Source organism: Eulemur rufifrons, chromosome 15 (genome assembly GCF_041146395.1).
Source record: "Eulemur rufifrons isolate Redbay chromosome 15, OSU_ERuf_1, whole genome shotgun sequence".
In the NCBI taxonomy this organism is placed as follows: Eukaryota; Metazoa; Chordata; class Mammalia; order Primates; family Lemuridae; genus Eulemur; species Eulemur rufifrons.
Window position 1 is genome coordinate 95,701,067 of NC_090997.1, and position 115,664 is coordinate 95,816,730.

At 41.6% G+C, this 115,664-nt stretch overlaps 2 protein-coding genes and 1 non-coding gene across 4 annotated transcripts; 1 reads left to right on the plus strand and 2 right to left on the minus strand.

Annotated features, from left to right (window-relative positions):
- The first annotated feature begins 15,061 nt into the window (after window positions 1–15,061).
- Window positions 15,062–101,059, plus strand: AKAP12 (A-kinase anchoring protein 12). 2 transcript variants are annotated; one of them, XM_069488208.1, is made up of 4 exons: window positions 15,062–15,223; window positions 63,226–63,340; window positions 94,250–99,281; window positions 100,261–101,059. In XM_069488208.1, the coding sequence occupies exons 1-3, from the start codon at window positions 15,062–15,064 to the stop codon at window positions 99,271–99,273; spliced, it is 5,301 nt and encodes a 1,766-aa protein (XP_069344309.1). In that variant the 3' UTR covers window positions 99,274–99,281; window positions 100,261–101,059. The 2 variants fall into 2 exon arrangements, with proteins under 2 accessions (XP_069344309.1, XP_069344311.1); XM_069488210.1 differs by lacking the exons at window positions 15,062–15,223; window positions 63,226–63,340 and adding an exon at window positions 78,618–78,800.
- On the minus strand, window positions 42,881–42,986 carry LOC138396121 (U6 spliceosomal RNA). Its single transcript, XR_011235601.1, has one exon. It is a non-coding gene; the product is annotated as a U6 spliceosomal RNA (small nuclear RNA).
- A 7,009-nt stretch (window positions 101,060–108,068) lies between the features above and the next one.
- Window positions 108,069–115,280, minus strand: ZBTB2 (zinc finger and BTB domain containing 2). The gene is made up of 2 exons (XM_069488329.1): window positions 115,108–115,280; window positions 108,069–109,602 (listed from the first exon to the last, which is right to left on the minus strand). The coding sequence occupies exons 1-2, from the start codon at window positions 115,278–115,280 to the stop codon at window positions 108,231–108,233; spliced, it is 1,545 nt and encodes a 514-aa protein (XP_069344430.1). The 3' UTR covers window positions 108,069–108,230.
- Window positions 115,281–115,664: the final 384 nt, after the last annotated feature.

Sequence of the window (115,664 nt, forward strand, 5' to 3'; positions counted from 1 at the left end):
TTTCATTACTGCATTTATAGTGCTTGGCAGTTCCAGCTGTATGGAATAAACTATAAGTTTCTGTTTGGCCTGCCTTGTAGCATCACTCCTTCCACAATGGGCTGTACCTTTTTCTGTTGCTGTTGCAAAGGCCTCCTGAGCCTCCAGGGAAACATCTTTCAGATCCTGACTACTCCACATTCAACTTCAATATTTAAATGTACATATAATTTGCCACTCCAAAAACGGATGTAAAAAAATTTTTACTCAGGACTATTAGGTCATCTTTTTTGTTTTGTTTTTAAAAGACAAGGTCTCTATTGCTCAGACTGGAGTGCAGTGGTGTGAACCTCCAATTCCTGGGTTCAAACAGTCCTCCTGCCTCAGCCTCCAGAGTAGCTGGGACTACAGGCACATGCCACCACACCCAGCTACTTTATTATTTTTTGTAGACAGAGATTTTGCTTTTTTCCCAGGCTGTCTTAAACTCAAGGGATCCTTCCACCTCTGCCTCGTGAAGTGCCAAGATTATAGGCATTGAGCACCTGGCCCCTGAAAAATAGATAGTATTTTTGTGTCATCTTCTAAGATGCTGGAGCCTGTCAAACAGCCCTGTGTGTAGGACAAAGGTCATTATACCTACAGTTCTATTTAAGTAGGTTCGAGTTGAGCACCTCCTGGTTTTTTTTTATGAGATTATCACAGCTAATTCTGCCGCTGTGGTCATTGTACAGCTTCTCTTTACAGCAATGTCTTTGTCGTGAAATTGTTCTGTGACTGCCTGCATTTAATGAACGCATTTCCTACTCAGACATCTGCCTCTGAGAGCTTGATTCTGATGCTGTTAGGAAATCAAGGAGTGCAGCATCTTCGCAGAGTGTGGCCTAACCGTGACATGAGAAATACCCGAGGCCTCAACTCACGCAGGTCTAGTAACCACTGGGAATGTGTATTTGCTAAAAATCATAAGAAGAATCTACCACCGTCTTCTTTAATAAACATTTGAAAATCCTTGTATCTGCAAATTTACATGTAATTTGTCCTCTAAACACAAACACATAACATTTTTTAAAATACCTTAAAACACCAAATATTTATTATTTCAGTTTCTGAGGGTCAGGAACCCAGAAATGGCTTAGCTGGGTGGTCCTGGCTCAGGGTCCCCTGTGAGATTGCATTCAAGCTGTCAGCCAAGGCTGCTGTCTGCTCAAAGCTTATTTGGAGGGAAAAATCCTCTTCCAAGCTCACTCTCATGACTGTTGGTAGTGTCAGCTCTCAGCTGGCTATGGCAGAAGGCTTCACACTCACCACACCGGCCTCTCCATTGGGCGGCTCACAAGGTGGCAGCCTGCTTTCCTCAGGAAGGAGAGAGAGAGAGGGAGAGAGAGAGAGAGAGAATCCAAGATGGAAGCCGAAGTCTTTAATCTCAGAAGTGATACCAGGGTTGATCACACACACATTCCCACCCTGGTAACATAATACATAGCATTTTGCTTGCTAGCACTAACGCTCAAAGTTTTGGATTAACAGAAAAGTTTTGGATTAACATAAATTAGTTATATGTTATAAATAATTGCAAGTACATATATTGGAGATGAATGATTTTTTTTTTAAATTGATGGACTATATAGTCAAAAACGCTGGTGGCCACTGCCCTGAGGAAGAAGAAACTGGGCTTTGGGAATATTTCCTCAGTGCCAGGCACTGTTCTCGAACCTTTATGTGTATCCTCACCTCTATTCCTCATGACCTCAGCAGGAAGGTGTTAATATCATCCTCACTGTACAGTTGAGCAAACCAAAGCACAGAGAGGTTAAAGAACTTGCCCAAAGCCACACAGCCCAAGCCACACCAAACCAAGGGTTTTGACCACGATTCAAAACCAGGCAAACTAACTCATGAACAATGCAGTTACCCCTCCATTAACAACTCCGTTACACTGTCAAGGACTATGCTAGGCCACAGGCAAACAAACGTGTGCAAAATGTGGTCCCACACCTGGGGAGTTGTGTGATGTGTGAATAAATTAACAGCCAGCCCTAATGCCAGTTATGAATTTCTGGACATAAAGCACAGTCCTTTTCTATGGAGTTGATTGAATAAGACATATTCTTTGCCTTTAGCAAAGTAGTCACCAGCCTTTTTCATTGTATATTCCATCAATTTAAAAAAATTGAGCACTCACATCCAATAACATACATCTATTTATTTATAAAGATTATGCTTGTATTCCTTTAGTACTATCGTGATAGGTATATCATGTAACATGCAACCATGTGTCACTTAACAACAGGGATATGATCTGAGAAATGCGTCGTTGGGCGATTTCATTGTCCTTTGAACATCGTGTCGTGCACTTACACAAACCGAGGTGGTACAGCCTACTACACACCTAGGCCATATGGTACAGCCTATTGCTCCTAGGGTGCACACCTGTACAGCACGTACTGTACTGAATACTGTAGGCAATTGTAACACAATAGTATGTATCTGTGTATCTAAGCATATCTAAATATAGAAAAGGTACAGTAAAAATAAAGTATAAAAGGTAAAAAGCGATACATCCATATAGGGCACTTACCATGAATGGAGCTTGCAGGACTGGAAGTTGCTCTGGGTGAGTCAGTGAGTGAGTGGTGAGTGAATGTGAAGGCCTAGGGCGTTCCTGTACATTAATGTAGACTTTATAAACTCGGTACACTTAGGCTACACTAAATTTTATAAAAAATGTTTTTCTTTCTTTCATCATAAATTAACCTTAGCTCAATATAAGTTTTTTACTTTATAAACTTTTCCATTTTTATAAAAACTTTTTTGGCTCTTTTGTAATGACGCTAGGCTTAAAACAAAGACATTTTACAGCTGTACAGAAATATTTTCTTCCTTGTATCCTCATCCTATATGCTTTTTCCTATTTTTAAAATTTTTAATTTTTAAATTTCTACTTTTTAAGCTTTTTAAATTAAAAGCTCAGATACAAATACATTAGCTTAGGCCTACCCGGGTCAGGATCATCAATATCACTGTCTTCCATCTCCATATCTCGTCTCACTTGAAGGTCTTCAGGGGCAATGACATGCTCAGAGCTGCCTTTTTCTATGACAACAATGCCTTCCTCTGGAATACCTCCTGAAGGATCTGCCTGAGGCTGTTTTACAGTTAACTTATTTTTTAAATAAGTATTATAGAAGGAATACACTCTAAAATAACAATAAAAACTATAGTATAGTAAATGCACAAACCAGTAATATAGTTGTTTATTGTCATTGTCGAGTATTATGCACTATACATAGTTTTCTGTGCTATACTTTTGTATAACTGGCAGTGCAGTAGGTTTGTTTACACCAGCATTGCCACAAACACGTGAGTTATGCTCCTATGTTACCAGGTGATAGGAATTTTTCAGCTCCAGCATAATTATATGGGAACGCCATTGTCTATGTGGCCCATTGTTGACTTAAGCAGCACATGGCTGCACTCAAGTTAGTAATTTAAATAGGGTGAGATTGAATACATATAAACAAAAGGTACCTGTTTTTTTTTTTTCCACTGGGACAGTCCCCTGAGGACCTGTGGTTAGTGTGGCCCTGTGTGGACCACCTCATGGCCGCTCAGAATTGTGTTCATGAAGAATTCCTGGAGAATCTCAGTCTCAGAATTCTTGTTAGTGGGAAATTATTCCAGGTCCAGAGTGCAACTAGAAGAGAGAATGTGAATTAAGGGTGCTTTAATTATCATAGCCAATGATTATGTTCAAGATAAATAGTTCTCATTTTCAAGGTCTCAAGGACAGGTTAAATGGGTTGTAATTCCTGTTGTTTTCACCAGTTCTTCCTCTAGAAAATCAGCTCCGCCAGTGGCTGAGTCTGTGATGTTAACAGGTCTCATCTCTTATTTGTCAGCCATTGCTTCACAGACAGAACTCTCACCTACGGTTGGTGGAAGACATCACTTTTTAAAATTCCACAATGAGCCATGAAAGAAATCATGCAGTTAAAAGTTGGATTTTGTGTTTTATTTATTTATTTTATTATATTAAAGATGGGGTCTTGCTATGTTGCCCAGGCTGGCCTCAAACTCCTAGGCTCAGGAGATCCTCCTACCTCTGCCTCCTGTGTAGCTGAGACTAGAGGTGCGTACCACCACACCTGGCTTAAATCACATTGTTTAATTTTCCTTTTTCATAGTCAACCCTCCCTCCTCCACCAAAAAAAAAATAGAAAAAAGACAATGCACTGGTTTAAAATATGTTAGGTTTATCAAGAGAGTAACTTTGTTGTCCTTAGCCCTGTTCCAAGCAGGCCTCTCCTGTCCTCTAACACCCTCATCTTCACCCTACAAAGAGACAAATGGTGCTAGTTTCTCCAAGGGTTTAGGTCCTTGACTTGGCTGCTAGAGGCACTGGGAAGAGCAAGAAGCCCTGCGGTGGGCTTCCCCACAGCAAACTCCCCCCTTATCCCTGGTTGGCAAGGCTGTAGGGAGAATGCAAGAGGAGGGAGCAGGGATGGGATGGTTGTGGGTAGGATGGGGACAGACAAGGGACTCTAAATCTTAACAGCAGCTTCCACAATGAACGTATGAGCCAAAAAACAAACAAATAAACAAATAAAAACAGTGACTGAAGCTTTACAGTTTTAGGAAAGAACTCAAATAAAGGCCAAGGCCAAACATTTTTAGCAGCTCTAAATGATTTCCTGAATCCCAACTATGGCTGGGGTGGGAGGGAAGAGACTCCTATTTTTTTTTTTTTTTTTTTTGATACAGAGTCTCTCTCTGTTGCCCAGGCTAGAGCGCTGTGGCGTCAGCCTAGCTCACTGCAACCTCAAACTCCTGGGCTCAAGCGATCCTCCTGCCTCAGCCTTCTGACTGGCTAGGACTACAGGCTCATGCCACCGCACCCGGCAAATTTTTTCTATTTTTAGTAGAGATGGAGTCTCACTCTTGCTCAGGCTGGTCTTGAACTCCTGACCTCAAGTCATCCTCCTGCCTCGGCCTCCCAGAGTGCTAGTATTACAGGTGTGAGCCACCGGGCCTAGCCTTGCTCTTGCTACTTGTACTGAGAAAAACAGTGTTAGGAAGAGGGAAATTGTTCAATAATAAACAGTCGTTCTTCAACTCAATTGCTAGTTTGTTCAGCAGACCAAGCCCATTCCATGGATCTCAAAGAACCCTTGGAGCCAGGGACAAATGGTGAATAAGGTCCTTGAGCCATTTCTTTTCATGAGTGGAGAAAGTTCACCTGTCTTCCTCCTTAGACTGTCCCAATGAGCTATTTAAAGCTCTTCAATCTCTGGAAGTCTAGAGGAGAGGTTTACAGTGACATTTCATATTCTCTTACCTCTTCTCCCTGACACCGAAGTTAGGCATACCATTACACTGAAAAGAGGCCAAGATGGAATTTTTCTCTGCATATCTCCAAAGTGTCTAGAGACCATTGTACTTGAATACAATGAAGTGGGGGAAGTCTCCCATGCAGACATATTTTGGGGTAGCTTCACTGGCAGGACTTGAGCGTCATCCTGCTCAAAAATCAGCATGTAATGTTGGTGAACACTGTGTGCTGAGAGCTTTATCGTTGCTGGAGCTTTTTAAAACTATGATGATAAAAAGGTTATTAATTTGTTAATCTCGGAGAGTGCCTCGCTGCATTGCCTTGAGTGTTGCAAACCTTTATAGGCAAGTGAATATATGATAGTTGTTATTAAATACAGGCCATATGAAGACATGGATTTTTTAAATTCAGAAAATATGAATCATGGTCAATTTTTTTCAAGTTAAATTTACCCTGGAAAATTAACATTTTAAACCCCAAAGTGCCCTCCTCCCTTTGTTTCTTTATCTGACTCTAGGCACACCTCCACGATTCTGTTAGATTCCAGTATGTATTTTACAAACTCAAGCTGTGCTAAACGTTGGTGAAGAGGCAGCAAAGGTGGGACCTGAACTGTTCTGGAGTGTAGATGTTCCTCTTAGCTGATCTCACAAAGGGAGCCCATTGCTGCCTTTGCTTCATTTCTGCTTAGATCTGGTTCTTTTCAGGCCCTTTCAAAGCAGGATTTGGAAATGATATTGGCTAGGAATTATAGGTGGGTCTGCTACTTTATTGGCAAGATGAAGCCCAGGAATTAAAGGAGGGTATTTACATAGCAGGGCAGAGTCAGGAAACCTATTGTTTCTTATTTTATCAAATCTGATTGTTTCAGAGTTAACAAGCTTACAAGCAAAACAAAATACCAACCTATTAATACAGTGTTGACATCTCATTTGGCTTAGTTTTAAAGGGTATTTCAAAGACATTGGAAAGTTGAGGCTGTAAATGGAATAAAAACAGGTATCTTCGAACTTTATTTTAGCCCATCTGAAAATACATGTTTTATGACCCTTTTTAAAAAAAATTATACATTTTCAGGTTGGGTGCTGTGGCTCATGCCTGTAATTCTAGCACTCGGGGAGGCCAAGGCAGGAGGATCGCTTGAGGTCAGGAGTTTGAGACCAGCCTGAGCAAGAGTGACACCCTGTCTCTACAAAAAATAGAAACATTAGCCAGGTGTCCTGGTGTGTGCCTGTGGTCCCAGCTACTCAGGAGGCTGAGGCAGGAGGATACCTTGAGCCCAGGAATTTGAGGTTACAGTGAGATATGATGACGCCACTACACTCTAGCTAGGGTGACAGAGCCAGATTCTGTCTCAAAAAAAAAAAAAAAAAAAAAAAAATTAAACCTTTTCCTTTTAAGTTAACTATAGATTATCATACAGTTGTGAAAACTAATACAGACAAAGAGATCTCATATACCCTTCACCCAGTTTTCCCCCAATAGCAACATCTTGCAAAAAGTGTAGTACAATGTCACAACCAGGACTTCAACATCGATACAGTCAAGGCACAGAACATTCTCATCCCACAAGGATCCTTCCTGTTGCCTTCTTAGAGCAACACCCACTTCTCTCAACCCCCTACCTTTCCTTAACCCTTGGCACCACTAATCTCTAATTCATTTCTGTAATTTTGTGATTGCAAATGGAATCACACAGTATATAACCTTTGGGGACTGGTGGTTTTCTTTTGGCAGGATTTTCTGGAGATTCATCAGTGTTGTTGGATGTATTAATAGTTTTTCTTTTTGGCCGGGCGCGGTGGTTCACGCCTGTAATCCTAGCACTCTGGGAGGCCGAGGCGGAAGGATCACTCGAGGTCAGGAGTTTGAGACCAGCCTGAGCAAGAGCGAGACCCCGTCTCTACTAAAAAATAGAAAGACATGATTTGGACAGCTAAAAATATATATAAAAAAAATTAGCCGGGCATGGTGGCACAAGCCTGTAGTCCCAGCTACTCGAGAGGCTGATGCAGAAGGATTGCTTGAGCCCAGGAGTTTGAGGTTGCCCAGGAGGGTTGAGTGTACAGCACTCTAGCCCGGGCAACAGAGCAAGACTCTATCTCAAAAAAAAAAAAAAAAAAAATAGGTTTTCTTTTTATTGTTGAGTAGTATTTCGTGGTATGAACAGATCACAGTTTGTTTAACCATTCCACATGTTGAGGACATCTGGGATGTTTCCAGTTTGGTGCTATAACAAATAAAGCTTCTATAAACACTCATGTACAGGTTTTTGTGTGAACATAAGTCTACGAATCTCCAGAAGTGCAATTGTGAGATCATGTGGAGTTGTGGGTTTTTTGTTTTTTCGGTGGGTTTGGGGGAATGTTTAGTTTTTTTAAGAAGCTGCAAAACTTTTCCAGAGTGACTATACCCTATTACATTCTCACCAGCAGTGTACGAGTGATCCACTTTTTATCATTGTCAGCATTTGGTATTGTCACTATATTTTTTTTTTGTTGTTGTTGTTTTTAGCCATCGTGACCATTGTGCAGTGATAACTCACTGTGATTTTAATTTGCTTTTCTCAAATTACACACATTTTCATGTTTATTTATCATCTGTATGTCCTCTTTGGTAAAATGTCTTAAGTAAAAAAAAACAAAAAAGTCTAAGTCTTTTGTCCATTTTCTCCTTGGATTTATTTATTTATTTATTTATTTTCTGTTGAGTTTCTAGAATTCTTTCTATAGCTAGATACTAGTCCTTTGTGGGATATGTGGTTTGTAAATATTTATACCCCATCTGTAGCTAGTCTTTTTATCTTCTTGACTGGGCCTTCTCTAGAACAAAAGTTTTTAATTTTGATGAAGTCCAGTTTATCAGTTTTTTCTCTCACGGATCATGCTTTTTGTTTCAAATCTAGGAACTCTTTGCGTGGGTTGCACTCCCTAAGATTTTCTCCTATTTTTTTTCTAAAAAATGTATGGTTTTATGTTTTACATGTAAGCCTGTGATCCATTTTATGTTAATGTTTTATAATGTATGCGACTTAGGTCAAGGATAATGCTTTTTGCCCCTGAATATCCAATTGCTCCAGTGCCATTTGTTGAAAGGCTATATCTTCCTTCCATTGAATTGCTTTGGCACTTCTGTCAAAAATCATTTGGGCATATTTACATAGATTTATTGTTATAAAATTATTTTAAATGTATCTTAAAAGCATTTAGCAAGTTAACCTAAAGGAATACCAAAGAAATATTAGATCACGTTATCTGCCTTTCCTCAATTTGTTCCTAGTTAGAATGTTCATCAGTTCACAGCCTGATTATTTCATGACTGAAGGCATGTAAGTTCTGACCTAGTTTTTTTTATAGTTATTAAATTCCATATGTAGGAGCAAATATTCAGTATTTCACAGCCATATTCTTGCCCAGGAATATAATAAGTAGTAGATAATTGCATATAGATCATTATATTAATTTGTTTACCTGTAACTATATACTAGAAAAACCATCTTCTTTGGCATGACTTTAAAAATTAGTCTTACTATAAGATCTTCCCACTGTAAAACAAAATTCACTATGTCATGAGGCTCTATTTTGGACCCCTTCCAGGTGGATTGATTTCCTTGAAAGGACCAGATTGAATATACGTAATCGTGATGTTCTCAGAGCATAGACTCCTTCCCCTAATATCATTAAAAAACTGTGCTAAAAGGAAATTGCTTTTCTGCCACAGCCTTGTTTAGTTCACTGTTTGTTAATTCCCATCAGGTGGAGGCACAGGCGAAGCCGGGCTGCATCGACAAAGTCAGCTCAATCTGAAGGCCCTAGAGCAGTGGTTCTCAACCTCAGCGGCTTGTCAGCATCACCTAGGGAGATTTTTGCCACCCCAATACCCAGGCTGCACACAAGATTGATGAAATCAGAATCTTTGCTGTTAAAACACGGCATTAGTATTTGCTAGAACTCCCAGGTTACTCTGGTATTCAGCCACTCTTTTCATTACAGGAGAAAAAGCCCAATCTATATTCACTGTAAAATATTTAGAAAAAATTTTTTTAATAAGGTAAAAATAACCTATAGCTATTGCTAAAACAAGATGGAGCCACCTCAAAATAATTATGATGAGTAAAAAGAACCCGATGAAGAAGAGTATATACTAAATGATTCCATTTCTATAACATTCTAGAAAATGAAAACTAATCTATGACAGAAAGCAGATCAGTGGTTGCCTGGGAAGGCAGGGTGGGGCCAGGAGGCCTGGACAGAGAGATTCCAAGGGCACAGAGGGAGATTTCAGGGGTTAATGGTTACGGTCATTATCTTGATTGTGATAATGATTTCAAGGATATAAACATTTGTCAAAAATTAAATTGTATACTTTAAATGTGGCCAATTCCTTCTGTGTCAATTATACCTTAATAAAACTGTCAAAAACTATATATTTTTTTTTTTTAAGGCTGGTCAGGTGAAGCAGTGGGTGTGGAGAAGGAACAAAGGAATCTGTAACTGGTTGTGATCAATTAGTTGTAAGCACCACTGCACTTGGACCAGCCTGTCAAAAACTATTCTAAGGGACTGTTGACACCCACCAATCATGGAATTTGTTCTGTAAAGTATTGTTTGAAATACTGGATATTGCAATCACTTACTGTATATCATTTTCACTAAGGAGTTGTTTGTACTCAGAAAAAAAAAAAAACACTATTTCACTCTGAAATAATCAGTTTCTAATTCTCACATTGAATGGAAAATTCAAATAAGTTACTCATAATTTCTTCCAAAGAATCCTCAAAAGGACAATAACGTTAAAAACAACATACCCAAATAATTGTTTCACTTTCCATAGTAAAGTTTTCATTGATTTAGCAGCATAAGTAGCTGCAGCTTTTGGAGTCATTTTCATGTAATTAATTATGCTTCCAATGATGTTGCAATGAAGTAACATTACAGCATGTTGGGAGGAGGGAGAGAAGGAGAAGTGTATCTAGTTTCACTACTGATTTTCTATCTATTATTCTGATTTATCACAGTTACCCCTCCTATAGATACTGCATTTGTGGGAGTGACAAAAAGTCATTAAAAAAAAAAAAAAAAAACGGCTGATAGAAATCCCGGATCAATTCCCAGGAATGTAGCTTCTCGTCTCCTGAGATTTGGATAGGAGATCTACAAAATGGGGTAAAACAGTCACCCGCTCTTGTACATGATTTTAATAATTCTTCTTCAGGTCAAGCATTGGTCTTTTCATTGAGTACCTAATCACATGTATCTTTCGATGTCAAAGAAACATATAGCAAATCTGAGATTAAAAATTCACAAAGGGATTCAAGTTGGTAGAGGAACATACCTCCCTATAATATACAATGTACGTCTCTATAATATCATTTTTTTTTGAGTAAGCAATGTTGACTTATGAAACCAAAGTTCCTTTTTTGTTTGTTTGTTTTTTGAGACAGAGTCTTGCTCTGTTGCCCGACTACTAGAGTGCAGTGGTGACATCATAGCTCACTGCAACCTCAAACTCCTGGGCTCAAGTGATCCTCTTGCCTCAACCTCCAGAGTATTTGGAACTATAGGCGTGTGCCACCATGCCCAGCTAATTTTTCTATTTTTTGTAGAGATGGTGTCTCACTATGTTGTTCAGCTGGAACTCCTGAGCTCAAGCGATCCTCCTGCCTCAGCCTCCAAGAGTGTGAGGATTACAAGCGTGAGCCACCTCTCGGGGCCATGAAACCAAAGTTTCCAACTTTGAAAAGTCCCCAAGCATTTTGCCTGGCACTCAACTCAATAATAGCTCATATAATTAACATGTTAAAATATATTTTTAAAAAATGTTGTATACTTTTAGGACCCTTTGTAGAATTTGTGAAGGGATTTGAAATTGTGAGGATTATGCTAATTTGATCTACCTTGGAATGAAGATACCTTCCACATACCTTCTGGAATCTTCCAAAGACTCATCCTGAGAAATTCTCTCTCCATGTTGGGCACATCATTTACTCTAACTTGGTTCAAATCTCTCCTTTGTTACTTTAGAGTAATCTTGAATTTCAGTGAGGAACCAATCTTAAATCTTAGTAAATGAAACTGATATACAAGTAGCTAGCTTTATACTTAATTTCAAAGCAATAAATTTCTTAAGAATTACAAGATCTGCCAGGTGTGATGGTGAGCCCCAACTACTCAGGAGGCTGAGGCAGGGGGATGGTTTGAGCCCAGGCATTGGAGGCTGCAGTGAGCTATGATGACACCACTGCATTCCAGCTGCAGAGCAAGACCCTACCTCTAAAAGAAAAAAAAAAAAAAAAAGAGTTACAAGGATAGTATTTAGTATTTGCCTTATAGATGATGTATATCTATAAGTGATTGACCTTTGAACTTCATATGTAAATTGAACATTTTCTGCAGTTCCCATATGAATGTTAGATTATTACTCATGAACTGAATAAAGTTGTTAATTCTTCTAGTTTATAATTAGCAAATGAAAGAAAGGAGGGTGGGATTTGGGTTCTTAGATGATTGGATATCTTGATGGGAACAGTTGGTTCAGAAAGAAGTAGACTTTTCATTTAGGGAAAACAAAAAAGGGATAAGAGAGTAGTTTCAAGAGTGAAGAGTTGCCACTGGCTCAGCGAAATTGCCTGAAGGCTTTGTAGCTAGAGAAGGAATCTTTGGGGTAGGGTTAAGTGTGGATTTTAAATTGTTTTAATAATTGTAATTATTATTGCTTTTTGAAGAGGGTGTATTAACTCAGTGGTAAAATGCTTGACATTTGTGAATTCCTTTGATGTTATATTTGAAAATGTTCTGGTACATGCACAAGATGCTTATTATGGCTCTAAATTTTATTGGTAAGTCTCGTGTGACCAGTCTTTCTGGAGAAGCACAAGAAGTACAAGTTTAGCCTGCTACGCTGGCAATGCATATTTGTTTTTGAGAAATCTCAAACTGTTTTTATGAGAATTTACCCTCTCAGGGCAATGAACAACTCTACAAACAACCGCCCCATGGGAGAGGATGTGTGGGGACACCTGCGACCGGCTGTTTGGAGGAGAAAGACAAAGCTGCTGGGGAGAAACAGGGTAACTGACAGCCATGGACTGAGCAGTGGGAAACAGAGAACAGCTGCCTTCCCCGTCACCCCAGATGCCAGTCAAAGCAATTCTGAAGGCATCTCCAAAACCCTAGGAAAGAAAACCTTAGCGGCTTGATTTAGAACCTTGAGTGGGAGGCATAGTAGTAACTTTGTGCCTGGCACATAATAGGCACTCAATAAATGTGTGTTGAAAGAAAGAACAGAATGAATGAATGAACTTTGTAACATTCTGAAGTACTAACTAGCATATCCAAAATGTTGGGATATCTCACTGTTAGGGATAATTAAGAACAGAACTAAGGCCGGGCACGGGGGCTCACGCCTGTAATCCTAGCACTCTGGGAGGCCGAGGCGGGAGGATCCCTTGAGTTCAGGAGTTGGAGACCAGCCTGAGCAAGAGCGAGACCCCGTCTCTACTAAAGAATAGAAAGAAATGATTTGGACAGTTAACTATATATATATATAGAAAAAATTAGCTGGGTATGGTGGCACATGCCTATAGTCCCAGCTCCTTGGGAGGCTGAGGCAGGAGGATTGCTTGAGCCCAGGAGTTTCAAGTTGCTGTGAGCTAGGCTGATGCCACGGCACTCTGGCCTGGGCAACAGAGTTAGACTCTGTCTCAAAAAAAAAAAAAAAAAAAGAATTTCCCAAGAACTGAATAAATATAATCTCGTAGAATGTGAAAATGTTGATAGTATTTGTACTTAGTGATACATTTTCAAATGTGCTGACGTTAATCATTCTCAGATAGGCTTTAACAGTGTTTTTAGCTCTTAACATCCTAAGTGAGGTCCAAATGCCACTTTTTCACTAACAACCCAGAGAAGAGAGAACACAGTTGAAAGCTTCTTACAGAAGGGGAGTGAAGTGTTGTGCAGTGGTTACGTGTGGACTTTTAAGTGAGATGCAGGTTGGACTCCTTGCTTTTCCTTCTACCAGCTATGAGACCTCGAACACATGTTTTAACTTCTCTGGGCCTACCCCCTCCCACCACCATTGGTAAAATGAGAATAATAGTATCTATACGATGGGGTTATTGTAAAGATTATATGTGATTATGTATACAAAGTGCTTTGAACACAGCCTGTAACAGAATTCTAATGTTTCCTAAATAGTCAAAATTTAAGTCAAAGTGGGTGAAATGTGCATAAATTCTTAAAACCAAGTATTTTGCAAATATACTGTTTCTTAAGGGATAAATTCCAGAGAAACTGGCCTTTGTGTAGTCCTTGCAATAAAAATGATTAATTCAGAAAACAAATCTGATCCTGGATAACTGACCTATGGTTCCCAAGGGACCGTTAGAATTCATGCAATTAATTAATTAGGCACACAACATCCTAGTGCTGAACCACTGTTTACATCAACTCTCTACTAAACTGTACTAAATCTGGCTATGAGATATTTATCTGGAATCTAGTGTCAATATTCCAAAAGTTTCTTCATTTTTAATAGAGATTCCAACTATTTGTGAAAACCCAGGCACTCGGTTGGCCAGTTACAACCGGGATAAATTTTGTCTTTCAGTCCCAGCACCTCATGCTTATGTGCCAAATAATCCACCTAAAAATTTATTTCAAATGTTTATTGAGTGCCTGCTATGTTCATATAATAAATACTATATTCAAGAGTACGAGAGGAAAGAATGCAAGCCACTAGGCTGCTATGGAAGTCTTCATCTTTTGAGAAATACTGATGGCGAACGAACCGCTCTATGCCACCATGTCTCATTCAGCGTCGCTCGGGAGAGGTGGCCTGGATGGGTGAGCCCCAACAGCAGGCCCTCAGAGGAGGACAGGCACATTTCCGGTAACAGCCTCATTTCCCCCAGGTCCCCAGGGAAGGGGGGCGGCCAGCACTGCCGATGGCATCGGCTGACATCACTTGTTCCGGAGCACGGGGAGCGCGGGGCCGCCTGGCCCACCTCATCCGTCGCCTGACTGAATTAACCTCTCGGTTCCCTGCTCCTGCCACGTGAGGTGCCCAAATATGGTCACAGTCCGGAGGGGCCAAGAAGCGCTTGCCTTTCTCCTGCTCAAGGGGAGGAGGGAGGAACGAATGTTTACAGTCAAACACAGTCTGAAGGAAAGCAAGTGGGCATCGGGGTCGCTCCTGGGCGAGTTGGAAGTCAGCGGCCGGAGAAGCCCCCGCCTTGGGTTATCAGTCATTTAATAACCCCCTGCTAAGCCAATGTCCCTGGGAGGCTTTCTGCTCCCTCTCTCTCTTGCGGTCGCCTCACCTTCTGCAGCCCTGGGTCATCCCCGTAGCTCTTGTGCCCTTTTGGGGACCGGAGGGCACCCTGGGGGCCGGGTGGGCTGCTGCTGGACGCGGGCTGGCGAGGCGCGGCCCCGGGTCCCGGCAGCCCGGGGGGAGATGCTGCTGCAAGGCGTGTCTGCCTGTGCTCATGTGATGAGGCGAGGGAAAGCCGGGGGGAGGGGGCGGAGGCTCAGAGGTGGCTTTTTTTTTTTTTTTCTCCTTTTCTTTTAAGGAGTTTGCCGCGAGCGCGTCTCCTTCATTCGCAGGCTGGGCGCGTTCGCAGGAGGACGGCGACGGAGGAAGGCGCTCTTGGGACCTCGCGGGCGCGCGTCTTCTCGCTCTTGCCCGCGTCCCTGCGATTTGGGGAAGGCGTAACCCGGCGGCTGGGCGCGGGAGGAGCGCGGAGGAGCCATGGGCGCCGGGAGCTCCACCGAGCAGCAGAGCCCGGAGCAGCCTCAGGCGGGGAGCGCCACGCCGGTTGAGCCCGAGCCCAGCGGCGGCGGCCCCTCCGCGGAGGCGGCGCCGGACACGACCGGGGACCCCGCCATCGCCGCCGCGGACGCCGCCACCAAGGTACGGGCGAGCCGGGCCACCTGCGCCGGGGAGGCGGGGGCGTCGGGTCCCTCCAATATCCACCCGCGAGAACTTCCCCGCCGGTCCAGCCCATCTGCAAACTCAGAAGCGCGAACCCCTCTTTCAGGGTCTTTTGCGCCCAGGCGGGGCCGTAGCCGCAGCGAGCGCGGCGGGGGGCTTGCATCTTTGTCGTGGGTCTCCAGGGGAGGCGACTGCGCCATCCGCAGTAATAAAATCCGCCCCTGCCCACCGCTGCTGAGCCTTTCTCCACACTCTTCCGGTGGGAGCGATCCCGCCCCAGGCGGATGGGCTGGGGGGAGGGGGGGTACCGTGGAGAACTGACCACGGCTGGGCATCCGGAGCTCCGAAGCGGGCCCCAGCAACCGAGATGCGGAAAGTCAGCTGTGGGGCCAGCGGCCCGGCCACCCCCGGGCTCCCCGCAGCGTGCTGCCCTTGACTCCCGCTGCGCCGGAGCGAGCGGGTCTGGTACCCAGTCCTCCTGCGGCAGTGGCTCCGGCAGACACCGCCTTCCCGATGCGGAGAAGGCTCGGGGTGTAGCTCGCTCGGAGCCAGGGAAAACCTGGGCAGGCGCTGCATTTCCAAAAGGAATGACAGGTTTCGCAAACAAGCCAGCGCCCTCCCTTTCCGCGCAGCCTTTGCCTGCGGACTCAGTTGGCTAAACACGCACTGGAGTAGTTAGAAGTTCTCGAAGGATGCGGTCAGAGCGTAAGTGAGCATTCCCTGTAACGCTTTTCTAGGGAGGCAGTGCTGAAACTACTAGAATACTGCATTGTATAGTCTCCAGTCTTCAACTGCAGCCACCAAGGTTGTGGTTTGTCCCGATCGTTGTATTTTACATCTCTTTTCCAGCATGTGTGTTCATTGGCAAGGCTTTGAGCTACGTATTTTGGGATATCCTTATAGAAAGGTGTGGATAGCCATACTTAAAAAAAAAAACAAAACACCGATGTGTCGAATTTGCGGGTACAGAATATGTGGGGATATTTAAGAGTTATTTCAAGAGATGTAGATGTTTACAATGTGGGGGAAAATGGAATCTAGAACTATGACCTCATTGCATTGACCTCCTTAGCTGTCCTAGTCTAGTTTGGGCTTAGAGATTGCTCTTGATAACATAGTTTTCACCTCCACTCTAACTCATAACTGCTTGTAAAGTCCATGGTCCCTAGATACTGATGAGTACCAACTGTGCCATTACCATATAGGTTTTCTAAGGGGTGCCTAATCTTCAGGCCTAAGGAATGTACTAACCTTTTGAGGTCCACGTCACATTTTAACGCTTGTTGTACATTACGTTTTGATGCCAACCGCTGTCAAAGTGCTCCATAACCACTGTTTAGAGTCTAGTGATAAAAGTAATTTTAAGGCATAATAGCTAAAAACTTGCAATTGGGGGACTTCTTTCCCTTGGCTTTTATACTCCTTCAGGTCTTATTAACTGTTGACACTGAAATATGGAACTTACTCCCTTTCCAATAAACTGGAATTTGTTTATTTTAAAATATTGCTTCCATTCTCTTCTCTTTTTCCTTTTTCCATAACTGCGTTCTTCTCTTTCTTAGTCACCACCATCTTAAAACAGCCCACAACCTTTTTAAAAAAAATTACTTAAATGTCATCCATAATATCATTGAGCTTATTGGCATACTGCCCAGTTATCAATTTGGAGACAAATCAATACATGTACATGTATCCTTGGAATATATGTAGTTTTCATATTAACTTGCAAAATTTATTACGCAGATTCTGAACTCCTGAGTCTTTTCTAAAGGACTCCCAAATTAAGAATGACTCAGCACACATAATTCTGGCCTCCCCTCCTCTTGTTATGCTCCAATTCCTGACCTCTCTGTAATCTCATCTGCCACTCTAGGCTCCCATGGTACCGTGGACCCTTTGTGGGTTTAGTGGCTTGACTAATAAGTGTTCCCCTGGCTGTTCTGAATGCTCCACAAGGGCAGGGGACACGCCTGGTGTTGCTTACAAACGGTGTTCCTCCACGTGTGGCATGCTCCCTGGCACATAAGTCGGCTCTCAGTAAACACTTGTGGGAAGAAGGAAGGGATGGTACTTGCTCTTTGGTTTTGATTGAAGACTCTCAGGTTGGGGAATACCTTGGCCTATCTGCTTTTTCTAGAGTTTAACCTTTGACTTTCTCATTATCATGATCAGTCTCATGTATTAGATTATGTCTAAGTCAAGTCAGTCTGTTTGGGTATTAATAGATTAAATGAATAGTTTGGCAAAATGCTCAGATTTGGGGGCTTTGGTTTCTGTTTCTCTAGAAATAGAGTGGCTTGTTAGCATTGCAATTTCAAATTGCCTTTAATCTCAAATAGACAAATTTAATAATGCAAGTAGCTCAAATGATACCACTCTGAGTTACAAATGAGATATGTTGAGTTAGTTATAAATTATGTCTTGAACTTTCTTGATGGGTCTGTGGACATTTAGGCTAATACATCATTTTTTCCTCCTTGTATAGAATACTGACCATTAATTAAAGGTTATTAGACTTTTTCTAATATCATACGCATACTGTCTATTTAGCAATTCACCTTACTTTCCTTTTTTCTGCTACTTTTCACTATCACTTAATTCACTGAGCAAGTGCCCATATCTCAAAAGACATTGTGCTAATTGAAGTATTGCTTCTATTAGGTTAAATGGAGAGTTAAACAAGCTTTTGATTACTCGAGCTTGACATTTAGATGCACTGAGGCACAAACCTTGGTTCTGTGACAGACGGAAGAAGTCTTCTAGTCAATCTTTTATAATCTTTATATGTAAATTCTGGGAGGAAATGACTTGATCAGTTATTTGCCAGGTTTAACTTTGAGACATGGCCATTTTGGTCACTTTGGCCACTGCAGGTTACAAGAAGATTAGATCTGAAGGCAGGAGGTTAGTTAAGTAAAAGTCTCACATTATTTCTCAATTGTTTGTTGTTGTTTTTGTCTGTTTTTGTTTTTAAGACTAGTCAAATGCAGTAGTGAGAAGGGGGAAAGAGCAGAACAAGGACTTCCATCTGTAACTTTGAGATAACTCACTACCTTTAGACCAGCCAACTGTCTGTCTTTGAAAATTTGTCTTTGAAAGAGTATTTTCATTCAGGTGGCAATAGAGGGTGGGATGACGAATGACCGTCCTACCGTCTCTGGACAAATCCTGATTTTGGGAGCCAAGCTCCAGGCTAAGTCTGGACAATCGTCATCCTGCCGAATTAACCTTTCTGTATTGTGTCCTCATTCAGTGATTTCCAGCTGGAAGTGGAACTGTGGTTAGCTGCAACAGGGTGAGGCCACTGCCCCTGGCAGGTGGGGAGATGTGGACTCTTGTCAGTCCCTCAAGCTATGGTTCTGCTTTGTTACAAGAGCTGTGAATCACTAAAACATAAAGATGTACTTGAATAGAAGAATCCGTTGTCTGATTGGTAAATTTAAGCACGTGCTTGACTCTCGTTCATTAAAACAGACGATTGAGGTGACCAGCTGCATTTCACGATTCCTTGACCTTAGCATCCTTAGCCAACCTAAGGTCATGCTTCCTCCTACATGCTCCTGTTTGCAGAATGGGAGTAGAGATGAAGATGGCCTTAATATCGCTACGTCACCAGTTTTACACTACAGGGACCAGAATTTAAGGTGATTAGAAGAGAATAGTATGTTTGTCAATAGAGTGGTGTTGCTGTGTGTATGTGGCTACTTGTATTCTTATGAATTTTCCCCAGTTTACAAGAGGTGCTACTTTCTGATTAGAACACATGCCAAAAATTGGGATGTGGGTGTGAGGATGGTTCTTTAGGATAGATATCCTGTGGGGATTGCAGGGCCTTCCCTGGAGTCCATTAGTAGCTTTTAGGCTAGTGAATGCGAGAGATCAGTGGAGATTTCCACTCAGAATACTTCCCTTTGTAAGGAGCAGGCTTCCAGTGTGCATCCTCTTTGGGCTGACTGATCTCTGTGCCTTTATAACTTTAAACTGATGCTATAAGATTGTTCTAGTTCGGTATTTTATAGGATAATTAACAAAGTGGAAATAAAATGTTTTGTTTTAAAAGATCATGTGATATTGGTTCTTTTTCAGCTTTAATATGTATTCAGTGCTTAGCGAACACCAACACAAGAAAAGTCAAGCTAAAATGGTGCTTATCCTTGGCCTCTATAATTTTATATACAGTAGTCATTCATGAAGTGAGAAATTAGGATTTATAACACTAAGCATTCTGAGAAAAATATAGTCAGTACCTTTATCTCTTGAACAAACAAAACTAAATTTCCTTAAACTTAATTCTTAGTTCTGTTATAATCTAACAAAAATTATAATTTAGAATACATTTTAGTTTAAAATAATACAGTGGGAAAACATGAAAAAAGCTGGGGGAAGGGAGAAGCATTATATTGTATAAATGTGTAGCTTATTGCCAATAAATTATTGAAAAATCTACAATTAAAATTATTTGACTTGTCTATTTAGATCTTGGTCCATTTTCCTGCAAATTAGGATGAAAGGATAGAATTTTGTAACAATAATCACCTTTTTGTTTCCTACTCATTAGGAAAGGTTGGGATGAAGATAATAATTTGTAATAAATTTCAATTGTACATAACTTCATATTTCTCATTATGAATAATTAAGTTTACCCATTTGAAATTGACTGTACATCTGATATCATCAGTCTTGAATCATAAAGGCTTTATAAAGGCCAAAAGCATTTGTTTACTCTTACTAAAATGATTTTTATTAATATTAAAAGTCATTGCATAGCAGCATTCATTTTATTGTTTATTTACAAAGATGTTAATGATTGAGAATTTAAATTTTTAAGTAGCATAATATTTCCTACAAATTTAAGTATTAAATATTTTAAAACCAATGTTGATGGTTTCTTGCATATTCTTTCAAAAACTTTATGCACATGAAAGTAGAAATAAGAATAGCATCGTTTTTCTTTTTTCTTTTAACGAATAGAATCATATCACATGTATTGGACAACTTTAGGTTTTGGACATCTTTTTATATCAGGACATAAATACCTACCTCCATTCTTATTAATTAGGCTGCAGTTAGGGGTTGAAGCACCAGAATGATCTAACCCATCCCTTGTGTTTATATTTAAATTGTCCTAGTGTTTTGCTATAATAAATCAATGCAGGGAACATCGTAGTTCAGCTATCTTTCTGTGTGTGCAGGTATATTCCTAGGATAGATTTCTAGAGGTGTAATTGCGGAGTCAAAGGATTTATGTGCATTTAAAGTTTTGATAGCTCCTGCTAAATTGACTTTGCATTCCCACTGTGTGGCAATGAGCACCTCTCTTGTCATGCCTTGCTTCTGTGGCTATCAGAGTTTCTGACATCTGCCACTCTCCTAGGTGAAGAATTGCACCTCAGTTTCCCTGACATGCTTTGAAGTATGAGCACCTTGTAGTGTTTGTTGGCCATGTGTCTTCCATGTGCCACCTGATTGTGAACTGGCCTGGCTTTCAGAGCATGAAAGGCTATGGTTTGTCTTACTACTAATTAATTTTTAAGGATTTTTACCCCCCGGAAATTACTCAGATCGGGGAAAAAGCAAGTTCAAGAGTAAAAATGCAGCTGAGGCAGAGCAGTTCTGTTCTTCTTTGCTCCTTTTCCTTTCCAAATTAGTAAACTGTCTTTAATTTTATTTGCTTGGACAATGACCTACTTGTTTAGCTATCACTTTAAAAACTTCTCCTCTGGGAACAATCTAAAATCATCTAATTGCCAGACATTTCTTCTGATCCATGAAATGTTGGGATCCGGGATTGGGGACAGTAGAAATCCACCTCCTGGGAAAACAATAGGCTGAAGGCACGTCCCAGGATCCTTTCACTGTGTTACAGCAGCCTTACTGTGTTAACTGGAATCCGTGGGTTTTCCGAGAAAACGAAGGTGTTCAAAGTACTGGAAATGAGAGTCTTTCCCAGACGCTGTTAGGCTTCTCTTAATACGAGTATTCACTCAAGTTCAAAGGGTTTTGTCTTCTCTGATTTTTCTGTGATGTTTTCTAAAAGGGGGGAAGCCCTGTAGTTTCATTTTGCCTAATCTTAGTCCCAGTTTTAGTAACATGTCAGTTTCATGTTTGATTTGAAAATGAGATAAGCCAAAATTTAAGAAGGGAACAATACTAAAGCTTATTGGCTGATTTTCTGTTTGTCGTATGCAGACATTGCAAATTGTGGGGGTATCGAGGGATTAAGGTTTTCTTGGTTCCCAAACCTGGTGGTGCAATTGAATCACCAGCGGAGCTTTTTAAAGACACCCCTGGATCCCCTTCTAGATGTATTGAATCCCTAGGCAATCCTAGGGTCTGGGATTCCATTGTCTTGAAATGCTTATCAGGTGTTCTGATGTGCCTGGTGTGGGCACCATGGCCTTACCGGAGGGCCAGGGAGAGGCAGGCGGCCCAGGCCTAGGTGACACTAGGTGACAGTGTGCACAGATTCACTGAGATTGGAGCTTGTGTGGGTGGGATGCAGGACCCATCTGGAGGAGAAAATAAAGGAAAATATTTCTTCTACATGCTTTCATTCCTTTTTTCTGCTGTCTTAAAAACAAGTGTGTTGCTAATGGAGGCTTTTTAAAATAGACTGTGCTCTCCAGGGTAAATAGGTGTTCAATCAAATGTTACTATCCTCATGGAGCGGGAAGGAGCCGCTTTCCAGCCTTCACTCTTTCCTCTCCAGCTGATTGCCTCTTAAAACCTCTTCCCTCATTGATTTGTCAACTTAAAACTTCCCTTGTGCTGAGTAAGTAAACAGTAGCTGAGAGCTTCGTGTATGGCATTTGGCTGGTCCAAAAATCTATAAAGAAATCTTAAAATCTAACGAAGTCATTAAAGATCAAAATAGGGTTCTGGCTTTCTTGGCCACTTATTTGCTATTTGATCTTCATTCCATAAATATTTCTTTACTAGCTTCTGTAGTCTAGGAACTATAGTAGGAACTGGGGAAACAAATTTGGTCCTGAAAAAGCTAGAGTCTCCTTTTCATATATGTGGGTCTTTAATCCACTAGAAATTGATTATTTTATGCCTCGAAGAGATCTAAATTCTTTTTCCATCTCATAGTTATGTATTGCTCCAGTACCATTTTTTTTTTTTTTTTTTTTTTTTGAGACAGAGTCTCACTCTGTTGCCCGGGCTAGAGTGAGTGCCGTGGCGTCAGTCTAGCTCACAGCAACCTCAAACTCCTGGGCTTAAGCGATCCTCCTGCCTCAGCCTCCCGAGTAGCTGGGACTACAGGCATGCGCCACCATGCCCGGCTAATTTTTTGTATATATATATTTTAGTTGTCCATATAATTTCTTTCTATTTTTAGTAGAGACGGGGTCTCACTCTTGCTCAGGCTGGTCTCGAACTCCTGACCTCGAGCGATCCACCCGCCTCGGCCTCCCAGAGTGCTAGGATTACAGGCGTGAGCCACCGCGCCCGTCCTGGTACCATTTTTTAAAAAGGTAAGCACAAAAATAAGGTTTATTGAGGAGAGAAAGATAGGATTATAGGGCAAGAGGACGCTATAGCTTTATAGAGCATGATACATACGCCACAAGGAAGGGCACAAAAAGGCTCCAGTACCATTGATTAAATAGTACTTGCTGTTAAAACTCAAGTGTGCATGTATGCATAAATACGTTTGTTGATTTCTTGTTAAAAATTTTTTTCATCAGAGTCCATTGAAGTATTTAAAAAAATATTTTAGAAAATTATTTATTTATTTATGTAGAGACAGAGTCTCACTCTGTTGCCCAGGCTGGAGTACAATGGCAGGATCATAGTTCACTGTAACCTTGACCTACTGGGCTCAAGTGATCCTTCCACCTCAGCCTCCCAAGTAGCTGGGACTACCGGCACATAACACCACATATGGCTAATGAAAAAAAATTTGTTTTTGTAGGGATGGGGCCTCCCTATGTTGCTCCAGCTAGTCTCAAACTCCTGGCCTCAAGTGATCCTCCTGTCATGGCCTCCCAAAGTGCTGGGATTGTAGGCATAAGCCACCACGCCCAGCCTATTGATTTCTTTGTACTTTCAAAAATATCCTGTGTTTATTTGTACAATAAATCAAAAGCATTAACGGAGTGGCTAAAAATCTAGTGGCATAAAATCTGGTCAGTTATAATAGCATACTCATGTTTAAAATAGTTTTCTATTCTCCATCTCAGATGTTATTTTGGCCTCTCTCATAGTTATGGTGAATTCAGACATACATAAATATAAAAAAATGAGAAGCAGCAATTGTCTTCTAAACTTAATTTGTTTTTTTGGTGTGCAATAATATGCATTAAAAATAGATATTTCCTGGCTGTTTCATGATTGTCTCAAAAAAAATTAAAAATGTATTTCCTAACCACTTAACATATGGAAGGCACTGGCCTAGATGCTTTGTGAGCTAAGAAATAAAACACATAGCCTTACCCTTGAGCACCTCATATTCAAGGTGAGTTAAGTCCTCTCTGGATGAAATATTCAATAACAAAGATTCAAATAAGTTTGATAGATAATAGAAGAATTGCCATTAGCTGTCTATTCAATGAATTGTCCAGATAACTGCTGTTAAAAGAAAAGAACATTTTGGGAAGTGTTCTAGGCAGATAGAAGGCCATTAGTCAGGAGGCCAGAAAGTGCAAGGCATATTAAGGGGCTGAAGGTTTTTAAGGGGACAATGGAAAGAGGATGATAAATGAAGTTGCAGCTGGACGGGCTGGTCAGCATAAGAGCTGCAGAGGCAGTAGAGAGCCACTGAAGGTTTCGATGATGAACAAAGCAGAGATGCCAAAATGCCGCGTGCGTGGAAGATGAACTCCTAGGGGACCCTCCTGCATAAGGTGCAGACAACTCCCACAGCAGAGTGGTGGGAAGTGAGTCTCGAAAGGGTGACTTGGACAGATTGTGTGGGCAGACATTTTCACAATATGGTGATGTATCAGATATTAGCAGGGACAGTGAGATTTGGCACAGGGCCCAAGCTTGGCATGTGGGGTTAATCAGAAGTAACGAGATTGCAGGATTTGGAAGATAGAGCACCTCGGTTTCTCTAGTAGTCAGACAAGAATGTCTACCTTATGATGCTGGTTTCACTTGTCTACTGCGTGTGACAAAACATGCCAAACCCCAACAATTTTACACAGGGTATCTTCAGACAGAAAATAGCACCTGGTAGTAACAACTTGGGACTTTTAAAGAAAAGAGGAGTTTGTAGCAGACTCTCTAGGTCATGATACAAGGCATTCTGGAGCTCAATAACATTTTTCTTTTTTTTTCTTTTTTTTCTTGAGATGAGGTCTCACTCTGTTCCCCAGGCTAAAGTGCAGTGGCATCATCACAGCTCACTGCAACCTCAGGCTCTGGGGCTCAAGCGATCCTCCTGGCTCACTCACTCTTCAGAGTAGCTGGGACTACAGGTGTGCGTCACGGCGCCTGGCTAATTTTTTTTTTTTTTTTTTTTTGTAGAGACAGGGTCTCCCTATGTTGTCCAGGCTGGTCTTGAACTCCTGACCTCAAGGGATCCTCTGCCATGGCCTTGCAAAGTGCTGGGATTACAGATGTGAACCACTGCACCCGGCCCATTTTTCTAATAGTGGTCTGCGTCAGAATAGAGACCTTGGGCACTGGGGGCTTGAAGAGCGGTGGGCATGGGAGGCTCAGGGGAAGTTAAATATCTTAGAATGAGAGATGATAACACCGAAGGTCCCAGTGGTGGCTATGGAGAGGTGTGGATGGAACCAAGAGTGAGTATCATAGGAGAGAAGACTGAATAAAACAGACGCCACTGGTTTGAACAAGTGGCAGAACGTTGTGTCTTCATGCAACAGTGACTCTTCTACCCTAGCACATCTCAGTCCACCTAAAAATGAAAGAGCCTGATAGTGGACTGCATTTTTTTCCATTTGTAAGCAAAGAAACTAGGTTGCTTGGGGGATTGCTTATCTTTACTTCTTCTGAGGAAGATATTTCTTCTGTGTAATTTTTCCATCTCCAGTGTCTGCCCTTTGGTGTGTCGTTTATGGTTTGGTATTTTTCTTTGTGTCTGAGCACATGATTTCTTATTGAATTAAGCCATTACCGGCTCTGGGTTTTGCCTACCACGATGATGAATTTCTATCTTCACTCTCTGATATTGACCACTGCTATTTAAGACATGCTTCATTGTGTTCTTGATAGTTTCCTTTACTCTATAAAGTATATTTTGTTATGATACATAAAACAAGATTGTTTATGTATTTTCTGATTCTTAACCTTTCTACATTTTCCGTTGTTAGTGATAATTTTTCACTAAGTTATAACAAACTGCTTGACGAATGCATCTTAAAAACTTTTGTTTGGCTGGGCGCGGTGGCTCATGCCTGTAATCCTAGCACTCTGCGAGGCTGAGGTGGGAGGATAGCTTGAGGTCAGGAGTTCAAGACCAGCCTGAGCAAGAGTGAGACCCCGTCTCTACTAAATATAAAAAAAATTAGCCAGGTGTGGTGGCACATGCCTGTAGTCCCAGCTACTGGGGAGGCTGAGGCAGGAGGATTGCGTGAGCCCAGGAGTTGGAGGTTGCTGTGAGCTAGGCTGACACCACAGCACTCGCCCGGGTCAAAAGAGCGAGACTCTGTCTCAAAAAAAACCCAAACAAGAAATTTTTGTTTGAAATTATTCTGCATTTGGGTACATATGCAAAATAGTCTTACTCAACACCAGTAACACTGAATTCTGTTCAATCTTAGATGTGGTTGTCAGGTTTTAGTCTGAAACCATTGGTTCTTGGCGCTCTCATGGCTGGAAGAATGACCAGAACACGCCAAAGTTAGGCAAGCATGAAAATGGGGTTTATTGAGGAGAGAAAGATAGGATTGTAGGGGAAGAACAAGATACAGGTTTACAGAGCGTGATACATGCACCCCAGATGATGACCGGACCCAGTGTCGCAGCAAAGGGAGAGCCAAAGGAAGGGCACAAAAAGGGGTTGGCTGTGGTCTGCGTCTTATTTTATAGTGCCCGGATAGGGACCTCCCTCATGGTTCAGAGATCACCATGGAACCACTTTGATTGGACAGTTGGGAGTCATCGGACCTGAGCCTTAACTACTGTGGGTTCTAGGTCACTTTTTGGACTTTATGGTACCCTTGCTGCTTGGCCTGTGGGCTAGAGTCCTCTGCATTCTTTTGCAGCTGGTGCACCAAGTTCTGATTGGCAGATTTGTAGGGTATTCCCTTCTCCCCCAGGTATGGAGAATTAGAGTTGGGGCAGGACTAAGATGGGGGCAACAGCACCCACTTTCGTCCCTAGGAGATCCGGAATCCCTTGCTATCTACCTAACATGGACTGTCTCCTTTGAATTTACAATTGATATGCACTGTAGTTCAACCTAGGCAGGCAGGGAGGACTAGGATTACAATCTACAGGAGATGGCTAAGAATTAGCCAATCTTTCTATGATGATTTTTTTCTTAATTATTTCAGAAATGACATGTTTAACCATTATTTAGACATGAGTTCCTGACTTCTATATTGTTAATCTAAATATTTAAATGGAAAATTTTGCTCTCGTTCTGCTCTGTCTTATATGAAATAAATTATTGAAAAGCAGTGGAACATGTCACCACTAAAATTTACTAAATCAGTCCTGACTAGTACAATCTTTTCTCCAATCCTGACAAAAGCTAGGGTATAAAATTTAAACAAAAATCAGTTGACATTACAGTCAGTTGATTTTTTTTTTTTTTTTTTTTTTGGTAAAACCTTTAGGAGTTAGTTTACTTTGAATTCAGTTTGGTGGCAGTTTTAGATCAGTCTTTGTTTTGTTTATCATATAGAAAACTTGTTTTGCTTTGATTAAAAGGAAGATCAGTTTATTCTTTTGATATTATTTAAAGACCCACTGAGGTCTTTTGAATTCTTAAGTTTTTTTGTCCTAAATGGAGAATCTGTGGTGATTGAAGAGACTTTACAATTTTATCTCAAATTGCAACAATGACAGAGATTTCAAGTCACTTCTGGAACTGTGCCCGATAAACAATCCCTCCATGACAAGGAGGAATGCAAAGAATGCTTAAGTATTCAGGGAAGTAGGTCATGGTTTAAAGTATTAACATTTGTCAGAGAAAGTTTCTCAAGCAGTCCCTGTGATCCTCAGAACCCAGCTTGTTCCTTACACAGAGCGCTTTAGTCTAGGCAGGTTAGGGGGCTGAATTTACTTCTCAGCCTCCCGGAGGGCTGGACTGCAAGTCACAGGCTCATCACCACCTGCACCCTCAACACCAAAAATGAAGCTAGGGCTACAGGCTAGTGACTAGAAATAGGGTAGATATGATTGATAAAATGCACTTTCTGTATTGTGTGGTCTTGGAATAAAAATTATTTAAAGAGTAAATATGCAAGTTAGACAGTTGATGTGTAAACATAATTGGGAAGAGAAGGAAAATCAGAGAGTTCCTTTTACATGAACTTGGGATCTTTCTTTGCTGCCAGTGTTACGCACTGCATGGGACCCAGCTCAGGCCTTGTATAACAACCTGTGTACCCTCAGTCATTAGTGGACTCAACAAGCCCGTGTGCTGTGCAAAGTAATTGTGCCGTATCTTGTCCTGGATTGTAACTAAGTGCCGGACAAGAGGCACAAACACTACAGAACTCAAAGGCTAAAGAGATTGCACATAGTGGGTACTGGAAAAGTGCATGGAGGAATTCATGGTGACTTTGAAGAATGGATATACACGAGAGAAGGAACCACTAAAATAATGAGGCAGGAAAGAACCTGAGCATTAAGCGAAATATCGAGTGAAAAATAGTCTAGGAAAAGTTGGGTTAAAGCTCAGTAGATTTTTTTTTTTAACCTGCAGGACTTTTCAGAACCCTTAATATGTTAATATTATTAATTATGCATCTCCAAAAGGGGAAATGAATATGCATTTTTACCCTAATACAGTTGGAAAGGCTGGCCTAGGGAAGAGAGCCCAATTAGAATAGTAATTGAGAAGCCTGGAGATGTATTTTATGGCTCTGCTGTGGAGAACTTAGAATACTAGGGTGCGACTTCTGCATTTATTGTGATTGGCAATGTGAAGCCAATAATTAATGGTTGGGATATAGGTGGAGACTCCAAGCCTGACTTTATATGCTAAATCTGGAACTGAGAATAATTCTAAACTATTAAAGAAAAATTTCTCTTTTTTGCGGGGGAGGAATGGTGGATTTTCATTTTGCTCGTATTAAAATGATTGTGTTTTATATATATCTAACTTTTAAATTAACCAAATATAGAGAGATTCTTATTCTTTGGTTAAAATGAAAAAAATATGGGATATGTCATAAATTTTAAATGCACATTATTTGGGAAATGCCTCAGATTATCCTGAGATGAAACATGTTATATTTTTTTTATCTCTTAAAGTTAGATCTAGACTTGCTGATATTTTAGGGGTGGGTGGGAAAAAAAAGCAGTAGAAAATTGAGGCAGCAATAAGGATAATTAAAATTTTTTGGATTGAATACATTTTATAATAGATTCATTTCATTGTTTAAATAATCCTGATAATTTGCATCAGATTTAGTTTTTATTTTCAGTCTGCAGTAATAACTGTTTACAGACTCGATTTTTATGGCACTTAATGGCCTGTAGAGCCAACCGTCCTAGGGCAAGCCACATTATGCCTTCAAACGCTCCTTAACCGTATTTTCTGGGGCCAGAGACAATTGGACTACTGTGGTGTTAAAAGCTGTAAATTATTGTTTTCCTCAAACCCTCTCCAGCTCCCGCAGTGAATACTGGAGGAATTGTAACTGTGTGTGAACTTGAACGAAGATGGGGGAAGATCTAGCAGAGCCTTCTGAATGGAGTTGCAAATTCTTCCTCTGGCAAAGGGGAGTAAAGGGAAATGTCACCCGTTTGTGGCTTTTTATGGTCATGAAGAGGGAAAAATCCCCAAAGCTTTGATTCCTTTGCTCTGAGCTGACCAGCTGGCTTTTTTCAGCTTGGGATAAGAACTTGAGAAGGACACTGATTTATTTTTTCCTTGAGTCAGATCACTGACCGTCTCATAGTTTGATCACTAGAAAAGCAAATAATTGGATTTTGGGGTCGTAACTAAACTGAACTTAAGCTGTTCCTTTGTAAAGCCTAAAAATCAATGTAGGGCTGTTCTTGTAAGATTACTTTTGGCCATAGGAGCAAGAACAGCTCAATCTACTGATTGTTGCTCCTTAAAGAATATCTACTAAAACTGTGTTTATTTTTAAAAATAACATATATGTTTGATATGCCCACTTATTGGCCCTTTTCTTTGATGTAACTTTCTGTGCTGATTCTCACACAAAGCATTAATCAACTTGATATGAGTGAAAAAGATGGGATGGGAGGGGCTTGTTTTGTGTGTTCTACCCATGTCTGAGGGCTCCTAACACAGCTGTTTTATTGTGTATTTTTGTGTTGATTACAAGATTGAAACCTGTAGAAAATGAACTAATAAATGCATGAAACTTAAGGGTCAGGTGCCTACGGGAATAAAAAAATACAGTCTCTTCTCTCAATGACTTGTCAATTTACTAACTTTCATTGGGTTTGAATACCTATTAGGTATCAGGCCGTTTTGAGGGCGCTTATATATGCTTTTCCCTGTCTTACCAACAGCTTATAACTTCTGTGAGGTAAGCGGTATCATCCCCATTTTATAAATGAGCCAATTAAGTGAAAAGTTAACTAGAAAGTGGAACTTGTGATTCATGAGCTCTTGAATTCAATACTAGAGGTCTCACCCCTGTTTGGTCAACTCCCCGTCTTGAGGCTGGTGAGTATGAGACCACTGCAGTGTGAAACGGGCCCTGATTTGTGACTATGATGCTGAATAGAAGGTGTGTCTCTTGTTATTAATTTCTGGGATGTCAGGCAGCTCCCAAGGTCCCGATGCACTCTGCCTTTCTAGGTATTTCAGGATGCGTTACTAGATCTGTGGTCATGGAAATGGTGAGTGATTATTTTTATTCACCACTCCCTTGTCTCAGACGCTGTCCTCACTCCTCCCATTCTCATCATGGTCATGGCCTGGAAGTGGCTGATTTCAGGTTGTGAGAGCTCTTTGGGTTTTGAGACAGGTCACATGACCTAAATAAGAATACCGCACATTGTTCTCTTTGATTGGGTATCAGTGAACACCAGGCCCATCCAATCACCAGGCTCATACACAATCACCGTCGTCTCCCTTCTCATTTTGTTCCTCACTCCCGACCTCCCAGCTCAACATCCAGCCTGCTGTTCCCTGTTGAACCCCGTTCCATTTTAAACACATTTCTTCCTTCAGGATCCTTCTCTAGCTGATTTATCAGCCTGGGTCAAGGCATTGTCCTTGGGAAATATTGTCCTCTCCCAGGGGTTTAACTCTCAATTAGTTTTTACCCCAAGAACCACATTTCTTTCTGTCCCCTTTCCCCACTCTCTTCCCCCCATAAAGAAGAGCTCTCCTGTGTCGTCACCATCTTGTAGAATGGTATCACTGTCTCACTCTGGCCAAGTTAGAGACCTGGAGCTCACTCTTCCTTGCACTTGCTGTTATCCAGCCGATATATGACATCCCATTGGTTCTAGTTCTGCATCCTGACGTCTTTCCCTCTTTTCCCAAATTTAATCAGCCTGTGCAGTATACTGCAGCATTAGTCTTCAAACCATCTTCCTGTGGCGAGCCATTGTTCTCCACATGTGATTGCTTTATAGATGTGGACAGTTAGAAAGTGGAAGCACCCTGGAACCCTGTGACCTGAGAGACCCTCTGCTTGCAGTTGTGTATGTTCCTTGAGAGGTTTCCCTCTTGTCCTCCAGCCGTGCACCTAGGCATTCCCTTCTCCGCCACGCCCCAGGCTGCATCTGGAGGGTTGACAGCGAACACAAAAAACAATGGTTTTTTAAGACATATTCTTGCTGGTCTGCTATGGGTTTTTCTTCCGTTCAATCAGTGTGTATGATAATAAAGTAAAGCTCTTTTTTATTGCCTTTGTTTATTTTAAATACCCTTATGTGTAGTGCAGCGTCATGGCCTCAGATAAATGTCTACATAACTGCAGTCAGTTTTCCAACACTTTGGGTATCCTAAGATAAATGCAGACTGCAGAATCCTGATCATATTTGTGTCAAAATATAATCTATTCCATTGTCAGGCCAACTTTTATTTTGGGAATTCTGTCTGACACAGAAACATGGCCAATTGGCTAAAAGTTTAAACATTCGATTTATTGGCATTTCATTTTCAGCAGGCAGGTACCTGGCGTGAATTAGCTAAAGTTTAGAAGATCTTTGTTTTCCTTCTTCCCTCCTCACCTCCAAGAAGAAGAAAATTCCTAAAGCCTTTTTTAATTTTTATCACAAAACAGCAGACCCAGTACAAGGAGGATCCTGCTGAAGCCCTTGTTTAGCCAAGACTGTTTCACCAAGAAACACCGTCTCACAGGCCTGTCTGGCCCCTCCTGCGGTTCTTTTTTAAAAACTAACAGAGACATTTCCAGTCTGCGGTTTTAATAAGTTCTCTGGGTCTTAATTCCCTTATTTCTGAGTTTAAGCCCATTTTCTTTGCTTGCATGTAAGAAGTAATTGATTAGCTGAAGTTAAGTCAGCCTTTAGATTTTTTTCTTACATGTGAAAAAATGTGTTCCTGAGACTTTTCTAGAAGCCTTTCTTCTGCTGTTAAATTTAAATTTTCTCTTTGACTTGCACTATGATTCTCTGAGCATCTGGGTGACTTAATGGCAAGAGAATTACCACTCCCTGAAAGCTTTGGGCTTTTTCTAACATTGAATTCCTTCTGGTCATATTTCTTCAGTCGTTTTTACTCTCTGTGCTCTCTTGAGAGATCTTACCCACCTCCTTGTCTTCTATTTCATCTACTTGCCGTTGATTTTTTTTTTTTTTTTGCAATCCTCCCGCCTTGGCCTCCCTGAGTGCTAGGATTACAGGCGTGAGCCACCATGCCTGGCCTGACTCGCTGGTGAATTTTGGCCCTCTCTGTTTCTTCACCTGGGATGACTATGCCATTGTCTTAGCATGCCCACCTCAAATTTATGCCTTCTGTTCTCATCCCTTGTCAGTGAAGTCTCTAGTTTGGGGCCGGTGAGGAGGAGACCGTTCTGGGAAAAGCTAGTGGTGTGCAGAAGGAAAGGAATGAAAGAGAGGAAGGGAATGGAGAACTTGAGCTTGGCCGGGGCCCAACAGTCCCTAGTGTGCTGAGATAAAGGCGGGAACAGCGTGTGGCCCTGGGGAGGTATTTTGAATGAACATTCCTTGAGGCCAGCCAAAGCCTGCTAGCTCTAAAATGGGGCATGTTTAAAGCATATTACTAGTTTTGCTTGAAGTGCCACTAACATCATAAGAGAATAAGATAAGATCTACATTTTTTTTTTTTTTTTTTTTTTTGTTGAGACAGAGTCTCACTTTGTTGCCCAGGCTAGAGTGAGTGCCGTGGCGTCAGCTTAGCTCACAGCAACCTCAGACTCCTCGGCTTAAGCGATCCTACTGCCTCAGCCTCCCAAGTAGCTGGGACTACAGGCATGCGCCACTATGCCCGGCTAATTTTTTCTATATATAGATTTTTAGTTGTCCATATAATGTCTTTCTATTTTTAGTAGAGACGGGGTCTCGCTCAGGCTGGTCTCGAACTCCTGACCTTGAGCGATCCACCCGCCTCGGCCTCCCAGAGTGCTAGGATTACAGGCGTGAGCCACCGCGCCCGGCCAAGATCTACATTTAATGTAAATTCAGAGGTGGTTCTTTTTTTGCCTATAAATTCTACATCAAAATAGTATGATCTACAAATTCATGTTAGAGATACATTTTTAGGTAACATAAATATATCTAATATTTTTGGCTAAAAAAGTAAATGAATTTAACTTTAGAAAATCTCATTTGTTTGGAAGGGATGTTGTAGATGGAAGCTTAAATCTGTGGGAAAGTAGAATTTGTCTAAAAGCTTTAGAGACAAAGTTAAATTTATACAAGTAAATCAAAGTATTCTTATTTGTTATAGCTTTACTGAGATCTGATTTACATACCTTATAGTTTACCCATTTTTAGTAAACAAAACATTCTTAATTGAAAAATGTTACTTAACAACTGGAAGCAGATGGTATTTGTTAACTGGTCTGACTTAGGTTCTTATTGATGCTTAAAACTTTTCCTTCGTAGGAATCCAACTGGCCCGTTCTAAAAATGGTTCGAAAATCAAAATATTGGAAGGGAACTGCTGTTGTTATTTGAACTTTAAATAATCACTGTAGGGATTTTGTGACCCAATAAATCAGTTAGCTAAACTAATTTCAGTCCAGTAGATTTAAAATATAATAGAAGAAAATAAACTTGAAAAAATATAGTAGAATAAAATAAACTTGAATATATAGTATTAAACCTCTAGGGAGAAAGGACCACTTAGTTCAAATTCAAGATTTTAAAATTGAAGAATAGGACTGGGTGCAGTGGCTCATGGCTGTAACCCCAGCACTTTGGGATGTTTAGGTAGGGGATGGCTTGAGCCCAGGAGTTCAAGGCTGCAGTGAGCTATGATCACACCATTGCACTCCAGACTGGGTGACAGAGTGAGACTCTATCACAAAAAAAAAAACAAACCAAAAAACAAACAGGGATAATGTCAGGAACTTACAGTGTGACAGGTTCCATGGAAGGTGTAGGATGTGGGCAGCTGAGACAGTTCAAAGGTCCAGTGTTCAGGTTACCAGATTTTTCCATTGCCGGTAGGGAGATATTCTTCAGGCACCTGAACCTTTGCTATCATACCTTGCTGATGGAGGGAGCTTAAGTGGTGACCCTTCAGCCCTGCCCAGTGCTCTGATTCCTACACATGCTCATTGAGCATCTCCTTCCTGCCCGAAAGGTGCCAACCCTCTCCACCCCCCACCCCTATTTTATCTTTTCCTTTCCTTCTAAGCCAGATCCAGGACTCTCACATGGAACAAAGCAAGTGGCCATTATTAAGACAGTGTGACTATATGTTCTCAAATTTATGTATTTAAAGCAAAGAACACTTTGATAGTTATATAAAACTAGGTTGAGCATGAATCTGTAAATATCTTTTTTTTTTATTTGCTTACAGGGGAAGATATGACATCTAACCAAATACCTGTATTTTACAGAAACTTGCAATTTGGTGCAACATTTCCATTTTGTAACAGACTTTTTTTTTTTTTTAAATCATGTTTCTTTTTTAAAATTATTTGTTTATTTATTTAAAGGCTGGTCAAGTGAAGCAGTGGGAGTGGAGAAGTAAATCATGTTTCAAACCCTTGTTTTAATATTGCAGAAGGAAAGTTGAAATTTGGGACAGATCACAGTTGAGTGTCGTACAGATACTGTGTTAAGAATGCTGGAAGGAAGCTGTTCTTTCAGTTCCCAAACGTGAAAAACATTTAATGGCAAACGATTAAATTTCATGGTCAAGGTGAAAGTTGTTCAATATGAGGTCACATCTTCTTCATAAAAGTTTTCTACAGACATTTGAATATAGACAGTACAAATGGCTCTTAAGTTTTGGGATAGATCTTTTTGAGGACAGCTGTAACCCCTCAGTAACTTCCCATTCAAGGATGGACGATAATCCCAAAATGTCAGCTGTGTTTTCAAGATTTTTTCATGTTTAAGTTTCATGTATCCTTCCTAAAATTTTTATTTAGTGAATAATTTCTCTCAATAGCACTTTAGACTCATTTGTTGTCCTATTAATTTGGTCTTTTCTTCCAAATGTAGTGGCAAAGGAGCTTATTTCTATCATAAGAACTTGCCAAGACATCTGGGGAGGATTTCATAATTAAAGAATGTATTTTATTTCCTTCAGGAATCAGTACCACTTGAATCTGATTTGTCATGACATTTTAGTCTTGCTCAAGAAGCGTGATTGTCCTTCTTTTGTGATTAATAGGAAATGAATACACTGGAGCAGATTTATTTACCCTGGGATGATATCTCTGGATCACTTTCCCTCTGAGCACTTTTCCCTGAAATAGTTTCCTAGTCTTAGTTGCCAGAAAAGTATTAATTGTTCTGGTTTTTGAAAATAACAGCTTTATTAAAGATATAATTCACCACACAGCCCTCCATTTAAAGTGTACAATACAGTGGTTTTTCTAGTGTGCTTACAAAGTTGTGTAACTGTCATGACAATCATTTTTAGAACATTTTCACCTCCTAAAGAAATCCCGTAACCATTAGCAGGCAATCTCCATCCTGCCTCCCCAAAAACTACTGTATTCCCTGTCTCTGTATCTTTGCCTATTCTGGACATTTCACATACATGGAATCATACAACATGTGGCCTTTCGTGTCTGGCTTCTTTCGTTTAGTGTAGTGTTTGCAGGAGTCATCCTTGTTGTGGCATATATCAGTACTTTATTTCTTTTTAATCGCTGAATAATATTCCATTGTATGGATGTACCCCACTTTTTTTTCATCCATGCATCAGTTGGTAGACATTTGAGTTGTTTCCACTTTGGGCTTATCATGAATAATACTGCTATGAACATTAGTGTACAGGTTTTTGTGTGAACACGTTTTCATTTCTCTTGGGTATTTATCTACGAGTGGAATTGCTGGGTTATATGTTAACTCTTCGTTTAACTTCTTGAGGAACTGCCAGACTCTTCTAAAGTAGCTGCACCATTTTACATTCCAACTACAATGTATGAGGGTTCCAATTTTTCCATGTCCTTGATAACATTTGTTCTCTTCCTTTTGGTTATAGACAGTAGGTGTGAAGTGGTATCTCATTGTGGTTTTGATTTGCATTTCCCTGACGTTGATCCATTTTGGTTTTAGTGAACAAAATGTCTGGTATTCTTATATCCCAAAGTAAAGCTAAAAATTAAAAACGACTTCTGAAATGATTGTGTGTACAACAAGCACCGTGATGGATCCAAGCGAACATTCTGCACCCTTAGCAATTAAAGTACATACTTTTCTGGCTTTTGAATAATGGTTCTCACAGTCCTGACTTAATATTTAGATAAGAAGTACTGTTTCTAGATTGAGGAGTTGCTCAAATAATGAAATGTTTCCATGGTGGAGAGGAGTGACAGTGGGGAGGTTTTCTGTTGACTAAATACATTTGTTACCAAATGTACAGAAGCAGTTTCTTGTGTTGAAGCCACTAGTCAGTAACGTTTTGCCATCTTGGCTTTTTTTCTTTTATGTGCATCCTCTTTTGTTGTTGCTGACCTCTTTCAGAGTGAATTTAGACATCAAACACTTCACTCCTAGATAGTTCAGGGTTGTTTCCCAAGAATAAATTCCTATATTCTTTTGTTTAACCACGGTACCGTTATCACAACTGAGAAATTTAACACTTGAGTTATAATACCAGCTAATAATAGAGTCCATATTCAAACTTCCCCAGTTATCCTTACATATATTTTATACCTACTTAAAAAATTGGATCCAGGATATAATCAAAGTTCCCACATTGCATCTGCTTATTTCTCTTTTAGTTTCTTAAACTAGAATACTTCCCCGGCCTTCTTGTTTTCCACAGGATTTATTTTTATGAAGTTGTCTTGCGTAGTGGATTTGTCAAATTTATGATTAGATTCAGGCTGCACGAATACTGCCTAGGTGATAGAGTACTTAGTAACAACGCCCTATTGTCCATTATTGGTGATGCTGAGTTTGATCATTTGATTAAGGGCTGCCACCACGTTGCTTCATTATGAAGGCATGCTTTTCCCTGTGGGGTAAAGTGATAGCTTGATACTGATGATTCTGTTGCCAGACAATGTTTTAGCATCCAGTGATGATGCTTGCCTGAATCATTGCAAAATGGGGATTTCTCATTGTTATTCTTTCTACATTTCTACATCTGGCATGCTTCTGAATAGATGAGCTTTTCCTTTTTATCTCATTTCTTCCTTTGTTTTCCCGTTACAGCTAAAAAATCTTCTTTCCAACAATAAGGTTATAAGCATATTCCAACTTTTTTTTTTTTTTTTTTGGGACAGAGTCTTGCTTTTTTCTTGCCCGGGCTAGAGTGCAGTGGCATCATCATAGCTCACTGCAACCTCAAACTCCTGGGCTCAAGGAATCGATCTTCCTGCCTCATTCAGCCTCCTAAGTAGCTGGGTGCCAGGCTAATTTTTCCATTTTTAGTAGAGATGGGTTCTCGCTCTTGCTCAGAGCTGGTCTCGAACTCCTGTGCTCAAGCAATCCTCCTACCTCAGCCTCCAAGAGTGCTAAGATTACAGGCGTGAGCCACCACGCCCGGCCAATTAAAAAGTATTAAAAAAAGAAGTTCCTATTTAGCACAATGATGATTACTTTTGTGTGTTCTTAGGAAAAAGGAATGTTTGTGACGTGGTGCCATTTCACAATGTAACAGGCAGTTTCTAACTTCAAAGGCATTTTAAAGAAAAACCTGGGGTCACAGAAACTATGAAAACGAAGGTAAGAATTCTAAGTCAGACACACACAGGGAAGAAGGCTTTGTGAAGACGGAGGCAGAGATTGCATTTATTGCCGCAAGTCAAGGAATAGTGAGGTCACCACAAGCTAGAAGAGGCAGAGAAGAATTCTTCTCTAGAGCTGTCTGAGGGATCATGACCCTGTTGACATCTCAGTTTTGGACTTCCAGCCTCCAGGACTGTGAGAGGATACATTTCTGCTGTTTTAAACCACCAGTATGTGGTACTTTGTTACAGCAGCGCTAGAGAACTAACACAATGGGGCACTAGCGTCTCCTGCAGCGGGACCCCCGGGGAATCCCTAACACCTTTTCTGGGGGTCTACAAGGTTAGAGCTATTTTCATAATAATATTAAGGCATTATTTGCCTTCTTTACTGTGTTGACATTTTACTAATGATACAAAGGCAATTGATGGTGGAGAAACTGCTAGCATCTAGTATGTATTAAGATGGTGGTACCAAAATATGTTATCTGCCACATACTCACAATAAAGAAAATGCTAGTTTAACATGGTAATGTTAAAAAAAAAAGAAAAAGAAACAAAGAAAAACCTGTTTCACTGTACTGTGGTCAAGTGGTGATTCTGATTGTATGACCCTAACCACCGTTCGTGGGCCCCAGTTAAGGGTACCGAAATGGCCTCTTCCGCAGCTCTTTGCTTGCCGTATCTGGAAAACACATTTGAAAGGCGAGAGGTTTTGCATTCGAGAGGCTGTGGCTGGGAGGTGTCCCTTGTGTTTAAAGGTTGAACTTTCCAAAGTTATTTGCTTTCAGGGTGTTAGCCCTCAGAGTAACAGATGCTTTAAGAATGTACTCTTTATGGATAGAAAAGAGAAAAACCCTGTTGAATGGATTTTTGAAAAACAAATCCATCCTCCAAGAAAGTGACAAACAAAACCGCCTGACTGAGACCTTCCCTTAATCAGAAACTCCGTCATAGGAGACGGCTCATTTCTAACAGACAGCTCAGTTCATATTTTCTTGCAGAAGACATTTGAATGAATCACTGACAGTCTTTTTCTATCAGAATACTTTATACATTTTATGTTGATTTAGGAATTTAAATGTTAAAAATGAAAAATCCTACACGATGGCACTATCACTGGAAGGAATAAGGCTTTATGGGATTTTATTTTCCTGCCATCTGTTGTCACCAGGACCACCTGCACGTCGTTTTCTTTCCATCAGATGTGTGACTTACCTGCCAAGTTGTGCATTTATATTTTCCGCTCTAGTGTGAGATTGCAGAAGGGCCGTTTTTATTATTTTTGTTGAATGTCTCTATGCTGATTAAATCAGAATACCTCCTAGCCCTGGAAAATGGTTCTTATCATCTAGACATCTAGACTGGTTTTGTTTAATTGTGTAGTGTTGACCTTTGCAGGAAGAAAATAACTGGTAAATAAAAGGTAGATTGCATATAATTATTAATCGATGACACCACTAACCATTTGTTTGCCTTGGTCTAATAATTTGTTGGTTGACAAATTGGTCAGACTAAAATTTTATGTGTAAACCTAATTTTGGTGTAGTGTTGAACCTAAAGTGACCTCGGAATAAATTTTCAGTGTAGAACAATAAATCTCGCATTAAAAAAAATCTATCATGTTGCTGAGCACCTTTTTAAAAAATCTTGAATAAAAATTAAGCATAGTAAATCTAAAACCGTGCAAAAGTTCATTTTAATAGCATGAGGTCGTGGCGGTTATGGTCATGGTTGCAAATGCTTGTTAGTAGAGCCAAGAATGAGCTGAAAACATAGATTTCTTTCTCCAAGAATTCATTTCATGTTTGAAAGCGATTAAGACATTTTCATAGGTGCCAATGCATTCAATTGCATGTTTGTATTTTTTCTTAGGGCTTCAGTGGAACTGAGGCAGGTGGCTAATTAAACTAACATCGCTTAGTCAGCAGTCCGGGCAGTAGAGGGGATGTGGTTTGCTCCAGGGCCAGCTCTGAACATGTCTCGCAGTCACTGCAGTGCAATCTCCTGTTGGACAGAGCCTCCTCCAGCCTCGGGCACAAAGAGAAGGCAGAGCAGCTGGGAGTGGCTCCAGGAGTGCAGTATACCGGGAGATCCAAGATTCGAAGAAACTTATTTTATTTATTTATTATATATTTACTTGCCTTTTTCTCCCTGGGAAGTCACTGATTGTGTTTTATCTCAATCATGCTTTTATGAAAGATTTAGACAGCCCATCGATGCCATGTCTCTTAATTAATTTATCTGTTTAATGAGAATACAAGGGGACTTGTCCTTTCAAAGACTGTCCTCGATGGAATGGTATGAAAGGATTGAATTTTTTTTTCTTGGCAGTTTGAGGTGGAATTCTTCATGCGTACATTTCCACCTGCACATGAACAACTGAAGCATTTTAAATCAGACCTTGCTCTTGGTCATTCAGTTAACAAGAAAACAAACAAACCTGAAAACAAATACAGCAACCTGTACAATCTGGAAGATACAGAAGAAAATGAATGCGTCTTTTCCTAGGGATAATTATTTCTGCAGCTGTTTAAAGGTGGGTTCTAGTCACTGGGGCTCCAGATTTCCATAGCAGCAGATGAAGACGTTGAGCAAATGTCTGAAAATGGTTACTAATTGATGGGGTTGCAAGATGTTTGTGGGTTATCAATGTTGCATAGACCGGAATGTTTCAGCAAGCAATCTGTGTGTTCCTGATTTAAAAGGACGCCTGGATTTTATCTTTTTTGGGCAGTGGAGTACTCCTAGGATAGCCACACTCGCACAGATAAAACTTGCTTTCTGGATCTCCTCCCCTGTGAGAAGAGCTTTTTAAATACAAAATAGACGGAAAGGGAACTCATAGCATATTGTTTCTAAACATCTAGATATTTCCAATGGGAGAACTTTGTAGAACTGAAATAATTTGAAAATATGTATGTTAAGTTCTTTTACCTCAAAATTTGATGGTTGGTAAATGATAAGACACTCACTAAATATTTATTGAATGAGTTAACTATTAGGTCTTTTTAAAAAAGTAAACAGTACCCTTCACAAAATAAGCAGGTTTAAACCTGCAAGTAGACTGTTGCCTCTTATTTAACCATTTCTTTGGTATATTATATTATGTTTTAACAGGGCTACACATCCTATTTTTTAAATTTAGCTTTCTCCTCTGTTCTTCTTGAACAAATATAAAAGGCTTTTTAAGTGCTAATAAAGAATAAAAGCAGGAGTAAATTTTAAGAGCAACGTGTGGATTTTGTAAGGATTTATTCTTCAACTATATTGATTCATCTGGTGCTGTTTTTCCTAATATTAGATAAAGCATTAATCACTGATCTATATAAGCCATGTGATGCTTTCCCTTTCCAGATCTTTAGGGAATAGCTAATAGGTATGTGTGTGTGTGTGTTTATTTTTTTCTAGCAAGGAAGAAACATTTCTCTTACTATTGTTGAAGGGAAATAATAGAATTTGTCTTCTCTTTCATATTTTATTTAAAATCTGCAATGATTGACTTCTATGTGAAGATAATCTTTGGGTCTATAGTATGTTAATGTGGATGGACTTACAGTGAAGGAGAATCCAAGTGTAGCTTATTGTTATCGAACAAAAATCATAGTGTCATAAATCCGGTTGAAGTCTTGTTTCTGGAAAGGCCTTTTCTTTGAACACAATTGAATTGGAGATCACTTTCACTTTGCAATGATGATGTGCTGCAGTTAATAAAAGATAGTGTCTAGTTCACAACAGCCTAGAACAGTGAGTTTAAAAGTGTTCTTCATCAACACTTACCTCATTCTTATTTTTTTAAATTCCTTGAAAACATTTTTCAATAAGCAATTATAGTGGATTTGAAATTGAGAACAAACCATAAGTGTCACCTCTTAGGAAGACACTCAATCTTGTTCTAGTATTTTAAAAGGTTTATTTCCTGGTCTTATCAAATTGTTACCTTTTTTTAGTTGTTGTTAGAAAGTAGAGCTATAAAAGGAATTTGCCCACTATGGTTTCTTGGTATGTTTTCTGTTCCTAATAAGGTCTATGACTTGGGCAAGTAACATTCTTTCAGGGCTTGGTCCTCATTAGTATAATGGAGGGACTGTTCTAGGTGAGCTTGAAGAAGAACTCTTTAAGCTCCTTTTTGTGTGTGTGTGTGTGTGTGAGATTAACTTAAGAGTGGTTCCTAGCACTTTGTGGGAGGCCAGGGTAGGAGGATACTTGAGACCATAAGTTTAAGACTAGCCTGAGCGACATAGCAAGATCCCATCTCTCTCTAAAAAAATAAAGGAATGATGAGTTCATTTCATACAATTCTCCTTGATCTAAGAAAAAATGCATAACAGTTTGCAATATATATGTAAGAAGAAAATAGAAATATATGATAAAGGGCTGGGCTCAGTGGCTCACGCCTATAATCCTAGCTCTTTGGGAGGCAGGCAGAGGTGGAAGGATAGCTTGAGGCCAGATGTTCGAGAGCAGCCTGGGCAAACTAATGAGATGCTGTGTCTACAAAAAAATAAAAAAATTAGCCAGGCATGGTGGCGTGCACTTGTAGTCCCAGATACTTGGGAGGCTGAGGTAGGAGGATTGCTTGAGCCTGGAGTTCGAGGCTGCATGCAGTGAACTGTGATCGCACCACCGCACTCCAGCCTGGGCAATAGAGTGAAAGCCTGTCTTTAGAAAAAAAATATATCTATAGAATGTAACTTTTATATATAAAATGCAAATATACATATTAACTTGTAGTTTTACAAATATTTCTGTAGGCCTAATTCCTGGATGAAAAGTAATGCCCCACCTTCCCACTCTTTTCTTTGTTTTATGGAGGTGGAGTCTCATTCTGTCACCTTGGCTAGAGTGCAGTGGCATCATCATAGCTCACTGCAACCTCAAATTCCTGGGCTCAAGCAATCCTCCTTCTTCAGCCTCCCTGAGTAGCTGGGACTACAGGCTTGCACCACCACAACCGGCTAATTTTTCTATTTTTAGTGGAGATGGGGTCTTACTCTTGCTCAGGCTGGTCTCGAACTCCTAACCTTAAGCGATCCTTTTGGTTGGCCTCCTAGAGTGCTAGGATTATAGGCATGAGCCACCGCACCCGGCCTCCCACTCTTTTCTATGTGATCAATTTCTGACAAATTTACTCGTTAACCAAGAAATGATTTAAGTTTCAAAATATGCTGTATGCATTCACCTTCCAAAAGCTCTCGGCACACACTGTATATAAAATATGAAATGCTTCATGATTTGGGTGTCATCCTTGCATGGGGGCCATGCTAATCATCTCTGTATCATTCCAATTTTAGTATATGTGCTGCCAAAGCCAACACTTTTTTAAAAAAAAATTATATTAGATACTTTACAAAATATTCAGAACCTTCCACCCCTATTTTGCCAATCCTATTTCATAAACATGGAGTTTTATTGAGTTGCAGTTAGTTTGAAACATTCTTATTTTGCTTTTGCTTGTAGAATGAACATTCCTTGTGTTTCCTTGTAATTTAAAATACGTGTTACAGTTAATGAGGCCCTTTTTTTTCTTTTTTTGAGACAGAATCTCGCTCTGTTGCCCAGGCTAGAGTGAGTGCCGTGGCGTCAGCCTAGCTCACAGCAACCTCAAACTCCTGGGCTTAAGCGATCCTACTGCCTCAGCCTCCCGAGTAGCTGGGACTACAGGCATGCGCCACCATGCCTGGCTAATTTTTTCTATATATATTTTAGATTGCCAGATAATTTCTTTCTATTTTTGGTAGAGACGAGGTCTCGCTCTTGCTCAGGCTGGTCTCGAACTCCTGACCTCGAGTGATCCACCCGCCTCGGCCTCCCAGAGTGCTAGGATTACAGGCGTGAGCCACTGCGCCCGGCCAAGGCCATTTTTTTTAAGGGATAGGATCTCGTTCTGTTGCCCAGGCTGGAGTGCAGTGAGGCGATCATAGCTTACTACAGTTTCAAAACTCCTGGGCTTAAGGAATCCTCCTGCTTCAGTCTTTCTGAGTACCTGGGACTACAGGTGTGCACAACCACATCTGGCTAATTTAAAAACATTTTTTGTAGAGAGGGGTCTTACTATGTTGCCCAGGCTGGTCTCGAACTGCAAAGTGCTGTGATTGTAGGCATGAGCCACGGCCCCGGGCACCGTTCTTTTCATGAGTTAGTGAACACACCGGCAGCTTATTTCCATTCTGCAGGAAGCAGCTTTGTTTCTGTGCCTTCCTCCTGCTATTTCCTTATGGTAAACATCCAGGCTTCCCGGCAGAGTAGAAAGAGCGTGGCTTAGGCAAGATGTGGATTTGAATCCCCAGCTCTGCCACTGCCTTAGATAAGTGGCTTAACTTGCGAGTCTCCCTCTGCAAACTGGATAGGTTTTTGTTAAAGGACATGCTCTTACAAGTTGTGATAAGGTTGATGCTACTGACAACAGATGAGTGTTCATGTCACCACAACATCACTGATACTGGTAGCGTTTCCTCCTCTGATAGGTAAAGGCTGTTTCACGTTTGCTTTGATTTTTGTATTTCTTTAGTTTATTGGAACAGATAAACATAGTTGCATGTGTTGATTCACTGATTTCATGTGATGGACAGTATTTTTGGCCAGCTTTGTCTATTGGGGTCTTACTTTGTGCCTTAAAACTCATGGTTTATACTTAAACCTTTGCAAGCAGTCCCTCTGGTAGCACTCCCCCCGCCCCCCAAAACTCTTCAGTGAGTTGGGTAGCTGAAAACATCCTCCCTTGTAAGTTCCCTACACAAAGGGGTTAGATTTTTAGGCAAAGTCCCCCAATCCTAACTCAATCCATTGTAGTCTCGGGTTTGGGGCATTCTCCTTCCCTGTGGCTCCCTTCTTTTCTCCACGCACATTGTTTCTTTAACCAACACATAGAGCTTACTACGCTTTGCAGGAGTTGTTTCAGGCACTTTACAATTATTAACTCATGTAATCCTCCCAACAACATTACAACGTAAGTACAGTTATCCCCATTTTACAGATGAGGAAACCGAGGCACAGCGTGACTAGTGAGGCTTGCGTAAGGTTGTACGGCTCCGGTAATTGGAGCTCAGATTTGAAGCCTAGTGGTCTGACTGCAGAAACTACATCTCTGTAGTCTTACTCTGTAGTGGAGCCTTCTAAGTTTTTCCCAATAGGCCTTGGGTTGCTCGTAACCTGGACTTATTAATGGTTCTCACGCCTCTGCCATTTTGGGGGACCCAGGGCAAGAATATAAATGAAAATCCACATTCATAGCATTTTATTTAAAAACTATTTATCAAGCTAGCACACTGTTAAAGGAAATGTTCTCTCCTGTGTTGACAGTGAAACCTTCTTAATGACCCAGAAGGCCAGGTCTGGATTTAGGATTCTTAGACCTTTGGGCTTTCCATGCTAGATTGTGTGACACAGGAGTGGCCGTCCTCTCCTCCCTCCCGTTCCCACTCCCCGCTGCTCCTGCACCTTGAGGGACCTCCAGCTCATGCATGGGGTTTTCCAGCCCACATGTCCAGGCTCTGCCCCTACCCTCCAGCCTCCACCAACACGACACCCTTTGGCTGCCGTGTGGTCTGGAAGTGCTCGGGGAAGAAGCCTGCATCAACCGGGAATTCCACAGTCTTGGGTCCCGGGACAGGTGGGATGTTCACTTCAGTTCAGGTAGGTTTGTCCTTTGGGTTGCTGTAGGGGAAGGGCATGTCCGGAGGAGGGCCAAAACGGGGCTCTCCAGAGTGAGGGGCTCCCGCCTGGGTCCATGGCGTTACCATCCGGAGGGGTGGTCTGAAGCAGTTGCTTCTCCCCTGATTCCCGGGCCTGAGCTGTTGACTTGACGAGACTTTCCCTGCCGTCCACCTTGGGTTATTAGCTCCTGATCACTCTCAAGGTTCAGGCTGGTCAAACTTGAATTCAGTAATTATTTAAAGTGCATTCTGTGTGAAGTGCTGGATGTGGAGGGGAGATGCCACCCCCACCGTCATGGAGCTTAGAGTTCCTGTCTTGGCTTAGGGCCCGCTAGCCTCCCACAGCAGAGCCTGCACTCGTGTTGTCAGAAAATTCCGAGATGACTGTAGAAGAACATTGAGGATTGTTTTCTGACTCATCAGCCCGGGATTGAGCCTTTTTGAAAGCGGGCAGTGGGCGAGCACAGGAAAGTGGAGGAGGCTGGGTTCCGTGTGACGACGGTGAGGAGTTATGCTCTGGGAACCAAAGGAGGCTGCGAGTTAAGGCAGAACGAAGCGGAGGCGCTCGGAGGCAGGGAGGCCAGCTCTTAGGATATTGCATTGACTCAGACATGAGATGTTGCAGCCTGAGCCGGGCAGAGATCAAGGACAGCATTGAAAACAGAAGAAATGATAGGACTTGATGGATCTTAGTGTGGGGATGACCACGATGCGGAAAAGCCCCAGATAATCCCCAGATTTCTGGGCTCTTGCAACTAGAATGTTACTCCTTGCTTGGCAAAAGAGTCCTATCAAGAAAAGACAGAGAAAATGGAAGAAAAGGCTAACAAAAGCAGTGCCTTGTTCTTTGTGATACTAATGGCTGACATGACATTGAGTGCTTACTGTGTGTGTGACGCTGTCCTGTGACTTTGTACATATAAACTTGCAAATCCCTGTGGTACCAATGAGGGAAAAAGCACATGCAGATAAAGGAACCAAGCAAGTAGGGCCTCTTTGCAACAGGCATTGTGGCTCAGAGAATGCCTGCGACCGGGAGAGACAGACAGAATTCAGTATGAAGACAGAAAGGCCAGGGTTAAAAGCGAAGAACAGAAAGAAGGTTTTTTCCTCGGGACTTAGAAGCTGTCACTGACATAACCAAGCCTCAGATCTGGGAGTCATTCTTTTTCCATTGGCAAGTCCTGCTGGCCTTATCTCCAAAATATATTTCAGGCTGACCCTTTCTGTCCCCAGGGGCCTCCTCCCTGGTTGTCTCTGTGCTGCGTTGATGCATTAGCAGTCGCTTCGCTCTGCAGCCAGAGTGGTGTTTGGGGGGTTTTAGGGCTGTTTGTTTGTTGATGGCCAGTTTACATGCAGTACAGTGGACTAGTCTTAAGCATGTAGCTCGGTGAATTCTTGCAAAGTGAACACATGCCTGCAGCCTCTCCCAGGGCGGTTGTGGAGCCTGACCTGTGCCCCAGAAGCCTTCCTGTGCCTCCTTCCAGTTCCTGCTCCCCAAGAAGTCACTGCTGTTATGATTTTTGTCAGCACAGATCAGCTTTGGACATCATTCAACATCATTATTTGTATGTCAGTTGCACCCTTACCAGCTCTCCCCGGCATCACCCCCGTATCGCGCTCTCTGCCATCGCCCGACCTGGGGTAAAAAAAAAGAACACAGTCAACATCTTCTTTCTCTCCTTCCTGCCCTTGGTATTTTTTGCCTGTCAAGATCTAACTCAGAACCCACTTCTTTGTGTACACCTTCTCTTACCCACGTTGCTGACCGGGATCCCTTGCTGTTAGTACTGCACACTACCACTTCCGACTTGATGTGTCCGGTTGGTGCTGACATTGGAACCCATCACAGAGATTAATCAAGTGTCCGATCATGCTTGGGGACCTAGGGTGGGGGTGGGAGCTTGTGAAAAATGATGAACGTTCAGAGGCTTTGGAGAGGGAACTTAGGAGGTCAGTAAAGAGGATGAAACACAGGACGCAGTGTTAGTGTGTACTGGCCTGGGCTGCAAGAGTTGGGAACTGTATCTTTTAAGACTAGCTAACGTGAAGAACATAATTGATAAGGCAACAGAGTGGGGAGTGTATTGGGACCAAGTAAGAGTAATGCTCTATCATAAAAAGTTACATATTAGAGCAAATATGTTGTCCCCTCACCCCCCAGAGGCAATAACTAGAAACAGTTTTATAGGACATTTTCTAACCTAATTGATATGGAAACTTTTCAATCTCAAAACTATTTGCCCATTATCGTACAAATGGATACCAAATAATAATTTTCTGTCTTGGCAATGATTCACATTATTGAGTTAGCCATTGGATTGCTTTTTCCTTGCCAGGAGGTAGGCATCAGAGAACTGCAGTTCATTTTGTGTGTGTGTCTTTCTTTCAAACCAGAGAGCTTATAATACTCAATGGAGAGTTTATGGAAAAGATGGAAAGACGATTTTTTTTAGAAGAATAATGGGAAAGCTTGAGACAAATGTGTCTTAAAACAAAGTTGTGTTTTGCAGAAACTTCTCCAGTTGTAATCTCTTGGGTTAGGAACAAAATCAATTTCATGCAAAAAAAAAAAAAAAAAGGAGGAGGATCATATAAAGCAAACAGAAAAAATATTCAAAGTATTACAGTCTGTCATTTGGGTGAGTTGTAGAGAGAAAGGGAAGTCATTTGTACAGTCTATCCAGTGGAGAAAGCCAAATATATTTTCCAGGTTTCTAAGATAATTTCTGTATGCTGTGAATTTAAAGCAAATCATTTCCTGTAAGTCATTATTTGGTCCCAAAAGAGCAAAGGCTTTCTGATCATCTACATCTATAATATGATCTTCTTTGGAGGTGGTAATTTTTGAAAAGATTAGGGCAATAACAATTTGGAGAGTGAGTCATCGATGGGACACTTGTTTAGGGCAGCCTTTTTCTCTGTAGAAGCCTTTTTCTCTAAACTTGCTTTAGGAATAGCATCAGGCTGATGGGGCTTTGTTCCTATTTCAAATGAAGTTGGCAGGAAGGCCGGCACCCATCTGCCCCGTCTCTCTGCTCTTACTGTGCAAGTATTTTCTCCATTGCCTGCTTTCAAGGTTCAAAATCAATAGCAGCGTGGGGGAGGCATTTCCCAGAAGCTCACACTACTTCATGAGGAACTGCCACTCCCAGTGAGATGGGATGTTGGCTTGCATTCTTAGAAAACAAAAAACAGAACAGAGAAGCTCTCCATTTCCAGTCACTCAGATGTGAGTATTGGAGATGGTTACACTAGCGGTTAAAGCCTGTGCTTGTTGAACCAAGTAGTTAAGGAATGAGCCATCTCCACTGAGGTGTCCGTTATTTATTTAAGCTCATGTGGACTAAACAAGCCACTTTCTACTCTTTGTCTATCCAGGTGTCAAAGCAGAGTAGCTTGCCCCCTTGATTGAGAGTCCTGAATAGGATCTGAGACAGGAGAGTTCAGGTCTTGTGTTTTATAGAACAAAGCAATCAACCGAGAGCCAAAGTGACTGCTGTGGCCTTGACCACGGTTCCATAGTTGCTGGCAGAGATGGGGGTAAATATATTCTATTAGGTTAGAGAATCACAAGCACATTGGTTAAACTGACTTTTCAGGTGCTAAAGCAAATGAAGTGCTATTCTAAAATGGATAGCATTATAATTTAGGATGATAGAGGGCTTTTCAAATATTTAATTCATGTTTTCGTTGGGTTTGGGACGCATCTGACTTGCCCTCCACACCTTCCACCCCTACCCTCCTGCCCCATTTAGAAGTAAAAAATTACGCTTTTGGAAGACAGTGAATGTCTCCCAAATTAATGTCTTCTGTCTCCTAAATCAGGAGATAGAAGAGTCTTGGAGTGTGTTTATGTGGGGAACGAGGCCTGGTCTGTGTTCCGCAGTGTTACTGATGAGGCTAAAAATTAAAGTATTAATGGCATCTCTAGACATTCTCTGTAACAGCTGGCAACTCTAAAAGCTATTTTGACAGCTATAACTTATGATTTATAAATTAGGTTAATGGATTCCTTTTATAATGGAAAATGCACTTGTAAGAGGTCATTTATATGCAGGTCACAATTAAGTACCTGCCACCTTCTCTTAGGTTTGTGTTTTTCTGAGGGATTTTTGTTTTCGCTAGACATTATAGGACATAGGTTTTCCTCTTCTTTTTTTTTTTTTTAATTTGCAACAAATCCCAAATAACCAGAATCCCTTACAATGTGCCATGAGACACATGCGGCCAGTCCGCAGTCACTACCGCTTCCCAAAAGAACCAGCGCCAGCCACCCCTTGAGTGATTAAGAGATTAAGAGATTCAAGCTGATATTCTCCACCTTCATGTTGAGAGAAATGGTTATGCAGCTTCAAGGTTCTCTGTAAATTCATCATACTTGGCCAGACTGTGAATGCATTTTTAATTAGGCGCTGCTTTTTAGAGCATTTGCTTATGTATTAGTGAATATTCTGATCAGCCAGTATGTCTCAGAAGCAGAAATGTGAGGAAATAGATTTGGTAGCAAAAACCAATCAACTAACCAAAAAAGCAAAAAGCCAAAAACCCACCTTGTATTTGATGTAGTTTCTATAGTGCTTTGCCTCTTGTACATTGTCTACTTCTTTAGCAACACTTTCTCTTTTTTCTCATATAGAGTTTAGGTCCTGATAAGGTTTGCGTATGTGCACTATAACTGCTTTATTGAGTAACTTTAACAACCAGGCAAATAAGAAAGAAAAATGCCAGGCATGGTGGTTCACTCCAGTAATCCCAGTGCTTTGGGAGGTGGAAAGAGGAGGATTGCTTAAGGTCAGGAGTTTGAGACCAGCCTGGGCAACATAGTGAGACCCTATCTCTACAGAATTTTTTTTTTTTTTTTTAAATTAGCTGCACGTAGTGGTGTGTGCTTGCAGTCCCAGCTACTAAGGAGGCTGAGGTGGGAGGACCACTTGAGCCCAAGAGTTTAAGGCTGCAGTGAGCTATGGGATCACACCACTGCACTTCAGCCTGGGTGACAGAGTAAGTCCCTGTCTCTAAGAAATAAGAAGGAAAGAAAGGAAACCAGAGCTGCCATTTTTCTATTTAGGTGTTGTCTCTCTTAGAATGGCTTGATTAATACAATCTAGGTCGGCCCGTCGTAGAAAGGAAGCACAGGGAGGTTAAATATACTGTGGCCAGGTTAATTCTGTAAGGGGACGATAGTGAGCCTTGTCAGATGTCACTTTCTCTCGCGAGGTTTTAGTAATAGACATGACTCTTAGCTCGCACAAAGCAAAGGCTGAGGGATCCCTCGCTTGCACGTATTTCTGTTGTGGAACCTGAGTTGTAATTCTTTCCTTCTTGGGTAACACGATGGCTGGCATGGTTATGGCTGGTGTCAGTTTTGCTTTTTTTTTTGTTTTAATGCACTTTCATTTGTTTAGAAGGTAAGGCATCAGATGGGAAGAGGCATCTGAAAAAGATGGTTTAAAAGCTTCCCATAGAGACTGAAGAGATGTATTGACCAGTACAAATCTGTTCTTAGAGTAGTCACCACTTCTTTATGGGAAACATTGTTTTAGCACCAATAGGAGCACTGGGCAGTGTCTGGGAAGGCAACACAGCATCCCTGAGGATGGCTGCCTGGAGGGCTGCCTGGAGCATTCCTCAGCCACTGTACTGGGGCATCAGTTGGACACCAGCAAGAGTCACGTCCCAGGCTGGACTTGGCCAGACAGAGTGGAGAAGAAGGGCTTGCTGTTGTTGCATTTCTTCCTTCACATCCCTTACCCATCTCTGTGATCCCTTCTGCACTTGGGCATCCATGCTGTTGAGTGCTCCCAGAGGAGAATCTCAAGCAACAGTAACCCTGCAAAAGTAATATTACTCCCCATTTTACAGCTGACGAAACTGAGGCACAGAGGGTAAGAAATTTGCCCAAACGCCTCATAGCTAATCAGTGTTGAGGCCAGGATTCCCTCCCTTTGGTCTACTTGCAGATTGTGCTCTTTCTACTTGCGGTGCTAGGCTGTGCTGGACCCAGAGGAGCACGGTGGCATTATTACCAGCTAATGGGTGCCAGCTAATGGGAGGGTTCTACTGTTGTCTGCCCCTTATGGATCAGTGGACCTAGGCAAAGTCCTGCTTTCCTCCAGCCAGACCGACTGATAAACATTGGCTGTGCTCAAGCCTCGGCGGGGCTGGATTCACGTCACTTTTATTTCGGTATGCAGCCGGCCGTTTGAATTCCGTGCAGCACAAAGCTAAGCACACACGTCAGAGAAACCCATTTCAATTTATCATTTTAATTTTGCTATTAAAATTACCATCCACAAGCCCTAAATGGATTCTCTAAAATGGCATCTTCAAGTCCATTATGAGAGCTAAATGTTTAATGGCTTTATTAAATAACCAACGCCACCATGTATAGGAAACTTTCTTTAGTTTTTTTCACATATAAGGAGGCATTTCTCAGAGTCCCCTGGGATGACTTAACATAGCTCTCCCGAGCTGGCTGCCTCTTCCACTTCCTTCTGTCCTGAATGCTGCAGCCAGGGGCCGGTTCTGACTGTGGACCCTCTGCCTTGCAGGCTTCAGAAAGGAGCCCGTGAGGCAGACATTTCATCAGTTGAAAAGCAGTTTAGAATTTCAGCCTAGGAAGCAGTAGATGCTCTTTAGCAAACACAGCACGGCTCCTTGTGCATTAGCAATTTGCTGCTTTTTTATTCTGTATCTTGAATTTCTCGGTGATTGTGCTAGAAATATTTGGAATCGAACATTATAGGATAGTAATTGTTGATTCCTGGCTAAATCACATTATCTTAGAGGGACCATCTTTGCAAATCAAGTACATTGTATTGAAAATAAGACAAGCAATTTTGCTTGTTCATTTTCTTTTTTTGTCAAATGGAGCATAGACTTAGAAATGAGGTTGCAAGGGGGTGATAAATTTTCGCTAACTAGGTTTAAAAAAAAGTCAACAATCATTTTAAGTGATGTGGTTCAAAGGCAATAGAGCCACTAAATTTGCATAGACATGCATGGTATGGTCGTCCCTCAGCCTCTGCAGGGAATTGGTTCCAGTGCCCCCTCCCCAAAATCCAAGGATGCCCAAGTCCCACAGTTGGCCTTCTGTGTTCGAGGGTTCTGCACCCGATGATTCAACCAATTTCAGATTGCAGTGATCTCAGGACTTGGAACCCGAGGATATGGAGGGCCAACTGTATTTAATTTTGACAATGGTCTCAATTATCCTCTTAATTAAATAGTAATACGTTGCCTGTTTTGGGCAAAGTTTGAAGTAAACTTCTGTTCCCATCTCCCTGTATTGTAACTATCAACATGGTGAAAAACCCACAAGAGGTGGTGATCCATGCTGCCTTGGGCAGCTTAAAGCAAGCAAACAAACAAAACAAAGAATCAGTCCCTTCCCAGGATGGGAGAAGAACTTTTTATAAGAGACCCTCTGTGGCTCCCCCTTGCCCGTTTCTGCCTTCTCTCCTGTAAACAGGTGATGGTTTTACAAAGTTTAGAAACTATATTTTTCATATCCAACTTCCTCCATGGTGAAGTTGCTGATACTCATGTCTTAGGGACACATCTTTGGTTAGAAGACATAATATTAACATCTAAAATGTTTTGAACTTTAAAATCCAAAATTTTTCTTGAGATGATGCTGGTTTTCTCCCTTGTCGAAATTATTTATCTCTCAGGCTAAGAAATGATTTGGTCTTTCTATGACATGCAGTGGTTGTGGAAACATTTTGTATTACCGAATTTATAATAAGAATGTGATGTAATTACTTAGCTACCAAATGAGAATCCCTTTGAGAGGAGCAGCCACTTGACATGAGAGCAATTACTTAAATAGTATGTGGTGTGTAGGAATTAAGTGGAGATCGGGATCTTGACTTCCACATCTGCTACAAATAAAACCTAGTGTGAGTTTGCTGGTGCAGGGCCTCAAAAGGAACCAGGCATGCGTATTGCCAGTACTGGCAGAAATGTTTCAGAACACCAAGTTGTGCTCTGAGGCTGCTCATTTTCATTATTCTAACTCTTCACACTAACGTTTTGCTTATTTTGCATTAGGAATCTGTGGAGATGAAAATAGCAGTGCATTTGCCCTGGACAGCTTGTAGGTGCAACAGCTCAGGTCGGGGTGGGGAACTTGTCTTTGACATTCATGATGAAGGTCATGACGCTAGCATATAAAAGCTCTGGGGGGGGGGGGGTCTGTGTTCTGTGCTAACTTAACAAGATCTGGGACCCAAAGTCAAATAACTAATCATGAGAAGTTAGATACTTTTCTGTTAAACATGGAACTTCAACATTGCTTTGAAGTTTAAGGAGAGAGGGGAGTGGGCTTGTTCTGTCCTTAATGCAAGAATCTTTTGAATTGTTGGATTGCTTAGTCTCTTCCCCTGAGTGGACACCCCAGTACAACCGTGGTTCTCTCGACTAAGAAGAGCTATGTAGATGGATTGCATCATGCATCCAGCATAAGGCAGCAGCGATGCACCTTTTTCTTGGTTTAAGGTAAGTTGGAGGAAGAAAGAGTGCAATTCTTCAAGTTCAGCCCTTTGAGTTCTTTTCTGGTTCTAGGAGGCTGTGAGTAGTGGTTCTCAACCAGAAATGTTATGACCACCGCCTCAGGAGAGGTGACACATTTTGTGGGGGGGGGCGAGGGAGATGACCAGGGATGCCCCATGTCCTGTGATTACTGTGCACGGTGTTCACACAGGGGAGGAGGCTGGTGGTGTCAGAGCCTTGGCCTGGGATTCACAGGTTTTCTTCCAGTTGCATTTATCTGTCCTAAGTATAGATACTGACCTAAATGTTGTGGGGGCCGCAGACATTACGAGGTAGGCCTTTCACATAATGGATTTCTGGTGAACCGTTTCACGCAGCGAATTGCTGTTATTGGTAGGTGATGCTTTTTATTTCCCTCATCTCCAGCAGAGATCTTATAAATTCCCTTTGCCTGAAATCAGCATGGTTGATCTCCCACCTAACCAGATTTAGAGTGCTTTGTTTTCTTTTACATACTTTCCCAGAGAACTCCGGAGTTTTAATACTTTTAAAAACAACCATAACTTTTTAAAGTAGGGGAATATTTGACTGAGCTGTTGTGTGTTAAAACATACTGCATGTATCCCTGGTGTCTGTAGTTACGGAGGATGGTGATAGAGAGAGTCACAAAGGGTTCTATGGGCAAATTATTTTAGAAAATGCTACAGTCTTTTCCTCCTTAGGGGTTCAGAGAGCACATTAAAGAGACTTTAAATTCGAAGTAAATCTGCTTAACTCTGTCCAGATCCGAGTTTCCCAAGCTGATTGTAGCACAGAACACTTCTGAGATGATGCCTGGTTTGCTGGCGTTAATAAACTTGGTATACTGGTATTCTCAGATGCCAGTTTGAAAAATGCTGATCTTTGAGATTTAGAGGCCTGATTTGTAGATAACATTGCTAATACGATGAGTTCACCTGTTGTGGTCAAGTCTTTTGGAGTTCACATAAGCAACGGGAGATACATTATTTTCTAAGACACTCAACAATCTGAATATTTGAATATTAATGTTCAATTGAATTGAAAGTTAATTTTGCATGCTAAAAGCAAAGTGGCGATTTTAGCAGATCTCTCTTAGCATTCATTCTTTTTTTTTTTTTTTTTTTGAGACAGAGTCTCACTCTGTTGCCCAGGCTAGAGTGAGTGCCGTGGCGTCAGCCTAGCTCACAGCAACCTCAAACTCCTGAGCTCAAGTGATCCTCCTGTCTCAGCCTCCCGAGTAGCTGGGACTACAGGCATGCGCCACCATGCCCAGCTAATTTTTTCTATATATATTTTTTGGCTGTCCATATAATTTCTTTCTATTTTTAGTAGAGATGGGGTCTCGCTCTTGCTCAGGCTGGTCTCGAACTCCTGAGCTCAAACGATCCGCCCACCTCGGCCTCCCAGAGTGCTAGGATTACAGGAGTGAGCCACCGCGCCCGGCCAGCATTCATTCTTATGTCCAACGAGTTTGAGTTATTTTTCTTGAAATTATGTTAAGTAATATTCATGAATTTTGCTGAAAATGATAAGAAACAGAAGAATCTGGGATTTGTAGACGGTAGCCAGAGACTGTCTATCTGGTGTTTACGCCCATCACCAGGTGGCACTTGTGGGACCACAAGTTCATGCACTGGACAGACACCCTTCCAGAAACCTTCCTTAAATAGTGAGCACTGCCATTTCAAAATCAACATAGAATTAATCTTTGCATTCTGAAAATTAGAATTTTTGCACTAGGGTTGAATTAAATTAATTAAACTAATGACGGCACAGCACAACTGCTCTAAGCCAATGAAGTAATTTGAAATTGGATACATGTTGCTGTTTGGATAGTTTTCACTTGTGGCGGTGGGTGGGGTGGTGATGTTGAAGCACGGTGGCCTCTACGGCAAATCTCAGAAGGAAAGGGCTGCGAGGTAAAACGGTAAAGCATGGACCAGGTCCAGACAGCTGGACTGTGTGGTTTTCAGTGCGGGGAGGTGGAGAAGGAGCCACGGGGACTCTGGATAATGGTGACAAGATACCCCCCTTTGAATCTCTCAGATTAACTCAGTCATGTCTAGAGTAATGTCACCGAGCTGTAAAGGGGATATTTTGGTTTGTTGGTTTTGTTTTGCTGAATATGAGTGGAAAGAAATATGAAATTAAAAACCACCAGTGGTTTTATTGAAAAATCAGACAGAGGCTTCGGGGCATCTGCATTTTAAAAGAGGTGAGACTTGCTGCCACCCTCGAGGGTCTGCCACCTCTTCCCCGACAAGAATTGGGATTGAGAGAACTCCGTAGGTCAGTTTCTCAGAGATAAATGCTTCTTTTTAGAGGTCACTAGAGTCAGCCTGCCCCGGGATGCACGCTCTTCTCAATTTCATGTGGTTGGAGAGAGCTTTTCGCTCAGGGTTTTGATAATACCTCTGAAACTCGATCAGCAGTTCATTTTTTCTCTTGAAAAAATTTGCTTGTTAAAAGGCCTTCTCGTATTTTTCTTTTGTAATTGCCTTAAATCTTTTTTAAATTCATGGAGTATATACATTCGTGATTGCCTCAGCACTGCTTACTGAAGTCTTGAGCTAATTACAAATGACAGCATTACCAAGGGATGAAATTATTGACAACATAGAAATTTTGAAATTTTATTGACCGTATTGAAGTTTAATTGATTTTATAGATCTTATCATCTGTACCCCAAAGTTAAACTCTGTGGGAAGCTTCACTAAAGAAAACTTATTTTTTCTTCTAATTCTGGAAGATTTCAAAACATATACCAAAATAGAGAATAATAATACAATGCATATTGATATACCCATCACCCAGCTTTAACTGTAATCAACATTTTACCGATCTTATTTTGTCTAATTTTAATTTTTAGATTTTATTTGCTTATTTTAAAGCAAATACAAGATATTTCATCTGTAAATCTTCATTACATATCGTTAACCTTTGAGGACATTATAAAATAACATAACCATATTATTATTGCCACTCTGTATAGAATTAATGATGATTTTTTAGAATCTTAAAATCTTTTAAAAATTACCTTACCACCTATGTTTTCATGCGATTTATTTCTGCAGCTCTTGTGGTGGAGCAGCTTGGTACGGAGACACTGAATCTCCAGGCCAAACCTGGAAAGCAAAAGCATGGCTGTGGTAGGGGAAGGACATAGAGGGGGTTAAAGAATTCATTCCTATTCACTCGCAGAAATTATGGCTGTTGGTCATCTAAAGTTCTTAAAAATCTGGACCACTGATGGAATAATCAATTTTTGCATTTAGCCTCCACCTTATTTTCAGCCTATTTCTAGAATTTTAAGAGACAGAGTCTCGCTCTGTCACCCAGGCTGGAGTGCAGTGCCGTGATCATGGTTCACTGCAGCCTCCACCTCCTGCATTTCAAGTGATCCTCCTGCCTCAGCCTCCAGAGTAGCTGGGACTGCAGGTTCAGGCCACCCTGCCCAGCTAATTGTTTTACTATTTGTAGAGACGGGGTCTCACTATGTTGCCCAGGCTGGTCTCAAACTCCTGGCCTCAAGCAATCCTCCCACCTTGGCCTCCCAAAGTGCTGGAATTACAGGTGTGAGCCACGGCACTCAGCCCTGTTTCTAGAAAGTTAAAAATACATTGTAAAATTGTGTGTGCCATTATATGGATTGTATGGATTACTGGTTGGGCTACTTGGTTTGAATATACTGATTGGAGCTAATAGTGATTGACTAGTATGAAATAAATCATCGGCCATAAAGATGGTCAATTTTTTAAGCTATGTTGGTGAATGGGCTCACTGATGCATACTACACAGCGCTGGGGGTGTGTGTGTGTGTGTGTGTGTGTATGTTGTGTGTGGGTCATTCACAGATCCATTCCCACAGCAGGATGACTTGCCTGTGCAACCTGAGGATCTGAACCACCTAGGAACTCCAGGAAAAAAGGCTACATCTCTTCAGTCATTGTTTCCTCTTCCTGTGACCAAGTCTATTAATTCAAAGCCATAGCCATTCATAGTGGTGCCGTGTGTCTAGAGCTGCAACTTCAGATGAATGTATGTGATCCAATATTAGTGAGATGTGTTCCTTGTACAGAGCTGTGTCTAATTTTGTTGGATTCTGTTGTCATTTCAAATCTAGGACTCAGATCTAATGCTGCCTTCTTTGAAACCCTCCTTAACAAAAACATGAGGACAATTTTTAAAAGGTGACCTTAGGGTGATATTAGGGCTAGAACATACTGGTCTTGAACATATACCTTGATTTCATCCAGTGGACTCATAAAATGGCTGCTGAGTGCTTTTCAATTTAAAGACAGAACTTCTCCAAATACTATTTCATTTGGATCTCAAATAATCTGAAACCAGAGGTAATATTAGTCTCAATTTATAATTGGGGAAATGAGCTCAGCATGCTTTCTATGGTTAAAACAGGACAAAAGAAAAGTGGACTCTCAGGCAGCTCTCCTCCATTTAGACTTTTGTATAAGCTACCTTTTCTCCTACCCAGATCTAGAAAATTAGAAGAATTAGAAGTCTTGGCCATTTGCGGGTGTTCTGTTGAGTGCAGAGCATGAACAACACAGGCAAAAACTCCAGGAGCTTTCATGGTAGAGAGGAAAATGGACATGGAACAAATAATTCCCATTAGATCACAATTTTTGAGAACAAATGAATGGTATAACAAAAATAGCTAAAACTTACGTTAATAGTTGACTTATTAAGAACTTAATGTGTGCTGTGTGATGTCCCAAATATTCTTCGAGGTAGATAAAAATGAATGCCTAACCTCATTATACAGATAACAGGGAGAGTATGAGAGTCAAAAAATGTGCCCAAAGTCATGAAAGCAACTTCCTTAAGGTGGAAGCAAATGTATGTAAAACACACGTTTGTGAAATGGGTATATAATGCATAATACATGTGTTAAGATATCAGGAGCCTCTAGTGGCCTGCTGTAGAACTGTGATATTCTTGGCTCTGTCTTGGTCAATATTTTTGATGAATGGCTTAGCTGAGGCCATTAATATGCTAATCACATTTGGAGATGATAAGAATAGAGAAGTTAAAGCTCCAACAGTTTGGTTTGTTGGCTTAGATGATCTTAACAGATTTATGAACCCTGGAAAGCCAGGTTATTAACAAGCCTGTAGCCTAAGAAGCTATGGGTTTTAGGGTTCAGTGTATTTTTGCTTTTATAATAATAAAGTGAGTAAAAACAAAACCATATCTCTTCTCCCAACCCCCTTCAACAATTCAACAATTCTTCAGAGGTAGCCATTATTAAAGATTTGGTATGTATTATGCCAGACTTTTTTTTTCTTTTAAATGCTTACACAAACAAACATTGACTCTCTCTCCCTCTCCTTCCCTTTTTGTCAGTGGGTTATTTTGGTTTGATTTGGTTTGATTTTAAACACATAAAGGAATCAAACATTCTCAGCAGCTTGCTTTTTTCTACTTAAACTGGGGACATCTTCCCACATGAGTGAGTCTAGATTTACCTTGTCGCTTTTGATGCTGTCTGTTGTATGGATGTCTCATCATTTAACTATTCCCCTCTACTGATAGACTCTTAGGATGTTTTGCTGTTATAAACTGCGCGTTGCACATCATTTCCTCTAACTACGTAAGTATGTGATGCCATATGCATGGGAACGGCGGTGTAGCCAAAGGGTGTGCACATTTAACATTTTTACACCTGTTTCCTAATTATTCTCCAAGGGAAATTGTTTACTGATTTATATTCTGATTTTTATTTTCTTCTGTTCGACATTTTTAAAGGTTTACTTTCAAAACACTTTCTATTAGAATGAAGGAAAAAAAAACACATCGAAGAGTTTTCGTTACAAGTTTTGTCATGGGATTTAAAATGCCTTCCAGATAATCTTTTTTATTCTGATCATTTGTGCAGATGTCCTTGTTATACTGACTTTATAATTTCTGGTTCCTTCCTATTTATGACCACTTAACAGTTCTGCTTCTTGGGTTTTTCTGCTGTAGGTGGGATGAATTGTGCTGGTTGGAGGCTTGTCCACCCCGTGCGCAAAAGCTGGGCCTCTTCCACCTGAGAGTATAGATCCGGGAGTCACACTTTGAACTGAAATTGGTTACTTTAGTAGGTTCTCCTCCTCTACCCCCAGCATCCTGACAGCTGTCAAGAGCTCATCTGTTTTGTTCACTATTTAACAAATTCACCAAAGAACTTGATACTCCTACTGCTTACTCGGCAAACGGGGTTCAAAGTAAGTCCTGAGCAGTCTCGGGGAGAAGAAAAGGGAACAGAGAAGTCTCGTAGTTTTTCTGCAATGCCTTGGCTATCACTTTGGCTATAATTAGTTGTTGTTCTTACAGAAATGAGAAGAAAACACTGTTGCTGGAAGCATTTGAGATTTTTTTTTTTTTTAAACTTGTTTAGTTGTAATGTGGTAGTACTTTACGGGAATAAACTCTGGCTGACCCATTCAAAGGATATAAGCTTGAAAACATGTAGGGTTTTGATTTGTTCAAAGAGGTGTTTATGTTTTCTGAACTACAAATTCAGTGGGGAAATAGGTGCAAAATCATCTGTAAATGAAAGGACAATAGTGGAAATGTCTGCATATGACAATGTGACTGGAAATGAAGTCCTGTTTTTCTCTGGAGTGGTTGGTCTGTCATGGGCTCTGAATGCTCACCCGAGACATCACCCGTGGGGTCAAAGCTTGGGTAAAATAGACTCAAAACTCAGTTTCAGTAATTTCACTGTCATAAATTGTCTACTACCAAAGTTAATTATGCATCAAGTGCTTTTCTAAAGTAGTGACAGTTAGCTTGTGGCCGCGGCAGCTGACTACCTTGTAATACTTACTATCACACTTGGGATAAAAGGAGGTCCAGCAGGTGACCTCAGTTTTTAATACTCCTTTTCTGTCATCTCTTCGCTCTGTGCCTGACGTTTCTAAAACAGTAGACGGAAGTTTGTGCCTGTGTCCTATAGAGCCTTCAGGTTTAGGGAGGCTCAATTTGGCTCCAGCTAAACATATCTTGGATTAGACAATTGACAAAGAATTAGTTAAGAATTTTTTTCAAGAATTATAGAAGCTCTATAGAACTTGAAACTCTATTGAACTTCAGAGTTCTGGTTTCTAAACAAGGAGCATAATTGATCAAAGTTTATTGCGTTGAAATTGAGATATTAGGATGACATTTTCATGTTCCCCGTTTGGTTTGCCCTATCGTGGTGTGTACGTCCACATTTTTTAGACTCATTGGGTTGCCCTGTAGCCCACTGTAAGATATGATTCCAGCTTTCCGACTTGGCTCTTCTCCACATTGTTAATCAAATCTTAGTCTAACCTGTGCACATAACCAATGATATTTATTTAAAATCCTCTGACATTTTTGCTGATGGTCTTTTTGGAGACAATCTCCTCACCCCCTGCTTTTGTCTTTAGGTTTCATTTAAAATTCCTATCTTTCATATTTTGGTAAGAGAAGACTTTAAGTGGAAATGTAATCTGAGTATTCTGTTTAATAAATGGACTCAGCATGGGCATTTTGCAGCCAGCTCTTCCATCTGTAGTGTAAGTGAAGTACGGTGGTATTATTGCAGGAGGAAACTCATGCAGTTGAAGGACAGCCTTGCTGGGAGCAGGGGACAGCCAGGTGCAATCAATTTAGCACAACTCAAAGCTTCTGGATTGACTGTCTCGACCCACTGTCCCTTTAGGACTCTGATCTAAGTCATTGGTTTGGCCAGAGTCTTCGGTTGGCCCGTAGCAGGACGGACTGCTGTCAAATGGAGCGTGTGCCTTGAGCTTCCTCTGTCACAGGCAGGCCTGGTACTGTGGCATACTCTTTAAGTCATTTTATACTGGTGTGAAGTAACAGGTCCTTCAAAACGTAGTACTGAGGCTGGATGAGGGGGCGGGGAACCCAACACGTGGTACCTGTCTTTATACTGGGGGTCTTCAACAGTTCACAGCGTTGTGGAAAAACCCTGGAAGTAGCTGGTGGTAAGACCTGTCCTTGGGCCCTGGGGACCCCCATTGTTGAGCTGTGGGACGTGTGGTAAGACACTGGCCTGCCCCGCTGCAATCAGTGTCCTTACCTATAACATGGAAATAACAGCTGCTGCCTAAGTGGGTTTTAATATAAACGGGCAATGTGTGCAAACTACAAAGCATTATCGAAATCTTTAGGTTCCTAATAGTTACAGCACCATTTTTATTTGGTTTAAAACGTTGAACTTATAGTCTCAGGATTAAAAAATGACTAAAGACATTACTACATGCCTGCTGTTTTTTGAAATTGATAACATCAATTGTGTAGGCCCTCCTTGGGGGAGGATTGCAAATGACCACTTTAGTAATATTTTTAAGGAAAAAACAATAACTCCAATGCGTATGTTACATATCGCTGGGCTCTCGGCACCCTGGCCCTGCACCCCAGGCCCTCTGACTTGCACCCCTTTCCTCACACAGCCCCTGCCCGTGGAACTCAAGTCTCAGCTTTACCCTCACTTCCTCAGAGACCCCCAGACACCCCAGCCCAGGTTTGGGCTCTGTTCATTGTCATTTGCTCTCTGTGTTCCTCCTTCATGACAGTTTCCATAGCTGCAGTTTAGTGATGATTTGTTTAAATGTCTTCCTTCTAATCTGAGGAGAACACATTGTCACTTGTGCGTTGCAGTCAAATAGCATGATCTGTACTAATCACAAGGAAACATTCTTCATTATTTTAGAGTAAAAAGTGTTTTTTTCAAGTCTGCCTTCCATAGTAGCTTGTAAGCTCAAACTGGTAGGGACCGCACCTGACTTGTTCATTGTTATACCTGAAATAGGCCTGGAAAGGTGAGTGTGTATATCCTACGTGGTGTTCAGATATATGAATGAATGAGTGGATCACTGAATTGTGCGCACACGTACCCAGATACAAGGCCTTTTGTAAGGTAGCTGGATAGTGCAGACGAATCCAAGACTTAGTATCCTGGCTGGGTGCGGTGTCGCACACCTGTAATCCTAGCACTCTAGAAGGTCAAGACGGGAGGATCACTTGAGGTCACGAGTTAGAGACCAGCAAGAGCAAGACCCTCTACTAAAAATAGAAAAATTAGCCAGTGCAGTGGTGCATGCTTGTAGTCCCAGCTACTTGGGAGGCTGAAGCAGGAGGATCCTTTGAACCCAACACTTGGAGGTTGCAGTGAGCTCTGATGACACCACTGCACTCGGGCTGGGACAACAGAGCAAGACTCTGTCTCAAAAAAAAAATAAATAAATAAATCTTAATATCTTTGTTATTATTGAACCTCTGTTTCTCTGTATTTTTCCTTTCAATGGTTTATATTGTGGAAGTTCATGTATTATGTCTAACTGGGTCGTGAGAACTGAAATTAAGTTTCCATGCTTTATTTTCCCCGTAGCTCCTACAGAAGAATGGTCAGCTGTCCGCCGTCAATGGCTTAACTGAGCCAGGAGAGCTCAGCCTCCAGGAGGAAGCCCTGAATGGCCAGGAGGAAGAAGTCGTTGTCCTAGATGGTAAGCCACCCTTCCAGCCTCTGGGAAGGATACCAGGTGCTGGACGACAAGTAGCTCTTGCAACAAATCTCACCAGAGAACCCACCAGAAAATATCCTGTCATACTGCCTGGTAGTGGGTGATGTGAACAGCAAAACCAATCAGTTGGTTACAGAAGGAAGTATTTATCTGACCATTTGCGTAGACCCTATACTTAGGTCTTGAAGTTACCTTTCTTCTTTCTTAGACATCCTTATCTGGAACTTAATAATAATTTTAAAACTATTATTGCTTTGTCTTAACTACTTGTCTGGTGTTGAATGTGAATTCTTTTTGGAAATACTGAAGTCATAGTTGCTTTAAAAGAGTATCTCTCTTCCGGTGTGGACTCTCTGATTAAAAAAGAAAAAAAGGATCTCTCACTCTGGAGAAAAGCCTGCTAGACTTGAACAAATTTTTCTGATAGGTGCGTTGCAAGGTGCACACCTCCCTCTGTCTAAACTACGATTGTTGCATTTTTACAGCTCTTGAGCCCAGAGCTCCTGGAAGGGTGGTTATTGGAGAGTGACTCTCACCACAGAATCAGCATTTGATTTTAGCCTCTCTGGGGTGGGGAACCATACTTTGGGGTCAGAATCGAGCATGGTAACCAGTAAGTCTCTTGTGAAAAGTCAAAGGCTACAGAATCTTTTGCTCTGAGTTCTTGTTTTACTGTTCCATGTAATCATAAATGAATGGATAATTAATACCACTTTCAAAGATGTATAAAATATGACGTGGCATACAGTAATTGGACTATCAGGTGCGGTATGAATAAGAGAGACAAATGAAGGGGAAAGTTCTGTGACAGGAGATTGGACTGCCTGGGTTAGATGAGATTCTTTGAACATGTGGAACCTGTTTCTCTTCTTGTTCGATGCCCCCACAGAGCTATTTCAAGCAGGGAGCTGCTTTTGAAGTTGGTGGGGATACTGGTCTGTATATAGCACCACAGGCACAATAAAAGTTAGAAATATACACAGTCTCACAGACAGAGTATTTGCATGACCTAATGTGAGGGTTTTAAATAATTTCCACCAAAATAATTGGCATGGACCCAACGCAAATTCCCAAGTCCAGTCCTTTGTCCTTCCCCTGTTAACTTTTGAATCAAATCAAGCAACAGCAGTTTGTGAGCTTACTGTGGCTGTCAGTAAGGTTAAGACAAGGCAAGTTGGCAATTACCTAATGAATTTTGCAAGAGATGAGAGCTGTTCAGAGTTCAGGTGAAGTAATGACTTGAGGTCCGAGGGGTGGGTGGGGTAAAATAGTGGGGTTGGGGGAGGTTGGATTCAGATATGACTAAATCCAACCAGCAAAAATGAGGAGAACTGTAACAGCCAACATTTCTTGTGCTTTTGCTATGGGGCCTGGAACTGTGCCCTTTGTGCCTTGTCACCTTTCATAGTCACAGTAATCCGTGAGGTAGGTAATATTGTTCCCAAGATTCAAATCTAGATCAGCAGATTCCAAAGCATGACTTCCTAACTACTGTGCTGTTACGGCACAGGGTGTGTCCAGAGGCTGGTTTGTTGGAACAGCGTAGTCCCAGCGAGGAGTTTTTATTGAAGGGTGTAGAATGAAAGCCCAGAAAGGCAAACTGGGGTTGGGTAATAGGGCCCTGAAAGCAGAGTGTAGTCTAGAAAGTATTTGGTGGACAATGTAAGATCATTGAAATATGCCCGCAGGGAAGTGCCAGGGTCTTCTTATCTGATTTAGCTGATTTGTAGGATGGATAAGAGGGAGGGATGGGGCAGGGACACACGTTAACAGATGCCTAAATTTCCATATAATCCCAAGTATCATGGAAATCCCTTTTAATCTAGTGGCATGTTTACTAGAGGTCTGTCTTCCTTTAGTCCAGATGTGATTTCCTTTACATCTCAGCCACGTGGGTAAGTAAGCACTGATTTTCGTAGAGAGCAATCCTGTCCCCACCCGGTATCTATTCCATTGTCTCCCAGGCTTCTGACCCTGGCCTTGGGGGTCTGAGTAAATACCAGATGCCTCATGCAGGAAGAGTGGTAATTAATATACTTTGTCCTTCAAAAGAACCTGAAAAGGCATTTTCCTCTAGAAAAGGAGGAGCTGGATTTTCTTCTGCATGGCCTTTGGCTTATTAGGGTTTCTAAGGCAACTTGGTAAAACTCGTTTTGTTTTTTTCTTTTTCTATTTTGTCTGCCTGGCAGACAATAATTAATAGCCTGGCAATGTACATACAGATGGAATCTTCATGTTAAATTATTAAACAGTATTTTTTCATGCTTTGCTTTTGACATCAATGATAGCTTATGGTTGGATTTTATGGTTCTTTCCAGAAATCAGAATTCTACGTGACAATTTACTGTAATATAAGTACAGGCATAATTTAGTATGTAAACGCTTAATTGTAGGATTTGGAGGATCTTGGTTTATTTATTTATTTATTTTATTTATTTTTATTTTTATTTATTTAAAGGGGCCTGGGGGGCTGGCCACCTGGCAGGCTGGGCCGAGCACCTGGGGCCAATTTCAGATTTAAAGCTTTTGCAAATTAGAACAACTTTGAAATATAAAAATGAAATTCAATCTTAGTATATGATTTTTTTTTCCCCCAAACAGTTGAGGAAAATTAATCACTAAATCAAAAAATTTAACATCTTATTTATTTTGATAATAGCACATTTGGTTGTGAAATAAAGAGGCTACAGAACTCATTGCCATATACAGGTAATCAAGTGATTGTCTCAGGTCCGGCCTTAAATACATTTGAATTTATCATTTACAAGGCAGTTATTTCTGTTTACTTTTGAGATTTGCCTTTCTACAGAATATATACAGCAAACGTGTATATTTGAAAGCATGTGAAAACCGTGTTTTCTCCATCCTTCACAGATCACATTTGTGTGTGTGAGCAAACAACTGTGTTCTCCTCGGTTTTTAGTTTTTGTTCACATACACTTTGTACTATTTGCACACCCAGAATTGAGGACTTTTACGCCTGCAGCAGTGGAGCAGCAAGCAGTTGGGTGTTCTGCCTTTGGCGTTGGCCACGGTGGGGCAACTGCTTTAAAAGTGTCAGCCAGTTGACCAGATGAACCAGGCTTTGTTACCCTAATCAGGGCAGGTTAGAGACACCGCTCCTGGTAAAACCACTACTTTTATACCTGCCTCAATCCTGGAGAACACTCCCTCGCCCTCAAGGAAAATAAAAATCCCAAACCCCCAAAATATTGTTGCTTAAAACAGAAATCTTTTGTCTTTCAGAGTAGTGGTCCCCAACCTTTTGGGTACCAGGGACCTGTTTCATGGAAGACAATTTTTCCGTGGACCCAGGGGTGGAGGTAGGGGGTGGTTTCAGGATGATTCAAGCGCATTAACATTTATTGTGCACTTTTTTCTATTATTATTACATTGTCACTTGCCACTCACTGATAGGGTTTTGGTACGAGTCTGCAAGCAACTGATTTATTATGGTCTCTGTGCAGTCAAACCTCTCTGCTAATGATAACCTGTATTTGCAGCTGCTGCCCAGCGCTAGCATCACTGCCTTAGCGCCACCTCAGATCATCAGGCGTTAGATTCTCATGGGGAGCTTGTAACCTAGATCCCTCGCATGCGCAGTTTACAGTAGGGTTCGTGCTCCTATGAGAATCTAATGCCCTGGCTGATCTGACAGGAGGCGGAGCTCAGGTGGTGATGTGAGCGATGGGGAGTGGCTGTAAATACAGATGAAGCTTCCTTCTCTCATCCTCTGCTCATGCTCACCTCCTGCTGTGTGGCCGGGTTCCTAACAGGCTGCAGAACACTATCAGTCCTTGGCCTGGAGGTTGGGGACTACAGTTTTATAGGGTGTATTTTTTATATTTCACAGGATTCCACTTTTCTACATCTGGATTTTTCCCCCCAGATACAGTAACAAATGTGACACTACGGAGAATTTCCTATGGAGACTTTTCTCATGGTGCTTAATGTCACTGTCTTTGCTTTTATTAAATTTGCCGTTTGAACCCGCCAGCTCCTGGCGTACGGTTCCTTTGGGATATGGAAGGGTCAGAGGTTACTGCCAAATAATCACGGGCCTCCCTGTGGGTCTCATTACCTTACAGGAAATCCATTCTGGAGTTAGAAGTGGTTCTTCCTCACTTTGAGCATTTAATAACTTTATCTGGAAAGTGGGTACCCCAAAACTTGCTCCGGGTGTGTATAAAAGGTGCCCCACCCCAATACTTGTTTTTCACCAAGAGGCTGATTTCTCTACACAGAAGAAATGTTTTTATGATTTGATTTCGTTTTCTATTTCAATTTGTGACGTAATTGGGATCTTGTTAGTATTTTCTTGAAGACATGCCTGTCGCCCACATCGCTACCCTCCATTTCTCCTTCATTTGTCTCCACATCAGCTGTTAATATCTGGCACTTGATGTCTGTCTCTTACCCTGCCTCTGCCGAAAGACAGGAATCGTGAGGCAGAGATTTCTTGGGGGGTGTCGTGGGGGTGGAGGGTGGCATGTGGGGAGGGGGGTTCTTTTGTGTTCTGTGCTGACTCTTCTGAGCCCGACCAGTAGCTGGAAGATTGTAAGTGTTCAACAAATATTTTAATAAATGAATACACAGTGTTAAGTGAGAGTTCACAATATTACATTTTAATCATAGGGGTGTGGAGGATCTGTTAGTTTTTGACTTTATATCAACTCATTTCCTGCGTGGTTAAATACCGCAGCTTTATAGATTTTTATCCAAGGCTCCCTTTCCTCTGCTGCACCAGCACTAACAAAGCCAGATCCTTTTCAGGACTGCACCATGCTGGGTTCTCACAGGTGCTTACTATTGGCTATCCAGGTGTTGCCTGGAAACGTGAAATCAGACCCTGACCCGCCTGTGATGAAGTGAGGGTTCCTAGGAATGCCATCAAATACGAGCGCTCAGCAGACAAAGAGAGGGGTCCCTTCACACGCACTTTGGTATTTCAAATACAATATTATTGCATGACATTTTCTCAAGCTGTATCCTGTTTTGTCATGTTTTGAAAACTGGAGGGAACACACACAAAACAGGCCTTGAACTTAGGTAAAAGTACTATGGTATGCAATTTCTGGGAACTGGTTTTAATTCATTCCCCTGCTCCGCAGCAATATGTTTAGTGTGGCTGCTCTGAAATTACTTATGTCATTGACAAATTTCTGGTGCACATATTCTACTGCTTTCATCCTTAAGTACAGATTTATTTTTTACTAATCAGCAGCCAAAGATGCTTTCCTCTGAACTATATTCAAGTCTGACAGTGTAGTGAACTTTTATTTTTCCTTTTAACTTAAAAAAAAAAAATGGGGTGGGCGGAGGGTGAGAAAATAGGAGAGAAAGATTCCTATTCATCCTCCCTCTCCTTTGCAAATCACTAACCACAGCTAAGATCGTTTTAATCACTGTTTTTCTGTGTGACTTTGATTTGAATGCATCTCTTTATCTCAGTGCAAGTCAATTTTCATCTGTAAAATGAGCATCCCACCCATGGCTGAAATTCTATGACCAAGATCAACATTACTAGTTATATAGGTGCTCAAAACCAAGTAGTGGATTAGCCATTGAAGGCATCCAAGCAACCTTGGGCAGGCAGGAATCTACTTGGTAGTTTTATTATGCCTTTTTGTAAAAATACTTTTATAGTTTTTCTTGTAATCTGATCTTAACAGCCATTTTCTAGATTTGATGTTTTACTTTAATTGAACAAAAAGTTCAGGGGAGGAATTTTATTCAAGAATATCTCAAGACATAAATTAGCTATGAAAGAATAAGGCAAATACCTCCATAAACGTGGCCACCAGGTATCTTTCCTCTCTCCTGTGTATGTTCTGCTGAGTTCCTGGAAGGTCAGGACTATGTAATACGGATTGGCTGTAGCCCAGGATGGGTGAAAGATATTGGTAAATGCTGCAGTTACTTGCCCTGTAGTCAGTGTTAGAGATCTTATCTCCACGTCTCTGCATTTGAGGGTTTTCAGGTCCACCCTCAAATAGGGTGGATGTTCTGGTCCACTGAGGAGGAGGACAGAGAAGTCAGCCTGTATTTATCCACATAACACCCCAAGATTTAGGCCTTTCCCCTTGAAGAAACTGAGGTTGTCCCTGAGGAATGATTCTCTAATTGTGACTAAGCCACTAATGGACACATGCAATTATTTTAACCACTTTCTTAGTCCATTTGGGCTGCTGTAACAAAGTACTGTAGACCGGGTAATTTGTAAACAACAGAAATTTATTTCTCTCAGTTCTGGAGGCTGGGAAGACCAAGATCAAGGTGTTGGCAAGTGTGGTCTGAGGCCTCTGTCCTTGGCCGGCAGATGGCAGCTTTCTCTGTGTGTCCTCATATGGTCTTTCCTCTGCGTGTGCATCTCTGTGTCTGGGTGTCCAATTTTCCTCTTCTCATTAGGGCCTTCTCTAATGGCCTCATTTTAATGTAAACACCGCTTCAAAGGCCCTGTCTCCTAAGTACCTCCATTCTGAGGTGCTGGGGTTTAGGCCTTCAACGTAGGAATTTGGGGGGACACAATTGTGCCCGTAACACCACCTCCATGATTGACCAATTGGAAAGTCCAGATCTGGGACTGAGAAGCCTTAGTAGAAGGGAACCGTGAGGCTGTCTGAACCAGGCGCCTGCCCCCGTGCAAGAGGTGCTTCTGCTGAAACACTGGAAGGTTTGGGGAGTTTTCTCCATATAAGGAAGCCATTTATTCCAGTGGAGCTAAAATATGCCTCCCTCCAACTGCTCTCCTGTGTTCTCGGTGCTGCCTTCTGGAACTACACAGAATAAACTCACCTCCTTTTCCCACAGGGCAGCCCTCTAAGTATTTGAAAACATTTATCATGTCTTTCCTTTAATCTTCTCTTCTCTAGGCAAAACATCTCCAGAGAAAATAACCTGTCTCACATTAAAAGAAAAACTCCAGGGCTTATATATATTTCAGATAGGAATGTGCTCGCTGGAACCTAGCCAAACATAACTGGGTTTGAATTTCAATATTCCCAATTTTTAAGTTTATTTCTCAAACTCTTTAAAACATGAGAACAACTTAGTTTGTTTTAAGCCAACTATTATGTACTGAAAGAATTGATTGGAGGAGATGAATAATTTTTTTAATCTTTTATTTATTTATTTATTTATTTTAGCGATAGCGTCTTGCTCTGTTGCCCAGGCTGGAGTGCAGTGGTGTGATCACAGCCCACTGTAGCCTCAAACTCCTGGACTCAAGGGATCCTCCCGCCTCCTGAGTAGCTGGGTCTGTAGGCACTTGCCACCATGCCCCACTAATATTTTAAAAATTTTCTTAGAAATGAGGCCTTGCTATGTTACCCAGGCTAGTCTTGAACTCCTGGCCCTAATCAGTCTTCCCTCTTTGGTCTCCCAAAGCGCTGGGATTGTAGGTGTGAGCCACCACACGTGGCCAAGAAGAATAACTGATACTGAAGTATGTGACTGATTGTGTAAATGAGTCCCCTTTATAAACTGAAGATGTTACTAATGAGCTAAAGCCACATAGAGTGAAGAAAATATCAATATATGTTGATATCGATTTCTGACCCTGAAATTACCAGTCACCCTTTTGGTACTTCACTCAACACAATCATTAGCACACAGCTTTACACATGCAGTATGTAGAGATTAAAGAGAATTCCCACTTTCCAAATAATTGTTAGTTGTAAATAAAGTGAAAGATTTATAATCTCCATCCGAATAGTCTCGTAAAAGAGCCAGGGTTTGTGGACCCTTGGCAATTAATGTCAAGCTCTGTGGCCTCACGTGTAACCTCAGTGTTACAGACTGAATGTCTGTGTCCCTGATAAATTCATATGTGGAAATTCTCACCCTTAAGGTGATGGTATTTGGAGGTAGAGCCTTTGGGAAGTAATTAGGTCATGGGGAGGAGGACCCCCACCAGAAAGAACCCAAGCACACTGGCCTCCTGATCTCAGACTTCCAGCCTCCAGAACTGTGAGAAATAAATGTTAGCTGCTTACAAGCCACCCAGTCTATGGTATTTTATAGCAGCCTGAATGGAGTAAGACAATGAGCTTTTTATAAAAGTGCAATATTTTCTTTGTGCTTGTCAAAATCTTGGCCCTAAATATTCTCCTAGTGGAGTTAATTTCAGTTCAATATGTTCAAACACATTAGGATTCCACCAGTGTCATTTTTATAGATGTATTGCCAGTGGAATCTGATGCTCTTCTGATTAAGGGAACAGTCCTTTCGGTTTTCAATCTTATAAAGATTTTACAAGGAGGAATACCTATGTGGAATCCATTTCCATTCAACATGCTGGGTTCTCATGAGCTCTTTCTAGAAACTCGTATACTTCATTGCTGGGAAATTATTTTTTTTCCATTTCCCTTTTTCTTTGTTCTCTTTTTGAGATTACAGTCAACCCTCCGTATCTGTAGGTTCTGTATCTGTGGATTCAACCAACCTTGGATTAAAATACAGGTTAAATATCCCTAATCAAAAAAATCCAAAATCTAAAATGCCCCCAAATCTGAAACTTTTTGAGCGTTGACAGGATGCTTAAAGGAAGTACTTGTTGGATGCTCAACTGGTAAGCATAATGCGAATATTTCAGAATCTGAAAAAATTCAAAATCTGAAACACTTCTGGTCATTTAGGATGGGGAATATTCAACCTGTAATTGGGAAAAAAAATTTCACAAAATTCCAAAAGGCAAAACTTGGCATGGCATTTGCCTCACACCAAGTACTATGTGGAATCCATTCAAATGATGTGATGTGTCGGCATCGTATTAAGTTGATTACTTCCAGCATAATAAGATATTTCTTTTGTTAGGATGCATTCCTGAGAAACTGATGATAAAGAGACATTCTTGCTCTTTACAGAATAAGATTTTTTTGCCCCTCCTTACCCCATGAGCCAATATTTTACCCTGTCGAGGGCAATATCACCCTCATTGAGAATGCATGATTTAAGGTAAGCATAATAGCATAATAGCTAATATTCTCCTTCTCGAATATACTCAGTGATGCTAGTGTAAACCTTTATTTGCACCTCAGAATAACACTAGTACTGGTGGTTTTATTCTCCCATCAGTTGAAATCCTGAGGCTTACGTGCTTTGCCTTGGTCAAACAGCTAACAGAAGAAGCAGATCTAGAAGCTAGCTTTTCAGACCTTGGAATCCTTTTTTAACTATACCAGAAACAAGAGGTGCATAGAATCGTAAGATGAATAGTGGATTTGAACCACATGGCACTCAGAAAAGAATTTGATTCCTCTTCCTATGAACCTGAATACATTTGTTAGTAGGAAAAGTTTTTTCTCATTTCATTATTTTTAAAGGATCACACTTTAATCTGTTTTCAGTTTGCTAATGGAGAGTTCCAGTGATTGGAGAGTTTAAGATCATGATTTTTTTTAAGAACATCTCACATTTTTGCTAGAAAATCAAAGGTATTGCTCTAAGCTTCACCCCTTGAGTTCAGGACTTCCTAGGCAGTGCTGGAATGTTGTGGACAATGTGTGGCCAATGTGCTTGACTTTCAATCATAAAAGTAACTGAGGTTTGTTGTAGATTTGCACAATGTAGAAAAATATTGAGACAGAAATTGCCTATAATTCCCTCACGGTTGGTCTTTATTATTTTTCTTTTCTGGGCTCTTTACATGTTGTTTTTTCCACATATTCCACTGAAAAAAGTGGATATACTATTTCCATACTATTTGGACACTTAGGTTCCTTAAATGTTATACATTTCAAGCAGTAAACATGTATCTCGTACATGAATCTATACTTCTCATTTGTTATGTTTCATAGAAATAGAATTGCCAAGTCAAAGAAATAAATGTATGTGCATTCAATAAGGGGAGAAATAATATTTATTTTATATCACTTTTATTGTTTGAATTAAGTTTTTAATGTTTATTTTCTCCTTGCTTTTTAAGTGGTTTTTAAATCTCCTCTTGGCATTTCTATTGTATCATAACAGTTCCTTTGAGGAACTATTCTTCAGATTATTTGTCTTGGATTTTGAATCGAAATAACCATATCTATACAAACATGTCCAATTCAGCTGGACCATGAAATTCAATTAGCTGGTATTTGTCTGTGTTCATAGCATGGGGCAGAGACCTGAAAGTAAGCTGAGCCCAGGAGAGCCTGCCTGTCCTGTATCTCACTTGCTGATGTCATTTAGATTCAGGGTCTCTTCTTGTTTTATAGTTACCCAGTTTGATGCAGTTTTTTTTTTTTAACTTTAAACTCTTTTATTTGATTTCATTTGTTATTTTTTCTTTCTTAGCTCCAGTGTGCAAAGAGCTTCAAGAGGGGCAGTTTTTAATTCAACTTTAAATTGTCTTGGAGCATTTTAAAAGAATAATAACGGCATAGATTCTCCCTTAGATCTGTCCTCTTTCAGTACGAAGAAAAGAGACCCTACTGGTTTTTGGTTTATTTTCCTCAAAGTGTAACGCCAGGTTGAAGAGAAAATGAGAGAAGAAGAGACCAGGGAGGGTTGGAGTTGATGTGTAAGTCTAATCAGTTCCCTGATTCTCATATTTGGGTTAAATACTTAAGGGTCCTTGGAGGAAGTTAATGAACCTAATATTGATGCTAATTCTGGTGTATTGGTCCCTGGCCCCTCCCTTTCAGGAAAGAGAAAGGAAAACAGTCATGTTCATTGCAGTCACTTGTCCGCTGGTTCTGGCCTCTAAGCTGCCAGCACGCAAGGCCCCTCCAGTTCTCTTCTAAGTCCCGCTTTGGGACACGTCACACTGTGGCCACTGCTTCCATTTTTTAAGCCTCTCCACATTTGGCTTCTGATGCCGCCTTTTCCTCGACTGCCTCTAACCTGTGTCCAGTCTCAAGGTTCTTTTCCAGACGCCTCTTCCTTAGGGCTCTAGCCCATTCTTATTTGATGGACATTGTCCCATTTGGTGACCTCACAGATTCGCATTGCATCTTCCAGCCATTGGGCCCTGGATCTTCTGACTCCTTCCTTACCTTGGTCACTTCTGCTTCCATCTGTCCCATTTTCTGAGTCTTCCTCCCTGTCATCACTGCCCAGGTGCCTTTTCTAAATCACAATTCAAATTCGGTGCCACGACCTCCTGCCTCTCAACCTCCAGTGGCTCTCTGTAGTCTTCAGAACAAAAACTAAGTTCTTTTTTTTTTTTTTTTTTTGAGACAGAGTCTCACTCTGTTGCCCAGGCTAGAGTGCCGTGGTGTCAGCCTAGCTCACAGCAACCTCAAACTCCTGGGCTCAAGTGATCCTCCTGCCTCAGCCTCCAAGTAGCTGGGACTACAGGCATGCGCCACCATGCCCGGCTAATTTTTTCTAGTCCAGCTAATTTCTATTTTTTTTTAGTAGAGATGGGGTCTCACACTTGCTCAGGCTGGTCTCGAGCTCCTGAGCTCAAACGATCCACCCGCCTCGGCCTCCCAGAGTGCTAGGATTACAGGCGTGAGCCACTGTGCCCAGCCCCTAAGTTCTTTTTTAAACAAACAAACCAACCAGCTTTATTGAGATATAATTCACATACTGTGCAGGTGACCCATTTAAGTATACAATTCAGTGGTTTTTAGTATATATACAGAGTGGTCCCGCCATCACCACAATTAATCAGGGAACATTTTTTTTTTCTTTGATAATCTTCTCTGTATTGTTCCAATTTTAGTATATGTGCTGCTGCAGCGAGCACTCAGGAAACACTTTTATCACCTCAGAAAGAAACCCTGTCTCTGTTAGCTGCCACTCCGTGTCTTCCTACCTCCCCAGCCTAGGTAACCATTCATCTACGTCATGTCTATAGATCTGCCTCTTCTGGACATTTCCTATAAATGGAATTAAAGTGTGTGCTCTTTTGTGACTAGCTTCTTTCACTTAAATTTTTTTTTCAGCATTCATCCATGTTATGGCATAATTTCAATTGCATAGCTAGATATACCAAATTACATTTATCTCTGCATGAGGTAATAGACATTTGGGTTGCTTCCACTTTTGGTGAATATGAATAATGCTGCTATGAACATTCATGGACAAGTTTTTGTGGGCATGTATGTCTTCATTTCTCTTGGGTAGATATCTAGGAAAATTGGTGAGTCATAAGTGGGAAATCTTATGTTTAACATTTTGAGGTACTACCAGCCTGTTTCCAAAGCAGCTGTAACATTTTACATTCCCATCAGCAATTTCTCCACTCCTGTTATTGTCTTTTTTTCCTTATTGTTTTTCTAACCAGACACATCAGCTTTATAGTTATCTTTTTTATTATAGTCATCCTAGTGGGTGTGAGGTGGTTTTGATTTGCATTTCCCTAATGGCTAATGATGTTGGACATCTTTTCATGTGCTCATTGGCCATTTGTGTGTTTTCTTTAGAGAAATGTTTACTCAGATTCTTTGCCAATTTTTTAAATTGGATTATTTGTTACAATGTTATAAACATGTCATTTGAAACCCTTCATAGTATAATATTTCCAGTCTCATTTCCAGTTATGTCTCTGGCTTTCTCCCCTCTTGCCTGCCCTGGCCTCCCCAAGTAGGCTCTGCTCTATAAGGAACTCGCTTTTTAAAAAAATATTTTTATTTTTAATTATCATGGGTACTACGTAATAGTTGTATATCTTTATAGCGTATGTGTGATGTTTTGGAACTCACTCTTGATTCCATAAATGTCCTGCTGTTCATGTCTTTGCTCATGCTGTTCCCTGCATGTGGACTGCCTTTCTCTGTGCCCCAGGTAGGGCTGTCCCTCCCAGCCTTTCAGAGGATAGTTCAAGTGCTATCTCAGAAGTGAGCCAAACCAGAGCATGCCCACCCCACCTCTGGGCCTGCCCACCACCCATGACTGAGTTCCCTCCAGCCAGGGACAATATCTCATTGTATCTTTGGGTATTTAGCATAATATTAATAAATACGAAGCAAGAATTTGGTAAATATTTGTTGAATGAACCATGCAGATTTGGGAAAACACTTTTTCTATTATCCACCTATTTATGATATGGTAAACATTTTCCGATAATTTTTGCTTTGGGGGTGGTGTCTTCCTCTAAAAATTCTGATTTCACAAAAACTAACAGAGAATGGAAGTGATAACAAAAGAAAGCTTCCTGCATTGTCCACTGACCTTACGTCTGATCTTCACTCCTGCTTTATCCTGACTGATGACTTTTCTTTGTAAATTCAGACACACAGAGCTTACTGAGCAGCTGTACCATGCACCCTGTCCTCGATCACTCTTAGAGGTAGAGATCAAAGGAGAACTGTCCGCTAAGAGAGGCCACAACTTGTCACATGATCTATTGCTCTGCCTGGTGGTTTTAACTGCCTCTTTAAGAATGTCAGATAGTGTCTTCACCAATGCCATAAAAAGAAAAAAAGTTCTAAGTGCCAAAATTGAACAGCAAAACCAGTTACCTTTCTACATGTTGTTGTGGGTATTATTGCATTTGTAAGTAGTGAAATTTTCTCCTTGTCCTTTTGTTAGAATTTGGACTCATAGAAAGCAAAGGAGCTGGTGATAACAGCAGTGCAAGGTCAGCTTCAATGGGCTACTCATAAGCTGAGCATGGGGTTTCAAAGGTGGCACAAGATGATAGCCCTGTGCTGTCCCCAGCCTTTGGTGCTGAGAAATGATGCAGAACTGAGACCTCAGATCCCTGAAGACAGCTCTGGGGAAGGAGCTCATTTGATGTAGAAGACTAATGTAGCCTCTGGGGTGCTCTTTACGGTGAGCCGCACAGCCAGGACACTCCGGGGCTGGAATTGGGGGCATAGGTGTTGGGAGGACAGGAATGGCCAAGCTGCCCTGCCCCTTTAGCTCTGTAGATTGCAGAGGGACCATTAGTACCAGCAGCACTTCACACACACCAGACTCTCCTTGTAATTGCAGCAATTGTGAACTAAAGTTGAGACTTCTCTAGGGAAGATGAAAGGTTAAGGAAACTGCTAAGTGGCTTGGACTGGGAATCAGCTCCCAGGCAGTATCTCACCAAATCAGGACAAGGCCCCTCACTCCCTATGACTGCCAGCCTGGGTGTTTCCCGGAATACTAGACGGAAACTAGGTCTTTGGAGAGGCTGAAGATGATTTTTGTAACAAAGTCTGGTTGCTAGCAAGGAAGCGGCCTTCACTTTCACTCGCTGTGGGCCTGAATGTGGTGCACAGCGCTCCCTGGTGGCCAGGAGGAGCAGCGCCGCGGGCCCTCCCCGGCCCCAAGCAGTAATGAAGGGGACCTTCACGTCTGAAGGGAAGAGCGATAGCCAACGTTTCTTTTTGTTTGCTTAGGGGAAGAGCCGGAGCTAATGGGGTCAGACAGACAAGGCATGAAGTGATAAATAGAAAAAGGATGAAAAGATGGGAATAAACCCAGGGGACCTAATGGGCCTGCTCAGACAGAAAATTGGCATACTAAAATTGCAAGAACACACTGACACATGTGTCACTCGTGTCTCTATAAAGGACAAATCTGAAGGTACCATGAGAAAGAATTGAAGAATTCTAGGGCTGCCTGAAATTTCCCAAATTTTGAACGTAGGTTCTGATTTCCGCGTTGTGTGCTTGCATGTTAGAGATGGGATAGTGTCTATATATTGGGATACGGCATAGTTGGATCTGAAAGTTTAGCTAACTTCTACCATTATTAAAAAAGAAAAAGACGTACTGGTCAAGTATTTCTGCTTTTTAAAGTTGTCTCGATCAAGTGCTGAAGACACAAAGTTCGCCTCGGAACAGCCCTTCTCAGGGAGTTCAGGAAACAGTCCTTGGGTCGGTGCAGCGTGTGTGTGTGTGTGTGTGTGTGTGTGTGAGAGAGAGAGAGAAACAGGTGGTGAAAACATTAAATACCGGAGGTGCTAACAAGAAAACCGTGTTTTGCACCTCGCCAGCCTTTAAAGCAGCGCGAGGATACACAAGGCAGTGTTAAAGACTGAAGGGAGTTTCCTATCTGTGCGCGATGTCCTTTCGGTAAGTTTCAAAACTGAGCTACAGGAGTTGGTTGGAGCCGGAGTGCAGCGAGCGTCCACACCGGACGCTGACGCCCAGGTTTGCAAGGAGCCAGCTGACCACTGGGAGACCCGCCGGGCGGGGGAGGTTCTCGCCGTCCGAAGGGGACACGTGACTCCCGAGGGGCGCGCCAAGTCCGGGAAGAGGTGCTCACTGGGCTCCCGAGCCCCCGGGCGCTGGAGGGCGGGGCCGGCTCGGGCTGGTGGGGGGGGGGTCCTTCCTATAATTAGCTGGGGAGATGCCTCGCTGCGCTGCTGCGCCGAGGGCACCTCCACTCTCTCCCCGACCCTGCGGGGGTGGCTTGGCGCTTAGTTCTTTCTGATCCCACCGAGACCGCACGGGCTTGGCAGGAAGGGCGCCCAGGCTTCAGCCAGCTGCCAAAGGAGGGCGAGGACCGGCTGCGCCGGTTCTTTGCAGCTGTGCGGTTTGAAATATGCTGGGGACCATTACGATCACAGGTAAGGCACACGCCAGCTCGATGGATGGCAGGCGCTGGGCGAGAAAAGCGCTTTCTTGCATCTAAATGTGCGTTTTGTGGAGAGCCTCCAAGGTCAGTGGCTGGGCATTTATTGGCATGGATTCTTCCTGTGTGCTGACTTTTTGATCAGAAGAGCATTAGTCTCTCTGTGGCCCAGCAGAAATTCAACAAATCTAACGGTGCCTATGGAGACTTTAGATATATAAAAATAATATATATATATTTTAAATATTTATATATGTATATAAATATTTTTAAGGATTGTGGAACAACAGCAGCCAACTGCATAGAAACATGTCAGATTGGTGTGAATTTGAACACAGGTTGCGAAAGTTTAATCTCTTGTAGTCATAAACAAAATAAATACCTCTTTTTGAAAAAGTACAAGTGTTTAGCATTTTGACTTGGTTATTAGGAACTTTCAATAAAGGTGCATGTGGTGGTTTAGGGAACTAAAATTTTAGCTCTGGCTTAAGTGGTAGTTTTAATAAACCCATAGTTACTATAAAATTGTGGCTAGCAGGCAGCATCATTTAGGTGATGAATAGTAAAAAAATGTATGTTTCTTAAGCTTGCTTTCTAGGAATCTGGCCATGAGTATGAATTATAGTATTTAATACCTACTTTTTGCAAATAAATGACATGCGTCACACTAGGAATGCACTTACGGCTCCAGTAACTTGACATTTGATAATATTATGCAATGGTACTGTGCCCTGACTCCTTAGAGCCTCGGTGTTTTCTCTTCCTCTCTTCCTTTACCCCCCATCAAGAAAAGTAAACTCTGTTTGTTAATTTAGATTTATAAGAACAGCTCTTCTTTAAATATTTGAGATCACTGTTGCAAAGTCTACGTGTACTTTTTTAAAATCGCAATATAGAATTTCTAAGACTTAAAAATTTTCTCAGTGTAACTGCTTCTGCAAAGCCTTGTCCTCCTATGGAATTTTAAATGAATGTGAAAGTTTAGCAAAACTAAAAATATCTCTCACTTCCTATAGATTAGCTTGTTTACGTTGAGAGATTTCCTTAAAATTCCCTCCCCAAGCTGACTTGGCTAGCCTTTCTACTAATACCTAGCATGCAAATTTACATGATATATAAAAATTATTAGTAAATAGACTATAAAAATGAAAAAATTAAAAACACAAAATCCTCCATTTTCCCTCCCCCCAGATCATTAATTTTTTTATGAATGAAATATGCAGATGCCCAACTATGACAAAGTCTGCCTGGAAGTGTGATTTTTGGGGAATTAAAGCTGGGGTGTGGTGCTTCCAAAATCATGACCTTTTCTGGGTAACTTTTGTGCACAATATGATTTTTATTACAGTCCTATTTGATTAGTTTATCACATGCTGAGATTCTTATGGGAAAAGAAGGTGGTCCATTTTAGCAGTAATTAAGGGTTAATAAACTTGGAGCACTTGAGGGGGGCTTTTAATGGTTGTTTCTGATAATCCCAATGGAATGATAAATGAATAAAAACCCTTGGAAGGACTAATTTCTAAGGCAAACTCAAGTAATTGGCTCTATTGCTTTCTGAATTTACTTTTCCTACAGTGTAGGTATGAGAATGTGGCAAAATTTTGCTCAAAAATTTTCCTGGTAATAAGAAAATGCACAAAAAATGTTGACTCCAAAAATATAACAGTAAATAAGCATTTTATAGTGGAAGAAGTAAAAAATAAAAGGAAGTTTCAGCTGCCATGTTTTTCCTCTGCAAGTTATCCTGGTAAGAAAGGTTTATAATTATTATCCTTTAAAAAGTTGGTCAGAATCTTGAAAAACAAGGACTTTTAAAATTGCTAGTAAGGATTAAATATTAAAAGTCTCTTGCTTTGGCATTACTCACTTAAATAATTGTAGTCCTCTTTAGTACTATGTTATTCAAGGTGATGTATGTTTAAATTCCACAATTAATTAACAGGACTGATGGCATTTTTGTTGGAACTACTTAGGAACAAGTTTTCATTTCTGAAAGCAGGGAAAAGCTGTCATTTAAACACTGAAATGAATACAGCAGAACTTGAATTATGAAATGATTGGTTATTCACGTTACATACTATGCCTGTGCCATACTATTGCCACGTTACATACTATTGCCATTCTTTTCCCCTCATATCCTATTTGCAATAACTTAGCTTGGAAATTAGAAAATAAGTGATTTGACATGATGACGATGTCCCCCCTTTCCCACCCATGAGTTAGTGGCATGCAGCAAAAAAAAAAAAAAAAAACTTTTTGAATTAGGCAAATATCTTTCCTATTTTCCCTAACTCACACACATTATTGAGATCGATAACATCGATACTTTGCAAACTGTAGAGTATCATTAGGACATTTTTCTTTATCTCTGAACTGGGAAAGAAATAATCCTTTAACATTCATGTTAGTTCTGGATTTCTTATAGTGTGCTTCCCTATGCAAGTCATTTTTACAAGACCAGAAAAAAAGTGGCCTGCACATAGCTGTTTCTAATCTGCTATAGAGGCAGATTCCTTGTCAAGAAACTTGCGAGACATGAAATTGATACCTTCACAACTGCTAGATTAATAAGTACCGCTTAGTGAGTGCCGACGCTGTCAGGTGCTGCTCAGCACTTTGTGGATGTTATCATTTATTCCTCACAATAATCCTGGAGAAAGCGGTTGCTTAACACCCTTTTTAACATGAAAGTAAGTTTCTTATGGTTTGGTAAATTACCGAAGGTTTCACAACTAGTAAGAGCATAACTATAGAGTACCTTGTAAAAGACCTCTTTCTGGTCGTGTAGAAGATGTTAATGTTTGTTTAGTGATGCTCACATTTTTACCTACCCAAATGCCTACCCAAATGTTTAAGCGATCATGAAACATCACTATGAAGACCGAGGGCAATGATGATGTCACCTGTATGCTCCTGTTCAGGGTTTTGCTTCTCTGAGTTTGAGTCCCAGCTAACTATCACTGCTTGGAGGTTTTGTGGTTATTGAGCTTTAGAACAGGGGGAGTTGGGTGTGTAGGATATAAGGGATGGATTTAGAATGCAGAGAATTCCTGGAAAAGTTCCAGGACAATGCTACAAATCTTGGGGGAAAGTTAACTAGTTCCAGATGTCACCATAAGCCGTTCTGTTGTGCCTGGGGATGGAGAGCACTGGTTATACTAAACCTAAAAAAAGAATGTGTAATTTTTGCAATATTGCACTCTTTCTCAGCCAAAAATGATGGTTGTGTCGCCGAAACACGATGGCGAAGTTTTGGATAAAAAACATTACAACTTTGTAATATGTTATACAACATATTTCTTTAAAGTTTTTTTTTTTTTTTTCCTTTTAAGCCTGTAAAGTAAAAGAAAACAAGTTAGACTTTTTTCTCTTAATCTCTAAGTATTTGGAAGAGTGAGGAAAGAAAGGTGATCCTGCAGCTTTGGGACACACTGATTGCTGTCACAGTGTGACAGCCTGGGGGAGGGGCGTTGGGTAGGGGGCAGGGTCCACCACCATAGCTTTGCCCTCTTTGGGGTCGTGGTGCCTTTGAAACTTTGCAGGCAGGAATTACGGGTAGTTTTGCAAAGAAAACATATATTTGCATATACACAGTATAGATCTCTTGTGATTGGTTTATACATTGAGATTAACAGAATATTTGCCAGGAGTGAAACGGAGGTTAGTAGAAGATAACACTTCAACAATTCTCAGCCAAAGTGGGATTTCTGTACATGAAATGATTTCACGTTTTGGTTTCTTACTATCACTAAAGGTACAACTTTTCATATATTTTCACATTTATTTGACTTTGTTAATATTCCATAGGGCTTTTTTTTTTTTTTTTTTTTTAGCTTGCAAGGTCTTGTTATGACAGAGCTGTTTAAAACATTAAAAAACACACAGATTGTTATTAAGGATGTGTTATAATTTTAATGTAGTAACTGAGGATAGTTTATACTCTTAAAAATATGGTGAGAGGTGTTCACTCCAGGAAATATGTTTTTTCATTTCACTTTCCACACTTATTATTCAAGGCTACCTTTCATTCGTCTTAGAAAAACATAAAGCAAAAAGCCTACACAGTCTTTATCATTCCTTCCTGAATGTTACAGCACCAGCGGCTTCATCCGTGTCCAGCCTTTATCCTTATTGCATCTTGTATACTATGTGTCCATGCTAAGGATCCCTCCTTCTGGGGTGTAGTCAGAGAATTAAGTGAGTGCAAGCTCTTCCTATAGCATTTTTAAAACTATCTTTTCTTTTCCAATTAATGTTTCCAACATACTGGCACGCTCTCACACAAGCATGTGATTAGTGTTTCCATCCAGAAAGAAAGGGAGTAGAAGAAATACTTGGTTTCTGTAGTAATGTTCTTTTGAGAAGCAAGACACACATGATGTTGTTTTCACTAATGGTTCATGTGGAAAAACCTGTCGACACAAGACGTGCGCTGCCAAGACTGTGTTTAGGGTGGTGTAGATGGGGGTGTGGGCTGCAGGGAGGATTATACTCTTTTCCTGCCCCTGTGTCTCTAGAGCGGGAGAAGCCCAGAGACTAGCAGCACAGTATGAAGATAGAAGTGCCTACCAGTTCGGCCTCCAGAGGGCTCTCCAGTGGACACACCCACCTTCCCCTTTGTAATACTCTGGTCGTCTTTGATAACCTAGTGAAATCATGGAGTTGTTTCTAGCTGAACCTCACTTGGTATCAGTGAATGCATAAATGAGTAAATGAGCACTGTGTTTGGACTTTGTGGATGTCTGAGAGATATGTTGGGTTTGTAGCAATATTTTTTAAAAAATGGTTTGTAATTCAGGTGCACATGAGCAATAATTATACATTTTGTGAGAAAGGCCCACTCTAAAACCAGTTGTTTCTGTGGAAGGAGTTTTTGGGTATCAAGAAAGTGCACTCCCATATCTGATGCTTCCAGGACTGATTTTTGATTTTCCTTTTCCTAGCCAATCGGACAAATTTAAGGCAGATAAAAATTATCGTTCATGTGTCAGAAATGATAGCAGAGGAGGTTTTGAAGTCGTAAATTAAAAGTAAGCTCACTGCTGGAAGGTCACGATGAAGCGTAGTGGTGAATGGATTCCACTCTGCCAAGCCTGATCAAGTGAGGACTCTGCTGTCTTTCCTGGAAGCCCTCTCTGTTATTTTTGGAGGCCTCTTGTCAATCACCTATTCCCTGCTGGTTTGATCCTCTCCTCCCTGGCACCCCCACATCTTTCAGGCTGCTTTTTTTTTTTTTATTGCATTTAACAGCCTCTTTGCTCAGTAAACTGTGATCTGTAACTCATTCAGAACCAGCATGCAGGGAGCAAGTAAAAATCTCCTTTAAAGGTTTCTGCTAATCACAAATTAGGGTAGGAATGGTGATGGTCTCCTCTGGGGATTGCCACTTCCAGCCAGAGCCTGGGACGTGAGTGATTTTGGTGGACTGTGTACAGTGGGCTGGGTGAAGCAAACAAGTGAGGAAGAGAAGGTGAGGAAGGGGAGGTCAGCACAGGGAGAAGGGCGTGGCCACGTTTGACCCAAACTTGGTCCCAAATGAGGTTAGAGGACCTGTATCTTTACATGGTGCAAATGAAGAAAAAGAAAAGATGGGGAACTAACTTGAGATGCTTGTGTCCCTTTCCTCCCCCTGAAATGTTGATGTTGGAAGCCAAAGAGGTCAAAATAGGTGAAATGGGACATGTAACTCTAGAATTTGAAAGTGCACCTCAACTTTCTGTATGGTGGATTCCTGCAGTGTCTTCTGGCGCTGAAGATCAGATCAGGAACCTTCGAGTTTAGTGGAAACTAGAAAGCTGTTCAATACTGCCCTCTTCTGTTCAAACGCTCGTCCAGACATTTGGACAATGATTTTATCCCTGGGAATGTGACCAAGCGTGATAGTGAAGGACTGGACTGACACATACTGTCTAATAGGGAGATATAAAAGTAAAATGTATACCCATTGTGTCATAGTTTTGAAGACTATTCAGAAAAAAACCCACACATGTGAATAGTGATCATCTCTGGACATGGTTTTTATTCCGTTGGTGTTGTTTGGTGAGACAGAGTCTTATCTGTCACCCAGGCTGGAGTACAGTGGCATGATCACAACTCACTGTAACCTCCGACTCCCAGGTTGAAGTGATCCTTCTGCCTCAGCTTCCTAAGTAGCTGGGACTACAAGGCGTGTGCCATCACACCTGGCTAATTTTTAAATGTTTTTGTTGAGACGAGGTCTCGCTATGTTGCTGAGGCTGGGGTGGAACTCCTGAGCTCAAGCAAACCTCCCATCTTGGCTTCCCAAAGTGCTGGGATTACAGGCGTGAGCCACCGCACCCAGCCTGCACATTACATTGTCTTTACGGAAATTTCCCCCAGTTTTCTGTATTTTAAAGTCTTCTACAATTTATATAAATTGCTTTTAGAATTGGCAAAAAGTAATTAAAAATGAGTTGCTCTATTTTGAAGAAAATAAATGAAGCAAAGAAAAGTTACTAGAGTTTTTATTATTATATCTGTAATCTATAATCTACTATGATACTTCTGGTGTACCGGTGGTGACTTATGTCATAGGTGAGGACACTCAGAGATTTTAGGAAACTTGCCCAAAAGACCAGTGCAAGTGAGTGACATAGCTACTTTAACACCAATTAAATTTAAACACCAATATGTCTCCAAAACTTCTGCTTTTTAATCTCCTTCCCCTTTACCTGAATTCTCTCTTTTTTGGGGGGAAAGGTGAGTAGTTTTTCTATTATTTAATACATAGATAAAATTTATATTATGGTATATAATGTGAGGCAAAGATCTAATGTCCTTCTCTAAAATCAGGTAGGGTAAATCATCACTCTCCATTTTGTTGTTTTCTATATTTTTATTAGTTATCTGCATCTTTAAGTGCATTCTCCTGAGTGATTTTTTAAAAAACAATAACTTTAAACTTAAAGAAAATTGCAAAAATAAAAATAGTATGGAGAGCACCCATATACCCTTTATCCAGATTCACCTGTTATTAACATTGCACCTCTTTTGCTTTGTTATTTACTCTTTCTATGTTGGAAAACAAACACTGACGCACAGGTTTCTATTGTCTTATGTAGGCTAGGCATGGGATGTAAATTTTTCTGAAGCATTTGAGGGTAAGTTATATACATGATGGTCCTTTATCCCTAAATATGTCAATGTGTATTTCCTAAGAATGAAGATATTCCCTCTCATAACCACAGTACAGTTATTGACATCACATATTTACATTATTACAATACTTTTCTATAATCTGCTTTCATATTCCAGTTTGGTCAGTTAATCTAATAATTTCCTTCTTAGTGTTCCCCCTGCGTTACACGATCCACCCAGGGGCAGGGATTATGTGGTATCATGTCCCTTTAGCTTCTTTTAATCTGGAATATTTCTGTAGCCTTTGTCTTTGAGACACTGGTATTTTCAAAGCATATAGCTCTCCTCCCCCCATGTCCACCCCATTCCTTATTTTGTGTTTGTGTCCTCCTGACTCAATTTAGGTTACTCATTCTTAGCCAGAGTACTGCAGAGGTGACGCTGTGTCTTTCTCTCGGTATTGCGCATGATGCCAGTCTGTCCCTTGTAGGTTGATGTTACGGTGGTTGTCCGATTTATCCATTGGAGAATTAGGTTCCCCCTTCTCTTTCAACTAATAAACATGTAAATATCGTATCCTCCATCCTCATTTAGCACCTGTTGATTCTTGCTTTATCCAGTCTTTACCTTGATAATTGCAAAATTATGGTTAGGTGATAGTTTCAACCACTGACTGTGAGTCAATCCCAGACTGCGAGTGGGTGGGTAGGATGTATGTATGCTCAACTTCTTTTTTTTTTTTTTAAAGCATGACTGTAACCATGAATAAACTCTGCTTTTCACATTGAAATAGAATTTAAATTGCTGTCCACATTAGACATACATCCATTTTTCCATCTAAGAGTGGGAGATGACATGTTGAAATACTTGTTCTTGTCATGAGTGGTACTCAGTGAATTATAAACAGTTGTAATGATTTGTGGAAAATAAGAATGTTTATATTTGGAAAGTGTGTGGAATTGACTTTTCTTTCAAAAAGACACACTTTGTGTTTTGTTCCTTTTTAGTACCTTGACTCTTAAGTGCTTCCCAGTGAGCCTTTGGCCCTCTAGAGATGCCACACACCTGCTGAATGACACTGGCCAAGTCATAGGACCATTTTTAGAGCAGTTTTAGGTTCACAGCAAAATTGAGCAGAAGGTACTGAGATTTCTCATATACCCCTGCACTCGCATGTGCAAAGCCTCCCTTGTTACCTACACCCAGCTACCACCAGGGGTACCTTTGTTACAGTTGATGAACCTGTAGTGACACATCACTATCATACAAAATCCATAGTTCATGTTAGGACTCACTCTTGGTGTTGTACATTCTGTGGGTTTGGACAAGTATATAATGACATGTGTCTACCGTTATGGTATCATACACAGTAATTTCATTGCCCTAAAAATCCTCTGTGCACCTCCTATTCATCCCTACCTCTGCCCAACCCCTGGTGACCACTGACCTTTTTACTGTCTCCTTAGTTTTTTGCCTTTTTTCAGAATATCATATAGCTGGAATCATACAGTATGTAGCCTTTTCGGGTTGGCTTCTTTCACTTAGTGATATGCATTTAAGTTCCCTCCATGTCTTTTCATGGCTTGATAACTCATTTCTTTTCAGCTCTGAATAGAATAATTCCATTGTCTGCACGTACCATAGTTTATCCACTCACCTACTGAAGGATATCTTGGTTGCTTCCAGGTTTTAGCAATTAGGAGTAAAGCCACGATAAACGTATGTGTGCAGTTTTTTTTGTGTGTGTGGACGTAAGTTTTCAGTTCATTTCGGTGAATACCAAGGAGCAAGATTGCCGGATCCTATGGTAAGAAAATGTTTAGTATTGAAAGAAACCGCCAGACTGTCCTCCGAAGTGGCTGTACCATTTTGCATCCTCACCTATGACCATTTTTGAAGTTAGTATATATTCCCTTGTAAACCAGGGAGGGACCACGTGAGCTCTTCCTTGGAGCTGTAAGGCTCTGTTGCTGTGATAGAAAGCTTTTTTTTTTTTTTTTTTTTTTTTTGAGACGGAGTCTCACTCTCTTGCCCTGGCTAGAGTGCCATGGCTTCAGCCTAGCTCACAGCAACCTCAAACTCCTGGGCTCAAGCGATCCTCCTGCCTCAGCCTCCCGAGTAGCTGGGACTACAGGCACGCGCCACCATGCCCGGCTAATTTTTTCTATTTTTAGTTGTTTGGCTAATTTCTTTCTATTTTTAGTAGAGATGGGGTCTCACTCTTGCTCAGGCTGGTCTGGAACTCCTGGGCTCAAGCGATCCTCCCGCGTCGGCCCCCCAGAGTGCTAGGATTACAGGCGTGAGCCACCGCGCCCAGCTGATAGATAGCTTTTGATGGCTCTCGTCCCCAGTTCTTGTCTTAGTATTCAAGAACTTAAAGCTTTTACGGCTGCGCCCAGCGCGGGTTTCAGAGCCTACTGCTTGCGGGGAGGGTACGAGCGGCGGCTCCTGCGCCAGCGGCAGTTTGGCGGTCGTGTGGCCAGGGTGGTCTTCGGCCTCGACTGGGCCTGGGCTTGAAGAGCCCGGGTGGGTTGATGCGCGGCCCCCGTGGCGGCTTCCCGGGGGCCCGGTCCTCTGTGACGTGCGCGGCGGCCCCCAGGGGGCGCCCTTGTCAGCAGCACCCCCGGCGCCCGGCCGCAGCCTGCGTCCCGCGATGGGGCAGCGGCGAGGGACGGGCCCGGCCTCGCGGGCCTCTGTCGGGCTGCCCCTGCCGGCTGGCGGCGCGTGCCATGCCCTGGTGGAGCAACCTGTGCTGTGAGTAGGGCGCCCCCCAGCGGCCGTCCGCCCCGGGGGCCCTGGCAGGCGCGGGAGCCCGAGACCAACCGAGTGCTCTATAGTGCCGGCCGGAGGTGGTTGTGTGGGTTTTCCAGCCTTCTTCCTCCCGTCCCTTTCTTGGAGAAGTCTCCCTGCTGGCGGCAGCGCGCCGGGAGCGGTCAGGAAGGCCGGCGCCCATTGCATTCCGGTCCAGGGCTGCAGAACTGCCCGCTGCACCTGCTCTTGTCCTATGCAACGTGTGCCCAAACCCTCCACTCTCACAGCCTATTCTAACCGGGGATGAGATGGAAACAGATTTTAACACACCTGCAGCCCAAGGGATGCCCCAGGGCGGGCTTCACTTCTGCCAGGCAGAGGACACGGCCCAAAGGTGGGTGGGGTGGGGTAGAACAGAAATGGCCGTGGGCTGCAGTCACCTGGCCAGGTGGGCAGGAGGGAAGGCTTCAATAAATCACCAGGACTTAGCAAAGGCCGGAAAGTTGTCCTCACGGGAGTTGGGGGCGGGGGGAGGGCTGGAGGTTAGCAAAGCGTGGGATGCGGAACCGGAACCGGAACCGGATGGAACAGCTGCTTGGGCTGTGACATGCGGAATGTGTCCCCAAGTAGCAGGACGCGTGAGACCGAGAAGGAGCATCTAGGCTTCTGCGCAGGTTCCAAGCCCGGTGGGTGGCCACGCGATGATGGCACGAGGCTTGGGGGCTGGGTACAATCTCCAACGTGCAGGTGCGCGAGATTAAACGGTCTGGCTGGCCAGGGCAGGTAGTTCAGAAGACCATCCTCTAGGCCCGGGAGCCATTAGGATGTCCGACCAATTGGTGACGTGAAAGAAGCCTGCGTTTTAGGAAGCGGGGCCTCCCTGGGAGGTCTGTGCAGATCGCCCTCGGCGCAGAAGGCAAGTGGAGGCGGAAATCAGGGCTTAGCTTGGTGTGTCCAGGCCAGAAAATTGTTCTGACAAGAGTAGCTCTTAGGATTACTAAGGTGAAAAGAGACTACAGAGCAATTGGCTAGTTGCAATTTTAAAATTTCTTGTGTACTTTTTTTATGCGTTCAGCTTATATATCACTTACTCTATATGAAAAGAACATCTGAATATTGCTAAGCTATACTAAACTATCAATAGCTGTGTTGTTCTGCCTGTTGGCAGCTGTTCATCATCTTTATCTCCCCAGTTTTGACTGTAAACATTCTAATCCTCCCAGAATTAACAAAAAAAAGTGTTTCTAATGGAAACATAGATTTAGGAGCATGGAGGGAAAACAGTGAGGGAAAATGGTGTGTGTGACACCTACATCCTCCCATGTTAGCAAAATGTCTCTGCATTTTCTGATTCCAGAGAGGTTGATGAGTGTTTTTATCACATGCTTGCGGGCAGGATATTTCATTTATATTTGTATTCAGCATTAGTGAAACCATACCAGGATAGAGTTTGTTACAGGAGTTTGACTTTTTTCTCTACCATATTTCCAATGGTGGTATTCAACTTTTTTAAAAAAGAAGATTACATCTCTTGTGTTGCGTTAGAAATGTTTGCGGAAAGTTCTCTTGAGTGTGCCTTTATAATTGGGAAAAATTTTAAGAAATAGTTCATGGAAATGCACTTAAAGAAATCTTTACGTTTAAGAAGCAACTTCATCATAGTGTTGGTTTATAATAGGAACAAATGGAAACCTAAAGCATTTTCTTCTTATTTCAGAAGATTGTATAGGCTTTTTAAAAATAAAGAGTATAGGTCGGCCGTGGTGGTTCACGCCTGTAATCCTAGCACTCTGGGAGGCCGAGGCGGGTGGATCATTTGAGCTCAGGAGTTCCAGACCAGCCTGAGCAAGAGCGAGACCCTGTCTCTACTAAAAAAATAGAAAGAAATTAACTGGACAACTTAAAATATATAGAAAAAATTAGCCAGGCATGGTGGTGCATGCCTGTAGTCCTAGCTACTTGGGAGGCTGAGGCAGGAGGATTGCCTGAGCCCAGGAGTTTGAGGTTGCTGTGAGCTAGGCTGATGCCACGGCACTCTAGCCTGGGCAACAAAGTGAGACTCTATCTCAAAAAAAAAAAAAAAAAGAGTATATATAAGATCTAAAATGTAGAAAAGGGTTAAAGATACTCTGGGCAGCCTAATCATAGATGTCAGAATTTTTTTTCTCTTTGACTGTTTGCCTCAATGTTTAATGTGGGTAGTAATTTTTCTTTATTGTTTACAAAGTCTAACATTGGTCACAAATGTGTATTTTATGATCTTTTTTTTTTTAAAGAAAGGAAAATCCTTTAGGAAATGTGCTTTAGATCAAAATAATGAGATTCTTGGTTTTTCTTTAAACCTTCTTCTCTATCTGAAATGCTCAATTCTCAGGGTTTTTTGTTTCTTTTTGCTTCTTGTTTTTAATGCTACCATAGATGCTGATGTCAGAATAAATGAACATTGACTCATTACCAAAGCTGTTACAGAAAAAGGCAGAGTCTATGACATTGTCACCAAAGCAAAGGCCCTTCCTGACTCTCTGAAGAATGAGAGACCTAGATCATCTACAGATTTCATCCGTGAATATCCAAAAATCTAGTAATACTTGAATAGAAAAAGTAAGAGGAAAAAAGAAAGAACTTCACGTTACTGTCCAGCATAACAGAGTATAAGGCACTTCGAGATAGGACTTTGCATGCCACGCTCAGGTCCTGCCTTGGTGTGGTACCTTAGACATATTTTCACTTAACTTTCTGGGCTTCCATTGTAAAATAAAACCTCATAAATAGTACACTGGAAGTTTGTATACATAGATTTATAACATTTCACATGGATTTGTAATATTTCATCAATATGAAAATAAAATTTTTTTCATGGAGTAATAAGATTACATTAATATAAACTGAAGGAATTTATGGATTTGAGGAAGCATATGTTTTCTGTATTTCCAAATATTTTTAAATTTCAAATATTTATTACTGTGTTCTAAGTATTGGGGTAGGTACTAGTTACAATTATTAACTTTCAATTTGTGCTGAGAACATTAAGTATATTTTTATAGTTTTCATTAAGACCTTTTTGGTGTCAATTTTAATTGAACTTTTTGTTTATTACAGAAAGCAGTATATGTCTTATATAGAAAATTAGAAAATTCAGACAAGCAAAACTAAAATATATGACGTTTTCATCATATATGAAGGGGGTGTATGTGTTTGTGTGGGTGTGTGTGAGAGAGAGAGAGAGACAGAGAGAGAGAGAAAGAATGTTTTTAAGCCAAAAGGTCATTGTATATATTATTTGGTAATTGGCTTTCTTCAGTTAAAATCTCTATCCTTTTATTTTAGTAAAAATTCATCTCATTTAATCCCAAACCATACTCAGATTTTCCCAAGAAGACCCAGAAACGTCGTTTAGCTGGCCTAATGAATATCCAATTCAGGACCACGCTAGGTACCTCTCCCCTTCCCCCTATTAAATCGTGCTTTTTACCTTCAATGATTTTTAAAATTTCAAACCTACAGAAAAATATAATGAACACCCATGTACACTAGACCTAATTCACCAATTATGGATATTTTACCACATTCTCCTTCTCCTTCCTCTCCTTAAACTATTTGAAAGTTACTTGCAGACAGTCCTTTTGTATTTTTGTTTGATTTTTGTTCTTCGTAGTGACATTGACATTTGAGGCCAGACTAGTTGTTTTGCAGAACGTCCTTCATTGTGGATTTGTCTGATTGTTCCCCTCATGATTAAATTCTGTTAAACATTTTTGTCAGGAATACTATGGAGGTGATGTATTGTCCTTCTCAGGGTCTCATGTCAGGAAGCATGATGACATTTGTCCCATTACTGAGGATGTTAATTAACTTTGATCACTTGGCTTAGGTGGTACTTGCCAGATTTCTTCATTGTCAAGGTGCTTTTTTTTTTAAATTAAGTAATTTTTTTTTTTTTTTTTTGAGACAGAGTCTCACTCTGTTGCCCAGGCTAGAGTGAGTGCCGTGGCTTCAGCCTAGCTCACAGCAACCTCAAACTCCTGAGCTCAAGCGATCCTCCTGTCTCAGCCTCCCGAGTAGCTGGGACTACAGGCATGTGCCACCATGCCCGGCTAATTTTTTCTATATATATTTTTAGCTGTCCATATCATTTCTTTCTATTTTTAGTAGAGATGGGGTCTCGCTCTTGCTCAGGCTGGTCTCGAACTCCTGAGCTCAAACGATCCGCCCACCTCGGCCTCCCAGAGTGCTAGGATTACAGGCGTGAGCCACCGCGCCCGGCCTAAATTAAGTAATTTGTGTGTTGATACTCTAAAAGTGTATGTTTCCTGACAACTGTTCATCCAGTGGTTTTAGTGTTTCCTGATCCTTGACTGAATGAGCTATTACAGTGGTGTTTGTAAATTGTGATTTTCTAAATCTAAAATTCTAAAGAGAATGACTTTAAGGATCAAAGTGGAAATTATATGTATGTTTATTGACATTTTTTTCATAAAAAAGTACTCCCTGATTACCTTTTTTTAGTATCACTCTCAATTCATGGATTCTTTTTTTTATTCAATGTGTTGTAAACCATCAATGTCATTATTTCTTATGCTTCAAAGTTTGGCCAGTAGGAGCCCTACAAGCTGGCTCTTGGGCCCTTTTGACATAACTCTATCAGCTTTTGAGCACCTCCTTTCTGTCAAAACAAAATGTTCCTCGTGCTTTCTGACACCCAGCCTGGGATTTCTCCAAGGAGCTCTAGTCCCTTTTTGGGGCCTGTTGAGATTAGTCTAGTTATCACATAGAATGTTCCCTCCTTTAGATGTGTGTGGATACTTGTTTGTGGTGTTAGTTTATTCCCGTAACCCTATATTTCTCATAAAGTGGAAGTTTGTTTAAAACTAGATTCTAGTTTAAAATTGTGAGTGTGATGTGTTGATGGCATTTTACATTGCAACAGAAGACACACACTGTCTGGTTGACTCCCCCTTAGGGATGCTATAGCTACTTATGTGTAATTTTCTTTTTTTTGGTAACTAATTTTTTGATAGTTGAGTTTGTTAACTTTCCCTTTAACAGGGAACAGAAAAAACCGAGTAGTACCTTTGAGCCTAAATTTTTATTTATTTTATTAATTTATTTTTGTATATGTGACAGGGTCTCACTCTGCCGCCTGGGCAGGAGGGCAGTAGTGTCATCATAGCTCACTGCAGCCTTGAACTCCTCGGCTCAAGTGATCCTCCTGTCTCAGCCTCCCCAGTAGCTGGGACTACAGGCATGTGCCACCATGCCTGGCTAATTTTGAAAATTTTTTGTAGAGTCAGGGTCAGGGTCTAGCAGTGTTGCTCAGGCTGGTCTCCAACTCTTGGCCTCAAGCAATCCTCCCACTTTGGCCTCCCAAAGTGCAGGGATTATAGGTGTGAGCCACTGCCACTGAATTTTTAAAGGTCATTTGAAAGAAGTAGACATTGCCTAATCTATAAAGATTTACAAATACCCGTAAGATGCTTAGCTTGGAACGGCCTGACATTAAAGAAAGTATTAATTGGTCATGTTTTGTAAATATTTAATTTTCTTGAATTGTAATCATTTTTCCCCTTCTCCTCTCCCCCCTTTTGTTAATAGTCGGACAGAGGGACGCTGAAGATGTGAGTGAGAGAGACTCCAATAAAGAGATGGCGGCTAACTCGGCGGTGGTTCCTGACATCACAAGTGATGGGCAGGAGGAGATGTCTGAAATAATTGAGCAGGTTCCTTCTTCAGAAAGCAATTTAGAAGAGTTAACACAACCCACTGAGTCCCAGGCTAATGATGTCGGATTTAAGAAGGTGTTTAAGTTTGTGGGCCTTAAATTCACTGTGAAAAAGGATAAGAGCGAGAAGTCCGACACTGTGCAACTACTCACTGTCAAGAAGGAGGAAGGCGAGGGAGCGGCAGGGGCAGGCGACCACCCGGAGCCCAGCCGGGAGGTAGGGGAGGCCACCGCCAAAGACAGTGAACTCCAGCAGTCCACGGAGAAACCCGAAGAGGCCCTCAAGCATGAGCAGAGCCACCCAGAAATTCCTCTTCAAGCTGAATCTGCTCAGGCAGCAGAGGAGGGCAAAGATGAGGGAGAAGACAAACAGGAAAAAGAGCCCAGCAAGTCTCCAGAATCCCCGACCAGTCCGGTGGCCAGCGAAACAGCATCGTCCTTCAAGAAATTCTTCACTCAAGGTTGGGCCGGCTGGCGAAAGAAGACCAGTTTCAGGAAGCCAAAGGAGGAGGAGCTGGAAGCTTCAGAGAAGAAGGAACCAGAGCCAGAAAAAGCAGACACAGAGGACAAAGAAAAGGCAGAAGATAGCTCGGGGCAGCCCACCACGTGTGACCAGCCGCCCCCACAGGAGCCCACCGAGAGCGTCCAGGAGGCCAGGTTATCGGCTGAGTATGAGAAAGTAGAGCTGCCCTCGGAAGACCAAGTCGGTGGCTTGCAGGCCTCTCCTGAAGAGAAACTCGCTCCATTAGCAACGGAAGTCTTTGATGACAAAGAAGTCCATCAAGAAGTTGTTGCAGACGTCCACGTCAGCACTGCGGAGGAAGCAGAGGAGCAGAAAGCCGAGGTAGAAGAAACGGTAGAATCTTTGCCTCCTGAAAAATTAGTTGAAACAGATGTCGAACCTCAGGAAGCAGAACCTGCCAAGGACCTGGTAGAGACCAAAGAAGCCTGTTCTCCTGGAGGGGACCACACCCAGGGACCTGAACTAAGTCCAGATGACAAAGTGTTGTCCAAACACCCCGAAGGTGTCGTGAGTGAGGTGGAAATGCTGTCCTCACAAGAGAGAATGAAGGTGCAGGGAAGCCCACTGAAGAAACTGTTTACCAGCACTGGCTTAAAAAAGCTTTCTGGAAAGAAGCAGAAAGGGAAAAGAGGAGGAGGAGGAGATGAAGAGTCGGGAGAACACAGTCAACTTCCAATAGATTCTCCAGATAGCAACGATGAGCAGAAGGGCGAGAGCTCCGCTTCCTCCCCCGAGGAACCCGAGGAGATCACGTGCCTGGAGAAAGGGATCGCGGATTCGCACCAGGATGGGGAAGTCGAAGAGGGAACCACTTCTGATGGTGAAAAAAAGAGAGAGGGTGTTACTCCCTGGGCGTCTTTCAAAAAGATGGTGACGCCCAAGAAACGTGTCAGAAGGCCTTCCGAAAGTGACAAAGAAGAGGAACTGGACAAGGTGAAGAGTGCCACCTTGTCTTCCACGGAGAGTGCAGCCTCTGAAATGCAAGAAGAAGTAAAAGGAAGCGCAGAAGAGCCAAAGCCAGAAGAACCAAAGCGCAAGGTGGACACGTCAGTATCTTGGGAAGCTTTAATTTGTGTGGGGTCATCCAAGAAAAGGGCAAGAAAAGCATCATCTTCTGATGAGGAAGGAGGACCAAAGACGGTGGGAGGAGACAGCCAGAAAGCAGATGAGGCCGGAAAAGACAAAGAAACAGGAGCAGACGCCGTGCTTGCTGGTTCCCAAGAACACGATCCAGCGCGCGGAAGTTCCTCCCCTGAGCAAGCCGGAAGCCCTTCCGAAGGGGAGGGCGTTTCCACCTGGGAGTCATTCAAAAGATTAGTCACTGCAAGAAAAAGATCAAAGTCAAAACTGGAAGAGAAAAGTGAAGACGCTGCAACTGGGACTGGTGTAGAACATTCAGCTTCAGACGCTGAACCTGGGAAAGAAGAATCTTGGGTTTCAATTAAGAAGTTCATTCCTGGACGAAGGAAGAAAAGGCCAGACGGGAAACAAGAACAAGCCGTGATTGAAGACACGGGACCAGCGGAGGTCAATGAAGATGATGCCGACGTCCCAGCCGTGGTACCCCTGTCTGAGTACGATGCTGTAGAAAGGGAGAAAATGGAAGCGCAGCAAGCCCAAAAAAGTGCAGAGAAGCCCGAGCAGATGGCAGCTGTTTGTGTGTCCGAGGAGCTCAGTCAGACTCCGGTTCACGCAGTGGCCATGGCTGTGGTTGACGGGACAAGGGGAGTTACCAGTGTTGAAGAGAGATCTCCTTCTTGGATATCTGCTTCAGTGACAGAACCTCTTGAACAAGCAGAAGAAGATGAAGCCACATCATCAGCTAGGGAGGTATCTGAAAGAGAAGTGATTGCAGAAGAAACCCCCACGGCTACCAAACCTGTGCCGGAGAACAGGGATGCCCATGACGACACGATCGTCAGTGAGGTGCAATTAACTTCTGAAGATGTGCCAGCTGCAGAAACGACAGAGGCGTTTTGTGCTGAAGAAGCAACTGAAGCATCTGGTGCTGAAGAGACCACAGAAATGGTGTCAGCAGTTTCCCAGTTAACCGACTCCCCAGACACCACAGAGGAAGCTACACCAGTGCAGGAGGTGGAAGGTGGTGTGCTAGACGTGGAGGAGCAGGAGAGGCGGACTCAAGAGATCCTACAGGCGGTTGCAAAAAAAGTGAAAGAGGAATCCCCGCTGCATGGCACCAGTGGGCCAGAAGGCACAGTTCAGACCATGCAGAGAGTAGAATCAGAGCCGCCAGAGAAGCTAGAAGAAGCGGAAGAGGGTCCGAAGAGAGATACGGATGTCATGTTGCAAGTACATGGACAACAGACTAAAACTGAGCATTTTACACAGGAGAAGGTAATGGTACAGGCCACCCCAGAAAGCTTTGAAGACGCTCCTCAAGTCACAGAGAGTGTAGAGTCCAGTGAGCTTATAACCACTTGTCCAGCTGAAGCCTTAGTTGGGGTCCAATCACAGGAGATCACAGTGGCACAGGCCACCCCCGCCGACTCGGTTGAAACCCCTACAGACAGTGAGACCAATGGAAGCACCCCCGTAGCAGACATTGAAGCTCTAGCTACAACACAGCAAGGCAAGATTGTGGAAATCCATACAGATAATGAGGTCGCATCTGGTCCCCAGTCAGCAGTCACAGAGGCAGAGTCAGTTCCTGCTCAGAAGGAGAAGCTTCCAGCACCTTCTAGTTTTCAATCCCAGGAAGAAAATAAAGAGCAATCAAAAGTGGAAGATGTCCCAGAACATCCAGATAAAGCGCCCTCAGTGGAAACCGTACCCATTCTGTCGAAGACTGAGGTGATTCAAGAGGCCGGCCGGTGTGCCGATGAAGAAACCAAAGATGGACCATTTGTCGAAGGACTTGAAGTGTCTGTAGACACAGACGCACCAGTCAGTCGGGACAAGGTCACTGAAGTTGCCCCTAAAAGTGAAGTCACGACAGAAGCTGAATGTCAAAAGAATGGTAATATTGAAATCCAGAGTCCTACTAAGTCTCCTCCATCCCCAGTGGAGAGAGAGGTGGTAGATCAAGTAGAAAGGGAAAAAATCAAAGCAGAGCCAGCCCAAGTGAGTGAAGAGAAACTTGAGCAAGAAACAGGTGTTACTGTATCTGACGAGCTCAGCAGGCAACTGGTTCAGACAGTTAAGGTGACCGTCATAGACAGGGAGAAGGAAGTTAGCAGTTTGGAAGGCAGCCTTCCTCCTTGCCCAGGTCAAGAGGAGGCAGTGTGCACAGAAGTTCAAGTTCAGAGCTCCGAGCCATCATTATTAGCTCTAACAGCTGCAGTAGTGGAGGAGAAGGTCTTAGGAGAAGCTGTCAAAATTTTAGAGACAGGTGAAACTTTGGAGTCTGCAGGTGCACATTTAGTACTGGAAGAGAAACCTTCTGAAAAAGATGAAGACTTTACAGCTCAGCCAGGAGAAGAGGCCGAGCCCACAGGGCCCGAGTCTCAGGCAGAATCAGTACCAGTACCAGCATCCGCCACTTGCGAAAAAGCCTTCTGTTCTGTCCTGGAAGGAGAGAAAACCCCACCACAGAAATGGAAGTCAGATGAAGTCAGTGAGGAGGTGGTTCATCAGGAAGTGAAAGTGAGTGTAGCAAGAGAGGAAGACGTAAAGGCTGACAATGAGATTTTGGAATTTGAGACTGAGAGCAGTAAACTCGTCCAAAGCATAATTCAGACCGCCGTTGACCAGTTCGTACGTACAGAAGAAACAACCACTGAAGTGTTTACATCCGATTTACAAACACAGGCCCACGTGGTAAAAGCGGACAGTCAGGCGGCTGGACAGAAAACGGAGACAGAAGACAGTGAAGGTGAGGTCTCCGCACAGGATGAAATACCAATGGTCGCAGCCAAAGAGGAGCCAGAGCTAACCGCCGTGGGACAGGTCCATTCCGAGATATCCAAAGATGAGAGTGAAGCTTCAGAAAAGATCATTGAGGTAGAAAGTTCCAATGTAAATGACCAACAGCTTGAAGAGCTCATTCTCCCACCCGAGGAAGAGGGAGATGGAACTGGAAGACAGTCTGTGCCAGAAGGCGATGGTGGTGCTATGTTAGGAGAAAGAATAGAAAAGGCACAATCTGAATCCAAAGAAAATGAAGAAGGTGATGCTGTCGATTACCCTGAGAGCCAGGACTCAGCCCTGGCCGACACTCGTGCCTCAGAAGGCTTAACCAAAGAGTCCCCGGATACAAATGGACCAAAACGAAGAGAGAAGGAAGATGCCCAGGAAGTAGAAGTTCAGGAAGGAAGAGTGCACAGTGAGTCAGATAAAGAGATCAGAACCCGAACACAGGAGGAGATACAGAAAGAAGAGAGGGAACCAGCAAAGTCAGAACTTACGGAATCCTAAAACATCATGTAAGTAACATGTTGTTTTTCCTCTTTTATGCCATTAGATGACAAGTTTATTATAAAGGAATCAGGAGTTCAAATAATTATGATTTTATGCAGAACCTTCAGTTGGGGAAATAACTATCAACTAGACTAAAAGACCTAGGACAGTTTCTATTTTGTCATTGAAATGCTATTTAATCTTATTGATGTTACAAAAATAATGGCTTCATTTTACCTCTACTAGGACAGCTTTAGAAGAAAATAAAGGGGCGTGTGTGTGTGCACATGTGTATGTTTGGCTCAAATGCATAAGAGACACATTGTGCTCACTCAGCACCGTACCCACTAGTTCATTGAGGGTTTTTTTTTCTTTTAAATATCAGACTGCTTAAAATATAGTTTATAGCTTTTTAGGAAAAAATAGATTTTTTTCCCCAGCAGTAGTAACAAACATTTTTGAGAATTTTCCAATGCATATGATGACTGGGTTAGAGAACCACAGCCCTAGTTTTGTGGCAGCAGCATTAGCATAGTTCAGTGTGGACCCTCACCGTCTTTTTCTTTTTTTTTTTCTTTGAGAAGGGGTCGCTCTGTCACCTAGGTCTAGAGTGCAGAGGTGTCGTCATAGCTCACTGCAGCCACCAATTCCTGGGCTCAAGCAGTCCTCCTGCCTCACCTCCCAAGTAGCTGGGACTACAGGTGTGAGCCATTGTGCCCAGCTAATTTTTCTATTATTTGTAGAGATGGGCTCTTGCTCAGGCTGATCTCCAACTCCTAGCCTCAAGCAGTCTTCCTGCCTCAGCCTCCAAAAGTGCTAGGATTACAGATGGGAGCCACTGTGCCTGGCCACCATCTTTTTTTTTTTTTTTTTTTTTAATGGAGTTAAAGTATGGTATTATTGGGGTTCCCAGTAAATGCAGTTCATTTTCCCAACTATTCTGTTGTTAAAAAATGAGGGGAGAAAAGGAAATTTTATTTATTCTGATTCTTACTCCTTCTACAGTTAAACTCATTGTTTGTTTGCAAGACCAGAATGTGAAGACAAGTAGTAGAAGAAAACGAATGCTGCTGCTGAGACCCAAGACCAGTATTTCAGAACTTGGAGCACTGGAGGGCAGGCACGTGAACTGAGCTTGTTTCTAGAGCGCCCCTGACAATCCTGAGGCCTCTTCAGGAGCTATAGCCGTATAACATTGCCTCTTTCCAAGACCACCCTACTATTCTATTCTCCCTCGATACCATATAATGTTTCTGATTTAAGGTTCTAAATTCCTAACCTGGAACTGGAGATGGAAATACCTAGTTCTGCTTCTCAAACTGGAGTATCATTCTTTATGTATTTATATGTATGTTTTACGTAATCCTCCTTGTGTATCTATTGTATATTTTTTTCTTAATGTTTACGGAAATGTGCAGGATAGTACATGTCATTTGTATCCTATAATATATGACGGGGCACGCGGCCATGGTGAAGCCTTGGGGAGCTTCAGAGCCTCAGTTATAACCTGTGAAACACAGAGCTTCCTAGAAATAACATTCCTGATCAGAAGGTACAGTTCTTATTGTAAAATTCAATAATGATTAGGTCCGTGTTTAGAAGCACTCTGAAATTGGTCACTTTCCTATTAGGCACAGTGTGCTAAAAATAAAAAGCATTTTTAAACATACAGAATGTTCCATTGTTACTGTGAAATTTTTCTTTCCAGCCCAGTGAAGGTTGGAAAGAAGTTTTTTCCAGTAGTAGACAGATTAACTTTTGAGTCTTTTCTCCTACTTGTTGGACAGTTGTTTAGACAGATGAGTGTGCTTAATCCTGAGGCAAAGTAGTGAAATGTTTTTCATGTTACAAAGAAAAGAATTGACTGTTGTTAAGTTTTTACTTCTCTTCTATGCTGGACCACATTCACACGCAGCATGACATAAGTCAGGTTCTTAACAAATGGTATTTTGATAGATACTGGATTGTGTCTGTGCCATATTTGTGCCCTTTCTTCTAAGAACAGTGTTGCATATTATGTTCATTTGGATAAAGTGTGATTTGACGATGGATTTAAATAAAATATTTGCTTCACTTAGATTTGCTGGTTTTTTTAGATACTAGGAATCCTGAGACCTATGTTTACTGTATTAGAATAATAAGATAATGACGGATAACCTGGAACTTTCCAATGTAGTCACTACATGGAAACATCTCTCTACACTGGTTTGAGTTGGACATTCAGAGGGAGTCAAGGCTGAGATGCTTTTGCTGAAATAAACCAGTAGCTTTTCAGGTTGACATTACTGGTATAATTTTACTGTCTGGTAATTCCTGAAAAAGTCAGTGTTCTGCGTTAGTATTTTTGGTTTCAAACAATGACAAATGTCTCTAGAGAGAAATTTTAAGGTAGCTTACTAGTAAAAAGGCCTTGCCTAAAATAAAAGGTGACCTTGGAAAATTTTTTAAATGTTGGAATGGTGAGTCATCCTAATACATGAAGAATTTGTCAGGCAGTTGCCACACACAGAACCGTCTGTCACTTGTCTACTCTAGAGTTCTACTTTTTTCGCACATAGAATTGGTCTGGCGTGTAGCTGCTTAAATTTTACTGAAACTCACTACTTCCATTTGAGAATTTAAATTTCAACTGCCAATTAATGATTTTTAAAGCATCACATTCTAGAAAGCCTACTTCTGGCAGAGAGAAAATTTGCTGTTAAAATTTAAAGTGTTTTCTCTTATGTTAATAAACCTGACTGCATAAATAATTGGCCATGTTAGTAAGACACCTCATGATAACAGTGTATACAGGCTTGTAGTTGGAAAACATTTAATACCCTTTTAGGAGTTATTCTCGAACATATATAATAGCCAACTGTGCTTTATTATTAAACTTTAAAATTCCCAAAATTCGACAAACCTCTATTCTAAATCTTTTTTTTCTTCTTCTTTTGGCCAACTGAAACTTAAATCCAAGTGCTGCATTTAAGTTGAAGATCAGTTGAAAAGTATTGAGATGACAGCAATTTGTAAGGTGTTCATACCGACTGACTTCCTATGGCCAGAAGAAACTTTTTGCTGTTTTGAACAGATTGAAGATTTGTGTAGTTTGTAGAAAATGGATTTTTTTTGTTGTGGTTGTTTAAATTCCATCCTGCCACTTCATTCTGCGTGTTTGTCTTTTCTTACCACCTGTGACTGGGTGATTCTGGCCATCACAAGGGGAGTGTTCGGTGTTAGCTGTTTCATGACGGTGCTTTACATACTAACCTCTGGATGTGCCCCGGGTTACTTCTGCGCAAGCTCTGTGTCTGTGTTCGTTGAGCAACCTTGTTTTATTAACAAGAGGAACACCGGCAGTAGCATGAAATGCAATTGTTTTTATAATTCTAAAGCTGCTAACTTATGAAGTACATAATTACCAAATGTAAACTGCAAAAGTTGGAGCAAGTGCCTAAATTTTGCTATTTTTGGCATTACTGTGGAGCCATGTACAATAGAAAGCAATGCAAGACTTATAAACTCATGCCACTTCTTGTAATTGAGGAATATAAAATGTTCCCCCTCAGGTTATTTTGCTTCTGGTACCCATGAGTTGCCTCTCTCTGTACATAGATATGTTGTTCCAGTACTTTCCTCCAATGTTTGGAACTACAGATAGTCAAGGGCTGGAAATTTTAGCTTGGAGTTTAGCAGTTAACTCTGATCCGAAACAATATTTGGATTCCCTAGTTCTGTTTGGGGGCAAATTTTCATTTATCTAAATAAAATGCAATGTAATTAAATGCCATGGATTTTCTTTCTATAGTTCATCTTCATTCAGTTTTGATTACTTTTCCCTTTACTGTTGTGATAGTCATCATACATACAAGCTCTGCTTTTAACTACTAGCCGTCCTTTGTGACTCAGTCCACAGAGTATTGTGAGAGTTTGGAATGAGTATGTCTGGGATAGGTGTGAATGCATAACAATCTCTATCTGTGATTCTCAACCTTTTTGGGTTGGGAATCTCTCTCTTTAATTAATCCTCTGGCTGGCCTCTAACTCCCCAAAATAAACACAGTTTTATGTGTGGTTTTTGGATAGTCACACAAACCTCCAATAACCAGAACCAGAGTTAGAACCTCTTTCTCCAAGGAAATGGACACGGATTCCAGATAGTGAGAGTTCAGAATCTGAACACAAAACCAGTATCATGTAAGTCCAAATCTACATGACTATTCATTCTAACGGGGTTCTGGAAATGGATCTGCTGGACACAGCAGACCTGGTACAATTTTTGTATAAATGCAAGTTTCCCCTTACTAATAAATTCCTTACTGTCTCCAGCCTATATCTTTGGAATTAGGAAAATAATCTGGGCCCTTTTATATATGAGAAAGCTGAGACTTTTAAGTGATAACACAGATTTTGACTAAGGTGACCATGACTTGGGGATAGAATGGTGGTGAAAATAATCACTTTTTTTTTTTTTTAATGCAGCCACAGCTTGGAACTCATCCCCCCTTTTTGATATCTAAACATAACAGGCATCTTGCAAGGTGCAGTGGCACCTGCCTGCAGTCCCAGCTCCTGGGGGAGGCTGAGGCTTGAGCCCAGTGAACTATGACCAGGCCACTGCACTCCAGCCTGGGGGTCAAAGCGAGACCCCCATCTATAAATAAATACATAAAAATAAATAAGTAAAAGCTGTAAATGAATTGCTTATTAGCAGAATAAAGAAGTTAAGGAGTAAAAGAGTCTTTCCTTCCTTCCCTCTTCCCCCCAATTGCTTCTAATCTCATAGAAATGCTTGCATATTTGGGAAAATATTTTTTCTTTGTGATATAATTTGGACAAACCTAGGTCTAAAGCCAAATACAAAAAGTAGGCCAGAGGAGCAAGAAAAGCCATGCCTTACATTTTTTGTCCTTGTGCTTGCTTTTTTGCTGAATTGAAGGCTTGTCAATTGCATGAGACTTGTCAGTTACCAAGTGTTAGTCAAACCTTGTGTGTTGGGTGTTAATAAAATCGGGTGTACATAGAAAAAGCATTGCTTTTTGAATGAGCCACATAGGGGTTTGAATCCTGGCTGTGTTTATATTAGGCTGGGTCACCTCAGAAAAGTTACTTAACCTCTCTGGGTCTCAATTTTCTCATATAAAAAAACCGAAGACATGTCTGACAGGATTGTCAGTATGTAGTAATGAAAATACATAGTAGGCAGACACTCAGTTCAGGATCTGCCTTCACGTCCACTCCTTTCAGTGGACAGTGCGTTCTTCACAAGGATCCATTTCCCCCGAAATCAGGAATCGCAGCAGGGTAGGTGGTGTGCATTTTCCAGAGAACAGCAGAAGTTTGATTTGTGAATTTCATAACAGTTCTTTATGTTCGAAAATATTTTGATCTGCCCGAGGAGACTGAAACCAAAGAATATTATTTCATTCTGGTCCATTTTTTCCACACTAAAAACTGCCACAGTCTAATTTTTTATCTTATTTAGAGATCTGCTAACAGTTTAGTTGATATTCTTACAGTTGTGTTTAAGGAGCCAGTTCTAGAGAGGCAGGCTAATTGATCTGTATCTTACGATAATTAACTTTTTAACTTGCTTAGAGATTTCTAAGCCTAAATCTTGTTTACCTGCAAATGATGTATAGCAATCCTTCGTTCTAGACCTAAATGGGGGACTAAAAGCAAAATGCCATTTAAATATTTGGAGAGTTCTGTAAATTGTCATAAAAATGCAAATGTCAACTTGGTTACATTCTGTTACAATAAACTACACTCCACCTACAAATAACTTTGCCGTAGAATTCACTTATGGTGAACAGTGAAGAGGGCTTTCCCTTCCCCGTGATAATCCCCAGCCAAGTTGCTGGAGGTAACACGTGTGTACCACCCTCCCCAAGAATCCCTCTAAGTGCCTATATCTTCTTAAATGTAGCAATGTAGTGTTTTACCTGAAATGCGTGGCTGTGGCCTGAAATTTTGAACTGAAGGGTTCAATTCTGGATGCCTCAGCTCTTTTCTTCTCTTGCAAGGTGAAATTTCAAAGGCAACAATGGCTACCACCTATAACAAAGAGAAGGTTGGGGTCTACTCTACTCTCCATTCGTACATCATTATCCAAAGCTACCTTTTAATCGCAATGCTTTCTTTCCATTAAAGCCGAATTTCCTATAAGGAAATTAGATAGCACTTTAGAAAATCTATTTTTTAGCAACATCTGTTGAATAAGTCATTTTTATTTATTTATCTTATTTTTAATTTTTTTCAGAGATGAGGTCTTGCTGTGGCACCCAGGCAGGAGTGCAGTGATGTCATAGGTAACTGTAACCTTGAAATCCTGGGCTCAAGCGATAGATCCTCCTGCCTCAGCCCAGTAGCTAGGACTACAGGCTTTCATCACCACACTCAGCAAATTTTTCTTATTTTTTTTGTAGAGTCAGGGTCTTGCTATGTTGCCCAGACTGGTCTACAATTCCTGGGCTCAAGTGATCCTCCCATGTTGACCCCCCAAAGTGTTGAGATTAGAGGCATGAGCCACTTTTTATTGTTTTTCCAATGAAAGGAAAACACCAGTGGTGTTAACAAGGGCTAGAACCAGAAGAATGACAGCTCAAATTAATTCTGAAGCTTACATGTTTGGATTGCTTATACCATCAACTGAAATTTCCAAAGCTTATTGAAACTGGTACCATCAAAAACCCAGAACAAATTGTTAAATTTATAACCCTTCTGGTTAATAGGCACCGAGCATTCCACGGTGGGGTGGCTGGGCTTCAGTATCTACACTCAGCTCTTCTCTGTTTTGGGAGGGAGCTGGAGTTCAGCAGGTCTCCCCCGGTGGTGGAGGTGGCCACAAGCTGATACCAGAAACTCCTACACCCATACGTAACTAGAAGATGAACACAACATCTGCCTTTTCCCCTCCACCAACTTGCGGGAGTAGAAGTGGGGCTGGCTGGCATGCTGCCCTCACCGACCATTGGCTTGTGATTCCATGACTTTCTCATCCCCAAGACCCTGCCCTTTGGGTACATCTCATGTCCCTTCAAGGCTGCATGGCGTGGCGTGGAGTGCTGCAGAGGCACGCCCTGACTTACCCTTTCAGAGACATTCAGAGAAGTCAACTTGGCATGCACAAGGCTCTCATTTAAGTTGGGAGACGTGAATCTAGTTTTTTAAAAAAGATGAAACTAGTGGAAACCACTCAATATTTAATAATCAAGGTTTATATTGCACTTTGAATTTGTGTCATTTTTAGGCAAACATCTCCTGGCCTCCTATTTCTTCCTGGTAAAACTTTGTTCATAGCATGTTCAGAGCATTCACTCATTTGATTCTCACAATCTGATGACCCAGTGCAGTTATAAACATCTTCATTTTACAAATGTGGAAAACGTGCCACTCACATGAGGGAAAGTGCCTAAAGTTCTGCAGCCAGGAGGACGAGATACAGCAAGAAAATGAATCCCCACACAGGCTTCCCACACTTCCCCTTCCTGTATTTCTTTGGGTAGACAAATACATAGAGATAAAATCATATACTCATTTAATTAAACATTTATTCAATGAAAGGATGTATAAAAACTTACAAATCTGAGAACTCAACTATACATGAAATAGGATGACAGGATATTCAGTTTTTAACGTGTACATAGAGTATAGCTATTAACTATTCTCCCCTTCCCTTTCCCCTCAGTCCTTATTTCTGGCTCCTATTTTGTACCACCCTTTTATTGGCCTAAGGGAGGATTAATGGACAATTTTTACAATTTTACATTCAGGCCAATGGAGAAAATTTCAGGCGCAAAGAAAAAAAAAAGAAAAAAAAACCCAACCAAAAAAACAAACAAACAACAACAACAACAAAAAAAAAACTAGAAAATAAACGCCAAAGTCAAGTTTTTCTCCCAAATAGCAATTAGATTTTTTGCCCTGATTTCTCTTTGCCATTTTTGATGCTTCAATTAATGTTGCCAGTAAACTGTTAGCATTGACTTTTTAAGTTATTAAAGTTACTACATCTTCTGTTCACAACTTCCCCTGTAAGATACATATTCCCATATCCTTTTCCCTGTGGTGTACACACTGATTCAAAAGCAGCCAGATGGTGCGAAAACCAATTATCACTGGCAACTGCTAGAGAATGGCATGTCATTGTCTATCCAGAAAGACAATTTATAGAATAGTACCTTCAAATCTGATTTTTAAAACAAACAACAAATTTGTCAGAAACTAAAATACAGCATTTTGTTGTTGTTCAACTTGGAAAGAAGCCAGCAATTAGATAAGGCATGTGCATTAATGCGCCTGTTTATAGCAAGTACCCACAAAGTTTTCTCTTATAAACAAACTCATAGCTTATTTTATCCAAAAATTAAGATTGCCATCACATTATTACTTTTTCTCTTTTGTGTTTGTTAAAGTAGATTTCTTAACTAATGATTTTTCTTAATTGGACATAATCTCAAAGGATGCATTCTGAAACAAGACACCTGCAGGATAAATACTAATAACTTTTTTTCGGGTTTAAAGTTTCCCCACACCTTCTGGATTTTTGCATAGTACAGAGCCCAGCACTATCTCTAAGAAGCATGCTGTATTTTCTGACAATATTTTTCTGAGAAGGAAGACTTATTACCCAGGGAAAGTCATAATTTTAGCTTACCAAATTGCATTCTAGTTGTTTTGTTTAGTTATATACCCTTCATTAGTTCCAAGTATGCTTTGAAATAATCTAAAACTTCTCAAAATCTATTTGAGTTTATAAGTACTACTGACCATTACCTTTCCAATATCCCCTGAATTAAAGTAGATACATTCCAGGTTTATAATGCACAAAGCCTTTATAGAAGTGGGACTGGGGTGGGGAGGAGGGGAAGAGGAGAAGGGAACAGGGACCTGTTTGTATCATGCCACGGAGAACTACAGTTCTGAATTGGGAGAAGGGAAGGACAATAGTCTTTGTAAAAATGACAGTTTTTTAAAAAGACAAGTAACATTCAGTCTAATAATACGGTTTCCTGTTCCTTTTTGATGGAAGCTAACACTGGGTGGTCAGGTTCCGTTACTTCTGAGTCCCCACTGCCCAGGAGAATGGATCGCCCTTCGTCTAGGGCAAAAACGTCCGAGTTCTGGTTTTGGCATGAATGTTTAACCACCTCATTGGGCGTTGAGAATGTTTTGTCACACAAGTTGCATTTGTAGGGTTTGTTGGTTTGTACCAGCATGTTGTCCATCTGACTACCTTCCTCGAACGTGCAGAGTTCCAGAGTCTGTTTGTCCACCATGGTGTATGTGTCGATGCTCTGGTTGAGGCACACGTGGCGGGCAGCCTGGTTGGCCCTGCAAAAGCTCTTGTCACAAGTGCTGCATTTGAAAGGCTTGCCGGTGTGTATGTACATGTGCTCCCTCCAGTGGCTTTTCTGGATAAATTTGCGTCCACATATTGTGCACTCATACTTCCGCCTCTTCACCTCCCTCTCCTGGTCGGCCTGCTCCAAGTTGTCAATGTCAGCGATGTCTGAGGGGGGTGGGGTTTCCGACTGCTGCTGTCCATCGATGATTGGAGAATCTGAGATGTGCTGCAGCTCACTGTCACTTATCATCCCAGCTTCAGGCACTTCCATGGCATCTTTCCCAAGGTCAGCGGCATTGCTACAGAGAGACAGGGGCACCCGGCTTTCTCCCTGTTGGCTGGATGTGAAAGGGACCCCCGTGTGAATCTGGAGGTGTTCACGCAAGCTACTCCGGAGGGTGAAGCGCCGTCCACACAGGTGGCAAGCGTAGTACTTTGGAAAGCTTCCGTTCCTCTTCATGATGCTCGGCTTGACGTGGGCTATCGTGAGGGATGCAGGCTGTTCGTCAGAGGAAGAGGCTTCCAGGTTGGTCTCCTCCCCGGGAGGAGGGGGAGGAACAGGAGTGGAAACGAGTTCTGGAGACAGTGAGGTCTGCAGTGGGTCCGAGGGAGTCATATTTGTCCGATTTACCTGGGCCAGATTTGAAGTCAGCTGGGAGAGCTGAGAGGCCTCTGGCACTGGTTCCTGGCTCATTCTGGAGGGCTGTGGCCTTGGCTCTCGCCCCAGTTTTTCAGGTGCTGAAGCAACCTTGGTGGCTTGTCTCAACTGATGATCTGCAATCTGAATGCCATACAACGAAGAAGCCAGGGGGAAGACTTGCTCGGGATGAGCAAAGGCTCCTTGGCTGGCGAGGCTGGCCTCCTGGATCAGCGGGTATGCGTGTAGAAACTTGATCCCCTGTTCTAATCGAACAGGGTCAATCAGCTGAGGCGCCATCTTCCCAGTGTACATCAAATGTAAGAGATAGCTGAAAATATCGGGCTGTATATCAGTTGGTTTCAAACGGACACATTCACTGAAAGAAACAAGTAAAAAAATCTGTAAGTAGATGCCAATCTAGGTCTCAAATGATAACACAAAGCCTTAAGAAAAAAAATACGCACTTAAAAATAAATGAAACAAGAGCATTTCCCATTTCTGACTGTTACTCAGTTTCATGAAGTGGGATGGAATAGTCAAAAGTTCATATTAAGCCAATGTGATATAACCTGTAGACTCTTAACGCAGTTCTTCTCCTAGCTATCTAATGTCAAATTAAATATTATGTATTATATTATATTTTATATAGAACTCCAGGAGTTTCTTATCAAATGTAATCATCAGCATCAGCACTGCTGCTGGGCTTTGTGGGGATTCTTTCTCACTTGATTGCCATTAATTCTCCTTTCACAGAAAAGGGTTGAAGCTTAGAGGAGTTAATACCTTGTTCAATATATCACGCAGTTGGTAAGTGGTAGAATTGAGATTTGAACCTAGATCTGCCTAACTCCAAAGCTACCACACCAAAATCCTTCAGAGCATTGAAACAATCCTGTGTGGTAGGTAAGGTAGATTTGATTATTGCCACTTGACAGATATGGAAACTGAGGTCCCCAAAAGTTAAAGTGATTTAAATGATAAGACAACTAAGCAGTTGATGGTACTGTTGACTTCCTCACTTTTAGACTCTACTGCTTGCATCATTTCAGAAACATCATCCTGATCAAGCAGTAACAATGAAGAGGTCCCCAGGAACTCTTCCCAGACTGTCAATAATGACTGAAATTCTATTGCATCATTAGAAATTAATCAGATATATATCTGTATATCATGAGATATACAGTTATCAACCACTGAGTGAATATATTCTACAATGAATTTTCAACTTCAAAGACAGCTTCCTTGAATGCCTTTAGAATTTATAATCATTTTTTTTTCTATTTTTAATTTTTTTAAAACAAGGTCTCTTTATGTTGCCTAAGCTGGTCTCAAACTCCTGGCCTCAAGGGACCCTCCTGCTGGGATTACAGGCATGAGCTACTGCACCCAGTCCATTTTTTATATACCCTTTCTCGGGACGGTAATTCTCTTTGGCTCTTTTAGCAATGATGTTTGTTTTATTTTTATTTTTTTATTTTTTTTTGAGACAGAGTCTTGCTCTGTTGCCCAGGCTAGAGTGCCGCGGCATCAGCCTAGCTCACAGCAACCTCAAACTCCTGGGCTAAAGCGTTCCTCCTGCCTCAGCCTCCCGGGTAGCTGGGACTACAGGCATGCACCACCATGCCTGGCTAATTTTTTCTATTTTTAGTTTGGCTGATTTCTTTCTATTTTTAGTAGAGACAGGGTCTCGCTCTTGCTCAGGCTGGTCTGGAACTCCTGAGCTCAAGCAATCCTCCCGCCTCGGCCTCCCAGAGTGTTAGGATTACAGGTGTGAGCCACCGCACCCGGCCGATGTTTGCTTTATTAACAAATGTTTTCAATATGCTAAGATTATTAACAGCATACTCTGCTATTCTAAATCTAACATTTTATTCTATTTAAAACAAATAAAAAAGTGACTTTAACAGCAATTTGTAACAACAGATTTCTATAATTACTGTATTGCTATCAATGTGTGCATATTTCAAGAAGGCTGTGTACAGATAACTCAATTGTTTTGACTACAAAGTATGGAGTCAAAAAATAAAAATCAAGCATAAAAACTAGCATCTCTTTGATGGTATAAAGGGAAGAGTATATGTGACTATTTTCTTTAAAAACAGACACACAGATCATTCATATTTTTATTTGGAGTCCTTTTATATCCCTTTAAACAGGAATGCAAATACAGGTGATCTTCTCTTTAAGCACAAGATAAGTCCCAACAATACTAAGTGCATACTATACCGTATTTAGATGCTCTGGGGAAATTCAATACTTAAAGCTTCAGGGTTTAAGTGTGGTGAAGACTTTACCAATGTAAACAATCAGCTCCCAAGTGAATAAAGACTAGGGGGAACTTTTCCAGGATCAGGCCTAGCCTAGAGACAGGGAAGCCACAGGCCTTCAGAGATGCAAATAACCTGCAGACTATCAGGCACCTTTTGTTCAGCAGGATGGAACATTCCTGCAGGGTGAGGGATGGGATAAAGTTAGGGGGTCCCCTTGCCAGACTCCTCTTCCCCCCAAAAAGGGCAAGGGCAGAAATCCAAAGGGGGGCTTTGCTGGTTGGCATCCAAGGAAGATACCATCCAGCAGAGTCCCTTTCCAGAAAAACTTTGGTGCAAATGTGGTAATTTTTTCTCATTGGTTGTTAGATAGGTAGCTCGACTGTACACCTCTCAAATTTGTACAGTCTCTGATGGCAAAGGAAGGACAGAGCCCAGGAGCCCTGGGCCCACACTGCAGCCTCGCCCACAGGGGGAGGAACTCCAAGGGCATGCTGGGGAACTGCCAGGGAACAGAAAGCAGCACACCCCTGGGTTTTACAGCCAGGGGTCCCAGGGCCCAGGGAGGGCTCCAGGCGCCTATTTATTTTGATTTGTTTATTTATAAATTCTTTTCTTAAAGCAGAAGCATATGTGTACACATATACACACACACTTTAAAAATGGTGGACTGTTTAAAGTTCCTTCTGCTACAATTCACCCATCTCCACCCTGGACTGCTTTACTCACAGCAACGTGACCTCTCAGTCATTCGGCTCGCTATGGGCCGGACTTTGGTCATTTCCCAGTCCTCTGGGAAGGACAAAGTTGCCTACAATAAAATCACATCTAAGTGGTTTGATCAGCAGATAATCTGTTTGACATAACTTTTATATAGGAGAAAGATGACTATAGTTTTAGTATAGCTATAAGCCCTTCTGTATAAACTTTCACAGAAATTTCCATTTTCAATTTTTCCTTCACTAGAATTTTCAAATAAATGATAGGCTTAAAGAACTTTAAAAATAAGGACTTTTAGATAATGTTATCATCATCAGAAGGCTGTACTTAGAAAGGCCTGTCCCTCAGTAGTTTTATTATTGAGAGCTCAAAGTCTGCAGTCCTCTGCAATTTAAACTGAAACATAAGATATAGTCATCTAGTGGTATCCAAAGACATAGACAAACTCTGAGCTCAACTTGAAAAAATTCTGATTATATTCTCAGTCCTCAGTCTCTGAGAAGCCAGGTGACAGGTGACAGACAGTGCCTCACACACGAGGTGCTGGTTTAAGCATGTCCCTGGTCTGTGCCCTGTGTTTGCCCTGCTTTGATGAGCTAGAATTCTGCAATCTGCATGTGGAAGCAAGGCTGGCCACCAGGCATGTGTCACCTCTGGTGTAGTAACACATTATTGCTTACACTTGGGACCTTCTACTACTTAAATATCACATTCCCTTGTTAGAAAGGCAATTATTTACTGCCCCATACTTAAGTTTCTTGCATCTAATTAAAACCCAGTACATTGTATTATTTGACTCCTCCAAATTAAAACTGTCTCCTTTTCAAGATAATCCAGTTCACTGTGTTGAGAACATCAAGTACAAAGCCCCCACCAGGCAGGAAATCTCTAGCACAATAAAGTTAAGGGGGCATCCTTAGTGTTACAAGGTGAGCCTCCTCCTCCATTAGTCTGTTGTGGTCCCTTCTGCTCCTCCAGACATTTGTCAAGTGGCTATTCTATTACCTGCAAATACTTCAGCTATATTCTGGTGTTCACAGAGATTTGTAAAACCCAGTTCCTGCCCTCAAGAAACTTATGAATGAGGTGGGGAGGTAATTACACAAATAAAAAAAACATAGGGAGAATGTGTAGCTCTTATAAAGGGGCATATTTGCCCTGTTGTGATCCTGAGAGATCACTTGTGATCATTTTGGTTCACTTGACTGGGGAGGGGTCATGGGAGAGGTGACATATGAGCTGGGACTTAGGGAGTGGGCGGAATACCAGCAAAATGCAGTTCGGGTGAGCCCAAACCATGAAAGGAGGTCAGGTCAAGTGAAGATGAGGAGTGGGTGTCCCAGAGGGGCCTAGCCTGAGAGTAGGCTGGAAGGTGGTTAGGCTCAGGCCTGCGGGGCCCTGGACGACAGACTAAGGAGCCTGTGCATTATTTTGACATGTAATGGGCATCCTCTAGGTTTCTGATCAAAGGAATAACCCAATCTAGTAGGTTTCCCATCAAAGGCATGCCACAATCAAAGCACTCTTTAGAAATACTAATCTGACAGTAATGTGGGAAATGAATGATTGCATAATGGAAATGAGAAAGGGAAGGAAAGGACAAATGTGATTTGAAGAAAACATGATTTGGGAACTGATAAGATATGATTTGAAAGAGATTTTTAAGCTTAGGTTACTTGAAGATAAGAAAACAGGCATGTCAGGAAGGACTTCAGGAAGAGACTTAATTCAGTTTTAGACATCCTCAGTGAGATAAAAGGAGATATTCAACTCTAAATGTCCAGCAGGCAGCCCAGGGCCTTGGGACTAGAGTTCTGGAGACAGAAAGGTCAAGGCCAGAGCTATAAACTGGAGTTTCCAGTAGAGGCAAGATCTAGGAAAAGGACAAGCAACTGTGGCAGAGTGCACAAGACAAAACTCACAGAAATCCCAGGTTTAGAGGGCAGAAAAACAAGGGCTATTCAGCTATAAAAACGGAGATGATAACCACTTAAGAAGGAAGAAATCAGCAGCAAATGCTGAAGACAGGATGCTAGAGACTGAGACAAGCGCAGTGGTTTTGGTGAGAGGTGACCTTTGAGAAAGAATTTCAGTAGAGTGATGGGGTGGAAACCACAGTGCAGAGGGATAGGAAGAGTGTGGGATGAGGACAGCACAGGCGAAGACCTGAGTACCCTTTTAAGGGCTTTCATAATAGAATGGAGGAGAAGCAGCACCATAACTCAAGTCAATAGCAATGTCAAGGATGTCCTGATCCCTCATAGCCTGGGGAGGTGGGGAGCATGAAAAGCATAAAACAAAAAGTACAGAATAAAAATTGAGGGGTAAGATCTGGGAGCATGGTGGAGGGACGAAGATCGTCTTCCTGAGAGCCCCATTCAATAAGATAGGAGAAATGGGAAGGAAAAAACTGAGCAAAGATATGATAGGGACATTTTAAGACAAAAAAGAGGCAAACTAGAGGAATTCATGCCTCAAGCTTCTCATTAGAGTAAGAGACAAGAATAAATGTTGAAAGTCAGGGGATACTTAGAGGACTGGGGCTGGAGGAGAGAAAAGGCTTTGATAAGGAGTTCAGAAAAGATTACTGAAGGAAGGGTCCACTGAGGTCACATGGCTGGCTTTGTAATTAACCCAATTAATTCTACTGATCCTGATTGTGCAGGTGACACCCAGCGAGGATATCTGGGGGTGGGGGGGCTGTGTGGAGCTGGCAGGTCTGGATTCTCAAGTGCTACTGAAAGCATGAGTAACCAAGAAGGGTAGGGGTCAAGTGCGGTGACAAGGGAACTGGGAACCTAGGAACCTAGGGACAGGTCGAGACCCGTGGTCTTGATGAGGGCAAGGGACACGAAGTCTACAGTCATTAGGTTATTAGCAACCACATTAGTTACCTGGTCTGATGGACAAACAACATCTTAAAGTAATTGGAGAATGAAGCAAGAACTGATTTGTGTGCCTTGAAGTATACATCGCCGATTGCAACCGTGCAGTCACACAGGAAACCAAACTCTCGCTGAGCGTTTAACTGTTGCAGTAGAATAAGTCCATGGTTGGCCAAATCCATTTTTTTAAAAATCTGCAAAGCAAACAATTTTATTTTTAAGAAAGGTGATTCACAAATAAGTATGTGTCCTTTATAGTCACTAACAGTAATGATCATAGCTAACATGTCATCACAGCTAATGTGTCAGGCACTGCTAAAAATGTTAACATAAATTAACATTTAGTCTTCATAACAGTCCTCTGAAGTAGTTCTGTCATTGCTCTCTCTTTTTTTTTTTTTTTAAACAGATAACATCATTTAGGGTAAATTAGGGAGTTCTGTGATTTGCCCAAGCTTACACAGATGGCAAGTGCAAAGGCCAGGAAATGAACTCAGGTAGTCTGCCCTCAAGCAGGCACAGTATGTCCTAGAGACAGCAAATATTCCTGGGTCATTTAGTCTTTT

What these genes read in the sequence shown, in the direction of transcription:
- ZBTB2 (XM_069488329.1), bottom strand. Translation starts at nt 115,280, where the DNA reads ATGGATTTGGCCAACCATGGACTTATTCTACTGCAACAGTTAAACGCT. An exon ending in TTGTTTGTCCATCAGACCAG is followed by an intron (nt 109,603 to 115,107) that starts GTAACTAATGTG and finishes TGTTTCTTTCAG; the next exon opens with TGAATGTGTCCGTTTGAAAC.
- AKAP12 (XM_069488208.1), top strand. Translation starts at nt 15,062, where the DNA reads ATGGGCGCCGGGAGCTCCACCGAGCAGCAGAGCCCGGAGCAGCCTCAG. An exon ending in CCGCGGACGCCGCCACCAAG is followed by an intron (nt 15,224 to 63,225) that starts GTACGGGCGAGC and finishes TTTTCCCCGTAG; the next exon opens with CTCCTACAGAAGAATGGTCA. An exon ending in AGAAGTCGTTGTCCTAGATG is followed by an intron (nt 63,341 to 94,249) that starts GTAAGCCACCCT and finishes TTTTGTTAATAG; the next exon opens with TCGGACAGAGGGACGCTGAA.